The sequence below is a fragment of the Streptopelia decaocto genome (genome assembly GCF_964273445.1).
Source record: "Streptopelia decaocto genome assembly, chromosome: 8".
In the NCBI taxonomy this organism is placed as follows: domain Eukaryota; kingdom Metazoa; phylum Chordata; class Aves; order Columbiformes; family Columbidae; genus Streptopelia; species Streptopelia decaocto.
Genome location: NC_138662.1, coordinates 15,219,340 through 15,363,518, shown reverse-complemented (window position 1 = coordinate 15,363,518; position 144,179 = coordinate 15,219,340). Strand labels below are relative to the sequence as shown.

Sequence of the window (144,179 nt, the reverse complement as noted above, 5' to 3'; positions counted from 1 at the left end):
CTTTGGTAAACATTAACTTTAGTTTGCGTGGTTTCCAACCCACCCTTTTGAAAGGAGCATTTATTTATTTTTATTTCCTCCTTCAGCTGACCTGTTCATTCACTAGGGAAGAAATCTCAAGTCCAGTGTTTGCAAGGCATCTTTGGTAGTGCTGTGCTTGTGTGACCAAAGGGATGACGTAGTTAAAATGATGGTCAGATGAGTCTGTTGTTTCGTGAAACTGTGTAGAGGAGAAATCCGATAAGCTAAGAGTTGGTCCAGGCTAAGGATGGTGAGGAAAGAGTGCCTGATAAAGTATGTGTATTGGAGCTGAGTGATACTGGCAGTGGGCTTGGTTAGGACCAGAGCCATAGTATTAAATGCTCATCATCCTAATCTTTGTTTTGGTTCCTACCTATAAAGTTGTGGCTCAGAGTCAACATTTATCACACTGTTGTGGTGGGATCATCAGCTGATACTCCTTCTCTGGGGTAGAGAGATGGGCTGAATGTGAGAATCCCTAGAAAGCTTTCACATTACTAAAGTAAAGAAAACACAGTACAGCCCTGAAAAGTTTGTTTGGCAGCCACTGTTGACATGAAAGCATACATTTCCTGATAACCCTCTGCTACAACAGACAATTTCAGAACAATATTGTGAAGCCAATTAAGAAAGAGTTATTTGAAATCACTAAGGTCCTAACACAGTTTCTATTATTGCTGAAATGTTTCTTTATCTTGCATGACTTGAATTCATGACTTAAGAGCCTTTTATCAGATCAATTTGCTCTGTCATCTCATTGTATGCAAACCCTTTTTATTCTAATGCAGTGTGTTGTAAGCCAGCATCCTGAGTCCCTGGCTTCAATCAAAAGCCCCTTGTGCTAAGCACAGTGAAAATCCAAAGAAGCAATTCCTGAACAACTCAATAGCAAAGACATTTAAATGATAGGGAAGGAACCAGAAGCACAGAAGAAACAAGTGCCTTTCCCAGCACATGTGGCAGAGTTGGAACTGGATGCACAGAAGATCATGGCTTTCCAAGAGGCACTGTGATGGTTTTTGCAAGAGTTTTTGAACAAAATGAATGGGATGTGAAAGGCTTGATCTGCATCAGTCCTTGAAAGTCCCATCTGATGCTCAAAAGCCGAAGATGCACTTGGAAGAGCCCCAACATCTTATAATTAGGAGTAGGGAGAAGTTTGCAGCTCGGCTGTGGAAGACGCTCTTTTATTAGCACAGACTCTTTGTGGCTGCCCTGAGCACTCTCAGCTAACGGCTTTGAAGCTGATCTGGCATAGACAGTATGTCTGGCTGCATCCTTGGGGAGCGAGCTAAAAGCTTGCTTAAAAGGCTACTGTTGTGCTTTATTTTGTTCCTAGCTTGCTCCTATTGGAAGTGCTGGGAGTTCATCATCGATTTCTCATAGCAAAGCCCACACAAGTGCCAAAGAGTTGAGCAGGAAGCTAAATTGGTGATATCCGCAGGCTCCTCTGCCTCAGAAAGTGTGAACATCATATCAATATCTGATACACCCTAGAACATTAAGAGCAGGTAGTCAAAACCTGACCTCTGTGGGTTTGGGGCTGGGTTAGAGTTTGTGCAACTGCACTGTCCAGGTGTGAATAGCCACCCTGGGAGGCTCTGCAGACTTTGGATCTAAGTTTAAGGTTCTGTTCTGAAAGTCTGAGTCATCTCTGCAGTTACGTGAGCTTTCAAATGACTGCCAGAGGAGAAATGAGGGTCAGGAAGAGCTTCAGCCTCAGGTCTTCAGCTTCCATTTTGAAATATCAGCTCAGGAAGGCAGGTTCATTCTCATGCTTTAACTACAACACCTACAGCTTCTCATTGTGACTTCTTACTTCCTATCTGGCCTTAACTCCAAAGCCTGCTGAACCTGGAAGGTTTTGGAAATCCAGCATTAGTCTAATCTCTAAGGTGCTTCCCCCAGCTCACAGGGGAGCCCTCACATCCAGCCTGCTGACTTCCAGGGGTGAGTCAAGGCAGAGTTTTACATGTTGAGCTTTCTGCTGGGAGCCTAAGGCCACAAGTGCTGTGTGTGCAATTTTGCAGAAACCTTTCAGGAAAGAGAAATATGCTCCCCACTGGTCTCACCGTTATTGCACCTTCAGTAAGACCTCCTGTCCGGGACACTGAGGAAACCTTGTGGTCTGAGAGACATTTTGTCTCTCTAGTCCTCCCTCAAACTAAGTGTTGTGATAGTTTTTCACATAAAATAAAACTTGCCTTGGTAACACATATTTTGCAAGTGTGTGATGGAAACTCCCCCCAAGTATTTCTGTGTATCATGGTCCATGAAAGCCTCTCAGCAGCTGTTTGCTGTGTCCACTCAAGTAGTTATTGCAGCAGGTCACTTCGCAGAGAGAGGCAGAGGTTTGTATCATACCACCAAAGTAGCAGTTAAATTGTGGCTACATGGTAGGAAAACCTTCTTCAGGAATGTTGGAATGATTCATAAAGATGCTACATGGTGCATCCCCTTAGGAGCTCACTACAGAGCAGATGAAAAGCTTTGTCCCAGAATTATGCTCTCTCCAAATTGTGATAGTTTGTGAGCCACAAAGGAGCACTCTTGAAACATCTCCTGGAAGAAAAAAGATCTTTGTTTCAAGCTCAGTCAGGGAAGCTAGATAAAGAAGAGATGGTAGGTTTTTATGGCTTTCTGAACTGACAGCTTTTAATTCCTGCTTTGACTTTTACTGCAGTCAGCGGTTTACAAGGTTTCCAGTGAAGATATGTCTTCTCTCCTCACTTTGTTCATCGGCTGTTCCTTTATCCCGCAAATGTTTATAGCCCTAGTTCTGAGTCCTCCTCCAGCGAAGGTAAACAGCAAATGATGTTCAACAGTCAGATATATCAGGCTGCCTCTCTAATCCCAAACTGCAAAAAACAGCCATTAGACATAGATTCAGAGCTACAGGACTTATCTTTTATTCATTGTTATTGTAGGAGTGAGTTTATGCTGTGCATCGCCATAATGATAGTCAGTCCCAGCACGTACACAGGAGGTGAAACTGTGATCCCCAAAACTGAACATAAAGAAACCCATGGGATCAACCCAAGTCCAGCATCAGTTGTCTGTAGCAGAGGCTGGTTGTCCATGTCTAGTGTAGTGCCTTGGTCATCATTCTTCCCATTCAAAAGTCCCAAACAGGCCAACTAGGAAAGGATCTGCTGCGCAAAGAATCACAGGTGTTGCTCAGTTCTTCTGGGCCCAAATGCAGATTGGGTTTTGGAGTGAATGAGTGTGTAATGGCTTGCCAAAAAGCCATTGAGTCTCAAACAGGATCCCCACTGCCCAAGCTCAACCCCAGGTGATGGGTCCTCATGCAATGGCAGCACAAGCTGCAGCCCCTTACAGGGACACCTTCACATATCTGACACCCACAGTGCAACGCCTGGAGCCAAGGAACAAATTTCCATTTGTGATTTCCTCTTTGTTTTATTACCCTTGCCAGGATCCAGCTTTATTAATTGCTATCTGCTGGACCGATGTCTAGAGAAAGACAAAGCTCAACACATTCCTGTGAGGCTGTTGCTGAAATAAATGAGAGGCCAGGACCTCTTGGGTGGAGGGAAGCAGCTCCTCAAGAGGGCAGCCCAAACGGATGTACGAGTTCATCAGTGGGCAAATCAAGCCCCTGCTTGTCCTGAGATGATCAATAAATGATGTACAGGATATCAGGAGCTCTTCCACCCTTGCAACCTCCTGCACACAGCAGCATGTGGGCCTCCAGGCATGCTAGCATCACTGGAGCACAGGAGAACAAGCATCATGGTAAATGATTTTTGGTGAAAGTCTTGCCTTGCTACACGTGGTTCCTGTGCGGCTTGTTAAGTATTAGTCAATGTTACAAAACATAATATGAGCTCTTTGGGAAGACAGCTAAAGCTAGGACAAATCTTTGACTGGGTAAATCGATAGGTCTCTGCTTGAGTTTGAAAAACAAAGCTCGATAGTACTGGAAAGAGTCCAAGTATTCTTATAGTAGGGACAAGTAGAAAGATCTACAACCCAACCCTGAGACCTTTCCTTCTCTTCCAGTGGTGGCCCAGAGAGTCCTCCCCCCACTTCTCTGGTTGTTTTTCCCAGGACTATGAGACTGGTTTACTTTGACACCTGGGCCTGTGGGAGGAAGCCTGTGTACAGATGTTGACCTGTTTCCCACATTTCCTGGTTAATTTTTCTTGATATGGTTCTTCTGCCTCCACCCTCACATGATGCTCTTTTGGGGTTTGTTTGGAAACAACATGCACAAGTAGAGACATCCAGGTTAGGCACTGTATGACAGTTTGCTTTTCTAAAGCTGTCAGGAGCAAAAACCACATGGGGACAGAACATCAACAGGTAAACATCTTTTTCCTTGGACACTGTAGCTGCTGTCACAGCTCCCCTGAGTTTATATCCCACTATGTGCATTTTGTAGGGTTTTGTCTCATTAATTAACGGAAACAAATTGCAAAATTACCTTCTTATTAAATTGAACTCACTATGAAAATAAGGCTGATTACCTCCCTGACAAATCTAATTAGGCAGCTACAACAATAATAAAGAGCACAAATTAAAACCAGATCACACTAGATGTGACTTTGTCAAATGCTGTGTTAACTGTGGCCAACATATACGACGATTAAATGATATGGAAAAACTCTGTTTTTTCTCCTCTTCTAAAAATCTGTTATTTTCCTAGAGGAAGAGAAGTTGATATAAAAACATCACATTAATAACCAACACAGTGGTTTCTTTCCAACAGCAGCTATTAACTTGCATGTTCTGCAAGACTCAGCCATTACAAGGCTCTTTATCTCGTCTCTAAATTTATGTTTGTAGTACACATAACCCAAGGTTATTGCAAAGCCTCTGAGGAAGAAAAAAGCTCTATTACCTGCACATATACTCCTCAATTTGTCTTTCCTCTTCTGACTTTTTTGTGCTTGGAATCAGCTCAGCTGAAATCAGAACACAATTTGAGAGCAATTTGCATAAGAATTGTAAGGAGAGGCCCACATAAATTAGGCATTAATTAATGAGCACCTAAAGCCTTCTGGTGAATGCATCCTGAGATGAAGCAGTGCTGGGAGTGCTTGAGTATACATGAGGAAAAGAGTGGGTAAGCATATTAAATAAAAGAGCAATGCTTAGTTCTTCTTCAATATTTATTACAGCCCTTGAGACAGCAGGAGAACTGTGGTCTCTTTATCGCTCTTAGAGGATGAGGAAAGCTGCCACTGTAGGTTAAAAGGAAGGCTCTTCTATATGAATTCATCTAGCAAACCTCAGACCATATTGAGCTTGGGATGCCAGACTCTGTTTGAGGAGCAATGGTGCTGCAGCCTTGCTGGCCCTGAGGAGGGAGAGGCTGTCCCAGCCTGGGCAGCACATTGGCACAAAGTGGTGCTGGGTTGGGTGTTTGAGGACTGGGGTGGGGATGAGCTGCTGATGCCCTAGGACAGGTGGGCAGTGGCTTGGAGATGTGGTGGAAGAGAAATGTCTCTTCTGCCTGATGCAGGGTCGGGAGGATTTACCTCCTTTGTGAGAGTAAAGAGATAACTCATGCAACAGGAGAGTGAGCTTTGGACCTAAAGGAAGCTCAAGGTTGAGTCTGGAGACTTTTGAAAACTGAAGTGACTGTTTTCTTATGTTGCTGAATGCATATGTTTAACACAGTGGAAAATGTCTCCTAAGGAAACCAACTTTTAGGTTTACTGAGTAGCAGACATGCTCTGGACATGGCTGCTGCCCCCCAGAGATGTTATAGCTAGAGGAGCCTTCAAAAGAGAACATTTTGGCTCTAATTCTCTCCTTTCTTCTACCTCAGACAAACATTTAGCAGTTCTTCCTTGGGCATCCAGCTAGGAGCTCTCAGCTGCTGAGTGATTCAGATCAGCTCTGAAATTCTGATAAAGGGAAAACATTCTTTTTCTGGAGAGCTCTTTGGAGGGAGGTCAGGGTGCTGGACTTCCCAGGCTGAGCAGACAGAAGAGCTGTTTCATTCTGCCTGACACGTATGTAAAATGTCTCCTTGCACCAGACATTTATTAATATAGAAGGAAGTGAATGCTATTAATTGGGGAAGCGGGGGTGGGGGGCTGTCTTTGACGTAACTCAGTTGTGAAACTGTCTTGAGTGCAAACCTTGCATCCTGGTTTAGGAAGGTCCAGTCTGGCCTTGCTTCTTTTAGTAAGTGTCAAGAGCTTAGGAAAGGCAGGACTGTCCCCCTGAGCTAGAAGTCGTGTGAGCTGTCTGCATGCTCTCATGCCACCTTGGAGTGTGTTGCTATTGATAGTTATTTCATTACAAGATTCCTAGGTAGGTGTATTCATCCTAATGAGTACTATGAGCTAACAGGGGCCAATAGGCACTTTAAGATCAATTGAAGTGCCCAATCAGTTTGTTAAAATAACAGACTAGAGCCTGAATTATTAGCTAACAAACAAATGAACTGAAACTGTTATGTTTTTGACCCCTGTGCTACCAATTCCTGCAACATCTCTGGTGTCTATAACGACTCTTAAAAACACACGCTGCCCTCGTGGGCTCTTCTGGAAACTGTTGCGTAGGTCTGGGCAGAGAGCGGCTGTCCTGGTGTCTGTCTGCCAGACTTGCTGCGTGGCTGTGATGGAAACTGGATGATGTTGCCCAAGCGGAGAACAGGAGGGTTTGGCTTCTGGGATTGTGGTGGAGCTTGGGCTCAGGGTTTAGCACTTAGTTTGTTCTGAGGGAATGCATTTAACTTGCTGCTAAGGCGTTTCTGCTGTCATTGCTCCATGACCTCTGCATGTTGCTGTGTTGCATTCGGTATCACTAACTGCCTCCCTCCACCTCTGCCGTGTCAGTAGCTGGTGCCAAGTACCCGGGGAATGGCTGCAGCAAAGGGGATGGTCATTAGCTTATATATATTTGTGTGTGTGTGTGTAAAATATACATGTTTAAAATAACATATAATTTGGCTTATAAATACACAAGTTATATTATACATGTAATATGTATAATATATAACTACTAATATGTAAGCTATATATAAAATATCTCTACGTGTGCATATCTCTAGTATTCACTATCCTGGCTTATCTCACCTACAAACTTTCTCTTGCTTCCAAATGACTTTTTATGCCACTTGTGACTGCAGTGACCAGTACAGATCCCTGGGTACATCCCTCCTCTATGGAAAAACTGGGGTTTATTCCTACCCTCATGGGTTTTGGTACTTTATCCCTCCAGTTGATAATGCATTAAAGGATTTTCCCTCTCATCCTGAAACATCCTAGCAGCTTTAAGTGCCTTGGAGAGGGGGTTTTGTCAAAAGCCTTTTGGCATTAAAGTGCTGCTAAATGGAGCAGGCAATCAGGCTGCTGGTTGCAACTCCTCTTGCCTGATGGTGTGATGGCATCTTCCCTTACCAGGACCCATCCTGGTCCCTCCCTGATGCTCTTCATGACAAAGCTTTTCCCCAGTTTTCCAGATACTGAAGCTAACAGGTCTCCATACTCCCCCAACCTTATCCCAGGGATTTATCTTGAAACTTGGTATCATGTTTGTTATTTCTCATAACTTTGGTATTGATGTTAACAAGGGAGGGGTTGTCACTCTACCACATGCGGTTGTGGCTAGCATCGCTAACAGAAAAATCTTTGAAAAATAGCTTTTTTTCTTTTTAATCTGTGAGCTGAGTAGTAGTTTACTGGCAGTAAGAGTGTAGAGGTTACAAAGCCAGCCTTTTTCATAGTTTACTATTTCTCTTTTCTCCTTCCTGCTAGTGAGAATCCAAAAAGTGCCGTATAAATCATAAAGGTTTGAGTTTTTCCTGACATAGACCAATTTTTTTTTTTAAATCTAATTTTTCAGCAACTCTTCCACTTCAATATAGCCCATTAGTTTATTAGGAGATGAGAGAAGCAGGGCCATGATGATAGCAATACTTGCTGGTTTGTCATTTAATCTGTAGTACACTGGTGCATCTCACTGAAGGTAATTACCACAGAAAAGTCATCGGCTCCTTCTCAAGAGACCCCTTTCACAGGTGCATGCGGTGGAAACCAAATGTCATGTCCCACGCGATGTGTGTTCAAGTGAGCTCTGAGACGCTGCTCCAAAATCAGGTGTCTCAATTATTCTTTAGTTAATGGTTCCCCCGGGGTGTAAGGAAGGCTGGGACTTGGGAGCCTGTCAAGAACTACAAGGCAAAAAATATTACAAGTGGTTTATGTGATTTACAACACCAGACGTCCTGGAGATGCTCTGTGTGGACACGGTTTCGCGGATGGGCACAACCCCAAATCCTCCCCTGTGGTGAGTGGACTGACTCAAGGAGCAGCCAACAAAACCCCAACCAGCTGAACACCCAAAACCCATGCTGTAGGGTGAGGAAAGGTGAGCAGTGACCTTCCTGGGGCTGCCATGCTGCTGGTGGAACTCTAGGAGACATACTGGTGATGAATGGAACCTGCACTGGGGTAACTGGAGTTACACACTGAGATGTAGAGTACAATACGACATGCTCTCCTTAAATGTGTGCTAGCCCAGCCAAATCCCAGTGCTCTGCTCATAGGCCTGTGACAATGGTGCAAGCTGCAAAACTCTCCCAACACCTGCCATTTGGAATGAATATCCTTACATTAAGTACATTACCACATCTCCTGCAGCCACTGCACTGAGCCCTCTCCTTCCATATGCTTCAGGACATACAAGCCCAGCTCCTGGCTGTTTGAGATCACTGGGCTAAGAGACCCTCCTGAGTTTCCCCACGCACACACCCCGCTCCTCCCAGACCGGAGTTTGGCCCAGGGACTGTCTTCTGCCTGCTGTGCCCCAGGGTGTGCACACTGTTGGCCAGAGTATTGAAAACAAAACTGCATGGCATATTTAACAAGCTTTTTTCCAACAAGTTTCCTCTGCTTTACTGCAGGCATTCTTAATTTGATAAATTAATGTAAGGCATGCTAATGTACCAGCAAAGACAGCAGGCAAAGATCTGTGTGCTGATCTCTGCTACAACAGATTTCAACTGCACTGCTGAGCCTGGTGCGTGCTGATGCCACTAAAAATTGCAATAAAGATAACAGCAGTATCTGTGCTTGCCTCTGAAGAAGATGCTTGTGGTTTTTCATTTCTCTTCTGCCTCTGGGATATGACTGTGAGCAACTGTCTTTGTGAGACAGGAGCAGGCTGGGGGGAATCTGCTCCCAAGGGCACAGGGCAGAGGTGCATCCTCCCAGCAGGTACAGCCTGAGACCCCGCTGTGGGTCCCCAGCTCACTGCAGGGGTCTTTCATTTCTGAAGAGATCAGGGGAATGTCTTTCTGTGTCTCTAGCTCAGTGCAATACAGGCTTTGCAGTGCATTTTATTGAAACTGTAGCTAAAAGAGGCTCAGACCACCTCTGGCAATACCACAGAGGTGTTGTTAGACCAGAGGTGACAGGCACAGAGCTTTTTTGCTCCAAATATATACTTTTTTTTCTTTTTCCTAGTCTGTTTGGTTTTTACCAATGTGTTATCAGTTCCTGAGTGGTGACGCTATTCCTTTTCAAGCGTGTTTCTTTTAAAGATGTGGAATGGTTTTAAACTAAAACAGGGGACATTCAGGTGAGACATGATGAAGTTTTTTTTTTTTTTTTTTTACAATGAGGGTGGTAAAACACTGGTGCAGGTTGCTCATACAGGTGGTAGATGCCCCATCCCTGGGAACAGTGAAGACCTGTCTCTGAGCAACCTGATCTGGGTGAAGATGTCTCTGCTCATGGCGGGGAGGGGGGGAACACTAGATGATCTTTAAAGGTCTCTTCCAACTCAAACTCTTCTATGATTCTGTAGCCTGCTGTTGGCTCCTACATCTGCAATTCATCTGCAGATAAGGCTCTAGATTTGAAGACAAGTCAGTAAGCTACATCCTCCTGTTACTGGGCTTGGAAGAGGCCAGGCTAAAGTGCTAAGGGTGGTGATGCCTCCGTCCTGATATATTTGAATAGATAGTTCATTGGCTCAGGCCTTCCATGCATGATCTATATAAATAGAGGTATGTTGCTGGGGTAAAGGAAACTCCTATTGTTTCTAGAAGTAGCTCTCCTGCGGTCACTGTATACAATGATGTGTTGGTACTTCCACAGCATGTAATAACAATTGTGGTTTGCTTATTGGGAAGCAACTTTACAATTTTGCTGTCTGCTTGAACTTGCCCACAGCAAGCTCTCAAATGATGCATATTGAAATGGAGCCACCTCAAGATGCCTGTGCCTAGAGAGAGACCTCCAACCAGAGAGGACAAGATTGCTCTGTTGCTATTTTGAAAGGTAAATGACCTGACTGTGAGTGGCTGTCTGTTCACAAAAGGAGCGTTTAGTCATTTGGCATAAAACAGAATGTCTAAACCATTAAGGTGTGCGGGCTTTGCTGTGCATAAATAAGTTACAAATTAGGGATTCTGAATGGCTGCTCACCCCTTGTGTGCAGTGCTCCAAGTGATTACTGTTCTCCTCTATGTCTAATCAAAGATCCTCAGCTCAGAGCAAGTTTCTAATTTAAACACTTGAGTACAACATATCTCACTAAATTAAATAACCTTTACCCAGACAAATCACTGCAGGAATCTGTGTCTCATACGCAATAGATTCTACCCCCACTTTATATGTGACTTCCCCCGCCACCCCCTGTCTGTAATACAGCTTCTTCTGAAGAGTAAATTATTCCTTATATAAACATGAATAACCTAGGCTTTGCAGTATTGTATCTTCAAACATCTCCTTTCAAGAGGTCTATGAGAAAAGGCAGAAAGTACCCCGTAACTTTAGACATAATGCATTGATTTACAGGGTCTCAGCCAGCACCTCCTACACCACCCCTACCCCAATCCCCCCCAGGCTAAAATCTGAGTTACTTTGGAACAGGATTTGCAGTAGGTCATCTTTGCATGGGGGCATCCAATAGCTGTCACCACTGGTATGTCTTGCAGCCTCTGTCTGTATTGCAATACTGGAGTAACTGTTTAAATAAAGCATGTGTGTGCAAATATTAATATCATAGCACTTCACCCTTCCTGTATAAACACACATTTATGCAAATAATTGGTAAACAAAGTCAATAGGTGGCGATCAACAGAGAGAGTACCTCCAGAGACTTAACAACATGTACAGCATCTTTCCTACACTGCAGCTTGGTACCAGCTCTTGGCAGTGCTGTCTGTGGGGCTGAACACCGACCTGAAGCCTGTCCAATGAAGAAACCATGCTACAGCTGTCTCTATTCCAAATTACTTTGTTTCTGTATATAGTAAAAGAAATATATTTCAGGTATGCGAGGCCAATTAATGCCTGTAAATCAGGGGTGTCAAGCTCATTTTCACCGGGGACCACATCAGCCTCACGGTTGCCTTCAAAGGGCCGAATGTAATTTTAGGACTGTATAAATGTAACTACTCCTACATTTATATACAGTTCTAAAATTACATTCGGCCCTTTGAAGGCAACTGTGAGGCTGATATGGCCCCCAGTGAAGATGGGTTTGACATCCCTGTTGTAAATACTAGCTCCTGTGCCTGACCTAGTGAAAGCGAGTGTGCCATGCTTGTTAAATGGTGTCACCCAGCAAAAGGTACATCCTGGGGGTGAGGGATGCAAAGGGAGCATCCCCATGAGTAGAGAGAGACACGTAATATGGCTACATGTGTGCAGGGGGAGAGTATTGCCCTTGCAACTCTTGAAAAGGTTGGCTTTGTAGGGCTTCTTTTTCCTTCTGCAGAGGCAGAGACATCTCAATCAGCTGTAAAGCAGCTGCTGAGTTGCTGCAGCGTGCAGATGAGCACATCAGAACACAGCTGACACGAGCTGGCTGGATTGGCTGAGCTGGGAGCTGCAGCCACTCAGTAGATGCCTGAGAGGTTCTGTAGCCATCATGGAAGTGGGTAGGGGGAGCAGGCCACAAGTGCTGCATTTGCTCCCAAATAAGCTGTGTCCATGGGTAAATCAGAGTTAGGGGTGTGTATGTTCAAGCATTTAGAGTTACAAACACAAGTTTTTGGCTCAAGCTTGAAGTTATACAAACATACCTTTGTGCTGCCTTGAATCTGTTCATGTCTTTATGCTTGCTGCAGTCAGAAGATAGTTTTTTATAGGTGGAGGTGATCAGTTAACTGGCTTATCCTAAAAGGGTAGCAAAGCAGACATTTATATGCATTAAAATATTCAAATATATGGTTTTAAAGATTTGTGAAATTGTGGTTTAAAAGGGATTCTTGGCATGGGACCTTCAGATGGGACCTTCTGGGACCCTGTATGGATCAGCCTTGTGCTTTGCTTGTGAACGGTCTCTCGTTGCCTTTTCCGGCTTTTTTGGAGCTCAGCTGCTTATTGTCTTGGGAAGAGCTACATCTTCCCTTCTGATGTTTTTTTGGCCAGGTTTCCTTATGGAAAGTGATGCAGTCTTGCCAGTTCTGCCAGGCACAGGGATAGTGGTTGGACAAAACCTCTCTGTGCCTGCCCAGCTTTGCTGTGGGTAAAACCCAGCAGGGAGCCAGGGGCTCGTGTACAGAGCTGGGTTCTTCCTCGGTTATGACGGAAGAGTTTGAAGGCATCTGTGTTAAGAACCACCCGTATCTCATGTACAGTTCATCACAGAGCAGAGCCAGTCTCATTTTATCTCTGCTTTGATAATCTTTCTGCTTGTTATCATACCCCTACCTGCACAAAGCTGGGGGAGCACATCCAGCACGTGTGCTGCCTTGGTCACAGTGAAGAGAGGGATCATTACAGCAGCACTGTGGTCTGAAGGAGAAGTGTGATCCATCAGTAAGGTGGTAGCAGAACCAATGTGGAGCTGACAGAGTCAGGTGATGAGCTGCAAATTATATCTTAATAAGCAGTTCATTTACAAAGCGTTTTCAAGGTTTTTTTGTCTAAGCGATCAACAACTCATCACTTCTGGATGTGTATCCTTCAGACTAGAATTGTTCCTGCCTTCTGGTTTTGATCTAAACCACGCGCTGATGAGTGAGAGAAACATTTTTAAGGACAAGAGGATGGTGGATGCCATATTTCTGCTGTAAACTTTGAATAAGGAGGCATGTGTTAAACTCATGGAAATTTTGTGAGCATCTCTCGGAAACGCCAATCTTTCATTGGCATGTGAATGATCTTTAATAATGAATAAAGCTGTTGATGTCCCAAGACAAATGTGAGGCTATAGTTTGCCAAAGCAGCAGATGCTGCGTTGCATCCCATTGTATGTTTAAAACTCCCAGAAATGGCTTCTTGGCAAAAATTTTGCTTTTCCACTAGGTGATACTTCCTAGAGTTGTTTCATTCTGTGAACATCTAGCTCCTCAGTAAAAAGCAGAGAGCACTAGAAGTAGGATGATACTTTCTGGCTGTGAAATGAAAATGTTCTGACTTCTTTCTCTCTTTTTTTTTTTCTTTTTCTTTTTTTAACAGAAGAAAGCATTTTTTTTCCCCTCTGGCTTCCTTTAATCATTAAATACATTTCAATTGAAACATAGTTTTTTTTCTTTTGACTTTTCCTTCACTTTTTCCATTTCACCGAGGCCACTAACCCCCCACCAAGATTATTATAGGCAATACCTGCATTTTAGTGCAAAATTGCCCTGGGAGAGACTCCACCTGGTTATTCTTGTTCTTGTTCCCTGGGATCAGAAGGTGAAAACCCTCCAGTTCTGTTGTGTAGTAACAGATTGACCTTTGTAGCCTGCTGGCCATGCCAAACCGTCCCCTGTGAGCTCGTCGTGGTTTAACCTTCAAACCTGCTGCCTTCCCTGGGCAAGACTGTCACCATCACTGCTGTTGTGAACTTCTCGAACAGAGGTGTAACCTGCTTTGCTTGTGATCGCAGTGGGAGCAAGAGGCTGCTGCTCTAGCATGGCAACATTTTATTTTCACTTTACAATGGCATAAATGAAATAAAAACCCCTCATGACAGTTGATCACCTGGGCAAAGTAGCATCAAAGAGAGATAACTACTTGGTTTTGCTCTGGATGATGTTTTTTTTTTTTTCTGCTGCTTTGTGAGCTTGTGTTGGTCAATCTGCATCCCAGTGTCTCCACATCACATGCAAACACTACAGCCTGTGAACAGAGGTTGCAGTGACCCAGAACAGCATTTAATGTAACAGGCTGTTTGAGATGCCTGGATTAGCAGTCCACACACAGTGTTGGTGGCTTGGCTCTGACACCCTTGAAATCCCACCAGGATGTTTGAGGTCTGAGTCTGCAGCTCTTCATGGTGTGTTGTGTGTCTCAGAAGGATGTGGTTTCATTTCTTGTGTAAGCATGTTGTGAAGGATGTGGGTATCACCTGGCTGGGGTGTCCTTATCAGCAACCCCACTGCTGCTCTTTGCTGTCACCTGGGTCACACTTGCTGTTTCTCAGACACCGAATTGCACCCATGGGCTTGGCAATAGCTGTGTGGTTTTTAACCATGATAATAGAAATGAAACAAGCACTGTTAGTAGGCTCTTTATCTAGCCCTTCTACTACATTTTGCTTTCTAAATGGAAAGTAGGACTCTGCTGTGTTACACAAACATGGTACTAGTTCATCCAAAAGAAATGAGCGACAACTCGCCTCTAATTGCAGCAAGCTCAGGAGAGCACGAAGCACATTACCAGATACTATCTGAAACTGCAGAGCTATTCAAGTCCCTATCAGAACAGTTTAGCTGAAAACTGTTGAGGTTTGTCCCACCAGTACCACTGTCAGATACAGTTGCCTTTTACAGAGAGGACTTGCAAAGTTGCTGCTCGTTGCTATTCTCTTCAATGCCAGTTGTAACCTGTCAGGCACTGATATAAAACAAGCTGTTGGCACTGTAATATATAGATTTATGCTACCTTTTGTGTGTAGCACATATTCTGTAGACCACATGAATCTACATAATCAATTTACTCACTGCAAAAAGCTGTAACTCACAGGCCTGACATGACTAAAGTATTAAAACTCCCTAGACAGGCACTCCCTACCATCTAGACAGCCAGATATCTACAAATTTCACCTGCTATTTGTCAAGATGATGGATTTCCTTTGACGATGTGGGTACAGCCCAGGGCTGTCACATTCAAACAGTTTACATCTCTTCTTGCCATATGAAATCCAATGTGTTAGATTATTTTTCTCAGGAATTAAACTGGGAGAAAAATGGTATAAGCACTTTGACCAAAGGTGCTCTGGGGGCCTTTAACCCCCATATTGGCTACTGATTGACAGTCAGGAGTCTGTTCTCCATCATTTTAAACACAGCAATCCCCTGTGGAGGCAATTAGAGATGTCTGCAGGGCTCCAGCCGGCAGTGGTGCTTTATGGTGGGAAGCAGTGGACAAATGTCCCAGTTAGGACTGGTACAGGGGGAGACTGGAGTTACAGTTCCAGGCTTGGTGTGCTGCTGGTGGAGGAAGAGATGGAGGAGTTGGAGATGGAGGAAGCTTGTTGGCAATGACAATATCTCAAGACACCTCCCATCAGGTGTATTGGCCACCACCTCTCTGGTGATGTCCCAGCGAAGCAGATGTGAGAGTCTCTGCTGATTGCTGGAACTTCTGAAGTTTAGATTTGCTTTATCGACCTGTTTGACAGTCTGCAGACCTTTGCTGTCTCATTATGTTAAATGCAATTGTATTCCCCCAACTTTGGAACCCCGTGTCTATTGAGTTCTGGAGCTCTGGGATGCTTTCTCTCCTGTCTCTACTCTCTCTGGTGCACTCAGGCTGTCCTGAGCAGCTCTGTAAGCGGAGAGAGAGATGCTGCAGCTGAAAGAGCAAGGTGACAAAACTTCATGGTTTTGTGTGTATTTGGGGGAGCTTTTCAATTGTGTTGATCTGTTAGCAGCTTTTCAAAGGACTTGTGTATCCCAGTGTCAACTAAGGTAATAAAATATTGCTTGTAGTCCATTGTAATACCAAATCCTTCCAAAAAGGTATCATTTGTTCAGGAAAATGGGATAGTAAATGAAAATGACGATATGCTTGAAAGCAAGTGATTAGAAGAGTGTAACTGAGCTGTGTCAGAAAAGCTGTACGAGGATCCTGGAGGCAAACAAATAGCTGGTTGTTCATAGGAACTTCTGTATCTAAGATTAATGACAGGAGGTTAGTGCCATCTTGCCTCAGACCCTTTTTTGGCTCTGGGACTCTTGCCAAAGTTTAGACTCCCATTCTGAGTGTTGACAGGCGGAGAGAGTGCTTCAAAATGTGTTATGGACATAATTAGTTACTGTTATCACAGTTTTCTTAATTAGAATATCATAAAAAGGGGAAGTGTGATGATTTACACGGGGAAGATCGGAAGAGCAGCGATTCTAAAGGCCAGAGACTGAATGCCAGGGAGAGATATAAAGGTTATCTGCCTTTTGGATGAGGGATGGTGCTCACCTGGAATATTCAGGGGGATGCCTGGAGGTGCTCTCACTGATGACTGAACTTTTTTTAGCCAAATGACACAAGCCTTTGTTCAGCCATTGCCCATCCGTCTCCTGCGGGATGGCTCACCCGCTGCCAGGATCCTTGCAATGCTGATAACTTGCAAATGTTAAAAGGAAGCTTATTTTTTAAAAGACAGCAGCTTCTTTCATAAGCTACATTTTTCCCCGCTGTTTCTAGAAAAGAGAATCCAAGGCATCAGAGTTATTTATTTTCATAATTGTAGGGAGAAACCAGAAACCTATTTTAAAAAGAAAGCAAAAAGCTAAAGAAAACCCAGTTATTTTACTGACGCCTTCTCTGGCAGTTCCTCAGCAGGGCTGTGCCTCACTTCTCAGACGTGCCAACCTCCAAAAGGCAAGGTGCCACCTTGCCAGGAACACGGCTTCAGCCCTGGCTGCTCCCAGCCTCCACACCTGGTTGAATGCTGATTCTTTAAGCTGTTTTCCAAATCTCTCAGACTGGTGAGGAGTCCAGACCAAGGTATTTACAGGTCTGGCCGCCCCTGCCATGCAGGTCTGCTTTGCTGCTGAAGGGAGGAGTGTTTGACTGGCTTTGAGGCCAGTGCTCTGGAGGATGAGATGCCCTCAGTTACTTTGGGGGGGCTGTGGATCAATAAAAACGCAACAAAAATTGTCACTGATTATCAAAACTGGCACAAACCCAAGAGGTCTTCTTGAATGGGTTGGAAACTGTGTATTTTGGAGGTTGTTTGCGTGCTTTGATGTTCACATCTGGGCTGTGCTGTGTCCCCTGACACATCTGTGCCCTGGCATAGAGAAGCACATGCAGAGGGGATGTAACTCACAATCCATAAACCTGTTTCTTCAGGTGCATTAGTCCTTTGCCTGCAAGTAGTGATTAAATTGTTCTCGGGGAACCTGAGGCGCAGCAGCCCACATGTGTGCTGTAATCCCAGCTGAGCCCAGCGTGCTTGCAGCCATGCGCTGCACCTTGCTGGCTTGGGTGGGTGGGCATGGATGCTCTGACCCCTGAGGAGGATCCCTCTGCCCCAAGCAGAGGCAGGAACCCCTGGCAGTGATGGGGCTGTGTTTTATGCTCAAGGGAGCATCACGCAGTCAATAAATATGCCTTGCACAGAGCCATCCTACCAGGATTCATTTGGATGAATCAACCCCCTCCCTTCCCCTCTTTCCTCAACAAATAGTTTCTGGTGAGACTCAACTTAAAATACATAAATGAAATTCAGTGTGACTTTTTTTTTTTCCTCAAAGTAGTGACTGAATCATAGTTTTCCTGAAGGCAAAACTATAATTTTTCCTAATGGCATTCCTTGTGCATATGGCTGCATGAACTCGCTCCTCTATGTCTTCCTCTCCTCCACCCCCTCGGCAGCGTGAACACCTAATGCTCACACACACACTTGTTGCTTGGAGAAATTATAGTTTTGGGAGCCACAAAGTGTCTGTATCTGTCAGGGGTAACTGAAACTACTGCTACAAGTGCTGTCTGTGTTTAATCCCTGGGGAGCACTGAGCTGAGAACAGGGAAAAAGCACTGGTTTTGGGGAAGTGAAGATTGCAAAATGCAGATGGTGAAAGCATCTTGTTTGCAGAGGCTTTCTCAAACCCTGGCTTACGGCATGGGAGGCTGAAATTCAGCCCCGTGTCACAAAATAATTACAGCAAGATATTTAGCCCTAGATACTTAGAACTGTGCTCCTGGGGCTCCTCTGGATGTTCAGGAGTGGCTCTGGGGGGACATGCCACCACCCTGAATGACTCATGGACGCAGTGCATACTGGTGGGATGGGATGTTGCACCAAGTGCATAGGTCACCAGAAAGATTTCAGGTTTTTTCCAAATTCTGTGCCCACATTTGACCCCAACAGTGGAAGTGGGGCTGTTCTTGCCTGGTCACTGTAGATGGACGGTGGGAGCATGCTGGTTCCCAATGGCACACCTCACCTCAGTAGAAAAGTCACTGGGTGGGGATGGGAAGGGAGACAGGTCCGATTCTTGTTTGCTTACCCCTTTTTCATGCTATTCTAACAATAAGGTAAGCCCAGAAATACAACGGTGATTTTTGAGGCACCTTGGCAGAAATCTGTGAAGAATTAGCATTTTTGTTCAACGCTTGTCCCAGAGATATGTCCCCAGTTGCCCTCCACGCTGAGTGTTCAAGTGTAGGCTGCTAATGCCCACCACCCCGCATAGCTAGCACCCAAATTACTGCAGCTGGCATCGTCTTGCAGCTCTCGCCAAGGAATAATATGTAAGTAGGTGCAATTGGTGTTGGCGCTGCAGGCACCGTGCCCGGTGTGCCCACGGCAGCACATCCGCCTGTTGTACCTCAGCTCTGCTTGGAAAGAAAGGGAAAGCCAGATGGGTTAAAACTGCAACAAACTTTGCACGTTTATGTGAAGGGACTGTAATTTTTGCATTTAACACTCTGTTAGATCCAATGGAAAGCTGATATTTTTCTGTAGGTGTGAAATTAACCTTTCAATAAAACTAAAAGCTATCTTGAGCGTTTTCAAGCTGAAGTTTAAAATAGAGCAATTATGAAACTTGCTGAAAGGCTGCCAAGTTTTCTTGTTGAAAACTGCTGCAAATGAATTATGTTTCCCTTGTGATTTACAGCACAGTGTAAGGGAACTTTAGTTTGTATTTAAATCTGTTTCCATTAAAGACTATTTGCAGCTTAAAGAAATTTAATTCTTTTTTGAGGCAAAGTTGTCAAACTCCATCAGAGAAAATTCCTTTCAATATTTATTGCTACAAATAGCTAAACATAGCATTGTTTTTATGAATGCTGTGTGTAGTAATTGTATGCCTTGATGAAAGAAAATTTTCTTTCTGAGCAAGGATGGCTGATGCTAACCAAAGGAACTTGTCTTCTTGTGGACACTGTTGGAGGCAGGCAGGAGGATGAGGGGAATTCTGTTCTTCCTTAAATCCCAGCAGAGCTGGCATGTTCCATGCCGTGCTCCATTATCATCATTTGGGTTAAAAAAGAGAAGATGAAACACGTATAGTTTTTGCACTCAGGTGTGAATGTGCCTTCATGGTGTCTGTGTGGAGGATGATGGATACCGATGGGATTGCTACAGGACACTGGAAAAACTAATTGAGCCAGCATCCATTCTGGAAACCCAGCCAGCTTTGCATCCTACTCCTAGAAACGAGGGATTAAATATCAATTCACAGCTCACTGCTCTCTTTTACACACTGGCATTCACTGCAAACCGCACGGAAGAAATTCCTGAGAAAATGGAGTCCAGGGAAGATGGTCTGTCATGGTATCACAGCTGTAGCATCTGGAGAGAGAGGAGGAAGCTGCTTCACTGGCCAATTTTCTAGGAAGTGGATTAAACTTTCTGTGAAATATGGCTTATGGATATGAAATGGATATGAAATATGGCTTATGGATAGGAAAATAAGATGGGTCTGTAGAAAGGATTTTTAAATTAGTAGTTAATGTTAAAAAAAAATTCTTGTATGGAAAGGTCTTGTGTCACTATATACAGATACCATCATTTTGTGTACATTGACACCTGCAGCTTCAGTTGGTTACTCATAAACTAACTCCTCAGTGACCTTGAAAGCTTGGCAAATCAAGCCATTCCACTAGTGCCAGGTTGTTATTAAAAATGTACATGATTGGAATTACATATTCCATGTAATGACAAGGTAATTCTTGGAGGTATTCATACCTGAGATCAAAACCAAAAGAGTGTTTACCTATTCATTTTTCTAATTGCATTCTGAAAATAGGTGAGAGGCAATAATCTCCTGTTCAAAGCCACCTCCACCCCAGGTGTGCTGAAGCAGGAGACCCACCTGCCTTGCCAGCATGGTGGTCTGGCAAGTGCTGGTTCCTGCAGAGATGAGGGTGCCCACAGGTACTGTCCCCAGCCAGGGACCTGGGACCCCGGCCCCTCGGAGGTGAGGCCATGCCCACATGCCCACAGCCTCCCTGCTGGCAGAAGGAGGCTCCAGCCCTGCCAAATGCTGACAGCTGTCCCCCAGCTTCACAAAATCAAAGCATTTTGCTGTTTATGCTGGCTTAAATAATTAAAGGCATGCCTGCTGCTCCCAAAGCCATGGCGCACCATGCACAACTGTACATGCCACTGTGTGGGGTTAATCAGCTCATCATGACCTGCCAGGGGCCCACTCCCTGCCCCCCCCATCCCAAAAATCTCTCTTCTTTTCCCCACTGTGACCCCTGCACACCCAAACCCTGCAGCACCAGCTGCTCTGTGCCATGTCCACTTTGCTTCCAGCTAGGGGTGGGCTTCGGTCAGGCTAGACACCACCAAAAATGGGGCAGTTTGTGGCAAACAGGGCACTTAGGATCAGTTTTACTTCACAGATGATGTTCCCAGCCTTGGTCTTGCTTGAAGAGCATCCCTATACTTGATGGACTGCTCTTTGGTGCGCGATAAAGTACCTCTGGGGACCTGTCCTGGTAAAGACATGTTAGCTCAGCAGCAACTGAATTATTTGCAATCACCTCTCTGCTGTATCTAATTAAAAAGAAACCATTAACATGTCAAAGTAACTGATATTCATGCAGTCGCCATAATTATCCTCTATAAATGTCTGTCAGCTATATGAGGTTCATGTATTGCCATCCATCCTAATAGGTGATGGGCTACTTGCACAGCTCATGCAGATGGACTTGGTGTTACCGGCTTCAGCAAGGTGATGATGATTTACACCACTGGAAACCTGTTTTGATAAATGCAATAGCTAGTAGGTAATTGATTTCTTGGTGAAATTCAGCTGAAAGAGTATCATGATTTTCGAAAAATACAGCAAAGTCACTTCTGAAAGTGATTTATCGCATTTCTGATCTCATTTACATCAGCCTTGCATTGATGTAGCAGTGAGATTTGTTGGGGGTCGGCTCAGCTGTACCAATGCTGAAGTCAGCATTGATTTGAAGGATGCTGAATCCAACTCTGCTGTCTCAAAGCCATCTGTGCAGCCCCACGAGGGGCTGCCTCCTGAAAACATGGAGGACCTGGTCCACCAGCAAGAGTGTTACACTGTCTCTGGAGTGACCAACCATCCAGCACCAGTGCTGAGGATGGGAAGCAAGTTGGTCCCTAAAAGAGCGGGGAAAAGGACTTTTATCATAGTTGTGTTTTGTGTTGAGTCAGTGTAAAAAAAAAAAAAATGTAGAGGTCATTCACAGTGCAGAATTAATTGCTGAAGTGCAATGATGACCATTGGGGCTCCAGCACACAGCAGTGGGGACTCCAGATTTCAGTCAGAATAGTGCTGTGTGGGAATAGTACTTGAGAGTTAGCATGCAGAAAATCACTAGAGATTGTAAAGTATAGAAGAATAGAAGTTTTTTTTTCTTAGAGGAAAAAAAAGAAGTTGCATTTTCCCCTCATGCACATGCTCTGCAGGAACTTGAACAGTGGGAACTCTCTCTTCTCCATGGGTGTTCAGATGGGAAAGGTGCTGCCCTCTGGATAACTCTGGGAAATTACTTGCTCTTCTGTCTGAAATCGCTTGACTGCAGTTCCAGCTGTAATCATGAGTTGCCAAAAAGCTGTAACAGATACTGATTTTTTTTTTTGCCAGTTATTCTCATAAAATGAGCTATACCTGGGCTCATGCTATGAACAGCACCAAGAGCTCATCAGAAACTCCTCATTATAATGAATATTGAAAACATTGCCACACCAACAAAGAGCTTAGCAGCAGCCAGGGGTTTGAGCTGCTCTTTGTTTCTGGTGCGTTGTCAGTGCCAGGGGGAGGTTTTGGCCACCACTTAGTATCTGAGAGCTCTTCAGTAATTCTTCTGTCTCTGATTCTCTTCCCGCAGCCTCACCAGAATGAACAAATTAGTTGCTAAGTTTTTGTGTATCCCCTTTGGCTCAATAGTTTGCTGTTGCGAGATGGAAATATTTATGCTGGATTTCTGAAAGGATTAGATTCTTGTAAAGCTATTAATCTTGGAATCTGATAAAAAGGACAGAAAAATCTCATTTCCTATTTCAGGGTAAAACACTGTTCCTTATGTACTGAACAGCACAAGAGCCCTCATTTTCATAGAAGCCTGCAAACTTTCAAGTTTTCTACTGCCAAGAGAGCAACATTTTCTCCAATACGCCTCCTCTCCCCAAGGTCCTTCAAAATTTCTGTTTACACGAAAAATCTTATTCAGTAAAACACAGTTGAGAGATTTCAACCAGCTCCAATTTAGTCAAATAAATTAACAGGACTCTCTTTACCCTGTAGAATAAAGATTTATTTGGTAGCAAGTTATTGACTGCTGCCAATTCTTTCTGCTTTTGAGTTACTTGAGAGTACTGGTGGTGTTTGGTTGGGTTGTGTTGTGTGGTGGGAAGCTGAACTGTAGAGAATATAAGGGATTGCTGCAAGGTCCTTCACACCTACCACCTGCACCATTTCTGATTATTATTTCTTTTTCTCCCCACTGGATCCGGTTTATAAGCACATGTGTAACACAGCTAAAAGTTATGCTGTTTCAATTATGTCCACAAAGTGGAGAAGAGGGTGTGTAATGCAAAAGTTTTTAAATTTGCCACCAAAACAGGATTACAAGTGCAATATCCACAGAGCGAACTGGCCTACCCCCGTTCCCCAGCAGCAACAGGAGGCTGTTGAGGGAATTTCACAAACTTTTCAGAGGTGGGATAAGTCATTATCAATTATTTCATGGCTATCCTTAGTGGGGGGAAAGCTTGTTAAAAACATATTAAAAGAGAATAGGTTTCTATATTTAACAAAGCCAGACAATATTAATATGCAAGTGCGGGGAAATGGCTAATGAATAGGATTTGTTCTTACTAACGCAATCTATAACCTCTTTGAGTGCCACAAGTTGTGGGGAAGTCAGTGCTGAAGTGACTAGAATTAATGAGATGTCTCCGGAATTTTATCAAGTTCTCTATAAAAGTCTTTCACTTGCTCCTGAGGAGATAGATATATTCAAAGAGCGGTGGAGAAAAATTTTCTTTGTATCTGCTTAAAGGTTGAATGATCATGAAGGCTATAAAAACCCGTGAGCTTAGGAAGCTCACCATGCTGAATTTTTATGGGAGCTTTGAACAGCATCAGTCCCATTAGTAAAGAAATACATTTAACCTCTTCAATCTGCTGTTTTACCTCCTATGGCTCCAATCCATCAGGATTCTTCGGTGTATGAGCATGTTCAAAATGAGCACGGTAGCATGAATAGGCATGGGCTTTGATGTAGGTTTTTAATAAAGACACTAGTCTGCAGCTTGCACAAAACTGTTATTACTTAACATTTTCCCAGGGCCAGATTGATTGAACCATCTTCTACTAAACTGATTATTTATGTACCAATCATAGGAGTTTTAGAGGAAAACAAAAGCTCGAGGGTCTTAATGTATTTTGTGTGTGCGTAGGTCTCAGATGAAGCTGCCTCATCTCTTTGGCAGCCGTATTTATATAGGGTGGAGTAGAAATGAAACCCTACTTTTCTCTCCCATAGAGAGAAGCTGGTGCTCACAATCACTATATCATATGAAGTAGGTACCCCTCCCTATACGTTACCTTGCATTTACTGTATAATTACTAGAGTAGCTATGCTATGACTTTCTTGAAGACAACCTGTTCACATGCCCACATCACAAAATGACATGTTCTCTTAGATCAGAGCTCATGAGGAGGGCTCAGGTGCATATTCACCTCCTTCTTTGCTGCTGAGCTCTTGGTTTAAGCAGGAGCTACTAGTAGGGCACCACCCTTCTTTAAAAGTATTTCCTTCAAGAAATTGAAAGGTCTCAGAGGCTCAGGATGTGTTTTTGAGTGTGTGTAATATGCATGTATTCATAATTTCCTGTGGCAACCATCATCCTCTTTTTATTAAAAATCTCTCACACATATCTACAGATATATATAAATTGCATGTAGGAGTTGCTCTCTCCTGTGCCCTAAGAAGAGTGCGGAATAAGAAAGAGAAGCTACAGGACAGAAATGTGCTTCCCTGACATTAACATTTTGTGCCTGTGTGTAACAGTACTACCTATAATTAGTGCAAGCAAAGAACAGCAATCCTTCTCCTGTTTGTCACTCTTCTTTTACACTCAGGACTATGGGTCGCTTCCCAGCAAGTACAGGAACCTGCTGGAATGAGTTACCTGATGATGTCCTCATCTTGGCTGGGGGTGATGCTGGAGCAGCTCTGCTCCGAACACTGGGCTGGGATGTGAGTGGAGAGAAGGTGGCCAAGGGACAGGTCTGCAAAGCATCCCCATGCAAACCACAGAGACAGAGGTGGAGAGGAAAATAAGTATTTTCACATGGTTTGTTCTTGCTTATTTTTATTTTAAAAATACAAAATAGAAGGCTTGAACAAAGAGCTATAAAGTAAGTAGATACGAACTGTGTGACACCTGAAGAACCGTATGCACAGAACAAATGAATGAATTTAGGGTTTGCTATCAATTTTCTAAAGACTCAGCTCCAGGGTTCACGAGGTTTTTTTCTAATTAGGAAAAAAAAAAAAAAGAAGGAAGAAGTTTTCAGCAATGCCCATGGTTTCAGAAGGGAAAGGCAACATATCCGAGTAGGATTCTCTGAGAAGTGGTAACCAATTTTGTGGAAATATCTTTATAAAGAGAGAGCTAGCTGAACACTTTAGCTAGGGATAAAAGAAATACATTCTAGACTGAAATAAGATGTCATAGAATGGTTCCAGTCTCATCAACAATAAATTCTTTGCTCCTGCATAAAAGCTCTAGGCAGTCCTGTCTCATCCATGGAAAGAAAATATGCTGGTAATCACATGGAAGTAACCTGAAAATTTCTTGGTGTCCTATACTGTGAAGAAGCTAAGACCAAGCACAGGGCACTTAACAGTAATAATATTAACATTCCTGCCTTCACCCTTTGGAGTGTATTCTACACTAGATTGAATTTCACTGCAGTAAAACTTGAAGCAAGATCTGCACTGGAAAACTTCATTATAAGGTTTTAATGATACAAAAACTAAATTCTATGGCAAATGTTGGGGCTGACTGGTGTTCTCAGCTGCCTTTATGCAAAATCTGCTGCCAGTTCAAATTAACATCTCACATAACTACTCCTGGAATGAGAAGTGATGGTCTGAGTGATGAACAAGCCCCAGTTTCTGTCCTTGCCCATGCCCTGCCCTGAGGCTAATCCTCCCTCCTTCAGCACAGATCCTCAAAAGCTTAAGGAAAAGGTGTCAAATCATGGTTCATAAGATTTAAGCAGGAACCAAAAGTGTTTTGTCACTGGCACCTTCTAGAAGCTTGTGTTTGTAGTACATTTGATGCCTGCATCCTTTTGGGAGAGGGAAATGGACTCTCATCCCTCCTGGAGGAGTCCAGCTCCCAGCCCTGGGGTTTGCTTTGTCCATGGGCAGCAGGAAAATTCAGCTGTACATGCCATCCCGTGCAGGGAACAAAGCTGACAGCAGTTACTCAGTTGCATCTGGATTAAACTGGGGTGTTTGTGTGGTGATGAGTGCTATGACATACCCCTGCGTGTTTAGGTACCTGAGCTCTCCAGCATAGAAAGTTGTGCTTAATAATCTGAGGTTTAGAAAAATATGTATGCAAAATGTAAGTAGTGGAAACAAATAAATAGATTTGTGGCATTTAAAATCACACAAGGCCAGGCAGCAATATCTGCTTTTGCAGAGGGTCATCCCCCTCTTTCTGAGGTGTGCTCATTCCAAACTGCTGCAGGTGCTGTTGGTGTAAGGATGTTGCCTCCATCCCATGACAGCCTATGGACCAACATTTTTAAAAGGTCTTTTAATGCCTGAGTGCAGGGGCAAGTCCCTGAGTGGGATCATCAGCATGGTCAAGGAGGGAAGGAGGCCTCACAGTTTTCTCAAGACGTTGCTAAGAGTTTCAGTATGTGCTGCTTTCTCTGCACACAAGCATCTAAAAGCTTTGAATATCTGCCCTGTGAGCCCTGAGAGCCTGCTGCAAATGGCACAAGTTTTTTTTTTTTCTGGTGTTTTATGAGTGAGCTATTGGAGGGGAAGGGGACCTGGGGAGGACGGGTGCTCCCAGCCAGGGGGCCAGCGGTGGATGCAGGAAGCTGAGACACGGGGGCTGAAGGAGTGGGAATGAGCTGGCCAAGTGAACATGCTGCCCCAGTGGCTCTCGTAGCTGGGGTCAACAACTTGTCCTCATCTGATACATCACGGCTCTTCTCTTCCTGTTCCTTCTCTTCCTGTTCAGCCCGATGTTGTGGTTGCTGGGGTGTGTGATGCTCCTGGGACAGTGAGTGAGAGCGGGGGCTCTGGGGCTCGTCTGCCCAAGGGACCCCTGTACAGGCAGTGTGGCGGGAAGGTAGCTCAACAGGCTTCTTATCTTCCAGTGCAAGTGTCAGCAATGTTGGGGAATAGCAACTCTGTGTAATTAAGATGTGGCACGTCGCATTCAGCAGTTTTTATTCCCAAGTGTTGCTTGCTTCTGCTGAGCTCTGTGGGGACCTTTCCCTTGAGCCAGCCCCGAAGGATAGAAATATGTTCTCAGAAATGCATGCCAGCATGGGTGATTTTCCAGGTGGTAAATGTCTCTGTGCAAAGTCCGAGCATCCCTGCGTGTCTCCAGGGACAGGACAGGGAAAAGCTTGTACATCAGTTCTCAGTGGAGACCCGTGCTGGAAAAGTCAGGGAGGTGATAGGGGGTAGGAGGGCGTGGGCTGTGCCCTGGCTGGGGTTTTGTTCCTGTTGCAGCGATGGCAAGGTGAGCTGTGTAAGCCAGGCAGCACAGCTTATAGCTCCCAGGTCTCAGAAGATCAGAGGTAGCTGAAAATTCCTACCTTGTAGCCAGGTAACACCTGCTGCCCTCAGCATCTTGTGCTGCTGCCCATCTGTCCCAGGACCAGCTAGCAAAATCCAAGTCAGCAAAGGCATTTCCATCACAGCCCTGAGACGTGTGGTGCCTGCTGAAGGGTAGGAAAGTTTTCAGCAGAGAACTCCCTAAGTACGTGATGCTGGTGTGCCTGGTACCTGTAAGCTCAGGCTCTGTTGCTGGTTGCCTCTTGGCTGTGTGCTGGTGGCTGCTTTGCTCCCCTCGACCTGCTCCGCTGCAGGGTCGAGCTCTTGCAGGGACAGGCAGTCCCAAGGGACTCCGTGTCTGCGAAGTTTGAACTCTTTGTCAGAAATCCTGAATGAGGAAAAAAATCAAGAGAACCAGAGTTTGGTTCTGCAGTGACTCAGAAGCTGGGGAAGGGACAAACTCTATCTTGTTTTTAATATTTTGGATATTGCAGACTGGTGAGTTCTTAGCAGCCTCTTTATGCTTAATGAAATTGTATTGTTTAAAATGTATTTTTTAATTTTAGGTACTGTTAGGGAATAGACTGCCTTAGCTTATTGAAGCTTCATTAACAGGTAATAACTAAATAAATCCCCACTGGGCACTTTCTAAAAAGACTTTAGCAAAGCTCGTCAGTGGTACTGAGCAATTACACTGGCCCAGAGCTTTGAAGGTGGAAAATGTTAAAGCAGCACTGTATCGGCTTCAGTGTGATGGGGACAAAGCCCATCAAGATACTTGCTGGCCTCACAGTGTCCCCACCCCATGCCATGACAGAAGAATCATTGAAAGTTAGAGGGAAGCCCGCTACTGATTAACATAAGGACTTGGATGAAATTTTCTCAAAGTTTAAATAGGCAAGAAACACATCTTAATGAGCAAGAAGTAAAATAAATAAATAAATTCCCTAAAACTTTAATTGCTGGTGTATAAGTCTGGAACCTGCAATCTCACTTTTAACGGGTCTGCTGTACAGCTGGATTGTCAGCCACTGAAGATATTAAGTTATAATTAAAATGCTGGCAGTTCCTTAATGAGAGGCACTGCTACAATATCATTCGGCACTGTAATTGTTTGGCTTTCTGATGGGGATCATGACTAATTATTCTTCTTCAGTATCCAGTATCTTCAAATAAAATATTATTGGAAAGGATACGGTCATCATGTCAGTGTGCTGGAGGAGGAGCGTACCGTGCTGGGGCGATGCAGGGCGTGAGTACTCAGTAGGTGATTCTCCAGGCAAAACTGCTTCCAGAAAGAAAAGTTTCAGGGTGAGGTTTTCAGCCACCCAGGCTGATGGCAGAGTAGAATCTGACTTGATAAATGCTGGGGTTGTTCCCTCCTCTTGGCTGCTGGAAAGCCAAGGTGGCTGCACTGATGGTGGAGAAGTAATAATGCTGTCCAAGAGATCGGTTCCCATCTTAGGTGAAACCCTAACTCTTCAACTGCTGTTTTACTTAAAACAAACAAAAAAATGGATCACCATAAACAGAGGAGCTTTTTTAACCTCCCCAATGCTTTGTCTAAATGAGCAGAATTGCCTGCTAACTTCAGTGGCCAGATCCTGGCACACAAAGCCCCAGAGAGAACACCTGGGATGGGAAGGGGCTGCCGAGGGGAGGTCACATCCCAGAGATGTTGCTCAGGTATGTGACAGAATCCAGTTGGTCCTGTGGCCAACAAGGACATGGGCAGTGACACAACGGCCAGTGAGGGAAAGTCAATCAGACAGCAAGGAATAAAAATTTCCCAATGGGAATAGTTAAGCATTGGAACTGGGACCCAGAGAGCCTATGGGAGCTCCATCCCTGGAGACGCTTGGTTACTCACATCCTGGCTCTCAGCAATCTGAAGCTGTCCCTACTCTGAGCAGGAGGTCATGCTAGAGACCTCCAAAGATCCTTTGCAGCCTAAATAATTAAACAGGTCACCTCGTGTACAGGAGGGATGTACAGCATCCATACATTGTGCCCAGGCACACCAGGCCCCCTGTGTGCACACCAGACGCTGTTCTATGATGGTGCCCTGGGAACAGACACCTCAGAGTGAAGTAGAGTCTTTCTGGTTTGAGTGCATCGTCCAAGGAGCTTTACTGCATTTTAGCAAACAGAAACAACCTGCTCCTGTTGTACTCGCTGGGAATTGTTCTTGAAATTAATGGTCAGGAGGAGGGCTGGGTGCTGAACCGTCCCTCTACAGCTGACGTGGCTAATCGCAGGCATAGCAACAGGCAGGTAGCAATTTGGAGATAATACAACTGGGAATCTTTCTTGTCTCATTCGCACTGACATATCCGTGTAATCAGTTCATTTTAGTCAGTTACTATTATTTCTCATTAAAATTGCTGCTCTTTGCTCTGCATGCTGTGTCTCTTCCCCCGCCACTCCCCTGAGAGATGAGCAATTGTAAAGCAAACAAGCGGAGGAAGTTTGACAATGGGTGATAACAGGACAATGCGAGATAGCAAACAGAAGTTCCAGTGCTTCCCAAGTGTCAAGGCAAATAACAACGTGTATTTCTCTGTGTTTGTATCACTGGCAGAGGTGTGGGAGTGGATCAAGAAGCTATGATAGCAATGGGTTTGAGGCTTGAGACACGGTTGGAAAAACTGGGAGCCACTGAGGTGTGTGTGTGTGTTGGTTTAATTAGTCCGAGGTTCCAAAGGTGCTTTTGTACAGCATACCCAGCAGTTTGCAAGGCTTCCAGTTGTGCAGATGCGTGTGTGTATGTGCACATAGAGAGGCTAAAGGTCTAGTCCTGGAGAACAGGAATAAAGCAGGGACAATCAGCTCAGTTAATTTTCTTTTTTTTTTTTTCCTGCTTTTTTCTTATTTCAGCTCTTCTAAGAAAATAAATCCACTGGCTCGCATCTCTTACACGGTCACTCCCTGCATGCAATGCAGTGCTTTAATGCTATGGCCTGCCTTTGAGCGCTCTGTCCTGAGGATTTGTTATGGTTTAGCTATGGAGATGTGTTCTGTGTTGTTTTCACCCACAGCCAGGCTCAGTCTGCAGCTGGCTGCATACAGGCTACGAGGTTTTTTAAGTCCTCTACTTGCTACTTGCATTAGCAGGAGAAAGTAAATATTCCCACTGCTCTTTAGCAATTCTCATCTTCAGGCACTGTTAATGGCATAAACCATCAATCAGTTGGCAGCAGGCTACAGCAGGAATTGGCACACTTGAAAAACCCATGACATCGGATTAAAAAGCATCCACAGGACAAGTAAACACTGGTGAAGCTCAAGCCTGTGGGAGCAGGGAGCAGGCAGCCCCGGGCAGACCCGCTGCCGAACTGGGCGAGCAGCATCCCCGCGGTCCCTACACAACCCAGCCGTTCTGCTGCTCCCACAGTCAAAACCCTGTGGAAATTCTGTGCTGCCAAACAACGCTTTTGCTTTCCTTAGGATTTTGCTTTCAAATCATGCTATCATGTTTTTGTTCTTTCTTAGTTGACTCTTCTGTTTTATCTGAATAGTTTTGCAGACTCCCTGCATTGTTTTCAGCACAGCCCCTTACCCAGACCACAGGTGCATTGTTTCCTTCTTAAGACTTGTCACCAGCCTGTCCCCAAAGGGAAGTGCTTGTTGGGTACTAGCTACAGCCATTATATGATGTCTAGCAAACCAACATCATGTGCGAGGCCTGAAATACAGCTGAAACATTTAGTTTTATTGTATATTACATTATTTGGTGTTGGATGGTACTGGCATATCAGCGTCAGCTGATGCACTTGTAGGATTGCGGTCTGGCTTTAGTCCTATCAAGCATAGGAAATATCTCTGCATCTTGAGAGATGCTGCAGTGGAACACAAATCCCCTTTTTACATCTCTGTACATTTAATACATGCGATGGCTATTTACTGTAATGGAGCAAGGAGATTACATGATGGTTTTTCCCTTGAGATCCTTTGTCATTGCTTGGTGTACTTCAGAAGCAGCTGGCAGGTTTGACAGGTTAGAGAGTAAGGAGGAGAAAGGGCAAGAACTTAAGCACAAGTTAAATATAAATATAATCTGTCTATTCAAAGAGGGATTTGCGTCTGTTACAGCACCCTCCTGAATGAGTAGTACTGAGAAGTCAAACCCAGACACACCCCAAATACACAACTCATTCCCCCAGCTCTTCTGCATGGCCTTTTCACGAAGGCAGGTCCTGGAGGTGCTGCTCCTGCAGACAGCCTGGCTCCCTGTCCCCCCACTGCCACCCGCTGTCCCACGGGCACAAGTGAAGGGACCAGGGCCCACGCAACGTGCGGGAAGAAATCTTCCCTTGGCTTTGGTGCATTTTACATGGCCTGGAAAGGCTGGTCCTGGGGATTTGTTCTCTCCATCAATGTGCCAGGGAGTGCTGGGAAGAACCTGCTTTTATATGAGAGAAACTGAGTGAATACGTGTCCCTGACAGGATGGGTTCTGAGATGCAGAATTTGTCTCATTCTTTCAGTGAATCCCGCTGTTGTTATACTCCAGAAAATAGTTTTGATCCTTACATTTTATTTGACCAAGGCACAGGTCTCCCAGGGAAGGTTTCTGTCATCAGGTCCATCAGTTTGCCTTCAATCACTTCTCAGGTCAGCTCAAGAAAATGTCACGCTGGTATGTCAGAAGGACAGAGACCTCACACAGCTCCACAAGCTTTGAAAAATAACCTGCATGTACCAGCTACTCCAGGGAGAAGCTTCAGCATAAACAGTCTCCCAACTCTGGAGCGTTTGTGGATGTGTAGGCAGGTAGTGGATGCTCCTGCTGTGGTTTTGTAGCTCGCTGGGTACTGGGGACACTAATGACATGCATGGCAGGGGTGGTGGCCCCAGTGCTTCATGGCCCTTCCCATCTCCAGCAGTCACAATAACAGAGCAAAGCAGAAATGATCAGAAAGCATTCTGCAAGTTCATACAGAAAGGGTCAAAAGACATGGATGATAACAGGCACTAAGAAAAAGAAAGAAACCAAGATACTATTTTTTTTTTCTTCAATTTTGCTGTCAAATAAGTCAAAAAACCTCCATCTCTGAATTTTTACCATGTTGAAAAAGTTTCCTGGATGTAACTGGGAGAAGCTGCTTTGGACAGTGATGGTTGTTTCCTTTGTCGTGTCTATACTTGTTTCTTGTGTTTGGTAAACAACCAGAGGCTTTTGGTTTCAGCTTTGAAGCCTAGTGTCGTATGGAAGTTTTTTCAACAACAGTACAACTCTTCAGGGAAAATATTTTGTTTGGAATAGGAGCTAATGCATGGGGATTTTGGTGCAGCAAGTTCAGTGTAAAGATGGATTTCACTCAGGTTCATATAAGGAGATTAAAGTGTAGTAATGCTCTACATAAGAGTCACTGGAAAGGTGGCAGCAGAAAACTTGCCTTGCCAACTCTTAAATTACATGTTGGGGTTTTTTGTTCAAAAAGGGCTGCTAGTGGGGCCTATTTGTTACATGCAGTACACGCTGTTATTTCCAGTGTGTACTTACGATGAAATAGTTTTTTGTTGAGAAGAGCACGATCCTTTTCTCCTTGGAAATAAACCCTCACTTTAAATTCTCTCGGTGGTGACTTTTTCACTGCAAGCAAACTGGCAAAGCATAAAAAAGGTTGTTTAGCTGGTTTGGGTTTTATTTTTCCTTAACAAGAGAGCAATTTAAAAACACGTGTCAGGGCTGTTGCCTATTTTACGAATTCTCACGCAGCAGAATGCTTTCAGCAAACTTTTGCCAAGTTTCTCACCGTGATGCTGCAAATTCTGAGCATCGCAGTATCAAGTGATCCTGAAACGGTTCTCACCTTGGCCTCGGGCTGCGGTGCTGGGTGTGCTGGAGGGTGCTTGAGCCCTGCTGGGAGCAGTCAGGCTCTGCCCCTACTGCCCTCACATGGGGCAGCTCAGAGGGTTTAGTATCTGTTTGTTCTTTACATTCAGTAAGAAAACTAAGAATAGGTTACTGTCTGTCTTTGTCACTTTATGGGGTGTTGCAAAGAGCAAAGGTTTAGCATTGCACTTTTTGTTCCATTGCCGCGTCTTGTGTATTTGGGCATTTTAGGAGAGGCTTTGACGGTCAGGGTAATTCAGGTGGGACACTGAAACCCAAGGACGCGGGGGGGTGAGCAGAGAGAACCTCTGCGGTTTTTAACTGCTCTAGGCACGGGTGGGGCTGTACGCGCTGGGAAAATTAAAATCTAAAGGGACGGCAGTGTTTTGAAAAGGATGTGCGGGGCCGGGGAGTGATGAAAACACGAATATTGACCGTGACGCGCTCGGAGGTGAAACGCTCGCCCGGCGGCTGCTGCCCCCTGGCAGCCGCTGTGTCCCTGCCGGCCCCTGCCGGCCTCTGCCGCCCCCTGCCGGCCGCCCTGCGGCAGCGGCCCCGGCCGGGCTGCGTTGCCAGGAGGGGAGATCCGCGTCTGGGCTGCTGGGGACAGTGTGTTAAACCAAGGGGAACGCGGAGTGCATGCAGCTGTTTTTGTGCCGGTGGAAATGAGGAAATTTGGAATTAGTTTTGTGCCAGTGGGGTGGGGGAACCAAATGCTCACTAAATCATACTCCAGGAGATGCTCGTCTGCACAGCGGCGAATCGCTTCAGGTCTGCGTTTCGGAGCTGTCAGCGAGCCCACGGGGCCTGACCCTTGGGTGGGGTAAGTCAGCATCACCTCGCTGGCAGCTCCCGCTTGCCTGGCACCCGGGAGCTGCCGTGGTTGTGGAATCCAAATGTGTGATCCCCCACAAAAGCTACATGAAACACCAAATCTAGAAAAAACAAGTTTGTTTCAGTTCCTCTTTGTGGGTTCCTCAGTTAACACCAGCTCCTGCCATTCTGCCATTAACAGCAGACACAAGCCCCCTCCTGTGACACAAGCCCCCCAGGATTTCACCCTACATAGAGGTGCAAGGCCCCTCACCCTTCTCCTTAGCACCCTGCCAACCTAGACAAACACCACAGCACACTGCACCCCTGGCTTTAAGATTACTCTTGAATACCTGGGAAACTCCTCAACATGAGGATGCTGAGTCCTGTCGGTGGGGATGTGCTGGGTCCCCAGCCCCTGGTGTCCCATTCCCCAAGTGCCTTTGGTGTGCACCTGAGCAGCCCCAGGCAGAAACGCTGTGCCAGCTCCTGCCGCCTTTTTGCCTGCTGGCAGCAGGCAGGAGAATCGGGCCAGGCCAGCGGGAACAGCAGGGGTTTTCAGGCAGGCTGCGGTGCTGCTGCGCTCAGGACACTCTGCTCTGAGCCTGGTTTTGCCTCCTGGTTGTTGTGGCACAGAGGGGCGAGAACTTTTTGTTCTGCCTTTGCACAGCCCCTAGCAACACGCAGGCCTTGGGCTACGAGTGGCCCTTCTGGGGACTTCTGCAACACAGGTAATAATGTTTACTAAAATAGACTGGTGAAATGAAGGCTGAGGTAACCCAAGAACACATTTGACAATCAGGATGAAGTATGAAAGGTAGAACGCTTCTCTGTTGCTAACTTGCTTTCCCTGGGGTCTGCGGTGTATAGACATATATATATTTTAAGTGGTTCACATACTAGTATAGTATTTGCCTAGTGCGTGAATTCTATAAAATAAAAATCACACAGGTTCCTAGAACAAAACTAAGAGTACTTGCCTGTACTTCTTTTTTTTTTTTTAATTTTCTTTTTTTTTAAAACTCACAATGATATAACCTTCCAAGATGTGAGAAGAAAGAATGAGGGAAAGGATGGTGCAAGTCAGTTGTGACAGCTGGAAAAGTTACATGACCAGTATCTAAAATAATAATTTCTATCTCATCTTTGTGATATATTTTTTGCAATTTTCTTTGCTGGCAGCAGCTGTCTTCAAATTACTACAGTTTCAGAGATATCCCATCACTTGGCAGTGTCACTGTGACCTTCTTTATCCTCCTCCTTCCATCCCTCCATGAAGCTCACTAAATCTCTTTCAAAAAAGTCTCTTCAAGTTACCCATTCTGTTCAATGTTCCACTCTTGAACTCTACTTCTCTCTCATTTGGAGAGGATGAAAAAACAAATCCTGGTATAGAAAATGCCAGCTTATCACTTAATCATCTCTTTTTCTGCTTGTATTTTTGCATCCACATGGCAATGGCATTAAGATGGAGCATTTGGGTATGTAATAATGTTTCGGTTCAGATAGGGGTGAGACAGATCATAAAAATGGGAAAGGCTTCTTACTTAAATAGCATGGTTGTTGAGATCCTGAGTCTGTAAATGTATAGATTTTTGTATGTGTACATTTAAAGTCAATGCAGGTAGGCAGAATCATAGCAGGACAGCTTTCCGGGCAGGGATGAAATGGTGACTATCATCTGTGCCTTGGAAATCCAACGCAAAGAAAGCTTCAATAGAAGAATAGAGGTTGCAGGTATCTATTTTCAACATACACATAGCAGAATTTGTGGCTTGATAACAGAGCAGGTTAAATGTTGCCTGGTATTATGAGTTTCATTCAGTTTTGTTTCTCTTTCATTACAAATCCAATGTTTAAGAAGTTAGAGGTATAAATACCAAAAAAAGTAGTAGCAAGGATTTCGGATGTCACGCTGAGGTTGTATTTGCAATGAATTGATGTAATTTTTGTTGGTTTGGTTGCTGTCCAAGGCCGTATGGTGACATCACATCACCCTCTTGCTGCCACGTTGTGCTGGGGCGACCTGATTTTCTAGGGCAATAATTTATTTTCAAGAACGCATGAGTATAATTAAAACTAGACTCTGCTCCTTACTTTGCCACGCATCTGTATTGCTTCTCTTTGTACAAGTTTTGTTTCTGTGTATGTAATCCTTATGAGAGGGATAGACTCACACATTGGTCAGGTTTCTGGTCAGGTTCTGTACAGAGCAGAGCCAGTTCTGAGCTAAGATACTTGTGATCCAAGTGATTTCCAAAGAACTGCGTAAAACAATGAACAGAAAAAACTGAGGTTTTCATGACAATGCTGTTACAGAGACCATTTGTAGCTGGTAAATGTCATCCACATCTGCATCAAAATACAATGAAGGTAGCTCAGGGAGGGCCTTTCAACCACAAAAAATGTTAATGTGCTTGAAAAGTATCTTGAGACTTTGTCATCTTCATAATTCACACATTCATGAAAGTGACTCCTCCCTGATTTGGCAATAACAGTATTGCCACTTTAGAAAATATTTTACTATTCACTTTTGATAGGAGGGGAAAAAACACAGCACACTAAATACTTTTTGACAGTGTATTTTTCATATTAATTCCCTTTTGTTTGCTTACCTACCCCCACCATCTGCAAAATTTGTAGTGCATAAGGAGCACGGCATGTCTACACAGGCTCTAGCAGGCAAACCTGAGCTTCCCCTGTGTTCTGAGCTGACCAGCTGTGAACCAGACAACTTTTGACAGCTTATTAGTCTGGGGCTGCCCCATGCTACTGAAGTTGTGTGACTTCTTGTTCAGCTGGCTTGCCTTTAGCAAACTTGGAATGCAAGCAAAACAAGCTCGGATACGTCTGTTCAGCCCAACGCACACAGATCCACAGGCACTGAGAGTGGGAACTATATGGCATTAGACTATAAAAGTCCAAAGTCAACAATCCTGGAAAACTCCCTCAGCTGTCACCTAGTTTGAAGAGGCCCTATTCTGTAAAACATCATTATTTTACTTAAACCACGTATGCTTATGGGTCAGTCTGAGCGAGATTCAAAATGTGGTCCTTTACCCAAACCACCGTAAGGTTTTGATTTAACAGGTGGTTTAGATCATGGCTAACAGGTAGTGACATGACCTGCTACTGCCCCTTGCTTCTTCCTCCCTGCCTTACAAAATCTGTATTTTCTACCTCCCAACCAACTGCTTGGACTGCAGGATAATCCAGATTCCACCCTCCCTATGAATAATAACAGTATTTGAAATTGTTTAACATTATGATTGCCGCTCTACCACTTCGGTTTGTCATTATGAGAAAGGAAGGGTTCCACCATCTGTTTCAGGAACTATGATATATTTCATAATAGTCAATTGACAGATAAACTCCAGAAGCAGATTACAAATAGTATCAGGATTAGATTCCTGGTTCTACAAGAACAAAGCTTTAAAATTGCATCTTTAAACGTGTCATTTCAAAATTTGACTTTTGATGTGGTTGCACAGATCACAGCACAGCGAGGCTCAGATCACTGCAGTCCTTTCCATCATGTTAAGGCAAAAAATAAAGCTAGTACAGTATGATTTTTGCTGTTTTACACCTCTTGACAAGTATTAATTCTACAGAAGTAATTTTATATGAAACTAGCAAATTCTAGTCTAGTCACAGGTAAGTTCTAAAATGGCAGCTACTTTAAAAAAATTAAGATCAGACTTAGTTCAGTTTTAGGTCTCATCTGGACAAGGGTGTGGAAGGTGGGACTCAGGCACAGATGCGTTGCCCTCAGCCCAGCATCAAGTGAGAAAGGAAGCCCATACTATTAGGCTCAATGCCTACTAAAAATAGGAAACTCTTTGTAAACACCTTTTATGGACAATGTTTTGCAAACACCTCAGTTAACAAGTACTGTGCAGAAGCTTCATCCTTTGTAAAACAAACTATATTTCTTGTCACAAATTACAAAGTTTGTGGATTAATGCAAATGCCTGTCTGCACAGATCTGTAACTGTTTTCCTCTGAAGCATAAGCAAAACAAGTATTTTTGTATAAAAATTCATGGAAGCAGTAGAAAACTTTTTCGGTTCCATCTCTCTTACTCTTGGCTTTAATACAAAGTGAAGACACTTGGATATTCTTCAATAGTATAGTCAGTAGTCTTCATATTACATCTACTGTTTGGTTTCTGTTTCCATCTGAGTTTCTTGAGATTCTTCAGCTTCTGAAAGTTTTTCATCATCTAGAATCCAATAGTACTATTAGTCAAACATGCTTGGTTATATATTTACAGACTATATTGCAGAGCTGTGTCCCACTTAAATATTTTATGGTAATTGCCTTAAATCTGTAGTTGAGTATGTCATTATACAAAATGCTATTGTTCAAACAAAACAAAATCTTCAAAGTTTTTAAGGCTGTGTTACCTGTAACAGCTATTACAGGAAACATGGGATAAGCCCTATAGTACCAAATCAAGCAAACAGTACTGGGTTGCTTTAAGTTACATGCCTTCTCTTTGCCTATTAAATATTTATCTCAAACTGAAGTTGTGCCTTCCACTCGAATGTTATTTCCTTCCCAAATTCTAGTAGATGAAAGGTAATCCATACATTCATGTGAAAATGTATTTTAGAGACTAATACTTAAGCAAGCGTTAGTAACACATAATAACAATAACCTTCTGCTAAAGTGCACCTAGGATTAACCGTTCATTCTGCTTAAGAAGATCTAGACGGCCTTAGGGAATGAAAGTCTGCTCTTATAGCCATCTCTGTATGTTAAGCGGGTCATGCTCAGTGGCTATACTAATTATTCCGTCTTGGAAAGACACAGCAAAAATCCAGCAAATAATATTTAAAACAATGTTATCCATCTTAGAGAATGAAAAGCATTGATTTGAAAACATTAAGTACTTGTATGACAAAAGATGAGTATAACTGAATTCCCGAATTTAGCTCTTGTGTATGGCAGTTATAGTCCCTGCTCTATTCCGGACTCGCTGTCCGAATAGGTAAGTCATTTAGCTTTCCTGTATTCCAGTTTCTTTTTAGTAAAGTGTCAAACAATACCATGATGGCAGTGACATGTTCAAAACTACTGAAACGGGAATGACACAGATAAGTGTGGAAACTATGCACACAACTACTTTTCTGTAACGAAATACCTTCTATGTTTAAAAAAAGAAAAAATAAAAAAAAACCTAACCACTCAAATTGTTATTCTCTGTCCCCACATTTTCAAGAAGTCCATTGCCTACAGATTAATGTGAAGCTAGGCAGGAAATGACACAGTGGCTGGCTTGTAGAAGAAAGAACTTCTGAGCAGGCTCTCGACTACTACTTAGTACTGGGAAAAGAAATGCTGCCCAAGAGGGCACCAACCTCAATTGCACAAAGCCAGCCCACTGCTGGAAGCTGTGATTCCTTTTGATCCGCTGAAACCCAACCCAGTTTCATATATATTACCTAAGAACACCACTTACTTTCCAGGGTTTGCTGAAGTTCATGGATGGTGCTCAGGAGAACATGAAACTGTTTTCTTCTCAGCTCCAACTGGAATGATAAAATATATATTTTAGGAAGAGAGAGTACCACCACCAAACAACCCATAGCAGATGCTCCATTAATTATATTCCTAATAAATAATTATATAACAATCTCTGTGAAAACCCTACCTTATCTTCAACATTTTCTTTAATGTGGGAAAGGTGTTGAAGTTCTTTTCCCAAAGCTTCCAGCTGCCTGAAAATAAATTGTCACAGTATTTTTTGAAAGTTCTGTAAATTCTTCAAAAATAGATTTGAACTAAGTGGAGGAAAAGGAACCATTAAATAAACAGCACATGTAAACAAAGCATAAAAAATGAAATTAAACAGAGGCATAAATGTTACACTATTATGCCATGAACATGTAATTTCAGGACTTTTACAGAAAACAAGGCCTCCAAGCATGACTGCAGTTGTACACGGGGCAGAGTACTGGGCAACACGTAGACTTTACAGTAGGCATATGTAGAATAATCTACATTTTGATGAGACTACATAATACAGCTTATGCCTCAGCATACAGAATTCAGCACTGTGTTCCGTATAAATGCTCATTTCCTTCTCAAATGCCAGTTTTTATTTTAATTGATTGTCTCTCACATTAAGAGATAAAGGAAACATACAACACCTACAATCTTCATTATTAGTCATATCCTTTTGAAATACATCATCTTTCAACACCTGTTCGGGATCTTTCTGCAAGCATTTGACTGTTTTCTGTTCTCACTTGGCCCCACCACAGACCACCATGATCCTTTTTGAGGTAGGACAAAGAATAACAGGTACTATCATGTGCTTTCAAATGAGGATGGAGCATCAACTCCTACACTCAAACCTCCAGTTTGGCCTTTCTGCTTTTCCTCTAATGCCCATCATAATTTATGCTCCATGTAATGAGAACAATCTGTTTATTTAAAGATGACCTGGACTGGGACTGACCATCCCTGATTAATTAGGAGGCAGAGCCGTACAGGGGTCAGCAAGGGATTTTATTACTGCTGCAACTAGTCTGGGCAGGGAACCACTAAAAGGCCTCCAGTCCTAAGTAACGGATGGGAAAAAAGGTCTGGTTTAGTGCTACCTGAGGGTATTGTCTTTTTTTGAGCCAGTATGCTTGGTACCTTGAGCAAATGCCTGAAAGGGGGTTGGATGTGATATTATCCTTTCCTATAATGGAAATGGGCTAACGCCTTACAGGCTCATACAGTGGTTTTCCCAGTACTTGGTTTCTGTTTTCCAAAAGACTTCTGTTTGGTCAAATCTGGGTGTTTATAGTGTGCTGTCAGGTATAAGCAGACTGTGAATTTTTTCTCTAGTAACATCTGAGCCACATCTGGCATTTGACTTCTTTTACTTTCCGCTTCAGGGAATCTTTGCCTAGCCTTCTCATTTTTGTATCTCCTTTTCTATGACTTAGTGTCATTTCTTGGTCCTCTTAAGAGCTCGTCTGATAGGGCATCTAATGACACTGTGGGCACTGCCATTTAGTAGATCAGCTCCTGTCACTTCCTGAATTGGCTCCTGTGTATTACTTGTGACTAAGCCTATAACAGCTTCTCTTCTTTTGTGCTGTATGACTAGTTGTTCCGAGAAACAGCCCCTTAAAAGCATAAAGAAAGTATGTTTTCTGAACTTTGTCCTATTGTGCCATATGAGCTGCAAAAGCTATAAATGTATCTCTTGCAATCAATCAGGACATTTCTCCTCACAAGTTTTCTCAAGTGTTTTGAGTGATTAAGAGTTCCATGAAAAGCGTGACATTGTTAGTAAGACTTCCTCTGTTCTGACTGAAGGGTTGCCCTTTTTGGTTCATCGCAGGATTTTCTGCATACTTTCCTCAAACTGGAGAGAAAGAAAGCCTTGTAATGAAAACACTGGATGAAAACTTTATCTAGTTCCTATATTTAAAATCTACGCACATAAAGAGGTCGGTTAAAGCTAAAATACCTACGAACCAAGCTCCCTTTAAAAACGTTCCATTCTATTACTATGTCCTATTTCCCCCATCTGTAAAATGGGGGATCATACTCTGCTACAGTTCAAGTCTGTGTCTTCGACTACAGATACGAAGGACTAAGGACAGAAGGGCACATTCTGTAGTCATTCTTCCAGTGGATGAAGACATTGGTATTTCTAAATGTAGTATAGTCTCCTAAAGAGATGACAAAATCAAGTTTAAGACAAAAATGCTACATTTACTAGCTGTAACTTATGACCATTTCTAGCTTTGTTAAAGAAACTTATGCTTGGATGTGTTAAGCAAAATTAGAACAACCTCCCAAAACCTAAACGACATAGCATCCTCTATGAAAAAAAGAGTATTATCATTTAGTTGTTTCCATTCTTTATCAATTTACTTATCTCAAAAACTTCACTTTTGATAATTCTTTATGATGAAGCCTCACTTCATAAACAGCACATGCTGATTAATGAAATAAGAAGTAGTTAAGCCTCATGAGAATTGCCTGTAATAATCAAAGTTGTGGTAATGAAATCAAGGCACAGAAAAACCACACAAGAAAAACGTGTGAAATATTCTCTGTGGCTTATAGCTACAAAAATGCTATTATTAGGGTAATAATATAACCAAAAATCTTGCTTTTGGTACGAAAGACCATAGAATGGGAAAATAAATCCTCTGTCTGCAATTTCACTGAAAGTGGGCGGCGGGTTAGGCACAAGCTGCACTTAACTGAGAACAGTAACCCCATGCTACATCTTTAACCAGGTTAAGAACAAACTCATAGATGCAACGAGTCCTGGAACGTTTCTGTGGCTTGATAAAGTTAAAAATATTATCTCCCTACAACTGCCAAAAATGATCCAAAAGCACAGATAGTGATCCAAATCCAACAATGACACAAACAATGCTATAAGTTACATTAGACCTACATTACAGGTAGGTCTAACCTGCATGCCAGGACACGTTATATTTTGGGACGCGACATAGTAATTCATAACCAGGCATGCAGGAACAACCACTACAAGGAAAACATAAAAACAAAATAATAAAATCCAAGAGCTTTCTCCTGTTTTCTCTCATTCCATTTTACTTATCGCGTGTTATTTATTTTGCATGGCTACTGAACCCCTTGCTGATGTACTTTACAGCACTTCCACACTATCTCTCTTTTCTGAGGAACTGGTTCCCAGCAAACTGACATTAGATGTGCATTTACTTCTGAGTTCGCTTATTCACCTTAACAATGGAAAACTTTCAAATATAAAATTATTAGCAATGCTTCTGAACCCATACAGATGGGCACAATTCGAAAACGAAACCCAAGCTTTCCTTGTGTCAAAAGAAACTATACAGAAGTGAGGAAAGGTCAAACTAAAAAGAAATATCAAATCTGATGACTTCTAACTTACTGGCTTATCATAATTTAATGCAGTCTCATACTTACTTCAACGTTTCATGTCTGTCTGGATGGTGTTGTATGACTTTGGCCAATGCATCATACTCTGAAAGAAATTTAAAGAGTTAGTCTAAATAATTCTGGAAGTATAGATTCAAGAACCAAAAATCAAGTACCATAGAACGGTACAGATTCTTTTTCCTTCTTGAAAAACTGGTTTTACATTTTTCAAATTTGTACACACCTTACATAGATAGAAATACCTACAAATATATATATTAAGGTATACAATTTATATTACGCTATAACATTTCAAAGCAGATGATTACATCAAAAGAGATTTTAAATAAACTACAGATATAATTACAGGCCATTATTTACTCACTCAAACTTAAGTTATCCAGTGCTAGTGATTCATAAAGGATAAGGCCAGAAAACACAACTTTTAGATTGCTCTGCATTGCTGCACACTTGGTTTTTTGCATGTGAGCATCAGTATTGATTTTAGATACAATATAGTGTATGTGTACAGAGCACAGTGTTAACAAGATGTCACACATAAACATTTAAGATTTTGAGAAAAAAGTATGAAATGCTGCGTATGAAAACAACAGGATTTTTTTTAAACTGTGTTCCACATTAACAATAACGTTATGATTCTACAGGCAGCTAACAAAGGCATTTCCTGATAGTACGATTGCACATACACCAATTACCTCATCACATGGTAAAATTTGTGCTGCAGGCTGGACCGAACATATCAAAAAGGAAACACTTCAGACCTATGTTGTGAAGATATAAGAACTCTACATTCCTACTAGTTAAGGTTCTTTTAATTTCCAGTAGAGTCTAAATTTCCAGTTGAGTCTAAAATTATTGAAAAATTGATCAAACAGTTGTATTTAAAACCTTTCCTCTGTTATACTTTTAATAATTTTCTTTTTGCATTTCATTTATTAAGAAGAAACAAATTCTTGCTTCTCCTCAATTGCTAATCTTTTGATAAGAGAGTACTACAGGGAAATGCTTTAAGTTTCAATTGAAATTATCAGCACGTAGTTTTAAGAGTAGGGAGAAAATACACCTGCCATAACAGGTATTCAGTAAAGACACATGCAGAGTTTTTGGGTGTGTAACTGGCACCACTGTCTGTGTGCCAAGACATCATCATCTTTTGAGAGCTGAAGGAACACACTTGCATGATCGTCAGTGCTGGCTGTAAGTCTTTTCTCACTGTTAATAATGTGCTTTAGTTCTTCACGAGTCACCTGAATTGTGGTAAGATGCTCTTGGGGTTTTTCTTTGGCTTGAAAACATCTCTCTGAACTATTGTTCTAGTTTATTCTGATTTTGCACATCATTGAGATCTATTGGTTCACTCTTGCCTGCCTCATCCACCAAAACTTTTCAGTTGTGGGTGTAGAACCCACCAGACTAAACATAGTATTCGTGATGCCAGTATATTCCCTTACACTTCAAAAATTTGTAAACTATTTTCTGATACAATATAATTCAGAAGATAACAAAATAAGGAAGCCAACCAGTGTAAATACAGATATTGCTCCTTACCCTGGCGATTTTTTCGAATTCTTTTTGCTTGCAGGATTTGTTTTTTGCATTCAGAAATCTTCTCATGTGCTGCAGCTATACTATTTTCTTAAGAAAAAAAAAATATACAGAGTCATATTGAAATCAAACAATACACACAAACAAGCCATTCTCCTAAATTATAAAAAGACAAAGAGCCGTTTGTGACATGGCGGCCTGCTAGCTCCATCAGCTTCACAAGTACATCCACTTCAATAGGTTAAAAATGTTTGTATATATTTTATATACTGATAAGATGCTTACAACTTATGTATGAGTGCTATCTATTAAGAAAATGAGGGGAAAAAAAAAAAATCAACCACCCATATCTATCACCATCTATACTCATATCTATCCTCATCTCCCTTATGAGGAAAGGCTGAGGGAGCTGGGTCTCTTTAGCTTGGAGAAGAGGAAACTGAGGGATGACCTCATTAATGTTTATAAATATGTAAGGGGTGAGCGTCAGGAGGATGGAGCCAGGCTCTTCTTGGTGACAACCAATTATAAGACAAGGGGCAATGGATACAAACTGGAACACAGGAGGTTCGACTTAAATATGAGAAGAAACTTCTCAGTGAGGGTAAGAGAGCCTGGCCCAGGCTGCCCAGGGAAGCTGTGGAGTCTCCTCCTCTGCAGACATTGCAACCCGCCTGGACACCTTCCTGTGTAACCTCATCTAGGTGCTTCTGCTCCAGCAGGGGGATTGGACTGGATGAGCTTTTGAGGTCCCTTCCACTCCCTGACATTCTGTGATTCTGTAATATATTATGTTCACCAGAACTGGCTCAAGCTTGTTAATAAAACAGAAACTGCCAAAGAGAAAACAGTAAAATTTTATCATTTTTACCTATATCCTTATAGATTTTTTCATAATTTTCCATTTCTCTCAGGTTCATATCATACACCAGAAGAGTTTTTCCCATTGAAAATTCACATTGTGATAAAGTACTCAGCATTCGTTGGTACTGGCTGTAACTGGAAACAGACAAGATATTTATTTCTAAGCAGCATAAAAATAGCCCCTACCTTTACAAAACAAAACAAAGCCTCATGTAGCATAAGGAACAATTAAATAACAATTGTTAAAGAAATATTTCCAAGACTCAATATATAATTTTTTGAAAGTGCAGTTAGAAACACTGTACCCGTTAATTCTGCTGTCGTGTCCTTAAAGGTGCAAAGTGAGTATTAAAGCAATGGGCAGATTCATCCAGGGCTTATAAACTTCACAGCTAAGGTTGGCTCTGTGACTGCTGAGATTAGTATTTTAGTACTGCAGTGCTTTGAACACACAATTGCTATATTGTGTCCTCCTGGAATTTATATCCACTGCTAGTATGGACCTCACAGCAACACACAAAAACTGTCGCTCATCCCTTACTATTTTAGCCTGTTGGGCATTTGTTTTGTTTTGTTAAAAAACAAGAGAACCGCAGCAGCAGAAATACCAGCGGTACTACCCTTCCTTAACAAAACAAATGCAGAACTGCCAACTAAAACACTCGAGTCCTGATCCTGTTACAATAGCGGGACTCTGGGACGGATCACACAGCAGCACCATGATCCTGAGGGCACCGGAGCGGCGCTGGCAGATACCGCCTGCAGCCTTCAGAAATTTCTGACCTGTCTCTCGCCTTCTTCTCCTGCCACAGCGCTCAGCTTTTGTCCTGGGAACACCACAGAGCCATACCCAAAAGCAGATGTACACATTTTAACATGGATGTTTCCAAAAAGGATCAAGCCCAGTTTTCCACTAAAATGCAAGCTAATCAGTTTCAAGACTAAAATAAACAAACAAAAACAAACAAAAGCCAACAGCAACAACACAAAACCAAACCAAACCAGAAAACAAATACCCTTCCTCTTGAGATCCGGAATTACACCACTTAATGAAACTCTTCACCAACAAATTGATCCGCCTGTCGTCACCAGCACCATCGCCATCGATCAGAAGTCGCTTGCGGATAACTTCATCTGAGGAAAAACTCCTGTTTAATGGCAGCCGCACGCCAGGGCCGAGCGCGGGTTTCAGTCCGCGCCTTCAGAGAACGACTCCCGGGGCTAAACCGCGAGGATCTGTTGAACAGGAGCCCGCCCCGGGCCGGAGCGCGGGGCTGAGGGACCCTGGGGGCGCCCACAGCCCGGGCGTTCCCCGGCATGAAGGGCCCGGGAGCGGGGCTGCGGGGTCGCGGCCGGGATGGAGGCCCATCTGCGGGGTGAGAGGCCGGGGATGTGGCTCGGGGCGCCGCGGGGAGAGGCCCGAGGCCGGGGCACGGGGAGCTCTTCCCCGGAGATCGGCCGGGGCCGTGCGGCGGGCGGGAGGCGAGGCGGGCCCGGCGCGGAGGGGAGCCGAGCGGAGCGGGCAGGGGTCGGGGCGCGGGGAGGGAGGGAGGAAGGAGGGAGGGAGGTCTCACCGTCGGTCACGGCCCCCATGGCGGCGAGTGCCGGAGCCGGCGGGGCGGCGGCAGCAGCGAGTGAGGTCAGCTTCCCACAATGCAGCCGGCGAGAGCGGCGGCCATGGAGGGGGAGGCGACGGCGGCGGCTGGGGCCTGAGCCGGCTGGCGGCGGACGCGCGGCCCGGCGGCGGCTGCGGGGAGGGCCGGCGGGCGAGGCCTGCGCCCCGCGTGGAACCGGCCCCCTGGCGAGGGGCGGCCCCGCCAGGTGAGGGGCCGACGGGGGAGGGAAGCGGCGGTCCCCGCAGCCAGGCTCCACCTCCCCGCCCCCGCGCCCCCGGCCCCGCCGCCCCCCGCCCGAGCCGCCCCGCCATGCCCCCGGCACATGCCGCCTTGCCCTCGACGTGCCGGCCCGGGGGGCGCCCGGGCTGCCCCTGCGCTGCCCTCCTGCCGCGCTCCCGCCTCAGAGCGTCCTCCCGGGGCCACCCACCATCGCCCTTGGCGGCCCCATCCTCCCCTCGCCGGGCTCCCGCATGGCCTCGGCCCCGCGAGGGTGGTGGCGGCAGCAGCGCAGGGGAACAGGTGGCTGGTCCTGCCATGGTGCTCAGCACCGAGGTCATGGCGTTGTGAGGGTGCTGGCTGGTCCCCGTGGCTGGAGGGAGCGGGAGCACCAGCCCTGCGGTCCTGCTCCCTGGTGAGGGTGCAGAGGACGTGGTGCAGGTGTGAGGGAGCTGGGCTGGATGCCCTGGGCCACCCTTGGGATCATCCCCACTCGATGCTGGGAAGACGAGCAGCAGGGCCTGGGGTGTGCCAAAAATCATCATTCTGATATGTTTCCTGGGGAGTTTGGCTGTCACAAGTGGATGGGAACAAAAGTTGTTTCTTCCTACCCTGAAAAACTAAGCTGGCACTGGAAATAAAGGCTAGAGGTGTCTAGAGAAAAGATATGTTAAGGTATTACCAACACCAAGTGTTGAGTTTTAGGGTTTTGGTCCACAGACTTTAACACTTGGGCAGTGCTAAAGCTGGCAATGTTACTGTGGTACGTCATAGTGCATGAGACATATGCCCAGAGCCTGACACCCTCATGTCCCCTCTTCGTTTTGGTTTGGACACTTAAGTAGCTTGTTCTGCAAAGCACCTTGCATTTGTAATTTTAGGGTCCTGGATGAGATCAGGGTAAGAAGAGAACAAAGTAAGTATGTTCTGTAACCTGTGCTTTCCTGGTTTTAGAGCTGTGAGTGATTACAAGGTGCTTGTTTTGTTCTGGATAGCGGCATTTAAACACTATGGATTTGTAGATTGTTTCAAGCCAGTGCTCTGTCTTCAGTAGGCAACTGGACAGATTCTTTGGAAGATGCTATTGGGAAAGCATTACAGGGAGAGGTCATTAAACCTCACCTGAACTTTTGAGAATAAAGAGTTTCCAACATAGAAAACCTGGATAAGCGATTCGTGTTCTTGAAATTTTTATGTATTATTATGTGATTAGTGGGTGATACAATTTTATGTGAAAACATAACTCTCTATTCAGTTACACAAAGTTTGGACCAAAGAACAGGCCATGAATTCATAAGCTATGTGCGCACTATTAAAACCCCTCACTCTTATGAACTCTGAATTTGTTGCCATTTAATATAGTTGGTTTGACAAAAGCCTTTGTTTTTCCTAAGGCTTTGGTCACTATGCTCTAGGCGTTTTGTTTTGGCACGGAGTGAGAAGAAGACTTAGTTGAACTTCTCTACACAAATTTTACACAGTACTGTTTGCTGTTGCCTTTCCCACTTTACCCACTGATAACCTCTTGGAAGTCTTAAGCATCTGCTCTTATCGAGACTTAACATTTTTTTGCCCTTCTCTCAGCTCTTTCAATTTTCTGAGTCCTTTCTGTTTCTACCGTGGAGAAAAGTTGATCTGAACTGAAGACTAGTGTAGGTGAAAATCCACTATTATATGTTTAGTCATGTTAGAATACTTTAGTGTTATTTTCTGCCATTCAATCCAATATAATCTTTTCTTGCTTTTTGTTCATCATTCCAGTGTTGGTCAGATAGTCTTATTAAACTCTCCACAATGACAAATAGATAGTCCTTGAGTAATTAATTTAGAATACAGTAGCCCATATGATTAGTTAATAATATTTAATGACTTTTGCGCTGTTCTTATCTTCATATGTGTTACTAATTACAAGATTCTTGCAAATTCTTTGTTCTGGGTCTTAGGCTTATAAGAACAATTTAGGGAACAAAACCATTCTTTTTCTTTTTAAGACAGGGCTTTCAGGCATCGTCAATGTTCATAAAATTTTTTTGAATGTGAAGTAGAACTTGGTAAATACATCATCAAGGCTAAGGCTATGTATTGATGTAATAAATGTTCTCTTTCCTGTTCTCTGTTGCCATTTTAAACATCCACAAGATGTTTTTGCCCAGGAAGCCAGTTCCACCTTGCTGGATTTCTATAAGCATTTGAGTATTCACTATGTCTTTGGAGTCTTCTTTCAATCTGGAGTCTTCTATCCATTTCCAAGTAGGGTTCTTTATTTTGTAAGTAAGAAACAACCCTTGTTTCACCTGTATGGAGTGTGTGTTGCAACAGGAAAAAAGTGCCTTGCACAGAGTATGGCACCTTTCTCCATGCCAGCTCTTTTGGAATAAGTACCTGTGTGCGCAAGCTTTCAACCAAGCTAAATGTGGTGTAGTTTTCCCTCTTCCCTTGAATTCCTTTATGTGTACCATATGGTAAGACCCTGAAGCAGCTTATACATAATAATTTGTTGCACAGCTATCCTTGTCAAAAGTGTTAAATGATCCTCTGTAATGTTTCCAGGTGACTCTGGATACAGGAAGTATAAGCTTAGGTGAGGTTAGTACTGCAAGATGTTAGACGTGTGTAGAGCTGGCTCAGATTTTTCATCAGTATCTTTTCTTTGCGGAAAATGGCTTTTAAGTACACCAGATTTTTTTTTTTTTTTTTTTAATTGAGGAAATCTGTTAATGTTGAAGTTTTATTTCCTTTTAAAAAAATCTATGAAAGGCAAAGTTTAAAGTGACTTTATACCTCCTCCCCTTTTATTTAACTATGTATTTATATAATTTTGTTTCCAACTACAGAAAAAGTTAAAGGGGAAGAAGCTTTTTATAGTATTCCAGGCTATAATGAGCTATGATTTTTACAGCTAAGAAAACAACTTTAACTATTGATGAGGTGGATTGAAAATATTTTTCCTAAGCCTCCCTAATAATTTATAAGGTGGTTTTGAATTCCAGGTTTTCTTCGTGTTGAATAACTTCTAAATCAGACTGTTGTGTGGCACTAAATCTTACAGAGATCTAAGAATAGTAGGTCAGAAACTACAAGGTATTTTTAACCAGTCCAACCTATATTCTTGTCAGGAAGCCATACCAAATTTATTTAGCGAGACCTATTTTCTGTAAGCCTATGTTTAGCGTTACTTTTTACCACTATCCTTTATTTTTCTGTTGATTGTGTACCATGATTTTGTGCAAAACTGATACCAAGCTAGACTATTGGTGTCACCCTGTTCTCTCATTTTAAATTATGCTAGAGTGTTGTATTTTCTTTGCAGCCTTTTTTAGCCTCAGCGTTTACTGAAAACTAGCATCAGTATTTCGAGAGCTTGTCATCTCGTTCTGTAAAAATTCTTAGACACTGGCTGTCTAGTTCTGCAGATATTTAGATAATAAAACGGAAATTTTTCAATCCAGTGACTGGGGTAAAATAGAAATAGGGTTTATATTTTTTTTTCTTTCTTTTTCAGATCCAGAGCAATGTGGTTCTTTCTTAGCCTTGTAAAAAGCTTTCCTAACATGGACCCTTGTGTTTCTGCAGAGCCAGCACATTTTCATAGAATTACAATGTAACGAGAGAAGGGAGAGTGAAAATACTTGTTGCGACTGTAGTAACAATAACAATAATTTAAAAATGCAATATTTTATTATCCAAACAGTAATCGATTTTGCTGTTTGCTGCCTGTGTTACCAAGATTGATTAAACGTACTGTTAATACTGTACTTTAAAAACCAGGCTCCTATCAGATAATAATGTGACCGCAAGTTGTAGGCTTTTATGTAGGATTTCTTTTTTAAATTATTTTTCACTTTGTAACTCAAAGAAGCGTGTATAATTCCAGAAATTTTGACCAAAGTATTTTGCAAAGTACAAGTCCTGGAAATATTTTGCTTGTTAGAAAGATACTTCTTTACTCCTGATTTTCTTGTGAAGGGAGACAAAAGCTTATCTTAGTAATTTAAAAAAAATAGTGCTGCATGGTCCTTTTAATAATTTTTGCCTAAGTAAAAGGCCCTGTCTCTTGGTTAATCTAGATTATACAGGTGGCATCCTGATATTGCACTTTTACAGATAATTTCACAGGAATTATGTAACAGCGTTCCACATTTCATATCTGGATCCTACTGAACATATATGAAGCTTGAAGATCAACTATTGTACATTGAAGGTGATTTGTCATTAATTTTTTAAAGCTTGTCAAATTCAAGTTGAAATGACATGATACTGGGAATTTAGGTATTCAGTGTAGAAAACTGACCTTAGAGATGCAGGGATGCTCCCAGTGAATGAAAACACGCATGTCAAATGTGCTTTAATTGAGGAGGGGGAATTATCAGACATTAGAAGTGCTACACGGGATCGTGGTGCCTGGTTCCAGTGACTTAGTAGATTCCCACTTGGCAAGAAAGTCAAAGTGTTTTAACAGGTATCTCATGAAACTCAGTATCATGAAACTGCTGCAAGACAGATTGGATGGTTAGATTTTTCTTTTAATCTAAAAATCACTGACACCGTAGACTTCAGCTGTCTGTGCGATGCCTCGGAGATCCCACACTCTGTGATTTAAAATGACTGTCAGGTAGTTTTAGGGTAGCTTTTCATGTATTTTGTAAGGAAGCAGCCTCCCATTCTTTTAGAATTGTTTTTGGCAGGATTAGTCAGCTATCTAGTACCCTCTTAGTTTGTTGGCAGGATGTTTTCAGTGTGGCTTTCTTAATTTTTTAATTTTTTTTTAATGAGTAAGGGTGTATTGTTATTTTTGCTTCCCCAGTCCTTCATGGGTTTGGTAGCATGTGCATTGTGCCCTGATGATCACCAGTGGCGTGCCAGAGGTGTCAGGGGAAGAGGCGGATAATGAATGAGGCTTTAACACTGACCAAGGAGAAGAATTTGTTGGCATCGGGCCAAGTAGTAACTGTATTTAACTGTGGGTTGAAACACTGGATTAACAATAAGTGAGTTGTGAATATCATATTTACTTGAATCATGCTTAAATATATAACTGTTAGTGCTACTGAGGAAATTTTGCATAGGGATTACAAAGGAAAAGGGGCATTTCCTCCTGTGGAAAGCAGCTCTTGCCCAACTTCAGAGCGGTGTTTTCTGAATCACGTGGCCAGATGCTTTGACTTGGCTAAGAAAGCTGAATCAGAGCTATTGCGCAGCTTCTGAGTCAGCTTTTCAAATTTTAATAAAAGTTGGTTGGTTGGGCTTGTTTTGTTTTTTTTTTTTTTTTTTTTTAAGCAGTCCAAATCTGTAAAAGAAGACCCAGAAATTTTACAGGCTTTGAGCTTGGCTGCATCATGGAGAGATGTTGGAAGAAACACTTCTATCCCAGAAGATGAAGAAAAAGAGTATCAGGTCTATATCGATAAACATACATTTCTCCTTCTACATTGGGTTTATGTTTTGTTTTGGATTATTTTATAGTTTATTTTCTTTTAATAGAGTAACTCTGTCTGTGGGTAGTGTTTAAGCACAGCTACAGTTTACAGTTCCCATAAAACATGATACACTGAAGCCTGTTCTCACCCCCTGATTTCTGAGTGAAATACAAGCCTGAGCAGTGAAACAGAAATAATCAGAGGCATGGTCGCATGCTTTGGCGATGCCTGCTCAGTTTTAGGTTTTAGTAAGTCATATGTTGATTGAAAACACTGAACTTTGTTTCAGACAATCGCTGTCCTATCAATAGAGACTGGAAGTGGGATAAAACCCCAAAGAGAAGCTGTGGCCTTAGGAAGAAGGCACACTCTCCTCAGTTTCTTTTTGTCTCTTGAGTCGGCCAGATGTACATTTACAATGTAAACTATTGCTTCACTTGCCGTCAGAGCAGGTGGTTTAAAGAAATACTGTAAGAGATGTATGTAGAGAAGATAACTGGTCCTTCCCAGCAGAGACGCTCAGGTCCAGAGGGTCAGATCCAGTTGGTGACATTTCCTCACCTTTCTCAGGCTGGTTGTACCAAAGGGAAGGTTGGGCTGGCTGAGGCCAGTTGGGTGGTGTTCCCACGAAGATGGGGAGAGCCAAATGCTTTAATATTTGCTGGTGTTTCATTAAAATCATACCAGTCGGCACAGCTTGAAAGGGGATGATGAATCTGCACATTTTCTACTCAGTCGCCGAAGTAGGAATGTGCTTAAATCCTGCCTATATCCACGGCTAAGCACCTTTCTCTAGGGAGCATTTTGGATTCACGCTCTCTTGAAATTAGGATCATAAGCCCTTTCTTTCAAAAAAGGGAGCAAAGGTCAATCTTTGCTTTCAAAACCCAGGAGGTGGGAATGGTTCTGGTTCCCTTTCCGTCATTAGCAGAGCTGTTAGCCGCCAGGCTGCTCGCCACATGTGTGGGAGACTTCAGCCCAGCTCTCCTCCTTCCTGAGGGGATTAATGCCCCTAATTCTTTCCATCAGAGTGAACTTTGCAATCACCAGGCTCTTGACTAGTATGAGGTGATGTTGCTGTCAGAAAGAGGGAGTGAACATGAACACAGAAAATATTAAACTAAGGGATTCAAGGAAATAATCCATAAAAGCAAACTAGTAGGTTTGGAAGTGCAAGAGAAGAACATGCGAGATAATTTTTGCGTTGCAGACCAGATTCTGTTCAAAGATGTGTGAGTGCCTTCCTGGTGATTTCCAAATTTTATTTGCAAGCAGGGATAGAATTTGGAGTTGAAAAGTATAGGCAAACAGGAAAAAAATGTGCAATAAAATAACCTTATTTGTAAACTGATTGGTGAGTTGCAAAAGGTAAATAGAAAAATTAATGTCAAACATTGGGAAAGTGATAAACTGGACACAAAATACATTATCTATAAAGTGTGTGTATATATGCATGTATTTATATATGCATGTGTATATTCAGTTGAGATATGAAAGTGGTTATATGTGTGTCCAAAACATTAAGCCCAAAATGTTATTTCTCTTGATAGCATTTATAAAACTTGCAAGGTACCTTTTCTTATAATAATGTTTTAGCAGAGACTCGGTATAAACAAGCATTCAGGTTTGCTTGTTGTTTTTTCTTTTGCAAAATGTTAGCGTAGAATGTCTGAAAACCACAAGGACTTCTTTTTGGTCCTCTGCCTTTTGCCTTTATTTTAATAAAAGTTTAAATGTCGATTATACATGGAGAGAATTGAACTAATAAAGTGGCAAGGCAGATAAATTAGATTTTATAACTTAAATGAATAAAGATTGGCTTGTAAGAGCAGAGAGTAAAACAAAGCTATGCTAATAACAACTACAAGTATGCACCTGTGATTTAGCCGTTCATTGTAAATATTTTCCCTTCAGTTTCATTTCAGTGTCACTTTAGCAGTTGCAGGTTGGTTTTTTTCCGTTTTTGAGATCTGCTTGTGGTTTTTGCTCTGTGTGTGTGCGCAGATATATATTTATACATATATATGTAAAGTTATGGTGGTGTCAAACAATAAAACATCCTGAAATAAAATTGTGCACATGTGTATTAAAATAAAACATATATTATTTTTAAAAATTTAGTGAATTTGAAATTTAATTTTAAAAATAACTAAATTGCACTTGAGCTGCAAACACTTTGCTAGGATTAGAATAGGAGGATATTTACAGTCAGGTTTTCTGGTAAAGCTTTTGTTTCCCAGCTTATGTGAAATATTTGCACAAACAGGAGCAACTGGCTGTAACTGTACTTTATATCATCAGACAAATGGAAGGAAATAGCTCAAGAGCTGCTGTTTTCAAATGTATATGTTAAATAATTCTGTCCTGATCTTGCAAGCTCTTGGACAAGCTTTGAACTTTATTAGTCCTCTCAAACATTGGTGTAGACTTGTAATATGGTGATAATACAGGTAACGAGTTTCCTAATGACTGGATTATTCTTATCAAATCTTCTTTATTTATAATTGCCTCTGTATAGAGTCTGTTCCCCATTGTGTCTTTCTAGGACTGGCCTACTAAATTTGTCACAGAGATTTTGCAAATCTAAGACAGCCATTTTGCAACCTACATTTTCTTCTCTTTCTGCTTGTATCAGTGAGTAGAATTGTGGTTCTCTGCCTGTTCTGCTAGTAGATCTCCTTGTTGCTCTTCTGTGGAGATGGATGCTATGAGAATATATTGCTCCTTTGAAGAGGCCTCTTCAGCTTATTTGGCAAGTACAGTCATCTTTAAATAAGCAGTTGTTCTCTCTTGGCTTCTGTGCAGGTGGTGTCTTTTAAGCAGCTGCAATACTGACACTGCTTGGGGAAAAATAATTAACAGGTACCCCTGGCACAAGACAGCTTCTAGTAGGTTTGGGAAGGGTACAGGGCTGTTTGTTGTGGCTAAGAAATGCATTACAGTAATTCACATCACTTCCTAAACTTTTTTTAGACCAAAAAATTATCTACATTGTTAAGGATCCTGAGTTTGTGAAAATCAGACTGCTTGGTCTGCTTTAGTTTTGAAATAAAGTATTAATTAACTGCACGTGTGCAGGAAAACAAAGTCTATATTGAAGGAAATTAGGAAAGAGGAAGAGTGGAAATGCCAGTGCAATTGCTTAAAGATCCAAAAACGTGATGCATAAAGAAGTGCCAGAAGGATGTAATTCCGTAGCTTAAGAGAGGACTGAGTGAGAAGACAGGTCTATTCAAGAGCATTGCAAAGCGGGGGGCTCGTGGCAGGTGGGGAAAGAAAGAGGTCAAATTGCAGCAGTGAGGATTCAGGATGGACAAACACAGGTTTCTGGTGGAAGTATTGAAATGGAATAATCACCTGTGGGGACAACAGTGCTCCCATTGCCTGAGGTCCGTCACAACAGGTCCGATCACCTGTGTTGTTCCCACCAGACAGTTTATTTGTCATGCCCTGGGGCTGAGCGATGGGCTGTCTGACCTTTGGAGGTTCCTTCCATCCCTGCTTTGGTTAACGGACCTCTAACTACACATTGCAGGGATTTTAATGAGATCAGAGTACAAGACCGATACATGCTGAAACCTATTTTCCACCTTTGTGACCTGTTTAGCAGTTCTATTTCATCTAGAATTTGTTATAAGAATGGTAATGGTAGTTGCAATGTAAAGGTTATATTTTTTAATCAGTTTGGTTTTAGGGGGTGTTTCTTGTTTGTCATCCTCCAAGGCAATGCTATAGCCCATCCTCCTCCTGTTTAAATACTGTAATGTTGCTTTCAGGCCAGTTATGGAACCGTTATTCTACTTGAAAATACTAAGAGGGTTTGTGGAGTGGTTTGTGGGGAAGGAGTGTGGCTGGAGTGCGGATCAGAACAAGCCATTGTTCCAGCTGGCTGCATGCATGCACGAGGCAGAAACTCTTGAATTCAATAGACTACAACTTGACATTTGGTTCCTACATAGGTAGTCATGTTCAACATTGAGCTTTGTAATCCCATTTAATTTAATTTTGTCTGTGAATACGTATCCCCTTAGGAAAAACTAATTTCTAAGTGGAACTAGAGGAGGTATGCTGTGTGATGTGGAGGTTGTGTGTCTACTGCAACGGTAAATGTGAGAAGAAATCTTGTGTTTTTATAATGCTTCATTAGCAGTTTTCTTGACTGTGAGCAGAAGAGTGAGGAAACTGGAGAACTGATTCTTCACAAGACATTATTAGCCATAGCTAATAATTTAATAGCTAAAGAGTATGCTAGCACACACTTACACAGCTGTGGCTTCATATCTGTGTGTGCTTTGCAAAGAAGGTAACTGCTACTGGGAATATGTAAAAATGCAAATGATTATATTCTCCAGGTAAATAATAACCGAAAGATCCTTCCTTTTGTTCAGTTAAAGAGTATCTAGTGGTTGTTAGATTAAGGCTTGGCTATTGAGTGTCCTATTAATAGCTACATAAGTAGCAGTAGTTAGAAAAATATATTATTTTTATATAGTATAATAAACAGCTGTGAATTAATATAGCATATAAATGTGTTGAATTCACAGTGTGTCAGAAGTGGCTTGGGTGGGCTTTAGTAGACGTTTGAACCATTGCTATATTTGGGTGAGTATGAACGTATTTCTTAAAATGAGAATGTTAAGGTTTTTAAGTTTCATGCCACAAGAAAGATATTTCTGATCTCACTAGTATCACTAATGTCATTAGTGTTAACATCAGTGTTTTTACATAGGTAGTCTTTGAAAGGTGACTGTTGCATCTTCAGCCAGAGATGAAACTTTGTATTCCGTTTCTTAGCACAGCCTAGCGTGTTTCCTAGCAAACAACCAGGATTTACTTGAAAAGCATTATAGTGCTATTTGAAAAATGTTTTCCCTACATGTACAACCTAAGTGTTTATAACAAAATGCTATTTCATTCTCCAAAAACGAAGAAAAGCAGGGAGCCATGGGCCAGATGCTTGTGAGTCAGAAGGCATAAGAAGAAAAACCCAAATAATTTAATTTTTTAAGCTAGTTGTAACTTTCTAGAGTGTGAGTTCTTGGGTTTTTTTTTGACTGGGATTATCATTTCTCTCATTGCTCTAGAATTTTTCTCTATCTCCTTACCAGTCCGGTGTCTCCTGCGAGGCCATGTGCTCTGTCACCAGGTGACAGTCACTGGTGGGCAAAGGGAAGGAGCACTCAGGGTTGGACCCTGCAAGTCTCTGAACTGGTTGGCTTCTCTGGTTGGAATTTTTATGGTGCTGGACAGCAATAAAAGTGTCACTGCAGCTTCTCTCCCTTCTGACCTGCAACAGAGATACTATGAAGAAAGGAAGAAATAAAAAGAGAGAAACTGAGAAAATGTTGCAGTGCAACATTCACAAAAGCAAGCTTCAGTAATGCTGACAATAATGACCATATTTCTTTTACATCAGTAAGACTCTTGTCCTAGATTAACAGAAATATTTTTTGATAATGGAAGAAATGCCAGTTTCCCACTAAATTCAGTTTCAAAGAGTAAAGTAGGTTGGCCAAGGTGCCAACCGGGGATAATAGAAGTGGAGGAATGTGTAACTGTAATCTCATTTGATCAAATGAGGATTTCCTCACAGTCTCATGGGCACGTGTTGTTGGAGAAATAGTTCTCTTTTTGCTTAAGACATTGTGTCTTCCACCACCCCCTATCTGCCCATCCTCCTGTTGCAGTCTCCATCCCCTCTTCTTACTTTCTAAACTCCTTCCCATCATTTTACAGATGATTATTTTCCTTCATACCTGTTAGAAAGCTGTCTCCTGACTCTCCACTCTGCTTCTTCTCTTTCAAGTAGGATAGGCTGTAGGTTTTTTCTCTCCCTTTCTCCGTATCGGTGCTGTTTGCCTTCTTAACCCGTCACTCCTAACCAGTTTGATGTAACATTGCAGGTAGAAAAGGCAGCAGCACTCAAGCAAAGAAACAACAGTTTCTCAGCACTTGCTGTGTGGGGGTGATTGCACTTCATGAGATTAATACTGCCCGATAAGAAAGCTATTGTAATAATAAATACAGTTCAAACCCAAGAATTAATCTATACATTTGATTGATCTCTGGTTTCAGAAACACTATCAAGTTACATTCTTGTTTATGTATGTTCAAATCCCAAGCAACTCTTTGGAAAGTGCTGAAGTCATTCTGGATTTATGGAAGTACACTTGAGACCAAGTTTTGGCCTTCAGTTTCAATAATTATTTACAGTTATATTGTTTGTATTAATTACTGGCATTGGTCAAGGGCTTTGCAAACAGTCTGTGGATCTTTATCACTAAAAAAGAGTAACTAAAAATCAGAAGATCATGATTTTTGTTTAATGCAAAAAGCCACAAGCTTTTGATTTTTTAATGTACTAGTTTAACTCTGGAAAACTATGGATTTTTGAAAGGAAAGGTGCTGTAGTTACAGAAGAATAAGAAATCAACCAAAGCTTTCATTAGGTCTTTATTTTCACGTGTTTGTAGTGAAAAAACACCACTGTCATTTTATGCAAAGTTTTACCATTCACAGTCAAGCGCGTTTCCAGAGCCAGTCTGAGAAACTCGGTGTATCGTCTGTGAGGGGAAGCTTTCTGAGGGTTAGCAGCAATCTAGTACAGTTTGCTGCGTGAAGTTCATGTGCAAGAAAGACAAGATAGGGATAATTTTGGTATTATGTTGAGATTATGTATTAGGATGACAGGTATCACAGTCCCTAATAGGTTGCAGAGTGTGGGGATAATGAAGAGTGATGCTTTTTGTTCCTAACCCTGCCTTAGGCCTGGTAGGTAACTGTGGGCAAATCATTCCTGCTTCCTCAATTTCTCTGTCTGTAAAAATGATTATAATGGTGTGGATTATTTTGTGTTTCGTTTTGAGATCTAAAAGGAATACATAGAAATGAAGTGGTAGGAACATGATGAGGAACATAAGGTGGTAAAATAAGCATCTGTGTTACAGCCAGCTTTGTACTGGCAACTGATTATAAAATTATTGATTCTACTGTTCTTTCCTGTTGAGGGTATTACTATGTACTTGTTCACAGGACTGTAGCAAAAAAATCTTGCTATTATTTCTTGTGCTGGCCTATCTTTCAGCTTCTCATTCAGAATTTACCGTTAGGTCATTCTGCTTTTATTCTTACACATTACCATCCCCATGAGCGACAGTTAAAGCTGTAGTTAATGGAGGATAAGGACAGCAAAGGTCTGTCTGTCTTTCTTTTCTCTATCTCCTCCCTTTCTATCTCTCTGTCTCTCTTTGGCCATTGAAAATGTAGGTCATATTGCATCACCATAAAATGGAACAGTCAGAAAGGTGTTTGAAAAATGCTGACATCCTTAGCCTGGGGTGCATGCCAGTGTCCTTTGTTTACATTGAGAATAGTGTTGTACCTGGGTAAGAACCAGCGGCTCTGTTAAGGTTAGTGGTATGGTACCTAAATTATGAGTCAGATTTTAAGATGACTTTCATCTGCCTGCAGTAATTTAAAATTAGACAGATAAAATGCAGCCACTCAGGATAATGATATACATGAGGAGCTAATTTCAAATCTTTAATCTGCAATAACTGTGACAGTGTAGTTTGAATAATATTACCTTTAACAGAGCAGCTCAGTAATAAATTTTGCAAATCATGTTAATCATGTACTCTGCATTGTCTTGATTAGCTGTGCCTTTCTGTCTTGCAAAGTATGTTTATATTATGCCTTTGTATATTGTTTTTCACATAGACTGTTTTACTTCATGCACCCTTTTAAATGAGCCAATCAGGATTTTATTTATTTAAAAAAAAAGGAAAATCCTGGTGTCCAGTGTCTTATTGCTTGCTACTAGTCTTTTGTTGTTTGTGTTTCTGATGTAATACAAGTTGTAATTGGTATGAAATATTCCTATGTTGTAAAATGTGCAACATATATTTTTCTTCTCTACAGTCGTATATAAATACCATTTTTAAAGAAAGATATAAATATAATTTCAACTATCCTTATTTATCTTAGTTTGCTACAGTAAGCTAATGTGTTTTATGGATTGAACTTTCAAATGGTAGTGTAAATCATACTGCAGGATGCAGCTGTTTTGAAATATAAGACAAGATACTTGCTTATAGGGTTTTTTTCATGATTTCTGAAACCAAGTATTTTTTTAACCTGTCTGTTCCATGCTTTGTGTGGTTGTACTTAAACAGCTCAAGTGCAATATGCAAAGGCTTCTTCTGACATTGTTAATCTTGCTGCTAAGAAAGACTTCCAAGTTAAAAGACAAATTCTTGGAAGATAAAGCTAAAATTAGTGACAACATGTTTTTCTGAGCAAAATAATGGATGCAAATCTTTTTCTGTTGCCATTAGACAAAGGAAAATGACAGCAGGCAAAGTTAAGACCCGTCAAGTGCACTTTGGTGTACATAATTATGTTGCAGCTTTTAATCAATTTATTTAGAATTATCTGAAAGGTGTTGTTGCTTCTCCATTGAAGACATTATTTAAATTTGACCCTTCTCATTATCTCCTCATCTGTACCCTATCTCATTATCTATACTTGTGCGTGTTTTAAATAGTTTCAGAATAACTTGTACCATTATTATATTTTGCACTGAATATCCTGTTGCATTTGTGTTTGCACAAATAATAGCAAATATTTAGGTAATTCTGAGAAATATATTGGTATACATGGGAACTATGTGAAATCTTGAGATGCTGCAATTTTTTAATTGGTATTTACAGAAGTTCAGTATCTAATCGCTATTTGAAGCATGTAACTGGTACTTACTTTTTCATATCTGTGAAGACGTAAAGAATTGTGTCTCCCGAAGGGAACGGGAGGGCCAGTTATTAGACCCTGCAGCTCTTGTACTGTCTTTGACCCCCTGAGATTCTGCAGTCAGTGGGTCCTGAGTCAGTCTCCAGCGCAAATTAGATCAGCCTGAGCATTGCTTTGATTTAGGAGCAGCCCCAAGTCTTCTGGCCACCTCCCGTTCCTTCAACACACGCCTCCCACACCCACTTTTCCAGGGGCAGACTCAGACCTCACTAGTTTATCCCCATGAACAAAATGTTTAAATGAAGCCCAGTAGTGGGGTGATGATGCCTAGCATGTGCAAATCTTTGTTTATATAAATGTGTACATTGTATTTGTTGTAAATTTGGGTATTTAGTAGCTAACAAAAGAGAAAGAATGTTCCAAAATTCAGGCACATTTCTTTGGTGCCTTTTTCTGACAGCTGAAAAGAAAAAGAGTTAAAGGAGTTTGGATAGCTGAGGCTTTAGTTGTGATACTTTCAAAAGTTAGGGAAGCTTTATCACATATATTTATTTTCCTTTCTTTTAATGAGTTGCTTTGCAATTACAATTTTCATGTAAATATATTTCCCTTAAAGAATCATACGCTTTAGTCATCATAACTATGCCTTTATTACATGCATCTCTGTAGACAGAGTTTTGACTGGGATGGAGCTGTTGCTCTGCCAGGCTGTGGTTTCCTGTCTTGTGTATCAGTAACTCCTCAAAGGAGCAATTGTGACCAAGTTTCTTTGATAGTCAGGCATTGAGAGTGACATAATGCCAAGTCTGCTTCATTGGTTTGAAAATGCAGGCCTTTTTCCATTTTCTTGGATTGCTGCTTTGACTGTTTTTGTCATCTTTCAACGAGCTTTCCCTTTTCCAGGGTACCCAAGTGCTTACCTTCTGGAGAGAGAGATCCTCCTGCCGCCTTCGCAATCATCCCATCGCTTCCTCGCATTACTCTTTGCTGACAGTTGTGGTGGTAATTGACCTGCTGTAAATTCTCAACAAGAATCATTCCTGTTCTTTGCCACCCATTATCCAGAGAAAGACTTCTCTTTAGAGGGTCGTTAAGCTGTCACTTTGCTCTTTTGAAACTTATTCTCTTAACTTCCTTCAAACTCAACTCCAGATGTAATCCCTACAGCAATATTCACAGGTGGTGACATAATATGCTCTGATCTCTCATATACGGGAGTAAAATTCTTGCTCTTCCTTCCTTCACCTTCATCTGGTCTTTTACCACTTACTTATTGCCCTTTTCCTAGATTTTTAAGTCTTTGGAGAAGTCATCTGTTGTATAGGTAGTTTTGTTTTCATTTTTTAATGAAGCAATGGAACTTGTTTTTTGCATAACTAATAATATTTACATCAGGACAAAAGGCATTTTGCATGCAGAGCTTCTGTATCCCCTGGAGAAACTGGGGTAGAGATGGAGCGAGTTACTCCCACAGCAGGGGGGACGTATGCTCAAAGGGATTGGGACTTTAAGGCTAAACACTGAATGATCTTCTGCGAAAGGGGTGGTCCATGTGAATTCAGAGCCTCCTGTCCTAAACATACCAAGGAAAAAGGTATTTTTTACAAACACTGCATTGCCTTTCCCAGTGAGCAGCAGCAAGAGTTGAAGAGAAAGCTTTCTACAGCAGTATTCAATGAGATTTGGATGTGTAACAAGGAAATACATTTTTTGAGATTTCTACTAGCGCAGAACTTTGTTAACAATCATTATTATTAACCATAATGCAGAACAATGACTGGAGAGGAAAAGAGAGAAAATAATACTGGACTTGCTTTGAAGTGTTGTCCACTGGAGACAAGAAAATTCTGGATTTTATAGGGTGTAGCTAGAATATAATTAAACTGGGATGTGCTTCTTAAGATCAATTATGTCACTGAGCAGAGTAAAGCTTAGAAACATATCTGCAGGTGATCTCAGTCAAGACAGCATCAGCTGCTAAACTGCAGTTTAAAAGAAAAAAGGGGGGTTACCCTCGGTGCCTAAGAACTTAGAGACATGAGCTCGGTTTGCAGACAACTTCCGGAGGAGCAGCAGAAGGCAGGGAAAGGTTCATTCTGCACCTTCCAGTGGGCAGAGCCTGCAGCCCGTGGCACGGCCGGGGTGCCCTCTTGGACCGTGTTCCTCTGGTCTGGACTTTAATCCTTGGAGGGGAAAAAAAATAGGTTTCTCTGAAGTGTCATCCAGCCCCAGCGCTAGATTGGCTTATTTATATCTATCTTCATGACTTTTTAGTAGATGCAAAAAAGGTCACCAGTTTAATTTCAAAGCACTTATGAAAATCAATTGTTTGATCTTTAATATAATCTGTGCACAATGATGGTTGAAGTTTTTTTTTTAACAGGGCTTTGGTTTAGCTTTAACCAGTTAGGCATTGGTTTATGCTAAACCAAAGCAAACCAGGCTTCAATTTGGTTTATATAAACAGTAAGTTTATATGTATTGAATGAAAGGATTTTAAAAAACTGAGCTTGAGATGATGAAAGTTCATTTGTGGGAACTCAATCTGTACATCTCCCTAGTTTTTGTTAAACTCTTCATCAGCAATACAGTAATAGTCACTAATGACTATTACGTGAGGGATCATTTTTAGCTATCCGCGTTCTCTGACGTGGTGGTAAAAATGTCAATGTCCACGTACCGAGAGCCCCTGTTGTTAGAGTCATGCTATATTCTAGAAAAATCCTGTGTAAAAAATCCAGCGCTGTCATGTTACCCGCTTGTGATACAGACATAACCGTCTGCTTGGGAATCTGGTCAGTAAGAGTCGATGTAAGTGCAGTAACTGGGCCGAAGACTGAGATTTCATCCAATGCATACCTTTCTGGTAATGTCAGGCTGCCATTTAAAGAGCTGCTCTGTACGTACGAGTGCATAACAGCTCCCTGCTTACCTTTCAATTTTAAGTTCATTGCAGAAACTATTCGTAAAATTGATAAAATGCTTCGTATTAGTTTTTAAATAGATGTATTTACAGTTACAAGGTTTCAAATGTCTTACTGCTATACTCTTATTTTTTGGTTTTCTTTCAGAATTAATCAGGTACAAGTTAGAAAAAGCTTCCAACATCTGAACAGATGAAGATCAATTGATGAATCAACCCAGCGATTCACCATACTTTCAAGGTACTGTGACTTGCTTACCCAAATATTTTCCTTAAGCATAATATTCACATACTTTAGGTGTGAGAAGCGTGGAGAACAGGATATTAACAGGGTTGCAAAGCAAGTCTGAAGTGTTACCAGATGCAGTGGGGAGACTTTTTTTATTTCAAACTGCAGGTGTTTAATATATGTTTCAATGGGAAATAAAGTGACCTTACAATCAACCTAAAGGGAATTCAATGCATGGAACAGTCAAACTTAAAAAGTGAGTTGGATTATATATTGCAATCACATAGATTAAGTGATTTGGACAAGTAAGATGTGGCAGAGAGGCAATATTTTTAATTTATTTATTGTATTTTAGAAGAAGTAAGCTTCTTTTTCTAAGTAATTATTTGTATCTATCCATGTTTCCGTGATACTTTAAAGCATTTGAAGGCTGTTAGGTTCTGGTATAAACCATAGCCTCCCAGCTGCATCAATTTTGTTATCTCATGAGTTGAGAAAATAGATTTGTAAACTGAGGCAGATACTGTACAGTTGCCTAACACAGCGAGGTTATTCTCCATGACTTCACATTCCTGGCAGAATGTTTGGAAAAGGAGAAAATTCTGATAATAAATTGAAATTTTGGCTAAAGAGCTGCTAGTGCCAATTCTTTTATCAGGTTCTGATAATTCATTGAAACAATATCTCTTTGTTTCTCTGTTTTCTTTACATTTATCTCTGATCTTTATCATCTCATGCATTTTACCATTTTGTATGTTTTTGCTTGACACCAAACAAGAAAAGACTTCACTCTAAGTTAGCATTTTTCAAATGCACAGACTTGAAGAATCCAGTCTGTTATAGCCTGGCTAGTATTTGCTGTGCAAATCGTCTTTTAATGTATTTTAAAATAGATTGCAGCAGAAGGGGCCATTACAGTTAGCATGGAGCTGGTCTGCAGAATTTATTGAAGTGGCAGAGTTAATCTGGGCTCAAGAAGAGCGAAGACTGTTTGTCACGGTGTGGCTCTTGCAATATGTAGGGTTGGAAACTGTAATATATGAGGTTTCTATAACAAAATATTTTTCCCTGTATTTTCCAGCAGCCTGAGAAATGTCAGTGTTTGTGAACCCAGGGTGCCTGGGGTTGCAAACTAAAACTGGCATTGTTCTTATCTGCTTCCTTACTCCTCATCACTAAATAGGGCCACAACATTTATCAGATTTTCATGTAATTATAGGAAGGTCTGGATTGGAAGAATCCTGTGGACATCATCTGGTCCAGCCTTCTGTTAAAAGCAGGTTATCTGAGGCCTGGTCAAGCCAAGTGTTAAATATTTCCAGCAAGGGAAACTCCACCATTATTCTGGGCAACCTCTTCCAATATATATTTATTCTCACATTGAATATTTTTTCTTGTACCCATATAGAACTTCTGAAGCAACTCGTGCCTGTTGTCTCTTGCTCCATCACCATGTTTTGTGTGAAGAGAGTACCACCATCTTCTTTATAACCATGTTTTACTTATTGGAGGACTGTGATTGCATCCCACCTGAGCCTTCTCTTGGTTAGGCTGAGCAAACCCAATTCCTTCTCTTTTCTCCAATACGTTTTCCAGCCTTCTCATCACCTCGGCGTTCCTCTGCTGGACCCTGTCCAGATTTTTAGTGTGTCTCTTGAACTGGCTCAGTCTTCCAGCCTGTCACAGTCTCTCTACATAGTGACACTTCCTTTGGGTGTATCTACCTGTCTTCCAAGTTTCGTGTCATCTGCAGGCTTGGTGAGGATGCACTTAGTCATCCATCATCCAGATCATTTTAAGAGATATTGAACAGGAGTCAGCCCAGCGTTGACCCCAAGGAACTCCATTTGTGACTGATGGCCGGTTTGATATTAAGCCATTACCACCCTTTTAGCACAGCAGTTCAGCCAGTTTACCACCAATCTCATGATCCACGTCCGTGACCTTTCAAGCTCACTCTTTTAGCACCCTTGGATGCATTGTGTCAAGTCCCATAGACTTATCTGTGTCCAGGTTCTATGATACTTTGTTGCTAGCCTGCTAAGCATGTGGTCCGTGCAGGTAGCATCAGCAAGCAGCAATCAAATGTGAGAAGAATGGCATCAATTTAAATTTTCATGCGCTGGTGTTTTCAGGACCCTTTCTTTGATATTAATCAGCACATGGGTATTCATGATTTCTGAAGGTATGGGGTCGCAGGCAGCCACACATCACAGGTAGGTGTCCTTGTGGTCTGGAGGAACTTCTGAGTCCTCTGGGCTGTGCTTGGACCTAGAGGCTTCTGCCTCAATGAATTGCCAAGGAGCCGCATAGACAAGCTGGCAAGAAACCAGGCAGGGTTATGAAACTTTGCATGGTAGTCAGGTTCCATCAGAAGATTGTTGATATCAAACTGTTCCTATTAAGTGCTTTGATTTCAAAAACTGGAAATTCAGCTCTAATGTTTTGTTACAATTGATCTGAATAGCTGCGTGTTTTACTGGTTCTAAATGGTAATATTGTATTCTCTGTGTATAAAAGAGAAATTGAAAGGTCATACCAGTTTCTGATTCCTCTGATTAAAATGATTCATCTGCATAGTCACATTGCTGAAATTGTTTTAACATTTCCGAATTCAAAAGGTGATTTCGATACCTTATGTAAAATTAATAAACATTAGTTTGATTTCCAAATCATTAACTGGGTGTATTTAGTGTAGTTTTAGCTATTTGAAAACACTTGAAAACTCTGTGACAGTGTTTTCAAGAATTGACAGTATTTTGGTGACATCTCATCAGGGCAAAGATCTGTGTTCCTGCATTCCACATAATCCTTATTGTGCTGTAGATCGATATGGCATCAATTCTTTCAGAAATTTGACTTGCATTTAAGACATTTGATAGTAGAATAAAGAGGGAAGTGTTTGCAATGCTTTGCTAGATACTGTATATTTTATTAACACATAGCAATGACACTGGCTTATTGTTCGGGTGTAAAAATGTCGTACTATCTTCAGTACAGTCATTGTCATGTTTGGATAAACGTACAGGGGCACCTACTGCATTCTCATCCTGATGCAGAATTCTTCTCAGATTTATTTACATTTATTAGCCTCCATTCCCTCATTCTGTCTTCTTAGAAAAGGATACTTCAAGTTAGTCTTGTAATCTTAACAATGTTGTTCTTTCCCCTGGTACAGGTGGTTTCCAACATCATTTCATATTCCAGTATTTAAAGTAGCTGTAGTCCAGCAGTTGTGAGCATCTTTATCTCCCCCTTTGAAGTATTACTCATTAATAAAATCATACTCATTAACCTGTTTCCAGGATCTGTGGGAAAAGGATAATAGACTGGCGTGGTTTCTTGTATAATTATTTATTGTGTGCTACTCATGATTATTATTCTTTGGGATCATGGTCCTGTGTATAGTTATAAAGGGAGAAGTTGCTTGATTTCACTGGAGATGAGAGTGAACTACAGATTACTGTAATGTAGGATTTTTTTATATGTTAATGTTTTTCTACAGTGAGGCTTAGATGAGATGGTCTGTTTTGTTATGGCTGGATAGTTCTCTCATCATCTGGACATGCTGCTTTCTGCAGACCTTTTATCTCATTCTTCCCTACTTGCCCAGTTATATTCCTACACTTCTCATACTGGAGACATATTTTGAAATGCACAAAATACACTCCCAGTTCTGCCGCTGTCAGCAGGAACTGAGGGGAGGGCTGGGATTTCACTTCAGTATATCAGCTCCTTGAGTTGTCCTTTCATCTTGAATCTCATCTATCAACAAGTCTTTACTAATAATATTCGTTCTTAGTTTTTAAGCCCTTCTTAATTTCATACCTTTTAGCTAGAATTAACTTACTTGATTTCCTTTAGGGCCGTAATGCCCCTCAGATCTTTTCCTTGACAAACTTTTTCATGAATTCACTATTTTTCTTTCTTCTGAGTACTGATAAAGTGACACCCTCATAGGTTCTCCCTGTCTATCCCTTTGCACTTCAACTCACGCATCCTTTCACTTCTGTTGTGGAAAATCATCAGTGAATTGTGTCATCGCACTTCTGTTCTCCAAAGAGTTTGCAGATCCATCCTTCCTTTTCCATTCTAGTTAAGACTTATCCACCTCAGGTCCTGTACAGAGGCTGTCTTACAGATTGGAACTGAGCAGCTGAGGAAGGTGTTCCCTGTTTGAACAGCTTTCCCAGACCACCTGGCAAAAGTACGAAACCTGCCAGGACAGGTGAAAAAATGCCTGCAGTGTCATGCCACACAATAACCATCCTCTGCAGTTTTAAGCAGTTGCATGCTATTTGTAGGCATACATTTAATCATAGTATGGCCAGCTGTGGTTAGTATGTTGGTTTTTAGTGAGCTTTAAAACTATGTTTTTTCCTTTTTTGTGTGTTTTGTTTCCTCTTCTTGGCTCTGTTCTTTCAGTCCTTTTGCAGACTGTGTTATATTTGTTTGTTCATTTACACTTTCTTCACCCCATTATTTGTCTATTTTTTCTACATCATCCGCTGTTTTCTGCTCTTTGCCTGCCTCATGTTTTTCCTTTTCCACTTTCTATCTGAGCTTAACTTACTCCTCTCTGTTTTTTCTCCCTGCTCTCTGAATACCTGTTCTCATTCGCACATACAACCAGTCTGTGGTTATTCACACATCATCTCAGTTCCCAACGCTTCTTCTTGGGCTGTTTTGCTTCCTCATTTAAGCCCTTTGAATTGTAGCATTTCTGGACCGTTCCTTATTCTCTTAAGGGGGCACTGGCTGCCAGGCAGCGCTTTCCATACTGGACTGTTCTGCCCTCTCCTGACCAAATTCATCCCACTTAATTCTAGCTGCCTAATTTATGTGTATGCCCATCCTTGACTACTTCTGTGGTTAGTGGGAGGAGAAGGGCTTCTTCAGAAAGTGCTTTGGACCAGAAAGGACCAAATATCCTAAAAGTATCCCTTGCTCTCAACTGATGGCCAAGGAGGCTTTGGATGACCATACTCCTGACCTGGGTGTCTCAGATGCATAGTAGTCACCTCTGTCCAAAGTCTACAGCTTGTGCACATTTTCAGTTCTCATGTCCTTCTAACATGACGGATTTTCAGGGTTTTCCCTGCTTTTCCCTAAAATTGTCAATGCATCTCTTTATATGGAAACAATTCAAGGGAATTGAACTCGTGTAAATCATCAATGCATCCATGTGTAGCACTGTGGAAACAATTCGAGAGAATTGAACTTGTGTGCTTAAAAAACCCAAACATATATTCAGCATAGTGAGTTTGTGGGAAAAGAAAATTCTCTCCACCTCCGGTCCTTGTAAAATTAGTTTTTCATCTGCACCTATTGCTGCTCTGTGACTAATCAGTCTTGTGCACTGAAGTGATGAACTGATCTTTCTGCTGCCACTTTCCTCCCTCTGCTGGAATACTGATGTATTCACGACATAGTGGGAAAATATTTTACTAGTGGAAGAAGGTTTACTAAAGGACAGCCTGAGGCCCAGACTGCAGAATTAGATCTTGAGTGGGAATATATAGGAAAAAAAGAAAAGCTGGGAAAGAGGGAGCGGGAAAAAGTGCAACAACCAGTTTGAAAGAGCAAAAAAGAGCAAGAAAGGGGAAAATCGAAGTTATATGAAATGACAGGGGTGTGTGCTTTACCTGTTCAGCTGGCACTTTTAAAGCAAGAGACACTTTTGAGTAACTTGATGAGTGTCAGCCTTAGAAACCGAAAAGTTGATAGTGTATGGGCGTGTTAAAGTAGTTAGCTAATCAGTGCAGTTTTTCCAAATTAAACCATTTTACTTTTTCATAATTTGAAATACATACATCAGTAATGTCTAAGGAAAAGAATCATGTGGTGTGTGAACATTAAATTGATATGCCATGGCAAAATCTGTCACTATTATAGGGTGGCATTTGTGTTCTATGGCTCTGTTTGGTCACCCATCACTATATTTGCTTTATGACCTATGTAAAATAAATAACAGCAAAAGCCTTGATGAATTTGATGGTCACTCAGATGTATCAGGGATTCTTTTTTCAAATGGCAGCTGGGGCAGCTTTCTGACAGCTTCCTCCAGAACAAAGGAGAGGTCCATGAATGAAGTTTGTAATATAAAGCAGAACATTTGACACAGATAATATAGTTCTGTCTGTAACTTGCCTTGTCCTGTGGCTGGAGCCTGAATTCAGCTACAGATGTTGTATTAGACTTCATTTGTGGAGCATTCGAAGAGCTAGGCTTGAAAGAAATGGATCATAGATATTTTTTTTCCTATCTGGCCTCTCTTCAGAAATCATTTAGCACTCACTTGACTGGCATTTTTCTTCCAGTGATGCTCTTAGCTTTAATTATAAGTAGTTTTCTATATTATAAACTATTTGATAATTAATCAAACAATATTATCCTCCATTCATCATTTATCTTTAGACTCCACTCTCATAAACACCTTTGCCCATGCTCAGCCCTGAGCTGAAGGGCTGTTCCACTGCTTTGGGGGAAGCTCCAGTACAGTTAAGAACAGGTGTAACTGAAAGATCAGGGCCCAGCTCAAGAAGTTGATAGCCCTTGTTAATTGATTCTGCTACAAACGTCTGTGGTAGAAGTAATCATTGCTATCATTATCTAAATCTCATGGTGTTTGTGTTTTTCTTAACCAGTTAAATTAGGCTTAGAGTGATTAAGAGGAGAGAAAAATCTCACTAGCCATTTTGTATTAGATCTACAATTTTACAAGATACATTCTGAGTGTGACATGTATTATCGGTTGGGTGGAACACTGAAACTATTCTTATAATTGCAACCTATCCCATCCCATATGACAATTCTCTGATAAGTTTTTATTTATACATATTTATATGCTTTAATTTGGAAAGGAACATCTACATCTTTGTGGATTTTCACAGTTTAAGTGCAAATAGCAAAGCAATAGCTCAGCCTGCACATATGTAGACATTTGCAGGACTGGGACCTTGTGGTCTAGCAAATTTATTTACAGTTTTGATTTGTGCAGCCTAGTTTTGCAAATGTGTACATGTGATCCACTCATCGTGCTCTCAAGCTTATCCATAGTTTGAGCACCTACAGAGCAGGCAGCAGATGAGATTTATACATCTTTAACTGTTCGTTGAGCATGTTACCGACAGGGACATTGTAGCCAGAAATCTTCACAGATCATGAGCAGAGAGTTTAATTTGACATTGAAATTTGAACATTTTAGTCGATTGGAGAGAAAAACCCATAATAAACTGATTCTAAACCTAGATTTTTTTTTTTTTTAATCAAATAACTCGATTTTTGCAAAGCCTAAACTTTGTTACTAGGACTTTTCAGGCAAGCAAAGCATCCCTTTAACCCTGGCTTTTAGCACCCGCTCAGCGTCATCGCAAAGTTGAGGCACCAAAAAAAAAAAAAAAAGCTGTTGTTTTAAAAGAAATGCGGAATAACAATGACAAGACCCCTCCTGAGAGACAGGTTACGAATATAACGAAGACATCGTCGAGCAGGAAACTCGCTCCGGGCGGGCGGCGTCCCCCCCCTCGCCCGGGGCCGCCCCCGGCGAGGTGGGGGGACGCCGCCCGCCCGGAGCGAGTTTCCTGCGAGCAGCTGCTTTTAAGGAGGCGCCGGGTTTAAGGTGGTCCGGCGAAGAGGGGCGGGGCGCGCAAGCCCGGCTCCGCCCAGCCGCGTCGCGTCGTTGATCCGCCCCCCCCTTCCCGGGGCAGCGGGTGCCAGGCGGGGTTGTGATGCGGCCGTTGTTTTTGTAGGGTCGCGGGCCGTAGAGCTAGGAAGCGCCTGGCGGGCGGTGTAGCTCTACTTTTCCCCTACCTCCGCGCCCCGTTCCCTTCCGCTGCTTTGTTAGCGCAAACACACAAACGCGCCTCACCTATACCTTCACCAAGAGGAAGGGAGCGCTCCCCGTACAATAATGGGCACCCGGCTCCTGGCCCCCGGGCCGCCGCAGAGGTGAGTCGACACCGCCCCAAGGGCCGCAGGTTTCCCGCGGAGGGGGGGACGGGGGAAGGAGAGCAAGTGGGCTGACAGCGCCGCAGCGCTTCCTTAAAAGCGTGGCGCCACCTTAAGCGCCCGATGACTTTTTCTCGTTACATTATAGCAGCGGAAAGAATGTCGGCGCGGGCCGCGGGTGACGTCAGAAGGGAGCAGCGCAGCGCGGCGGCGGCCAGGCAGCGGCAGCGGCGGCCCCGCCACGGCGAAGGAGGAGGCGGAGGAGGCGGGAGCGGCGCCGGCCCCGCCGCCACCGCAGCGGCAATGGCGGCCGTCGGGGAGCGCAGGTCCCTGCCCAGCCCCGAGGCGATGCTGGGGCAGCCCTGGAGCCACTGGGTCGATGCTGCTAAACTTCACGGGAACGACGGTGAGCGGCCGCCCCCCCCCGCGCCCAACCTCCTCTACCGGCCGGGTCCCCGCTCCCCGCGGGGCTGAGGGTGCCCCGGGCGCGGCCCCGCCGTGGGAGGGACCGTGGGGCGCCGATACGACACGGCAGGGTGCCCGGCTGGAGGGCGCCGCGGGTCCCGGGCCCGGGGAGGAGGTTGGGTCCGTTTCTCCGCCCCCGCCCCCCCCCCGCCCGCTCCCAACGTCGCGGCCGAGTTCGTTGTCCGGTGCGCGGTTCCCGGGGCGGCTGCGCCCCCCGGCCGGGGGCTCGGGAGCAGCGCGGAGCGGACAGCGCTTGCCCCAGTTCCTGTAATCCGGGACACGGGGCGAGAAGATCTGAGCCCGTTCCCGGAGGCCGGTATCTCCTGCTCTCGGTTCAGCCTGGGCTGGGGGAGCTCCCATTCCAGGTGAGGCATCCCCCGCCGCTGACAGCGGCCCGGGCAGCCCCGGCCCAGGGGACGGGATGGGACATCTCCCTCTCTGTGAAGCCGTGTTACTGCGGGTATCCCCGATGTGCTGGTGTGTCCTGAAAAGGGGGAATGGGTTACAGCCGGGGGTCAGCCCTACTCTGTGATGTGTGCATGGATTGAGATGTTGTGGCTTTTCGGTTTTAGGAACAGCATTAGAAGAAAGTTTCAAGGAATATGGAAGAAATCGAGAAGCAATGCGACTTTGCAGAGAAGGTGAGTGTGATTTGTTCTTCAAGAAAAGTGCACAGAGAAGTTTTGCTGCTTGTAACTAATTACTGAGAGGATGTTCATGGGAAAGAGAAAGGAACTTTACCTTCAATCCTGTCACTTTGGATATGGGATTTGCAGCCTGTCAGTGAGTGGTGTTATTAGCCTTATTATTAAATTAATATGTAATCTCAAAACTGCAAGGCAGGGCATAGGTTACTTGTTGTGTTTACGGTGTTTCTAGGTGTATTTTTTTTTTTTTTTAAGAACATAGATAGTCCTAAGGAAGCTGTATGACCAGCACTGATAATATCTTCTCTTGAGCTAAAATATTTTGATTCGTAATATAATCCATGTCAGTGTTTGAGTGCTGATCCCTTTCTCTGTCATGTCAGTGTGTTTTGTTTATTTCTTAGTGCATTGCTAAATGAGAGTGACCTTTCACCTGTGATTAGCAAAAGCCCATTAAGGCCTAGTTTGTTTCAAGAGTAACAATGTTACTTGAAGTTGTAAACAAATGATGAATGAAAGCTATAGATTATTGGTAACTTTGTAACAGGGAGTGGGAAAAAAACAGTGATGGGTCTGATTTATGATATTCAGGGTTTTTTTGTTTTTTCCAGTTAAAAAAATCCTATATAGCAGAGAAATGTTCTAAAACTTTCTCAATATTGTTGACACTAGCTCGGTTGCATCGGACTTTGTTTCTGAGAAGTATGCCATAGAACAGATCTCGTTTTTTTTAAACACTAGATCAGTTAGACCTGAGTCGCTTATTTGACGCTGTTAGAGATGGAAGACTGAGTTTGTAAACTTGGTTTACGATCACAGAAGGCAGGACTTGCCAGGACATTAGGAGATGATCTGATTCAGCACTTCTCTACTTGTGAGCTACAAACAGCAAATGAAAACTAAAGTGAGGTGGCACAAGCTAGTAAGGCTGGGAGGCAGTGATCTATACTGAGACTGAATAAAACATCTATTTATTATAGAATTCCTTGTGTTGCTAAAATTTGGAAAAAATCAATTTCTAAGGTGAGAGTCAGTGGTCACTGACCTGTTGGAGAGATGCAATAGACAGCTATGCTGCGGCATTCAGAAACACTTGTGTCATTTTGCTATCTCCTGAGTGTATGTGTAAGTTCTTAGGCATTTGAAAAATGACTTTATTACTTCATTGCTGAGTTCCAATCGAATAGTTGTGTTGGGTATTTATTTTTCTGAATAGGCAAATCATTCAAGTGTTAAAACAGCATTTACAACAAAAAGCATATACATTATCCTAGTAAAGATTTTACTAATAAGGATTTCAAACATTCTTTCTTATTTCTACCTTATTTCTAAGGTTTCCAGATTTTAAAGATTAGCTGGCAGGGTGAAGAATAATCTTTTTTTACCTCTAGAGAGATCATGAAACTGTTTTTGCATAGGCTGACCACTGAGACACAGCTTCTCCGCACTGACTCCAACCATGTAAATGATTTGTAGGGTTACGAGTTAAAGGAAACTCATAAAACACTTTGAAAATTAAAAGTGAAACTTAGTAGCCCTGTCAGGCTTCCAGAAGTCTATTTATTTTGGTTGATTTACGACATATTAATGAGACACTGACTTGGTGTTTACCTGTAGCTAGTCTGTGGGGAGCTGAGCCTGCTGCAAAATAAAGCAAAAGTAGTGTTAATTAAGTTTGCACTTAAAGAATTAGGGGAGCAGCAAAACATGCCAGCATTTGCATGTGTTGTGTTATCAAGTAAAATTTTGGGAATACTGTAACAGATTCCTTTTCCCAGGAAGAAACTTGCATTCATTTATTAAATAATTGGACTGTCTAAACCATGGATCTTACCACAGAAAGGTGAATCAAAGGTATACATTTTGACAAATCAACTATAACCTAAAGATTTTTGTCACAGTTACACATAGTATGTTAAAAATGGCTAACAACAGAACTCGTTGTGTAAGAAAGTTCTTTCTCTACCGATTAGGAGTTGACTCAGAGGCCCAACTTCACAAAAGGATTTCAAGGTTATTTAGGCTAATTTAACCTTGCATTGCAACTCTTCCAGTTTGCATAAAAGAATTAAATATTCATGGCCTGGAGAGGGAGCGAAGGAGGGAACATGACTTTACAGCCCACTTATTAGAATCGGGTTCAAAACCAAGAACTATTTTCTTTATTTAACAATTGCCAGCTTTCAGGTCAGGCTCCCACTGGCCTGTGTACCCACTGGGTTATGGGTTGTCGTGGTTTCCTTTCCCTCGTTCTGTTTCTCTGCATCTTCTAGTAGGAACAACTCCATCCCCAGCCTGCCTGGTGGCCAGAGGTGGATTTCAGGCTTGCAGGCAGCAGAGTCTGGGTCTCCTGAATGGAAATCGAGTGTTCCCATTGTTGTAACACTGCATTAAAAAGAGGCTTAGTATTACCAGCTTCTCCTTTTGTTATTATTTAAAGGAAAAGAATGAAGCCTGTTATTCTTTTAGAGGAATAAAGGACATAAATGTGTAACTCCAGGACAATCTTTGCAAGCTGTGGAGAGAGGCAGGATTTCAGACACACCTTTGTCACTGGCATTTCCTATTTGCTGATCAGGCAGCTCCTCTCTCAGTGCGCTGGTGGTTGTGAAGCCTGATGAGTCCTTAATACCTGTCAGTGATGCCAGTTCCATGTAGGGATCAGGAAACTAAAATTAGTCCGTAGTCTCAAACACTTTTTTCTGTATCTAACCCTCCTTGACGTAACCCAGCTTGCATCAAAGAAAGAATTAGAAGTTGAATTTGAGCTTCCTAAACTCCCAATGTTTGTCATCTCTTTTTCACTGTTCTTATGTGCTTTTTATTCTGCTAATCCATAATACATAATCATTCTTGCTGGGTTCCTTGCAGACCTTCACCAAACTGAGAAACTTGCTTTTCTACGTGTTGCTTTTTGAGGCAGTAACAGTCTCTGCTGAGCTTTTAATGTCAAAATTAGAGCTGCAGGAATAAGGTAAAGGCCCAATGGATGTGACTCTCTTTTGGTACGGAAAATCCCCAACAGATGGAAATGACAAGGGGTATCCTTCATCACGGGAAAATTTTATTTTTAAAGTTCCCTTTAGATTTTACTTTGTATGTTCAAGTCTTCTTGTGATGAGCAACACTATCAGTGTAAGAGCACATTAGAAGTAATTGTACTTCAGTTATTTCCATATGTAGTTCACATGACAGAATCGTTTAGCTCATACAGTCACTTAATTACTTACTGCTGGTGATCCAGCTAAAGGTGTGACTGCCCTGCCACACAGCTTTTGCTGTGATGAATCAAGTATAGAATGTTGCAGTGTGATCTGTAAATGCATTCTAAAACAGTGAGGTGGAAAATCTAGTCCTCTTCATGCATTTTTCTTATGTTTTAAAATGAAACTTTGCTGAAGTGCATCTTTCAAACTTGTTTGTGGGATGCTGGGAGCATGTGCCATGAGGTACAGCCAATGTGATCACAGACACTCGTTTTGTCTTGGAAATGCAGTAGGTCTCAAAAGGAGATTAATGTGGCTTTAGTGTCTGATGGTTTTTCACTTGAAGAAGAAGATTCTTAGTGTCAAACTTTGTAATTAGTGCTTGAAACATTTTGGCAAATAAGTTCATTTTTCGGGAGGTTCTTGCCAACCTGTGTTGAGTTTGGTTTTCTTTTAAAAATTTTCTAGCCCATTATTGTTGTGAAGGTGATCTCTAAAGAGAACTGTGTTAGCAGGCATAGGGTTCATTTGTGGTAACTCTGACAGGCTTCAATAGAGTGAACTTTTGCTTCTTGCAAAATTTGACAACAGGTTGGCTCATTTCACTCTGTGGAAGAGTAGAGAAGCTCTGAGTAGAAAGGACAAGGCATAAAGGTGTTCATTGGGACTCACCCACCAAAAAAACTGACTCTCTCCACAGTAAATTTCCAGTTGCTACCAGTTATCTTGTATTTTGTTTTAAATAAAACAAATCCAAAAACATCAAGCCACCACAACCCTCAAGCCTGTGTTGGGGAGACAAATAGAAAGAACCTGTCTGCTCTCAACAAAGATCATTGTTACTTGCAGTAATACTTGTTAATGTGTCCAACCTTTTGGAAGCGGTTGGGGCGACAGTCTGTTAGATTCTCATATTGACTCACGAAATAATATTAAAATACATATAATAATACAAATGCAAAGGAACCTGCAGCATCTCAGAATGGAAAATAAAAGTGTGGAGAACACAAGAGAGATTTGGTTTGACAACTTGTTTTGATTGTTTATTCAGTTCATGCTGAAACACGGGGTGTCTTTGCAAGACCTTAAGCATCTCATTCTTTCAGTTACATGTGCGGCCTCTTTTTTTTCACTTGGTACTGCCTATTGCAAGCACTTCACTGGTTCCATCACTATAATTTATAGCTAACTGGAAACAAAGTATAGGAGGAGAAGAACATTTGTAACTTGGGTGTTGAGCTCAATTTCATCAATTGTCATTGATCAAGATTGTTGAATCTTGGCTAAAAGGAGGTTTTTGCCACCTTTACGGCCTCCATACAGTCTGCCAGTGATTTATTCTGTTTATGCTTGGTGCTTCTGAGAATCCCAAGGAAGTTTCTGATTGCTCTCTGTACATAACTGAGCTATTTTGGATGAGATGGTCCCCTCTATGGTCATGGAGGGAGATGCAGAGGAGACAATTTACTTTTATCATAGGTTGAGGTCAGTTGAACAATGGTCACTGGTGTGTGAGATGTGCTCAAATATATCGCAGGTCAGAACCGGTGCTCTCTGTATGGTGATGTAGTGTGGTGCTGTTCTTTTGGTTTTCAGACTATACTGGTCGTGCTGAATTTTCTGTGGGAGTGCAGCTCGTCAGTTTTTATTAGGCACGTTCAGAAGACACTCCAGAAGACTTTATGACTGTAAGAATCTATCAGAAGAGCAAGAGGGAGCAAATTTTGTTCAGCATCCTGTCGCCCAGTAGCAGTTTCACTTCTGGTCTTGGGCAGTTAGTATGCCCTGGGCGGGGGGGAAGAGACCCTGTGGACGTCTAGGGCATTCAGCAGAATCTTTGAGATTTGATTATATTAATTGTTCTTAATGGAAGGTACCAGAGCTGTGAGCATAATGAGAACTATGCCATGAACCCCTGTTCTTTTTGAGCCTGTGCTGGGCAGGGTTGAACCGTGAAATCCAGGATGAGTCCAGGAGGGCTCACTGGAAGCATCTTTACGACATAGACCCAAGGTCTAGAATTTTCCCAGCAGCAGGTTCAATAAATAATTAAAGCATTGCTGAAACTTTTGTTCCAATATTAAGTTGTAAATACAAGTAAGAGACAGCATCTTATTTCAAATTTAAATTTGTTTTTATTCAGCCTTGGGAGGTGCTCAATTGAGTTGATTTTTCTTGTGTTAAATCATGTCAAAGATGCTTACAGAGCTCTATAGTCCTTGACTGCCTGCAAACACACTATGAGAATTTTTAATAGATTGAAATAAATATTTTAAGGTAGCAGCACAAAGTGCCATGCTTCTGTTTTTGACATTCTGCATAGCTGTTCTCAGTATGCAATCAGATAAATCTTCTCTTCATTTTGTTGCATTTTAATTGACTATTAGCAGAGAGCGTTTTAAGGATTTGTGGACTGGTTATTGTAAAACAATTAAAAGGAGAGTTTAAAAGTGCACTGAACTGTGTAAGAAAACTGAAGAGATTTTATGAGATAGCTTGAAAAACATACAGTTTGAAAGGATGCTGCTCGTGAGATTATGTACAGTGACTGACCCTTGTTTTCTTCGCGTGTTTTGGGGTTTTTTTCCTTTCTTTTTTTTTTTTTTTTTTCCTTAAATCCAAGTTCTGTTTACAATATTTAATTATTTCTGGCTAGATGAGTCACATGTTATAAATAGAATATTGTGATGTTAGACTTCAAGTTAGAACTGTGTCATCTTTTATGCTTTAAAGATACTTTGCAGGTTTTAGATGTTAACGTAGTATTAGTGTGATATTACAAGGCCTTGGGGGACTTCCACTGAAGCTACAGCCACAAAAATGCCTCAGTCCATCCATAATACGGGAGGAAGCAGGATTATTTTTTTCTTTATAAGAACCATTTAAATAATTGTCTATACGCATACATAACAGTCAGGAATTCACTGTTTAGCGCTTCCAACGTGTTATGTGTGATTAGCTAGGTTATACCTGTGCAGAGGAGGTGATCTCTCGATAACACTTGATTAAATGTTGCTGTTTGCATAGTTTCTGTTCTATATTTAACAACAAATGCTCGGTAAGAGTAGAAAAATGCAATAAATATTATGTAAAAATACAACATATATGTGAGTTGATAGCACTATCATCTAAGAACAGGAAAACCAAAAAGGCTTAATGAAGAATGCTTATAAATAAATTGGGTTAAGAGGATGCAGATTACTCTCTCTGAGGTAACTATTTAAAAACTATTTCTTCCACTGCAGTGGATCTATAAAAGAAAATGCACAGAGTTCTTACACTTTATTACTGTGCCTGACCCATGGCTGTAACTGCCAAAGGCTGACTGGGGATATGTGTGACCTCTTATTGCTTACAAGGCAGAAAATATTTCATCTTTCACAAGCCATGATACGATTTGATTTGTAATTCAGTACTCTAAATAGTTTATAAGGTGCTTAAAATTGTTTCTCTTCCTGTTTAATGAAGAAAATCACGGCTGCTGCGGAAGTTGCACATATGTGTGATAGTCAACATTATTTCCTAGACATTCTTACAGTGTAGGTGACAGCACGGAGATGAAAATAGGTTTGTACTCTTCTTGTGGTAAGTCAGATACTCATGGGAACCCCAAATACTATGGGATTACTATGGGGTATGACTTCATCAAAGTAAACTGCATGCACAGCTCCTCCCACGTCATTTGGAGTCACGATTGCTGGCTTGGGAAATGGTCACCGTGATGGTAAATATTGGAGGTGATTGGCTCAAGTAGATTAGAAATACTCAAATGCTCAGTTATTTGTGTGTAAACGCTGCTTGCCAGCCCTTGTGGAATAAGCTGTTTTGTGGTAACCTGTTTGCTCATGAGAATGATATTTAATTATTTACAAGCTCACCCTCACCCTGATTTCAATTTTCGATAGCTTTGGTGTAGCCCATAGAGAAACTTTATTGATAATAAAAAGTGAAAGGGATAATTGGTTGTGCCTCTCTCCTCTTCTGGTGGGATTATAACAGCCAGAAAATGTACTCAGTGTTCTCAATCTGTTTTTCTGTGGCTAAGCAGGTCTCACATCTTTCATCAACTGTTTGTAGTCTAGCAGAAAGTGCAGTGTTCTCACCTGGCACTGAAAAAATGTATACAAAGCAGCTGAAAGGCTAAAATTCACTAGGGAGCAGCTTTGACGTTAGTCCATGATGTGCACTTTTGTTCTCAAATCTAGAGCTCTCACAATTTTATTTGCAAGAAAGTTTGTTGGACAATTTCATGCTGATATGTTTGCCTGAAAATCCATTAAATGAAGTATAGAAGCTTTAATGAGTTAAATTTGGAAAGTGATTAATATGCTGAATACACAGTAAATTGGATGTTTGTTCCTTTAACATCAAATTCTGTTGCATTTTGCTCTTCATAAATTCAGTTTTCTGTCTACAGTTCATTTCATTGACTGCATAAATGACATCGTACACATTGTCAGTGGGAAAACTGGAGTTCTGCCAGTTCATTAAGTGGTATCTGGGGATGTGAGGTCTTGTCGTGAACCACTGAAGTCAACAAGGGTTTTGGTTGTGACTGGAGGGAGGACGCAGGTCCAGGCCATGGGGCTGCGGGTGAGAGTTGGTGTGTGTGAGGTGACCACGTCCCCCACGTCCCTGCGCTCAGCACCCGCCAGAGAAATACTTGGCTACACAAGCACTTTAATTGCCAGTGCCTAGATATTGTAGCCATTGCTCTGTTAAGGTGTCTCTAGCCTGAGTGACACCCTCTGGCTGTTGTTTCAGGCTAAAATACAGAAGAAAATCTGTATCAGTTTACACCTAGGGTGTGGTTCTACAATCTTTTTCTCTTTTTCCTCTCAGTAATGCTTATTTCAGCTGCTTCTCCATCTCTACTGAGTGAAACATTTGAAATAATGGCTGCATTCTAATTTTAAAGTAGTTTCCAAAACAAGGTGATGGTTGCTTAAAGAAGATATTGATTTTTTCAGCATATATTTGGTCTAGTAATCCTAGAATGCATTGGACCATACTTGAATATGTATCTTTTCAGAGTGAATCTGATCTGATTTTTACATGGCTACCTACGTAATTGTACAGCATAGTAGATCTTGTATCTTGGTTATCTGTAAGTGCTAGAGATGTTCTACCAGTAAATAACTGCAGTGTAAATCCGAATCAGTTGTAAGTAGTATATTGTGAAAACTAAACAGCAAGAGCTAGTTTATATTGTTTAACATACTGGCTAGTTGTTTGCAGAGTTTTTTGTGTGTTTTGTTTGTTCGTTTCTTCATTTTCAGTAATTAGCTATGTCAGAAAGCCAGGTAATAGAAATCAACAGTTTCTTTGACTGAAATTCCCAAAGCAGTTCCCAGTAACTTTGTGAACTGGAAAAAAATACCATTTGGATCTGGGTTACTCTGCTGAGGAGGAGTTATGGCGTCATTTATTTTTATCTCGCATTGGAGAGCTATTGCCAATGATGCCAAAAGGAGAAAGAGGCATCATCTAGCCAGTATCTGTAAACGTGAACCATACCAAATATTCTTCTTATCCCTTCAGAATGAATCTGTAGTAGTGTGGAATATGCAGGGGTCTCACACTCTGCAAAGATTTGGGTTAACTGGCTGTATTTTTGGTGGATTTGTCAAAGGAAAGAAAAGTGTTCCCAATAGTCAGACAGTGTGGGTGTTGGATTATTGAGACAACCATGTAAAATAGTTTGGAAAGCAGCTTTTAAAACAATAAAAGGAAATTTTTCCAGTTTTCCCAGGGAATATTAACATTGTCCGTTTCATTCCTGTTCGATTAGAATGACTCTAGAAATGTATCAAAGGAGGTAACTTGCTTCAGACAACTAGAAGGCTTTGCTGGGCTTGGGTTTGTAAGGAATATAATTGTGGTTTTTAGAATGTTTTCTTCCAATAATTTGGTTTTTAAAACATGGAATCTGTGTTTGAATTGTGTGTGTTGTGCTCTGCTAAGAGACATGACAGTCATCCTGCTCTCGCTGGTAGCAAATGGAAACGGTTGAGAAGAAAGGCTTAAATGAATTTTCTGATAGGCAGCATTTAGTTAATAAAAATACTTACAGGTCAATTTTGGAAAGCAATTTTGTTTTTCATTTCTGCGTAAGTTGTACTACACAAAGCAACTGTCTAAAAATCACACTCATTAAGGAGCTTCTGTTCCATGTTGTAGTTCATAATTTACAGATGAGAAGTTTAGAGACAAATTCAATATATCTGTGTTGCCTTCCAAAGCTAGTGTAATACGTGCTTATATAGTAGATTGCGAATTTTTGTCCTAAGTACTCTTTTTGTAGCTAAGCGATAGAAGGAAGATGCTAGCAGATCTGTTATGAGACTCTGGAGGAAATATCGATGTCTGAACTATACCTGACACAGTTTGATTATGTTTTGTATCCAGGCTGGGCAGAGCCCTCTCCTTATCTATTGCTCCTGCAGAACCCGCGTTAAGAGCCGGCTGACTGGGTTTGCTTTGCCCGGCTGTTTCAACACCGCTATTTCCATGGCGTGTTTGGAGAAGTCCAAAACACATCCGCTCTTGTTTGGGAAATTTCCTTTCAGTTCTTCCTGACTACCAGCTCTGCCCTGAAATGTTGGGGCATAGGCTACTTTGTCAGTTTTCTGGAATAACACTTGCAAGTCTCTTCTCTTGTTTTTGTGGCCTGAATTTAATGATCTGAAATGTTAGCTTGATAGCCTTGGAGATAAGAATGCTATTTTTATCCATGGAGTAGGTAGAGCACGGGAGTAAAATCTTCAGTGTGCTGTCAGTGTGTCTCGTCTGAGGCTTGTTTACAGCTGCTGGGGATGGAAAAGGGGCTCTCTGTGCAACGCTGCAATTCTCAGTCCGCCTGCTGACACCATGGAGAGTCATCATAGATAAACACCAGGACGTGAAGGAAGGTCCCTGTCCTGGGAGAGGACCAAAATCATAGTCCGGTCATATGGTGCTCCTCATTGTACGATGGGAAGACACGATGGTAAGGTGCAACATCAGCAGTTGTATTTATAATTTAATCACACTAAGAGTTTTCCTGCGCTCCTGTGAGCAGCGTTGTGAGACTGAGGCTTCATGGGAAACGCCGTGTTGTTTCATCATTGCAGCAATTCAGGGGAATGTCACCAACTGATGGGAACGTTTGGGGTGTCTGTACTGTTCTGGTGGCCCTGCGATACCCTTTCTTGGACTCCTTTGGCATCTTTCCCCAAGTACTCAGCACTGTTGCTGGAAGCAAAAGCTTTTGAGCAATTTCCAAACACAAAGCGGTGCATTGTGGGCCGGCACTGGGAAGACTGGCTCAACAAGTTTGGCAGCAGTGGCTTTGGCTCCCTGCCTACCCTGGATAGGCACCAGTAGAGATTGCCGGAATCTTGGAGCGGGTTGGAGCTGAAGACCTCAGCATAGGTCCTGAAATCCATGCGCGTGCATCTGCTGTGTCTGGCAAAGGGTGCGCTGCTGCTGTAATCCACGGTTTTGTTATCCTAGATATGTTTGCAGTAGTTATGTTTTGTCTGTTTTGGGAAGGTGGATGTGTTATTTGTTGTCAGTGTACTGGAGGGAGGTAATATCTACAAATTCCTTATAATATCAAAGGATTCTGTTTACCTTTCAATTTTCTGTTATCTATTTGATCGTACTGCTGTCATCCTGTGTCATCTAGCGGCAGTTAACTAGTGCTTTGACATGTTCCTTTCTGTGTCTTTTTTTTTTTTTTTTTTTTAATACCAATTCCGTATGTTCTTTGCTGTGCTTCTTGCTTAATACTGACTCCATATGTCTTCTACGACATCTCCTCTGCAGACCTTTGTGAACAGACCCAGTTTCATAACAGAGTGCATCAGGACCACCACTTGAGGTCTGTGGGCTTCTGGGGAGTGCAGGACACCACTTGCCTGCATCTCATTGCAGTCATACACAACACGTGTTTAATCTTGTATCTGCATAAGGATGACTTTGTCTTGCTGCTTGTATAATCAGGTTTATTGGTTTTATGTCCTTTTTGACACGAGATGTCTAAAAAGTAAAATTTGTGCCCACTTTGAAACTTAAAGAGGGTGGATTTAGATTAGATATAAGGAAGAAATTCTTCTCCATGAGGGTGGTGAGGCACTGGAACAGGCGGCCCAGAGAAGCTGTGGATGTCTTGTCCCTGGAATTGTTCAAATCTGGGCTGGACGGGGCTTTGAGCAACCTGGTCTAGTGGAAGGTGTCCCTGCCCATGGCAGGAGAATTGGAACTAGATGATCTCTAAGGTCCCTTCCCACCCAAACCATTCTATGATTCCATGGACTCAATACTTTTTTTCAAGAGTAGAACAATTTACTTCCTAGCTGGCCTACAAAAGGGAAAAAGTTGTTTTTTTTCACCTCCGCCTGTGTATTTAGGTCCATTCATACATATCCATGTACCTTCTTCCCATGTTTGATGGGAGCGCTGTTAACTGCAGAGGGACCAGAGGAGAGAAGTAATCTTAGAAGTATCTGTCAAAACTGTGAGCTAGACCAAACCACCCAAATCAGTACATTAAGTAGTCTGAGCAAATTCTTCTCTCCTTTCCTTTTGTTTTGTTTTGCTGGAGATATTACCTTCTGTGCACATCACAAGTGTGCTGGTGTTCCCGTTGTATTATAAGAGGCCCAGACCATGAAAAAGCAGAAAAATTACTTATAAGCATGTCAGCCCTTTCAGATTCTCTGCATGTATGATATCGTCTAAGAGATCTTCATTTTTTAATACATCTAAATTTAAAAATATTAAAAGTTGCAGTCCTTCCCAACCTTTTTCTAGTTAAGAGTGAAACAGATAATTTGAGTAGCAGAGAACTAGTGCCAGGTATGGAAAAATAATACTTGGTACAGATTTGTTCACCCAGTGTTTTCAAAGTATTTTTTCATTCTGTAAAAAGTATCATGTATTTTGTATGTAATGTTTGGAGATGGAATTCTGGAAAATTTTGTGAAGGTGGGCTCCTAAAAGAAGGAGAGTCACTCTTAACGGCGAAGAAATAGATCTTGAAATAAGTGTAGTGATTGGGCTTATTCTAAAAGGGAGATGATGTGCAAAGGTGAAACCTGATTTTTTTTTCCTTAGAAGAATTTGAAACTCCATAACAATTTAAGGGAAAAAATCACTTCCATAAAGTTTATAAGCCGAATTTGGTTTGTGTTATATCACAAACAACCAGCTGTGGATTTATTGACCTTTCACTGTGAACAGGTAGCCTGATTTTCTTCAGTGCTTTTACCAATGTAGTTAATATGACTGTGTCTCAGAGGACAATTAGCGCTGGTTTACAGCCTGACGCTTCTGAACAGATAAATCCCCTCTTGGAAGGGAACTCTGACTGTAGCTCTATATGCGCTGGAATGTATCTTTTGTGAGAAGTAAAGACTTACGGTTTACTGGTTCCTCAGCTACATAATTTAAATAGCAATATTTATTTGCAATGGCCAAGTTTAATATACTTTGTGTCACTACATGTGTGTTCAAATACAGAGTGGGTTAGCTCTTTTACTGCACTATAACAGCAAAAACGTTGTTTTATTTTCCACGTTATCTTTTAAACTTATTAAATATCACAGTAGCATTAGGGTTGTTGGGGGGGGTGTTGTTGTTTTGGGGGTTTTTTGCTATAGTACTTTGAGACACCTGTTGCTGTACAATATTTTATTTATTATATCAAATCAACTGTTAGTAGATTTGTAAAGCCAAGGAAGTAAATTTCAATGGCAAAACTAATAGCGGCTGCCAAACTGAGAGGGGTGCCGAAATGTAAGTTGGTATGTGAAAGTTGACAGGCATCAGTTTCCTTATAGCTTTATTAGACATGATTGAAACAGTCTTATTTTTGAAATGGATGTTCCAGTGCATGGAGAATGGGAGTGGCAGGGGTGGGGTGATTTTTAGGTAGTTGGGTTGCCTAATAAAAGAAAATACTGAAATAGAATTGAGTTGACAGGTCATCTGTATTCTTTTTTTCTTTGCATATGCTGATTTGCTCCCTTGGGTATCAGGTGCATGAGGGAAAATGTATGCGGAGCATGTTTTGTGCAAAGATGCATTGTCTTTGCACAACTAAAGAACCCTGTGCTGGTGTCGCACAGGAGCTGGGGAGAGGGTACAAGAGGTTGAGAGGTGAACATGTCCTGTGTAGTAGGGAAAATAATGTGTTAACTGGTGATGGCTTTAGTATGAAGATTGCAGTAATGCCATCACGCAAGAGATGTGTAGCTGCCTCTAGTTCTTATTTTTATTGGTTCTGAAAAAGTGTTTCAGACGTCACTTTAGTATTACTCAATTCTGTTGATTTCCTCCTGTCAAAGACACAGTCATGGGTACATTGTATTCTTCCAGTTCTCAGTTAGTAGGAAAAGTGTGTAAATAGAATGGTTGTTACTGTTCTACTTCCTCAGTTCCCGAGAACCCAGGTCCAGCCAGCACCCCGTTGTGTTGCTGTAACGTCACCAGTTACATAGGGAAAAATGGCAAAAACCACACATGCCAAACTTTTTGCCTCAAAAGCCTAGAGAAGAGATGGGACAGGGGGAGGAGCTTGGAACAAATTCACCATTTACGGTCACGATGTATCAAAATATTTCTGCTGCAATGAGCAGCTTAATGTAAACGGTGAGTTTAGATTTAAATAAAACAAACTTCCTTTTTCCTACTACAAAAGTACAGCTGCTGTAAAGTACACAGAGTGCCGTGTGTCACAGAGAGAAAAGTACTAAACCTGTTGATGTTAAAACAGTTCATAACAGTAGCATGCTCTCGGGTACATGATTTAAGATACAATTTAGACTATTGTCTGGATGATATAGATAATTTTAATTGAGGGTATGGTTGTGACTAGTTGCTTGTTCAGAACCATTTTTCCTCCTCACAATAGACCCTGTTCTTCTGCATAATATCTGAAGAGTTTCTGTGGACACTTTTGTATCAAATTAGCCCAGATTTTAATTTTACAGTGTAAACACCCTTTTTTTTTTTTTTTTTATTTCCTGAATTCTGTTTAATTTTTATGTCATATCAAAATTAAACTCAACGTTGAGAGTTCCTTAAGCTATTTTAGGATTGGATATGTAAAAAAAATAGATGGCTTTTTTTGACACAAAAACATATATGATGAATTGTTCGCATCCCTAAAATACAGTAGTGACATGATGAGGTTGTGTCACTTAAAAGTAATGCATGGCATTGAGTGAAGATTTCTTATATGACAAAATGAATGTTCAGGATTTGCATGATATTATACAAATTGGCTGAAGAAATTTAAAATATCATCAACTCTGAAAATTAATTAGTGAGTAAATGAGGATAGTTTTTGCAGGTAACTGATTTCCTTCAAACTGCTGATGAAAACCTGATGTAACAGAACACAATGTGTGGGGGGAGACTTTTATCTGCCTAAAAGCTTTAAATATGCAACTTGTGTTTCATGGAGAAATTTATTCAGGCTTTTGTAGAGACAATCTTCTGTAAACTTGCTCACTGAATTTTTGTAAGAAACTTAGAAGAACATGTTTAGTTTTGACTGAACAATTTCACATATGTTTTGTTAGATTTTTTCTAAAAGATTGTATCCGGCTGAATTTGTGTACGAAGAATTTAACAAAACACTTAGATGTCTGCTTTAACATGTGATTTATATATAATGACAGGAACATTCTAATGTTGGGAGCCTAAAATTAGAACTCCCAGCTGCACGCTGGGCTGCAGGTGCACGTGTGCATCACAGACTTCAGTATCTGCTGCTTAGTTTTTATCAGTGGGCATGATACAGGAATTTCCCAAGGCTGTTAAATTTTAGACAACAGGAGGTGTAGCGACTGTCAGTGTTGCATTTTGCATCTGCGCAGAGAGAGAGGAGAAAGGCAACAGGAGAATTGGAGTGATCGTGAGCTTGTAGCCATGCAAAGGACGGGTATTTGGACTTGCTGCTTAGGTGTGCACAGAGCAGTGTTATTGCCTGCAGCATGTGGCAAACCTTTTTTGCTGGAGGGGGTTGGATTTTGGAAATGCAGTGCGGCTGAACCCATGGAAAACGTGAGCTGGGAGAGGTAGGTCCTTCTTCACCCTCTCAGGTTTAACTGGGCAAGATTCTGCCTTGAATTTGGGAAGGCAAAATAAAAACTTCAGAACCATATCTTTGATAAAATAGATTGTCTTGAGTTTGGAAAGGAGACTGGATAGAGAGGACTCTGCTTTCAGAGACAGGACGTTCTAGCACTGGTAAAGATTTATGACCGATCAAAGCTTGTAATGCAGCTCCTGTGCCTAGTTAAACTAGATTGTGGAGTTTTTTTGGTCTTGAAGTGAAAATCATTTCTCTGAGCCAAAACTTTGAGGTATTCTTAGGACTTTAATAAAATGCTGTGTAATTGCTGTATTTGCCAAAGTGGAAAATGCAGTAAAAACATTTAATCAAGTCTTCAGCTGTTCCTTCCTTCATCCGATCAATCAGCAGCTGCCCGGTGGCACAGTTCGTGCGCTTGTGCTCAGAAGCCAAGGGGAGCTGTGCCGTCCCAGCGACTCCTCAAATAGCTGGGTCTGCAAAATATGTAAGTTACTTAATGTACAGAGCAGAGTTGGCAAGGAATGTAAAAAAATATTAGGTAACCTCGCAGAAAATCCTTCAGCAGCGCTTTCCTCTGAGCCTAAATACAACAGCTCGGGTATGGGAATGTCTATGTGTTTGGCTTTATTTTGTATTAAAAGGTTCTTTGGTATCTGAGACGATATGAGCACAAACCCTGTGGGACAGATTTGTGGAAGAAGTGTTTCTGTATGTAAATTTGAACAATTTATGTTTGGTTTGTTTGATTATGCATATGTTCTTCGCAGGCACAAATTTGTTACGCCTGCACATATGTTTCATAAAATACTCGTGTTCTATTAACACGAGTGTTCATTACTTGAATTTTTTCAGAAAACCCTCAAGTATGTATGGGTTACTAGAATCTCTTATTTTGGTTTAAAACTTTTGTAAATCAGAGCACTCTGAATACCTGTGATTTTAGTTATTTTGTTCACAATATCTGTTTAGGAATATTCTTTTTATTATCATCTTGCATAGTACAAAGTAATAAAATTGCCAGTAATTTAATTTCATTTCAACATTGCTAAGTATACAATACCAGATATGTGTTCATGAATGACAAGCGCTTGAGTGCTTCTGGAAAACAGTCTGGAAATATATTGTGTACAAAATCATATTTTAGTTGCAGAAAGTGAAGGATTTGTGTGTGAAAGGGGAGTTTTGAGGTGCTTAGATCAATTTTAGACATTCATATCAATTACAACGGGTCTGTATGACTTAGAATTGATGTGAGCTTTACTTAAGATAACTAAATTAGTTAGGATACCTTGTAGTGCTGTTTGTGCAGAAATCTCCCTGCCTTAGACTTACATCTAAGATCCTCCTTGCGCCTAAAATTATTTGTTACTGACAACTGATGTCAGCGATAGATCCAGCCGGACCCCTGGTGTGCAGATTCCGTGGCAGAATTTGAGCTTTCTGGCCTGACCAGAAGCTGTTAGTCTGGTTGTAACCAAGCTCAACTCTGTCTAAAACGTGCCCAGGTTTGGTGCCGGCTCTTTCACATGGTCCTAAACACTGGTCAGTCACCTGCCTCCTCCTGCTGCTTGCCCCCCAATCACAGGCTCTCCAAAACAGTCACTTGGAGGTTTTGTCTGCTTTCAGATATTAAAATGGCATTTGTGTGCTCCACAACCACAAAGGATAAATCAATAGAAATATTTTATTTCTTTAAGAGGATCTGACAGTAGCTGGGACACCTATTATAAGCAAATTACAGGAGGGTGCACAAAAGTTTTCCTTCAAGTTGTCAACCAGCTTTAAGTTACTGCAGCTCATTGTTTTTTTCCTCCCCGTTGTATTTTTTCCAGATGCTAGTGAAAAATTGCCTTATCTTAAAAGCTCTAGTAAAAGCTGCCTTTAGAGGAAGAGATCTACCAGTTAAGCCAAGTTAAAACATGGTGTACTCGCATTTCTTTTACCTTAGTATGATCAGGACTAATTGTCTTCTAATGAAAAGAGAAAACACAGCTAGTACAGAGCAAATGTATTCGAGATAGCTTTTGTGGACACTATTTGAACTTACTGCATCCATGAAGTAAATAGTTCAAACAATCTAGATTTGGCAACATTTCAAAATAATGGGATATATTTACAATTTCCTTATATAGTACCTGCAAAACAGTCTTGGTGGAAAGCCGCCCGAATCGATAAAAGTTGGTACATTTACTTAGGGTGGATTTGAATCAGGCTTCAGTAAAAGAAAAATAAATTCCATGTTTGGGGAGTTGTAAAGATAATAGGGAGTTGTATCAGTTGTGAGTGTAAAGTTAATAGTCTAGGGCATTGTGTTTTAATGTTTTAATATTAACGATAGTGATTAAAAATATTGTGGAAGTATAATCAGGTTGGTGTTGTGCTGAAGGCACGTTTTGTTATGCTGTGGAGATCATCGTAGGCAAAACATTTTACCGTTCACATCAGGCATCAGCATGAAATGTCCATTGTCAATTTACACTAAATGGCAAGCAGTACACACCTATTTGTGATAAATCAAATTCAGACTTTCAAAAATAATCTTAATAAGCAGATGCTTATGCTGAGAATGGATAAGGAGGAAGGGAGCAATAGAAGTGTTCTGACTTAATATTTCTGCAGTACTTTGATACATTCTTGTCGCTTTTTTCACCACAATTTTTATTCTTTTGCCCTGACTCTGACAGAGTTGGTTCTTTGCCTTTCACTTCTCCCCGTGCTAGTTTTGCTTTCCCTTCCCCTGTTTCAGTTTTCACTCTCCTTGTTTTTTCAGTCGCGGTGAACAGACTTCTGCGAAATAGGAAACTTGTGTTCTGGTCTCTGCGAATGGCCACAGTTAGGGCTGTTTTTACCCCGTTCCTCTGGACTTTGCTGTCCTGGAGAATATCTTGACCTCGCTTTTTTTGGTGCGATTTCATTTAATTTCTAGAAGGGTTGTTGTCTTATTAAGTGGTAGGTGAGATGGACTGTGCAAGGGTTTCAGTCTGAAAAGAGACAACAACATTTGTAGGAAGTCTTGTAAATTTGGGGGATTAACAAAAAAAAAATCCAATAAAGATCTGCGGTGGAGCTGTGGCAGTCAGTGATCTCGTGGCTCAATAAATGCAAATTGCCGACCTGCTCTCTAGCTGCACGACTTTTAGCCTGTTCTATTTGCTCTGTTTTCTGCGATGTTAAGTAATAGAATCGAGAGTACACAGACACAGTTACTTTTAGTGAGCACAAGCATGAGTTTCTGTAGTGTAACTAACCTGAAATACTAAGAAATTACGAGGTGACTTACATGTTTCTACATCCCTCTGGAGGAGAAGAGATGGCAGCTCTTTAAGAAAGTATTTCAAAGTAGACGTGCTGAAATCTGTGTTTCTTGATGTACAGTGTGCCAGATTGTTATTGTTTTTCTTTTTCCTTTTTTTTTTTTTTTAATTAGAGAAGATGCTATATTGGCCTTTTCCGACTAAGAAGCATTTTCCTTGTTACATACTCCACAAATAATGCAGTTGAGATATCTCAGAAGTGCCTGTGGCATGGGCTTGTTCTAGCTGTGGTGAGGAGTACAGTGATATATCGCTTAAAGTTACCTTTTTAAAAAGCCTGTAAGTAAGCTACGTTTGAAAGGAGAAGTGAATTCTGGAGGTCATGATGTTCAGAGGTTTCATATTATGGAGGTAAATGAAGTGGTTTTTCTTTATGGTGTTAATAGAATTAATGTAACTGGCAGTTCCTACAATAGTATTTCTATGTTGATAGCAGATAAATACTGCATTTATGGAAAAATAAACTGAAAATTTGAGGTCTTGGTTTAAATTTTCAGTTTGACCTTGAAAAACATTCCCAGATGGAGAGAGTTAAATGAGCCCAGCTTTGAAAGAGGAACATATGAATCATGGTTGCCAGGCTCTGCCTTGAGAGGTTCGGGCTTTACATTTGCAGTGAAGTATTTCAAAAAGTAATCTTCGAACTCGGAGGAACAGTGCATTCAAAATGACACTGCTGAAATACTATAAACTTCATTAGACTTTTAAATAGGGAATTTGCATGTCATTAAATGAAATAGGTATAAAGTATTAGACATTAGAATATCAGCTGCAAGACTTGTGGACTTTCATAAGTGGTTGAGGAGGGAAGAGGAAAATTAGGCATCCATCTCCTACGCTTTTGGTACATGCTTCTTATGTAGGTTTTGATAAATTGTTCTGTATATTCTCTAATATCTGCATGATCTAATATGGCTTATTTTCATAACAATACCACACAGGTGTTTGCCCCATTGGAACACAGAGACAGAAATAAGATTTTCCTGAAACATGCTCTTGGCTAGAACGACAGGGTAGGATGTTAAAGGTGTGGGAGCTTACCTGGCTGAGTGTGGGTGTAGGTCTCTTCCAGGTGTCTTAACTGCTTTTGGTTAGGCCACACTCTTTAGAGTTCCAAACACATTGTTAAAACTAACGTTCAGGTTTCTGTTAAGTATTTTTAATGCTTTTTGCCTAAGAGTATCTGGTCTCGTGTGTTCATGCAGTGCGTAGCATAGCCAGTTTCCGTTCTTATTTGGGGTCCTATGGGCTTCTCTAACAAAAGGACTTGATTAAATCTTTTTTTAAAGAAGTGCTTTGATAATAAAAAGCTCTAGTTTATTTTACCTTACGTGAGAAAATAAAAGGAATTGTGTGTAGGACTCTAACCTCCTCCCGCGCTGGTTAGATTGAGGTGCTGCTCTATGATCTGTACTGTAGCAGAGCACTGTGGGGGTAGAAGAGTTTTTTCACACTGATTTGTGTGACCTGGCTGGAGCCTCGTGTGTGACTTCCCTTGAAATCGCAGCTGTGATTTTTGAGTGTACAGCGAATCCTTTTTTCCTGTGTCAAGCGGTTTTACTCTTGGAATGGTTCTTCATGAGTTTGTGTATTTCCTAGTGTTTTGGCCTTGCTTTCTGTCACTTGGAGCTTTGATTTGAAAACTCTGAAGATGTACTTCACCGTGTAAAGGACACTCATAAATTATTCAGATTTCTTGGGGTTCCCAGAACTGAAATAAGAAAACATTGTTGTTTACATCAGTCTCTGCCAATTAGTTTCACTTGTGGTTTAAAATTGCAGCTCTGTATTGCCAGCAAATATTCATAAAAGGTACTTAAATAGTGTGAACGTGATATCTCAGACTAGTGTCAAGAAGTGCTTGATGTTGCAAGAGACACAGGAGTGGGCAATCCTTCCCTCGTGGTAATGATTTGCTGTACAAGCTGGTGTAAAGTCTGCGAATCCTATGTTGTCTGCAAAGATCTGGTTACGAGAACAGGTTACCGGGTGTGGATTTACAGTTCGTTAGACATTTTACAGTAGTAGCCTGTCCGTGTGCTATTACCAGTGTAAATAGCAGGCAGTGCGCGCTGTTATTGTCCCATTCATCACGGTGTATCAGGAGTCACGTGGAAGTTATCCTGGAGGATTTGCTTGCTGTGTGGAAACTTTTTTTACGCAACCATACCCAAAGAGCTCCTGCATGAAGTATTAGCAATGACATTTAAGTTTATACCTTCTATTTTTCTTACCTAGCTTAATATTAAATCACAGGAAGTAGATACTGAAAAATAGTTTATTATTCCTATGTTTTTTTCCCCAGCATATATTTACTAGTTTGCAGTAAGCCGTACCCAAAGCCTTGATACTTCTTTAATAAATATAATATAAATAAATAAGCAAGAGTTGCTACTTAATGAAGTGCAAATCACATTATTTAATGCAACCTCCATTGCAAAAAGGTGCCTGTAACTTCGATAAGTGTAGCTCTGATCTGTCACAGTCACATCAGATGTCCATGGTCATTGCATTTGCATCCAACTGCAAAATCCAGTTGCAGCTGTTATTGCAGGTATCGCGCTTAATTTTAATGTAGCAGTAATAAGCTTTTTGAAAACGTGGGATAGACCTTATTTTTTACAGAAAAATAAATAAATGTTTTATGATGAAGAAACTGCAATGGGAGCCCTTCATTCTGGAAGCCGTTGGGTGTGGGTACATTCTTTTGTCTGCCGGGGACAAAGTGGAACCCTTGGGGCTCCACAGAGCTCATTGTGCCAGCAGTCACCTTGTGTTGCGGCATGTTCACTCTTAAAAATGCAGCCCACTCCGTTTATTTCATAATTGGTGTTCCATTAATGAACAAAAATATGGACGTTGTTAAAAATACCCACAGGCAAATCAGTAGCTTTAAAATGAAACTCGGGGGTCAGTTCTAGCACAGAGGTAAATAAGTTGAACTTAATTTCTGAGTTACTGTTAAGATAAATCTATTATTTGAGTATTTTTAAAAATAAAATAAGTTTTCTTATCATCAGTTTTAAAGCTTTAAATAGCGTTATAGATCTTTTAGCCACATATTTGGCAATAATGAATTTATACTATTATGTTTGCAGTTTTTCTTTTTTTGTCTTCTAATGATTGAATAACGTTTTTAGTTATATAAATGTAATATACCTTTAAGTTGTGTAATAAATGTTGTATTTAATGCTCCAGTAGACTCTGAATGCAGTTTTAACTGTTAAACTATATTTTGAAGAAACTGTGTTCTTAAAAACAAAATTGTAGAAACTCATTTTATTAGGAAAACTCTGCAAGTATGTGTGTTATCTCGGAAATCCACACATGCTCTGACATACTGTTATCTCTATTTCTCTCTCTTATAGCTGTTACACAGATCTCTGGCAGCAGATGGCTGGACTATAATGCACTGTTAAACAAATAAAACCATTAGGCATGTAATACTGCCTGGTAAACAACCGTGTGTTTAAAATGGTTTTAAAAAATAAATAGAAAATAAAGTTCATTGTTGAGTTCATTTAATGAAATTGGAATCAAATCCAAGCCCCTTTCAGAATACGTAAAACATCCCCTCGTGTTGTGTTTGTCATTTGAAGTCAGTCTCTTTTTTTCATTACATTCTTGCATCTGGTATAAGATAATCAGTCCTAAATCAGTTTTCTAATAGATGTTTTCTACAAGTAATCACTCATTTTACATTTATCTTTGTAGGAAGATTTTTGCTTTTGTAATACTCCAGCACAAAATTATCTATTGCATTATATGCTCTTTTTTCCTCATTTTCAAATTTAATACAAATGTATTACAATTATGATTCAACAGTAGTGTCATGGCTCTGTAATTAAACTGTTTTTCAATAATTGTCAGCAGCTGAGAGATGCCATTTTGTCTTTTTGTTTTTAGATATGCCAATATTTGGTCTTTGCCCGTCTCATGATGATTTCTATTTGGTGATGTGTAACCACTGTAATCAGGTCGTAAAACCACAGGCATTTCAATCACATTATGGTAAGTGCTTAACTATTTTTAATAATTAAGGGTGAGGTTAAATCAGGATTAAGCCTGCCATTTTTTTAAAATTGATGGTACATAGATCATTAAATTATAAATAATGTCAAAAAACATAACCTGTGTTTAATAATTTTATATACATTGTAATGCAGTTACATAAAAATCTTGTTCCTTTTAATTTTTGTAATGCCTTCTGAAATGCTGCATACATACAGTTCAATTTTGAAATGACATACATATAGTGTATTTCACAGACAGTGTGTGTAGTGTGTTTGTGTCTCTCTATGTCATTTCTTCTTGTATATTTATACAGATTATTTTTATATGGGTTCTATTACAGTGTGAACTTGAGCTAAAAGCTAAACATGCAAATTTCATTGTAAAAACATAGTATGCCTCTAATGGCCAGTAAGCTTATTTGTTTATTTTCGGAAGTGTCAATTTGTGTTTGTTTTACTGGTCTAATGGTTTTGTATATAAACTATGCTAGGAAGCTCTCGTTGTGTTGGTTGGTGTTAGCCAGTGTTTACAGAGGACTGAGGAAATGTGAAGTGCTGCGCAAGTTCAAGTGCTCAGTTACTTCCCTACAAGCCGAACTGGGGGAGGTTGGCAAGATTCTAAATTAATCTCATTATCGCGATTTCATGCCAATGTTTGGATCGGAAGTTTTTGGCAGTCAGCTTTTTGTTTCTTGGGAAATTCAGGAGATGTTTTCTGAGCAATTCATGAGATGTTTTCTGAGCAAGTGCTTATAAAAAAGATGGACAGAGCATCTTCCATACTATTCCTTCCTCCCTCTGTGTGTGTGTATTTGTATGCATTCCCTTTTTTCTAGGCCAGTGCACCTACTGGTTGCCTTGGTGTTTAAAGGGACAGAAGATGCTGGATAGGGGTCAGGAGTCTCTTCTGATGTTGAAAACAAGTAATAACTTTTCTTGCATCTTAAATAATCCAGCCCTTTGGCAAGAAAAGATACACTGACTTCTGCTGCTTCCTAGAGACTGGGAAAGGGTCTGTCTTCCTGCGCTGTGCAGAGGGTGAACTTCTTATCCTTTCCACCTCTCACTTGTTTGATTTTGTGTTATAATGCCTTATGGATTATACCCCTGCCCTTGCTGCTGGATTCTGCTGTCGTGTTGCACAGACTGACTTGGAAAAGAATCTGAGTAGTTTTTGTGACATAATTCTTACTAGTTTGTTTGTTATTTTGTGGATGGCAGTACTCATTTTAATTTTTTTTAATAAACCCCACAATTTTGTGTACATAAACCTCCAGAGCTGTAGGGGGCTGGAAGAAGAAAAAAAGCATTGGCTTGTCTTCCTCTGGTTGCCTTTGTATCAGCCAAGAGCAAGTCCACCCCTTGCCATTGTGATTCCTCGCCTGTCACTGAATATCAGTTTGGGATGTCCAATAAGTCTTTCTAAAATATCATATTAAATTGATTGTGACAGTTACAAATAAATTTAAGGGGCAGAACTGGACGGTACCCAGTTCGGAGTGTTGGCACATTGACTCTTCCATCTTGAGGTCAGTAATATGGGGCTGGCTCAGGTGGGCGGTGATGAAGAGCTGGGGATGTCTGCAGACACTTTGGGTTGTCTTTCCGAAATGAGCAGGTGATCTGCAAATACTGTCTGATAAAGGGGTAGTTTTATTGTAGGAACCAGTATCGTAGCTGTTGGTGTGACAGGCTTGAGGGCAGGTTGAAGAAGCAGTTCAAGAACTGACTAGGTACAGCATTGCTTCTTGAGTGTCGACATGAAAACATGGGGTGTTGTGATGCTGCTTGCACCAGCGTTAAACTTGTTACATGAAATTAATTCAAACTCTTCTGCAAGCACTACATGTAATTTAAAAGGGACAGAGTAAAGAGAGAACTGCAAAATGAAGGTATAGAAAATATTTTTTAAAAATAAAAGAGTAAATATGAATGCAATGTTCCCATTCTTTATCACACTGTAGGGCCGTGAGCTCTGAGGATAAAACTTTAGTAATGTAAACCTTACATCAATGGCGGATTCATACTTGGAGAGAAAGGTGGAAGGAGGGGTTGGAAATGACGAGGTTATTCTTAGTATTTCTTAAGCCCATTGTGAACAATGAAGACGCTGCTCGGCGAGGGCTGCGGTGAGCAGAGGAAACAGGCGGGGTCATTCTGATGAGAAAAACAGGCTTGGGTGGGGTGAACGTCATTAAAGGACCTTAGTTTGCCATACTAATAGCCTCTGAAAGGTAGGAAGGCGGACTTGGTGACTTTGTGTAGAGCTAGCTCTCATTGTTTTTTATCAGTTCTCACATTCTTGAAATCCCTATGCAGTTGTCCCTTGTTTTAGCAAATTGAATGTGAAAGCTGATAAATATGGCAGGTGATTGATTACCAAGCAATGGTGTGTGTATATATATTTATTTTTTTTAACACAGTGTACTTCAGGAGGAGGAAATTGCTGAAGTCCTCAAAACATGCAGTTCTTTCAAAACAAAATCTACATTGTAGTGATTATGAAAAAATAAAGCCCTTTGGATTCATCCCAGTCAGTTTTCTGTGAATTAGGTTTTTATTTGTGCCATTATTTCAGGATTTGACAAAGGAGAGATTACTTCAAGTTCTGAAAAATGAGAGTGCATCAATGAAGCTGTACCTTTGTGATGTTCTTAGGATCTTTTAAAGTTATTTTTGTTACCAGAGAAATAGTAATCTCTTAAAATATTCTGCAAGTGCTGGTGGTACGTGTTGCTTGTACTTGGTGTTCTTTGAAACTTGTCACATGGGATTTTGTTTTCTGAAGTAGAATATTCTCTTTTAAAATGTCACTTTTGTCAAAGGAAAGCTAAACAAACTATTAGCAAAACCTAATGAGCTAATTAATTTCTTCCAAGGCATTTTTGTGATAAACTACTTAACTAGGTAGGCTGAAAGTGCATTTCAGGGCATATGCTGTCTTTTTTTTCCCTGGACCACAAGTAGTCAGATATAATTTGAATGTGAACTTGTTCATCAGGATATTCGACCTTTTTAGTAAAATACTTTATTGACACAAATCACAGATTTTTATATGTAAATGATGCTTTTCTATTTCATAGGTTTGACTAGAAGATATATCAATTCAAAACTAAATTTACTTTTTGAGGCAATCTAAGCATGCATTTGGAGTATGAATAGATATTTAATAATTTATTCTATACTGTTGGTATGTTTGCTATCACTGATTCATAGAATTCAGTGACATATTTGGTATGTGTAACACGCCATGTAGGTTATAAAAGCAATATAATGAGATATCAGAAGTCTGCTTATGGTGTTTCTTCCAGGCTGTGCACAGCAGCTGACTGTCCATACACCCAAAGAGTTTTACCCTCCCTGTGTAGGGTGGCAGCGATGCTGGGGGTCTGCAGGGCAGAAGGAGACCAGCCAGCTGAGAAGGGTCATTTCAAGACAAATCTTCTGTTCTGTCAGATCTCAACCACTTCATTGGTGGGGCTGAGCAAGAGATTTAAGTCCTTTATTGCCAGTAGTCTTGCTGTTGCTTTTTGAATGGTTACGCTTTCATGGTATCAGCATCTTCCCTGAATGGCTCAAGATCAATTCAGAGGTGAAAGATGAAAAAAGATATAATGTTCAGGCATTCACTCTCATGGGTAAAGCACCTAAAATCACTTATAACGATGACCTATTCTGAAAAAAACAGTGTTTTTCTCCAGCTGGAATGTTGCTCTACACTCTGGATGATCGTGTGCCAGCCTCTCCACCTTCTGTGCCACGTAGACTCTCCCTCTGTATTTAAACAGTGTTTAAGTTCCTGCACAGTCTCCTTTCGTAATATATTAATTCTTACAGTAAAAATGACTTTGCCAAATTGCTAACCATCACACTCCTTGGCAGACAGCGGGATGTGCCTGTGTCCCTTTTATTTCCTCTCTCTCCTTCCCACAACAACATACTAGAGATGGTTTTGTGCTGCACTGAAAGGCTGTTCTTGGAGGAAGCCATCACGACAGTTACTTCAGGTTGTTCATGGAAACCCTGAAGCGCTGTGGTTTTCAGGCTGTGTGACCTTCCGATGGTATTTCAGCCGTTCTACAGGTTTATCGCATCTCTCTGTGGTTATCAGCCTCCTGTCTGAGCAGAGACGCTCCCCTGCACCATCTGGGCTGCTCTGTGCCTTGGAGAGAGGAGGCCGCTCAGCAGAGTGGAAGCCATGTCAGTGTGGAGATGTGAGGTTTCCTCCTTCTCATTTTTCCTAGGATTTTTTTGGCGGAGTTGTTTGTTTCTTCTGTGCCTTGGTTGGCGTAAATACGAAGTGGGGTTAAACTCTGAGCAGTAATAATGGCAGCCACCCGTAAAACTTAAACTGAGAGTGCATGTGAGTCATGTAATGATTGTGAAAACCATTAATACAGTACATATTGGAAAGAGATGATAGTAGTGTGTTTGGCTGTTGAGTCATTAAAATTGTTTAGTGTTTTGATTAACTTCCATAGGTTTCACATGCAGTGGCTAAAGTGAGCACTAGTGTGAGCTTTGCTTGTTGATGCTCTGTGAGCTTACACATTTCCATTTCTGATCAGTGCAGCTTTAAACATGAAGTATAGGAATCAGAAATGGGATAATTATACAGATTTGCACACCTTTTATGGTTTCTAGGAGGTTGTAATAGAAAAGGTCATCCCACAACCTTATACTCAGGCTGGAGAGACTCAGAGGGCAGATTCTGGCAGTAGAGAAATGGTCACTTGTGTTACTTATTTGGGTTCATCCTGGAAGTCAGTGTGAGGTCTGAATCTATTGTCTAATCATACTCATTCCTCCCTCGACCAGTTCTCACACCCACCTTTAGTTAGCAGATTTACTACTTTCGCTAGTGATAAGGGGGGGTTTTGGTGTTAAGTGCTTGGGTTCAGAGAGAATATCTGTTATGATTTAAATTGGGATAAATGATCCGTTAACTGTCCCTGCTAATATCCTGTTGTAGTTTAGCTGTTTTATCATATGTAATTTAAGTATTACAGCCCCTGCAGTGTTACATATCTGTTTTTTTCTGACATACTGTGAACTGATTATAAATTTGTTTTACTCTCTTTCTGTTATCTCAAGTTTGGCATCAGCTAATCCTTCTGAAAAATCCGAGATTGGTATTTAACTCTTAAGTTTTATTTTTTCAAAGTTCTGCACATGTTGCTTGTTTAGAATAGAATAGTGTGTTTAGTATGGATTACCAAGTCAAAGATAAAGTGTCTGCACAAGGCAGCATTTGAAGCAGATAGGGAAAGAAAGGAATGTACTGAATCTTGTTCCAAAGCCATTGGACCTGAGGACTGGGGGGTTGTTTGGTGGGTTTTTTTGATTTTGTTTTGTTTTTCCTCATAGGACATTGCTTGAGCTCATCTGCATTTTGGAGCGATAAGGCTTATTATGGCCTGCATACTTTTATCAGCAAGCAATTTGTTTCAGTAATTAAGTGTCCACTGTTAGTTAATGTCTTTTTAAAGCAATATGAAAACGCTTTGTATAAATCATGGGAATTTTCTTGGCTATTGGTAATCTTCTGTAGCAGTCTAATAACCAAAATGAAACTTGAACATTATGCGGTGTATCACAGATGTGCTGTAGTCATTTGCCAAGCATATTGCCAATTGTGCACAGGTGGCATTTGGCATATTGTGGCTTGAGTTAATGTATATGATTTAACAAATTATCTTTGGCAGCTTCAGCAGCTTCTATTCAGATACACAGTCCTCTCACAGCAGTTGACACAGTCCAGATTCCAGTAGTTGGATCTTAGTCTCCATGGCCAGCAACAACTAGTTTAATTTCTTCTTGGCAGAGATTTGTGAAATTCTATAGCTTTTGCAAGAATCATCTTGGCATATTCCCAGAAGGGAATGGGCTTAGAGGTCAGCACAGGATTCATTTCAGAAAAAATAAAAGGAAAAAAAAAAGCTTCAGCTGGTCATTTAGTTATTTTTAAATAATGCATCATTAAATAAGAAAGTATTTACCACCTGGAAAGAAATTCTGCAAATGTATTTTGGGCTTTGAAATGTGTACCCCAAAGCTGTTAGCTGAATACCAAATGGTAAGATTTAAAGTTGGGATTTCAAGTCACAAACAAGTTCTGCCATGCAGATTTTGAGGAGCGATGAAGTGGGGTGCTGTGGGTAATTGTAACATCGCAAATGGTTCATGTGCAGAAGGATATTTCTGTAAACATAATGGCTGTGGTCTTTGTTTATTACGTGAAAGCCCAGGGAGTCTGTTTGAGAAGCTGACAGCAGTTCTCTAGTAGAACATCCTCCTTTTTTGTGAGTACATGGATTTATCAGGCTCTGGTTGAAGACATAAAGCAATCTGAAGTATCAGCTAAAAAAAAAAGGTGATGTTCAGCTTCTGATTTTAAAAAAGAAATCGATTGTTCAGTTTACCGCTTACTGTGTAGCTCATGTTATTCTCCCTATTGCACCATGTGTGCTACAATATTGCAAACTTAAAGTGCTTTTGTATGGTTTTTACTTTTCTTACCTTCAGTTAGCGTGAATCAAATTTCATGCTGTTCTGCCATAGCAGAAGACCTACATGTAGATATCCTTGTGTTTTATTACTGGCTGGATAGAGAATATCTATATCTATATCTATAATTCTATGAATTATATAATATATATATTTATAATTCTATGCTTACTAAAATGTTAAAGTATTTAGAATAAGCCTAACATACAAAATTATACAAGGGTTCCATGAGCATCCTGCTCCTTTATAGTGATCTCCTTGCTAGGTATTTGGAGACTGGGATCGACTGCTCCCTTTTCAAGGTAAACATCAATGGGGAAGAACAAGTGGAAAGAAAGAAAAACAAAGATATTTATCTTTGTGGGAAAAGAGGAAGCAGCACTGTGTTCACTGTTGCTCACAGAAATAGTTGTTAAACAGGAGGGGGAAAGTTAGTGTGGTGTCCGATAGTTGGGAGTAAGATTTAGAGGGAACAAGTAGTTATAATAAAAAGTAGCTGCTGAGTATATTTGATTACAGCTTCGCTTAGGAAGAAGCCAGCTGGGATAGACATATCAGGTCTACAGTTAAAAATGTTTGACAATGGGTGAGTTAACCGATCTAAAAGTCCATGTTGAGTTTCATCATTCAGAACTCATTTTGAACGCTGAGACGGCACGTGGAGCAGAACACGCTCTCACATCCATCGTTGCAGGTTTTCTGCAGGTTCGGGGAAGGCCGTTCTGCATCAGCTTACGTGCTCCACAGTGCTGGAAGGTTTCCTTCCCAGCTAAAGGGGCTCTTTCTGCCACTGAAGCTGCTCCTCGGGGCTGGAGCTGGGCCAGAGGAGGCGGCACAACACCGGGCAGGCTGCGGGCACACAGCCCGGAGCTGAGCACACAGGAATGGAGCTGCAACCTGTTGAAGAGCTGGGGAGGTGGAAGAACCCTGAATCAGAATAAAAAGGGGCAGGACTTCTACTATTGTGGAGGAGCGTTGGGAATGTGTCAGAGCCATTGAGATGTGAACTTGGTGTTGGAGAGTGGGGTTAGACGTAGTTTAATTTCAAAAGCTAACCACACGCAGATCAATTATTTATAAGGATGTCTTAATTTATTTTTTGGGGAGAAGTATGTGTTTTCGTGAACTGTGTAGATTATTCCGAGAACTGCAAAACTCAAATGAACACCACAGCGCTTTGTGATTCCAGGGAGAAGTATTCTGAGAAGCTTGTAAAACAATGTTGAGTATTGAGCTGTCGCGAAGAAAATAGTTTGGGTTGGTTTTTGCTTTTTTTTTTTTTTTCGTGGAAGCACATAGTTTCAAGTTGCACAGACTGTACCCTCTCATCCCACCAGCCGACTCTCGAACAACTGCTGCATTTGGAAGAGAGAGGATTTGCACATGGTCTCTTTTTCTCTGCAAGCACAGCTACAAAGGTCAGATAGTAAATCTCATCAGTAACCATCAGTCACATTAATGTTTTTGCCAAGATCCCACTGCTCCCAGCACAGAGCTGTGCAGCACCAGGCTGGGCACCAGCGGGCAGGAGGACGGCAGCTTTGGCGGGGCTGGTTCAGCACAACTAGAACTTAGTGGTTTGCAGTGGGTGTGTGTCCAAGGGAGGAGAGGACGTGGGGGAATAGCTAAAAAGGGAAATGTAAAACAAAGAACTTAAGTAAAATACATATAAAAAAGAAGTAGGTGAAGACAATAAAGAGGAAGCTAAATACGGTAGGAGAAAATGACCTTGCAGGAGGGAGAATGAAGTGGGCACAGTGCTGGGTTTATTACTCTGTAATGAGGGGGAGAAGTGGAAGGAAGGAAGAGAGGTTTAACAGGGCAAAACAAACAAAAGCTTTTTTACTAGTTTTTCCTCTCTTAATGTTTTGGCAGCAATGCTGTTAGTGTGTAACTTCATGGCATTCTTGGGTTTTGCACATTTTGGTGAGAGGTGGGGGCAACAGCAGTGCATCCCACTTGAGACACCTCTCCCGGAGTGATCAGGCGCTGGCCATCAAAGAAAGAGATGGATACGTGCATGCATGTGCTCTTATTATAGGTCATCTTATGTTGGTTTTCTTATACATCCCTTTCACTGTTTCTTGCTGGACTTCTTTAGTTTATTTAAATTCTCATATTCTGTACTCTAAGTAATATTTGTTTAGAGAGCAGGAGGTGCCTGGGGTGTTTGTAGCTTTCACCCGGCTTTTGTAGTGACTGGAGCGCTCAACAGTTCTCTACAAGTGGAGAGGAAAGGGGGCAGTGTGCTGGGTGGGAGGCGGTTACCGGTGCCGGAGCCACATCAAGCCGTGTTCTGTAGGAACTTCTTCATTTGCTACCTCAGCAAAAGTAGGCGGCATTCTGAAAGCTGCATTCTCACCTACAGCAATAGTGTGCCAAGTGGTCACCAGGCGTGGACAGGAGTGTCACACCTCAGGAAACACTGGAGACAATGTTGTTCTTATCAAATTGAAAGGAATCAATAACATTGTGGGTTAAGGCACAGCTGCAAAGTATGTAGGCTGCCTACTTAGGTATTATGGCAAGTAATTTTCACCTTTTATTTATTTACTCATTTTTGATCACCGCTTTGATGACTTTTTAAAAGAACAGTATCATGTCAACATCTGAAAGTCTGTTTATTTTGGTTTTGCAGGCAATATGATACACTTAAATTCTAGTGTGTGATACACAGAAGTCTAGAAACTGTGTTTTTAAGATATTACCAGAAGAGGGAGTGTATAACACTTTGTATACAATTAAACCTGTAAGTTTATTGATGAATAGCAATCAATAGCCACGTGATTAAAATAAGTTTTTAAAAAAAATTTGCAGGCTGAAATTCACTTTCAAAAGAGCATAATTAATGCTATTTTTTAAGCTTCTCATTAGACTTAATTTGGTTATACACTGAATTATATATGCAATGTAAATGGCCTTGAAGTACATTCAGTTTCCCATTTGTTGTGATGTGTCCACCTCTAACAGATCCAAACAGCTTTGCAATAGCAGTCTTGGGCTAGCTCTTGTATTACCCAGATGTGTCAGAGCTCTACAACTGTGTGAAGCTTGAAAACAATTATAAATATATTTTCAAAATGTAGAAAACAGCAAACAGAAATAAATAAGTATCATATAAAACTTGAAGTCTGTGATGCTGTTATCGATTAAATAAGGCCATCATTAGCTGTCTCAGGCAGCAACAGCCAAAATACTTCCAAACTCTGTTATATGCTATTGATAAAACAAAAAGCATAGTGCTTGTGTAGGAATATTTTTACTTTAGAATTTATGTAGATGTTTCTCTAGGTGTCGTGCACCAGGGCAACAGGTTAATGCTTTGAACAACAGCAAAATGATGTTGGAGAAGAAAGCTATCAGTGTGTCTAATATGTAAACTCCTAATAAACTTTGCCTGTTCTGCTGCCTCATACACCTTCTGCAATATCTGACAGCACTGCTGGCTGCAAAGATTGCAGTTATATTTAACTTGTTTCTCCAGGTTGTGTTAGAGAAAGAAGAGCTATCACCAGGAGATTCTTGTCCTCTTTTCTGTTCTCTCTTCCCCAAATAATGAGTTGCCCATGTTGGTATGAAACTCACTCTTTGCTCTGGTTTTTAAAGGATGCAATTAGACCAGGCTCCTGGAGAGCTGAGGCAGTTCCTACATAACTGAGTTTTTCCTCATTGCTTGGCAAGATTGTCAGAAAATCTTTAGCTCGCAATTCTGTATAGAGTAGCTTTTCAAAAGGAAGCCATCCCTTTTAGGCAGATCACCTTCTTATGTTTTTACCTCATAAGATATTGTTCCTCTACCAATCAGAAGTTGTACTCTGCTCTGTCCTCTATGTGTGACGCCACGGGCTGCAAAGAACCTGTTTGTTGTGTCTGGTGGTTAGAAAAGACCCAGTTTCTGCTACGTGGTGCAGCTAATTCTGTGGGTTAGGGAGCAGATGTACCCCTTTCAGTGCCCCCTTCCAACTTTGAGCCTGAAACTTTCAGATGTTTGTAGATTATTTGTAGAGCTGGGTTTGAGCTGATCAGAAGCTTTGTGTGATATACTTTGATAGTTTTGAGAGATATTCACATGGAATTCATGGTAAGAGGTAAACTGGCTGTGTCATCTTTGTTACTACGTGACTGAAGTCTTCATTTGAGTTTGTAGGCTAAGTATTTTGATGCTGTATTAAGCTGGGTTTAGTGAACTAATTGTTTTCATTGCTTTCACTTTTCTAGATCATAATGAGAAGCCTTGCAGTACTCTGTAAGGCTCCGGCACTTCTCATCTTTGGCATGGGACTAGCTAGCACTCATTTTCTTCAGTTTCATTTTGGCTTACCGCCTTGGACAAGCCACACGTAACCATGTATATGCCTGGAACCATGCCATGTTGGCTCTCTCCTGGCCTCTAAGGTCAAAGGAAAGGTTTTAAACTGCCACAGTTCAGTCCCATCCCCATCATCATGCCATGTACTCCTTGACCAGAGGTCACCATGTGGGTCACAAAGCTCTCCAGCTTCTACAAACCCCAGTGACTGCTTTGATAGCCATAGAAATGATATAAACTTATACATGGACATAGCATTGCGAGGCTGGATGCTCACATCTTGTTTGTCATGGATTGAGAATGACAGCTAGTGTCACTGAATTTTGATAGTGGCCAGTTCTTTCCTCAGTCCAGCATGGTCTCCATAGGATCCATTGGTGTTCAGAATGAGGATCGGTACTGACCTTCAGGACCATAGCCCTCGCCTTTTTCTGTGATTGCAAGAATGTACCTGTGGAGGCTGGAGATTTGGCAACTTCTTAGGATGTGCTGAAAACCCTGGTGGGCTCCTGGGCAGCTTCATATGTCCTGTCCCAGTTGTCCAGGTGGCAGTGGTCCACTGTAGTAGCTGTGGCTGGACGCTTGAAATCTGATGTACTAAGTGTCTTTTTCTGTCTTTAGTACCTGAAAATGGCATAAGTCTATACAGAAGCCTTCGCTCTCTGTGTGTACACACGTGCTATAGGGGTAGAAGTTGTATTTTGTATTTCTGGTATAAACAAGCATGTTGTGTATGTGGGGTTGATACTAAGGCACAAAATGCTGTCACTTGATTGTGCATCAACAAGCCTGTCAAGTTGTTCCTCTGTACTCAGTCATCCATTTTATTTTGGACTTGCTCCACTTCTCTGAAACCTGAGGAACTTCTAAGCATGCTCACTTGGAAAAGAAAAGAGGACACTAGAACCAGAAATCTTGCCTGATATATTTGTGTTTTCTCTAGCATGTAAGGCACTCTCCAAAGTAGCAGTTGTTAGAGAGAAAAATCCACTGATTTCAAAATCCATTGCCTGGTGTTTCTGGAGGTTCTGAGAATTCCATTCATGATGGTACTTCAAAGCGCTCATTTCCAGCTTTGGGGAAAAAAAAGCTACACAAGGCCTTAAAGACAAGTCAGTAGCACTACTCTGTATATGATTATGCTGCTCCCATTGCTAAGGCTGGTTTTATGGTGTCAAATAGCAGACAGCAGGGTTCTTTCTGTGCACCCCCCATAGCAGCAAAGTCAGTTTTCCAAGTAACCACATTGGAGTTCTCAATTGATCAACTTTAAGAAGTTGGGTGTTGGCTCACAGCCCATCATTCTCTTCCTTCCAGGAAGAATAATAATAGTAGCCAGTAACCAAACAATCTCTCTAAAGCAAAATATTTACAAGAAAATAATTTTAAACAGTACTAAATGTAAACATAAGCAGGGTGCAGTATAAGCAAGACCAGCTTATGCAGTGTTGATATCAATTGGATGAAATCACTCGGAAATTCAATTTTTTTTTTTATATACCCTTCAAAAGTTCTAGGAACTGGCAAACTAATCATTACTGCAGCTCACAACCCAGTTCTTTGTCATCCCCACTTTTTCGGGCCTCCAGCCCGTTCCCTGGGATCAAGTCACACTTCAATTCTTGCTCATCCTCGCTCAGTTAATTGCAAGCTCTGGCACAAGAAGGTTTGTGGTTTGTGAGACTGTCAGGCCTTTGAGCGGATGGTTTTGCTCTTTGTTACGGGGAGAGCAGATGGTGCGAAGGCTCGAACGGAGCACTCGGGATTGGGGGAGAGGGCAGGAACGCGTGTTGCTGCGGCACTATTAGCTCGCACCGGCCAGCTTAAAGTGATTGTGAAATTGCTGCCTGAGATTGCTGAATTTTGAGAAAGGATAAATGAGTTGTTTCATGCGCAGTGGAGATAATGAAGCCTGGCTGTCTGTGGCTTTGTCCTGTGTGTTTTGCAGTTGCTCTCCCTCCCGTTGCAACACCTCCTGCTCTGTGCACATACAGAGCTTCAGGTTTCATGTCATGGTTTGCCTGTTGTTTTTTTTGCCTGCTGGTTTACCAGGGCATTCACATGCCACAGCTCGGCTGGAGTGTGCACGTGATGACTGGTCAGTGAAGATCCTCCTGCCTTCCTTCTGTGAGAGCTCCGAGAGGTCCTGCCTTTGCTGTCTGAATGCTGATTTTAATGCTCATGATGAACCCCAGTATCTTTAAGACCTCTGTCGGCAGAGGGGGCAGGAGGGCATACCACCTCAAATCCAACCCTCCAGTCTTCTTAAAATTAACCTATCGTTTCAAAATACAGAACACTAAAATGCAGACAAGTGGAAGGGAGACATGGTAGAGCTGCATTTATCTTACTTCACAAAACCAGACAAGAAAATATAATGTAAGTAAAAGATTGAAAGTTCTCTACCCAATCTTAAAAACAATTTTCTTGGCGATACAAAATGTGCAGAATACTTCAGGTTGTGGAATGGTTTTGGATGATCTTGCAACACCAAAGACCTGGAAATTAGGTTCTCTGCAGTGACAGATATTGAGCTGCTGATCTCTCTTCTGCCTTGAGCTATGTTAGAACAGGAGTCTCATCACTTCAGCCTCGTTCCCTGGGAGCAAGCAGTGTACACAGGTTTATGTGCCTGCACAAAGTATTATCAAAGCTTGCATGGTTAATTTTAAGCCTCTGAACTTAAGTATTAACTGATGATCTAAGTGTTTATGTTCAATTTAATGTTGTTGGTGTTTGGGAGATTTTTAAATGACTTTTAGTGTTGGTAGAAAATAAAACTTACAACCTCCTGTGATATTTAGTACCAGGAAAAGACCTTCATAATTTCATGGGCTTATGTAACAGGTTGTTTTTCCTGCATCAAGTACAATTACTTTTGAGTTTGTCAGAGTATACTTCCAGCACGTGATTCAACTGTGGCACATGCTTCAATCCATTTCAAGGTGAAACCCTGTGAACATTTACTATATAAAGTTACCTCGAAACTTTTAGTTTTTGGGAAGAAGTAAATAAAAACAAATGCACAGACTGACACAGTTGACATAGATGCTGCTTGTATACCATAAGCAAACCATAAAATCCCATTGTGTTCTCTCTGGGCCATTGTGTGAATGCACCGTCATGCCTCTCCCTTCCATTCTGGCTCCTGCCTTGACACCCAGCTGCTGGGAGGGTTTCTTAGCAGTTGGGCTCTTTGTCCTCACTCTTTCTCAAAAGGAGGACAGATTTCTGTATTGTTCTATGTGGGAATTAAATTGCCTGATCTTGGCTTGCCCTCTTGGTCTTAAAGTGAGAATAGACCAAATCAAAGACTAAAGAAGGATAAATTCTGGTTGGTAAGAAGACTAATACATCAGTGTTGGTTCCCCGCGTGGTAGTTTAAAGTCAAGAATTTCGTGAACCACTAAAATATGTTGGAGACTTACCCAGTTTTAATTATGGGTGTCAAGTAGAAGAGTATAAAATAGAAACAAATCCTCTAAAAACCATACATGCCTCTGGTACTAATTTTAGCGATGGAAGGAGATGTGTTTTTAAAACAGCATAATCCAAGGAAATGTCTTTGTATTCCTGAGTTATCCTTAACAATTAATGGGCAGGTGACATGAGCTGTCAACTTCTCTTGAAATTCAGAGCACAAGAGGAGCTGGTTTCTGTCTCATATTCTGAGTGCACATAAAAGTTAGTGTTTAGTATTTGTGGTTTAGGATTTACTATTCATTTCTAAGCTTGTTAATGGCAGCATTACTCTCCAGGTTTCTGTATGTTCCTTTAAAAAAAGGATAAACACAACCCAAACCCAGTCTGCTGGCAGGGTGCTCCCTGCTTCTGTTTAACCCTTCTTAATGAAAACACACTGATAGTAATACACAAAATTGTTTGTACAAGCCAACTGCCTTTCCTCTTGGCAAACTCTTTATTATAGCAAAGAAGTTATTTGCTTGGTGTTAAAAATGAATTTGGCTGTAATTTGATAAGTGTGGAAAGACTAGAAATTTCAGCTTTGATTACAGTGATTTAAAACAAGAGCAAAAGCCACAAGCTATTTCTTCCTATTCTTTTTTGTCAGCAGATACACTGTAATTTTTATGAATGATTACTTAGGAAGTGGTTTGAGAAATTAGTAATTTGGTAAAAATTAGATTTTAATATCCATGCGCTGACTTTGGGTGGAAACCAGACTTTGACGTTCAGACCTCAGAGCCTGAAATTTAGGATGTCGAGACCTATCTGGAAGATCAGGACAGTAAATACCGAAGCGTCCTGCGGTGCTGCGGCCTGGACGTGGCCTTGCCCACGGGTGTCATGGGGCCACGTAGCTGTTCGCCAAACAACGTGGATAATCTCACAGCGAGGGATTACGTGCTGCGAATGTCCCATGTGAACCCTTCTGAAATGTCACCGGCGTGGTCTGGCCCTGCTCCAAAAGCAGAAACTTTCAATCCCCAAAAAGTGCTCTGAAGCTCCAGCGCTGGTGGGTGAAGCGGAAAGGGAGAAATTAGCAATAAAAATGTAGACAGCCGATTGCAGGCCTTGAGATCAATTGGCAGCTGTTAATCAAAGTGTTAATTAAAAGAAACTATTAAGAGCGTGTTCATTTTAGCTTGTTTCCCTTAGTGCGCTCATCCGCGTAATTTATAAATCAGAGGGCAAATACATTCCTTGTTACGGCTCTGCAGACGGCTCGCTGTGGGCAGGATGGTCCATGCCGTTATATCTTAGTTTTAGAGGAAAAGGAAAACACAGACACAGTCTGGATGTGTCAAGTGCAGTTGTTTTTATTTAAAAGGTTAAACTTGCACAAACATTTTAGTTAGCACATCCTAATTACAGCATTACCCAGTTCTTTCAAAGTGAAATGTGAAAAGGCTGGTTTATTTGATTTGAAAGACATTATTGTGCAAGCACAGTAGGTTTGTGCCCTCGTTTGACTGTATTAGTGATTTCTGTGAGACTTCGCTCTGCTAATGGTGCTGTAAAATTTTAATTAGTGTATAGTTAACATGGTGGTTCTAAACATGAAAACAGTTGTTTCATGCCAATTGTGATTGACCAGTGTTAATGAAATAAGCTGTAATGATCCTTTTTTATAATTGAAAAATGACTAATGCCTAAAAATGTTAAATCAGTGTAAAACAACATAAGGATCTGACTTAAAATAAGAAATCAAAATATTTATTCTCTGCTTTCTATTGATGTTGCAGATTGTTTATGTTCCGAGGGATTTCAAATTTTGGAGAGTTATTTGAATCTTGAAACATCTTTTAAAAAATATTGCAATTTGCCCTACCACAGATTTGCTTCCTGTCTCCATCTTTTTATCCTGAAAAAGTTCAACATTTCTTGTGTGTTACCAGAAATCGGGGTGTTAGTGGCGCAGGCAGCAGCCCAGCCCGGATCCCTCCGAGCTTTTCCTGCCAGCGGGCGCTGCCCGTAGGTACAGAGGCTCAGTGATGCTTTAGTCCCGTTTGCCGCAGGGAAGCACATGGGTTGTCGCATCCTTACGGTGTGTCTGGTCGGTACCATGTGTGCGGGGACAGATGTGACAGACAGTGACGACAGTGACGGGCGCTGCCTTCTTGCTCTGTGGTGAGCAGTGACACCTCGGGGGAGAGGAGGGGCTGTTGTGCTTGCTTCTGAGTAGCCACGGATGTGTTTATCTTTTTTTTTAATCTTACAAAGCTGTTGTATCATGTGGCAGTGGATGTCACTTGTTCGTCATGCAGTACGTGAGAAAAATATTTGTGCTCAATGTCTTTATCCTGTCACTTCTTAATGACATCAAAGGAAGTGATTTACTTAGCTGACAATACTATTTTTGTGTATCTTGTGATATTTCCTCTTATTTTCCTGCACAAAACAAAGTCAATTCACTCTTCTTGATCTCTTTCCTATGGAGAGCTTTCCATTTCAAAGCTTTTTTTTTTTTTTTTTACACCAATCTCCAAACTTCACCAGTTATCCCTTAAATCCCTTTGTATTTTGGTTCAGTAACATCTTTTGAGCAAGTTTTCAATGTCAGCGGAGCTGAGTCTGACAGTCAACATACAACGATTAACGTTTGCTACATGTAAAGAAATAGCTACAGGGGAAAACATTGAAATTCGTGATTGTGGTGTGAATAGAAGCATTAGCAAGATGAAAGCTAGATGGGCATTTGGATATGTGAACTCATCTAAATACATTACACAATGTTGTAATACTATGTGGTGAGGTCTTGTGAGGAGTATTGTTGATGCTGAAGGGGAAGAACATGGTGTCAATGGTGTAAACCTGATTTCTGGGTAGAAAGTGGTCAGAGGGAGAGAAAATAAGTGGTGGTTCTTCCCTTAATTCTTTATTCCCATGCTTTCAACACACAGGTCTTTATTAAACTTCTGTTAGTTCAACTTTTTATTTCAAGTTTGGAATAATTTCTTTTAAATTTAATTTGCTTTATGCTTGTTTTGAAAAACTGAAGCTGTTCTTTAGTGTTATTCAGGATAAGCATGTATGAGAACAGTTTTCCAGCTGTATTTTTGAGGATGCTGACCCATACTGCATCTTGGTCCAACACTGCTTTGTACTGGTTACCTTTTTCTGATATTTTTGTTTATTATCACTGTGGCTTCTCCAAAGTTTGTGTTTTTTTCCAAATAACACATTTTTTTACTAGAAAAGAAAGATTTATTCAATACCTGTTTTTTAATCAGACAGTGTAGGCAATGTCGTCACGTCAACAGGCTACGCAGAGATTAGTGCTCTTAATGTGGACATTATAATCTCTCCGTGGCCTGATTATCATCTAAGACACTCTACTGTCCTTCTGTAATAACTTTGGAATATTTATATTCCAATGCTTGACAGATTTACCAGACAGCTACCAATTGAAAGGTCCAGGGCCGGTTCCCTGGAGAGAAATCTGTCCTTTCCTCTACCTCTTAGCAGGTTGCTTGAGAAAGTGAACCAGAAGTTTGATCTTGGATATCATGCCAGAGACTTTTTGAGATGTTAAAGCCCTTGTGTTTGAGTTTACCTGAGCAAAGAGGGGGATGGAGGATGATGGGCAAAACATCTTCCTCTGGGTGACAAAAGGGACTGCACAACAGTCAGTCTCCCTGACTCCACTTTGCTTCTGGTTCTCTCTGTGAATGATTTAATGTCCTGCTTCTCTCATTTTTCCCACATTGCTCTTGAGTTTTAGTGTTCTCCTTGAGGCTCTGAATACCTAAAACAAACCTGATGGGACTGTCCCTAATTCCAGTTTATTGCTGTACAACACAGCAAACCCCTTGTCTGTCTGCAGGCTTGAGGTGATGGTATGTGCTGGTTGATGCCTGAGAGGCTGTTTTACATCTCTCAGGGGCAAACCCCATGTATTTTAAAGAGGAATCTTAAATCCTGTGGAAATCGATTGCAGAACTACTCCTGTACGCCGAATACAAGGGGTTTTGAAAAGATTAGTAACAAACATGGAAAAATTGAAAAGCTAGCTTTAGTAATGTATAGAGTTGTGGAGAGGCAGAAGTGCAGAGAGGGATGCCCTTGAAGGTTATTTATTTAAATATATTTTAGCATTGCTATTTTTTGCTATGTTCTTAATAACCCTGCAGCCTGCTCCTCACTCTCCTTTCAGTGGTGGTGATCTCAGGGGGGTGTGCTGGCTTTGGGGCTGTTTTGCAGCAGTCACCGTAGTGGAGTTGGACATTCCTGCCCAGTTCATGTTGTGCTAATAGAGAATTACATCACCATCCAGCCTACTTGTACCATTTTAAAAGATCATTTCTATATCCTAAATTATCATTATGAGATTATCTCCTTTTTGAAATACAATTTTAAAACATTGAAGTTGGTGTTTGGAGTCTTACTGGTGAAAATCATATTTTTCCCCTCCTCCTCCTGTTTTCTTCAATGGCAGCAACAAAACTGTGACCCTGCTTATGCAGAATTTCATGCTCCTTGATCTGATGTATTTTGCACAGTGATCACTTGTAAGTGGATTTCGGTTCTCAAAAGTAAATCTCTCGGAAAATTATAAACACATGTATTTAGAAATCAGAAATCGAGTAATTGGTTTTACAGTTTTAAAAGTTCCCAGTGCTTCTCTCTAACTACTGTAATGAAACAAACAAAATAATGATAATAATAGCAAATATTTGCATTCTGTTTCTGTTCAAAGGGATGTGGTTAAATAACTGTCCTAACACCTCTTGGGAGTTGAGTAAATAATTTGCAAATATTCAAATTTAAACATTGGGAAACTGCAGAGGTTGGAGGTGGAGCAGTGAGGCTGGGGAAGACGAAAGCCAGGAGACCTCTCGGAGGATGTTTTCCAGTTCCCAGCTTTGCTCACGTTTCCTGTTAAGTGCTCTGGTAAACCTGCTTTTAAAAACAAACAGAAGTGAAAGTTGAGTTAAAATCTGTCAGCCAAGGACTTCTGGATGGATAGGAAGTAGGTTATGTGAAACTTAGTTCAAATGCGAATACATCACTCAAAACGATCAGTGGATTTTGGTTGTGTTGAAGTTCAGATTTCATGAGAAGGATCAGTTAAGTGTGCTGGACCATTATAAACAGCCAGATATGTTTTATTTACCTGTCTTAAATCAGTTTGAATTACTGTGACTGGATTTTGGAACTGGAACAATGCACTGAAACCCAAATATTTGAATATATGAGAGCTTTGGGTTCTGAATTAAGCATTTATAACCAAAGCACATATTATGAAAAAACCTCTTCTTTGTAATAATGAGTTTTCATAATAGATCAGTGCACCCTAGTGAAAGCAGAGGCAGATTTCTTAATGCTTTTTAGGGAGATTTGTAATGTGTGTTTTGGAGGTGGTTGACCAGGGAACGGTGCAGGAATTTGTACGTGGAACAGTGGGACCTTCACCCTGACAAGAAGCGCTGGGCAGCGAGGTGGGAAGGAAACCCACCAAGATGCAGAAAACAGGTGTCATGTAAAGCTTGGTGGTGCTGCAACCCTCACTTGAGAAGTAAAATGTCCTAGGAACTGACAAATTATTTTGGAACATACCCACTTAGCTATTTAAAACGTCTTGATGTATTTGCATTGTTTGTCTGTTGGCTTCAACAAAGGATTTTCTGAATTCTAATCATGGGAGAGCATAAATATTTCTTGGCACTTACCAAGCTGAAGATTCCACAAGCTGCTTTATTGCAATAGAGTGTTTTAAAGGGAATTTTAAAAATCGTTGATTGCTGTAGTCATGTTTTGCTCTTTGATGGGTGACTTCAACTCAAATTCTATCTTTTGCCCCTAAGAAAGTGATTTTATCTTCTTCGGCATTAGCCATCTCAATTTAAGTATAAATGGTCATTGAACAATGCTGTAGCACATGCGTGGCGAGATGTAATATAAAAACATATAAACCAGCATGGTTTAGATCTCCGCTAGACAAAGCAAACCTGTTAACATATCCGCTTCTGGAGGTGAGCTCTGGGTTTTAAAATACACTCTTCAAAATTGGCCAGGTATTGCATTTTAATGGATTTTTGAGAAGAGACACATTTTAAGTCAAGTTTTATCACTGTAGCTGAACTGCTTCTTCACATGGTGGTATCCACACCGATAGAAACATTCTGTACTGCAAACGTGCTGAATATATTTTAAAGTGAGGAAGTACAAGACGCAAGGTTCCATCAGGATTGCTAAGTTGGCCATAGTACCTATAAAAGATACTATATGAACCTACTTCTTAGAAAAATAGTTTATACCTATTACTACTTATTTATAATGTTGAAGAACTCTAGTAACATAAGGAAGACTGTTGTGGTAAGTGATGTAAATACATAAAGCAACTTATGCTTACATATGTGCTATCCTGACTTGCATTTGCTGTGCTGCAATGTAAATTATATATTTCTTTTTATTTTTCTTTCTCTTCTGCCAAAGTGTTATTTTTCTGTGAATGGAGTGCCATAAACATACATGACTATCAGTCAGATAATCTGAGTGGTTTTGCTAACACGGACCGATAAATAATAATATCATCTGCCAGTTGCAGAGCAATGTTTTTGTATGAAATAGAAAAAGTGTCTGTAGAGACATGACAGATTGTACTGGTGCCAGTCAAGCCTTGGCAGTCTGTCATACCGATTGCTTGGACTCCATAGATATTCTTTTCTGTAACTTTCTTGCTGTTGTGAAAAATATAACTTTGTTTAGGTGCTGTCCGTTCAGCTAAGAGTGTAAGTTTAAACACCGCACAATGGAAGATGGAGTGACCTCCTCCTGACTTAGAGTGCAAACAGAAGTGATGGGATGATTAAAAGGACATCAGTGGAAGATTAAGGCAGAATCCTTGGTATCCAAGCCCTGTGATTAGAGCGGGATAATGAAACAGCAATAAGTGAATGAGCAGCAGATCCAGATCCCGCACAGGCGATTGCTCCTGAGCAGCAACTGCCAGGGTGGCAACAAAGGAAAAGACATTGGCTTCCTATGCCCGTGATCGCTTTAGCTCCCGACTTTCCCATGCAAAATCCCCATGGATCTAACTTTTCTTTTTCTTTTTTCCTTGTCATGGTGAGGTCAAAGTGGTGGTGGATCAGAGCCCAACACAGGCATTTGGGTTAGAGCCACAAAAGGGATTTTAGTTTCTTGCTGCAGTAAGATCTGTGGCTCTGGTGAGGTGTCCTTCCAGAGGAGTGTCGTGGTCTGTCCTCTCCTGTTAGGTCATGGATCTGATCCTTCTGGACAAATTAGAAGATCCAGTAAATTTAGCTCTCCACAATTAGTCTAGAAATGTAATAGTCATACTGGGAGTAAATAAATTTTATCCTCTGGTACAAGGGGTTTGTTCTACTGTGGCTGTACAAAATCATTTATCCAATGAGAGGTCAAACAGTAGCTCAGTATGATGGGAAAAGAAGATAAGTTTGTTTTAAGTAGCATTTTTATAATGCTTAAACTTTTGGGGAGACAGATACATGACAATTAATTAAACAAAGTTATCTTTATGCTTTCTTTCAATGTGCACATTTAGATCTATAGTCTGGATGATACTCTTACACCTAAGGTAACCTGTGTTAAAACTGTTTTTCTGAATGTTAACTGAAGTTGCAACATATTTCCCTGAACTAAACTTGTGTGTGTTCGAATGGGTGTGCTTTGTTTTTAATGACGACTCTGCTAGCACTGACACAGGTCAGTTTGACTTTTTGCCCAGTACTTACGTAAGAAGTCAGTATAAAAAAAAATGGCTTTATGAAATTTGATCTGTACATCTTGTATTTGCTGCCCAAAGCTGTTAATTGATGCCCAGAGGGAATGAATAGCACAAAACAAATTGTCAATTTTGGGAACTAAGTGTAGACCTGGGAGGAACATTTTGAAAAAAAAAATTAAGAGTATTGTTACTTTGCTTGTTTGTTTTGTTAAGCATACAGCCAAGAAAGTAGCATTTCATGAAAAACAGAATATTTTTCTATAGCAAAGGATCTATAATTTTAACATAGATATAAGATCATAAATCAAAGTCCAAGTGTTTACATATTGATAGAAGGATTTGAAGTAGTAGCTAAACATGGTAAGATTTCCTTTTGTTTTCATTCCCCCTTTTTTTACTTCTTCTTCCCCTTCCAGGTCACTTTCTTTACATTTTGTCAGAAATCAGTGTGTGGTTAGTAGGAAATACACATATATATATATATATATGTGTGTGTGTGTGTGTGTGTGTGTGTGTGTGTGTGTGTGTATGTTGATATTTAACAGATAGCCAGTGACCGAGCAGAGCCATCCCTTGCTGGGATGACGCCTCTTTTCCCTTCCCTTCCCTTGTTCTTTCCAGCCCTTCTCCTTCACGCCACAAAGATGTTCTAGAAATGCAAAGACAGAGTTTATCTGTTAAAGTTTAGTGTTGAACCCAACTTTCATTTTAGGTCAGATTCTACTGAATGCTACGGGGATCAAGAAGCCAAAACTTATGTCTTTCTGGTATTTAAAAAATGAGACAAAAACCAAACAACGCTGCCCCACAAACCAAACAAAAAAATCCTCCCCCCAAATTTTAGGCTTCAAACCGTGTTACACAGACACAGTATTTGAAGTATCACTTTGTGTTGTAGAAGTAATCATGACATTAAAAAAAAAGGGACAAAAACAGTTTGAAAACCAAACACCTGGAGATAATTATGTTTTAAAATGTTTTCAGGCTGAGTCAGAGTTAATGACAAATGGGAACCGTATTAGATTGGCAGATGATTAGTAGAATTTATCATTATAATATGCTTAGCATAATAAGCATGGTGGTCTTGATTATTCAGTGAGAGTTTGTGTAGTAATTTTTCCATTAAAAGACTGTCAGTCTGTCAGTAAGTACATTCATTAGGTCAAGTGTGCCATTCTTTAAACATGCCTTGTTTCAAAAATAATATTAGCTTTCTCCAGTAAGACGAGACATCAATAGTCTTCAGATGGTTTACAAAGCAAACTTCACTTAAAAATAGGAATTTTATACAAAGACTGAAACATTAAATATAAGCAAATCCTAGTAACAGCCCTACCTGTGCTCCTATGTAAGTCAAAACAGGTCCAGGCGAGTTATGATGAATTAACTGCAAAGTCTTGTCATTTTGTTGATAAACTATGCAAGTTGTGGTTATTTACAGAATAAGCGAAGATTTCACAGACCTAGTGTTATAATATTTCTTCCAGAAATTTTCCCAAAATTCTAGAAAAAGCTCATTTGACTTTTGTGTGTGTGTTCCAAATCATATGTCTGTCTGTAGAACGGAAATCCTCTGTGACAGGTAGGCTGTAATATTGGGGTGTCATCAGCCTTAATTCTCTATTTTTCTTCTCTATTAGCAGCAGTCTCAAACACTTTCTTTTCATATTAACTCACTTGTTTGAGACTAGTGCTGCGAAACCTTCCTGCAAATAGTAATCCATAACATCTCAGGTTAGTGCCAGAGCAGCGCCTGTTAAAGTTGCCAGAAAATAAGTGTTTGGATTAATAGCTGAGATTAATATTTTGTCTACTTTATTCCTAGTGATGGGATGCGAGTAGGTATTCAGTCGTATTCTAATCCCTTTCTCTTCTCACCTGCCAGGTTTTCTCCAAGGAAGTAACACCCTGTCTTCCTTAAAAAAAAAAGCACCTCCGGAAGATTGTGTTAGTCATCCACTGTTTTATTAGAGATTATTTTAACTGTGATAAGAACTTGGACTTTGAATTTTCTAAATATACAGAAGGTGGAAGGGTATTGAGCAATTTGTCTCATTATCTCGCAGAGTCATCGCACAGGGTGTAGCATCGCGGCACTAATGGCCCTCAAATAGCAGCTTATCAGAGCTGCTCGGGGATTCTTGCCATTGCTGTAAAAAGACATTTGGCAATAAGCAGAATGCCCTAATAGAGGCACAGCCATTTACTAGCACATAAATACGCTAACATACTTCACTTCCAAACTCTTCAGCAGCATCTGGTTGTAGAAAACTAAATAGATGATTTTCTACATTGCAGATAACTAGTCGTCCTAAATACTGTAATTTTAAAGCAGTCGTTTCTTGCGATGGTTGATTAATTGCTGCGTTTGTTACGTGTTTCTGTTGCGTATTTCACCTGACCTCTCAAAGCTTTTTCGTAAATACTAATTAAGAAGTGATGACTCTTTTGCTGAAGGTTTGTTAGGTAGTTTGCATCCATTTTCCAGTTAAACAGAGGAACATCGTTTGGTTCAGTCGCAGAGATCATTTCTTAACTGGAGTTTCCTGGTCTAAGCTCTATGTTTGGGGCTTTTTGTGTGTTTTTTGTTTGTTTGTTCTGTGTTTTTTTTTTCTTTTTCCCCTCAGCTAATTAATGTATTTAAAATGCTGCTTCCCCACCTCTGCCAGGTGTCAGACTCCTGTGTCTCTCTCTTGCACTGCCAGAGCAGTTTGACTTTTCTCCCCAAATTATTGCTCTTCCCATCCTACTTGCAGGAGCTGGCAATGAGCCTGACCACAGTGGTGCGGGGCTGTTTGGTGGCTTCCAGCTACCAATGTTGTCCAGGCTGGTCACCATCTGAGTGGCAAATGGTTGCTGTAGCTTGAACTGGGGGAAAATAGGTTGTATGAGCAGAAGGCGGATGTATTAATTTACATTTGCCAGGGCATTACATCCATACAAGTTGCACTGGGCTTGACTTCCACTCTTGGCAGTAGTTGTTGTAACTTTGAGTAACCTGCTTCTTTCACAGTTTAAGTAAACTTACTTCAAAATCTGTAAGCTGATCCTGGGATCGACTGGTGCCAGATTTGGGCACATTTAACAATACTTGGCTGAGAAAGAGGTGTTACTGCTGGCGAGAAGATGCCTTTCCACTCCTCTGATGGACCTGTTAATTCTTGGTTCTCTCTTAGATCTGTGGTTTACATATACTTGATTACTAGACATGTCTCTTAAATGGATGCTGGATTACACAGATCATCCAGGAATCACAGGTGTTCAAGTATCAGTGGAGCAAATGGTCAACTAATGTGTCCACGTGTAGGCAGAGCTGGGTACTCCCTGAAGCGGTCAGGTTGTTTGTGACTAGAATTCATTGTTCCAAAGAACTACCTTTATATTCTACACTATTTTAACTAATTGATGCTAGCAATATATTAATGTTAATGGTTTCATGTTAATTAATTTTTTTCCAACACATTCATTGATGGAACCTGACACTCTCAATTCAAATGTTCAGTTGTTGAGTTTTTGTGTTGTTTTTTTTTTTCTTTTTTAGAATAATACTTGTTGCTGCTCTTGATGTTGTTCCTAAATAGAATTAGTAAGAGGAAAACAAAACAAAAAAACACACAACAGGCCAGAAAACAATGCAGGTCAATACGTGAGCTGCTGTTCTCGAGGGTGGTCCACACTGAAGCTCTAGTAGATCATACCAGAAGGTTGTCATGAAGTGGAAGTTGAAGTGTTGGCTCCAATATAATTTTGCCTGTTAGGAGACATACTTACAGATAATTGTTATCCTTTCAGGAAATACGATATTTAAGCTTGCTTGGCCTGAGGATAGGGGTCTCTTTGCTCTGTGTGTCTGAGGTCTAGGTTTGATTCTCACTTTCTTGTTCTTTAAGTTGGATAGAGAGTGAGGTGTGTTATTAGAAGTGAAGCTTTAGCAGCTGAGGAATTTAGCTCCCCAGGTTAAAAGAGACTCTGGTAACTGGCTGGGCACCTGCAATGGAAGGAGCTTGATGGATTCCAGTGAGGCTTGAATCCTCTGTGCTCTCCCAAGCCAATAAAGGAAAAATGCTAATGGAGTAAATGGCAAGATGAAGTATTTATAAATTGTTTCTGTATGGGTGCTTAAAACCCCTTTTCCTCCTTTTCAGAAAGAAGACACAGCTCCTCTAGCAAGCCGCCTTTGACTCCTCCATCTTCTTCAGTATTTTCCCTCATTTCATCTCTCCCTTCAAAAAACAAAGGTAGCAGTGGAAGTGGGAGCAATCGTTCATCCAGTGGAGGTACTAGTGCATCATCATCAAATTCCAAGTTGTTGAAATCACCCAAAGACAAGCTGCAGATCAGCGGAAACAACAAGTTAATGCATCCGGTACAGCATAGCAAAGTTCCCCATGATAAAATGTGAGTACACATTTTGACAAAGAATTAAATGTTATTACTTTCATAGACACTGCTGCATCAGCAGAATTTCTTTTTGTTTCAGAGGCGTTTTGGTTTAAGAAATAATCACATTTAACTCCTCCAGATCATTTTCAGCAGTCTAGTCTAAGATTGTAGGTAATACTCATGGTTATGTTGAACATGAACTCTTGCAAAGCTGCATCTTAAATCACTAAAAATAAAGGTCATTATACTAGGGGCTCTTAATTATTTGATCTAATCTGCATACTTTGATCATAAGGGAGTTTTAGCTCTGATTCAGGTCATTTTTGACCTGCAAATGTGAGATTGACAGTAAATTATATTATCAGTTCTGCACAGAATGGGTCATTTCTCACTGGATATAGTTGCTTTGGTGATGCGCTGTATTTGTGAATCCAAATAACAGTTTCTGAAGTCCCTGATGACTCACTGAAATATTTAAAAGGAAATGGGGAAAAGAGGACAGAAGATATTATGGACATAACAAAAAATATGGGGAAAAAACAACAGCAATGAAACAAAACAAAAAAAACCCCAAACCAACAAATACAAAAGCACCTGGGAATAAAGGAGGAAGGTCTATGTTTGCATGGTGAATAGATCAGAGTACTGTTGAGTAATAACGTTTGAAATATTCTTTAAAAATTTATTACAATAATTTTCCATTTCACTCCCTTTATTTTTCATAAATAATAGTATGACTCCATCTGTCAAAGTGGAAAAGATTCATCCAAAGATAGATGGTGCCCAACTGAAAGCTGCTGTTGGTCCAACTTGTTCTACTACTGTGAGTTCCTCAATAAAGACTGGCCTTAATTGTCCCTCAATACCAAAGCCACCCTTGCCTTCCCCTGGACAGATACTGAATGGTAAAGGTCTTCTCTCTGTGCCTCCATTTTTGGAAAAGAAACCTGAAGAAAATACAAATAATAGGAAATTTTTACATAAAAGATTGTCAGGTAATTGGTTTTAATTGTTATTTGCTATATTCCTCTTTTTAGTGTATATATAAAAATGCATATATAGAATATATAGAAATAAGCTTTAGAACTAAATTGAACACTTTTATAACACCGTAACTTGTATTTAGGTACGTTTTACATATTAGAATTTCAGTCTATAACTTGACGTACTCTTAAAGCACACGAGCAAATTTAAGTATAGCTATTGCTTTCAGAAACCTCAAAGGTCTGACAGTTGTAACATTAAGCTCTTCTATTATCTTTAAAGCTTTTCTTTTCACTCTTTCTATATGGAAGGTCCAAATGTACATAGAACTGGAACAACTAGCACCTCATAAACTCAAAAATATAAACCCAGTCTGCCCTTTACACTTTTTAAACACAATAACTTTGAGTGTTAATAGAATGGTAGAAAAGTTCTTAACATCTAAACTAACAACAAAAAAAACACCATTTGTTTGTCACAGTTTATATTGATGGTGACCTCTAATCCTAACGTGCAGGATCTGCTCCTCCTTTGGGGTCCCTACAGCTGCGAATTTCTCCATTCTGTTTGTAGACTTGAAATCTGTATTCCAGCACACCATAAACTTGCTGAGAGTATAGAAAATTGTGTTTGTACAATTTTATTGTGCATTTTTTACTTGTATGTTTGCCTATGTTACATTTGAAAGCAGTTTCTGCTATGGTTAGTTTTTATAACAAAAATTAATTTTAGTGTATCAAAATGTCTTTTGATAACTTCTCAATTCTGTGTACCTTTGACAGAGAGAGAATTTGATCCTGATATATACTGTGGTGTCATTGATGTGGAAACCAGGAAACCTTGTACTAGGTCTTTGACATGCAAGGTGGGATATCTTCATCAGAATAAGATTGTGTGAAGTTTTTGTTCAATATCTTAGAGAAATATGACAGAAAACTACCATTTTTTCTTGCTGTCAGTAATTACCTGTAAATGGTACCTGTTCAAACGTGTTTCCCAGAACCAAGGAGGAATTTTTTCAAAGTTTGTTTCATTATTTGCTCAAAAACGTATTTAGTAAAGTAACCCGGAGATTTGTAGTTTTGTATAAACCCTTTAAACACAGATGTTGACATGGGACAAATAATGTTACTCCACCTATAGGTAGCAGGGGGCCAGCATGTTCTTTTTAGGGATAACCTTTGGGTCATAGATCATGAACTTAAAAATTCCTCATAAGCATAAAAAGTATTATTTGTTTATGCAGAAGTTGAATAAATCAGGCTACTCCTCTCATCTGTGAAAACCTTCAGTCAGATAAAATATGTTCGCTGGCTTAAATCTTGGTGGACAGAGGGATGTTGCTTAGTCCCAAGGAACCAGAAATCAGATCCCCTGCAATTGTGTAATATTTAGCTATTTTCCTGCAAAGTGGCTAAACTGTCAGTAGGGGAAGCATCCGGCAAATAAACCACCTACAGAACAAAGGTAAATGAAGCTGGTACTAATGACCCAGAGGAACTGAACTTGAACATGTTGCCCTTTTGGAATTACAGGGGGGAGGCAATTGGTTTGCTAATAGAGGAGGGAGAAACTTCAAGATTTTACAAGAGAGCTAGATGAGAGTGTAAAAGAGAAAAAGTAAAAACATTTCTCAGCTATTCCTTATGCCTACTTATAAAATATTTTCGAAATCACTGTTTGTGTCTGGATTATGTGATGTAATTTTTACCTATTAAAATGAACCTAATCAAACCTTTTATGCCATATGAAAAAAGGGTATTGCTGTGACTTTAACAATTCAGAAAAATAACCTACATCTATTTCACTTTGTCTAGAGTTTGTGCCCTATATACACACATACATTTTACTATGTGTAGCATTCAGAACCCTCAAAGAGCTTTGAGTTCTGTCTGACTGTGGATTCTGCTGATTTTTTTGCATTCCTTAATATCTATTCGATTACATTAGTTTTCAAGGAATGTATTAGTACATAGAAGAAAGCAAAGTATTTTTATAAGTATTTTTCATCTTTAAAACCAGACTTTTAATGGGAGACGTGTTAAATATTTTTGTAAATGAAAGTAAATATTTAGTACTCCTGGTTATCCACTGGGATGAGAGAAATGTTTTTTGATACCATGTTGGCAATTAAAATCTTGATGTAAAAAGAGTTTTCAATTCTAGTCTTAACCTTATATAAGAGCTTTAGCAGTTTATTTTTTAAAAGTATTTTGAAAGAAGCCTTTTACTCAGTTACTGTTTTTTGTTATTTTTGTGTCAGACAGGGATATAGGAACCTACAGAGCAATTTTAAAGTTTGTTTTCTAAGTCATTCTTCCTCCTCTTTACTAAACCACAGGTGTGATAATTTTCTCTGCTCTAGAGCTCTAGATACATGTTTTGCTTGTTTAATTTCCACAAATCTAATAGCGTAGGATTAATGATTTATTCATGGTTTTGCAGACACATTCCTTAACCCAGCGGAGGGCTGTACAGGGTCGAAGAAAACGATTTGATGTGTTATTAGCTGAGCACAAAAGCAAAACCAGGGAAAAGGAACTTCTTCGACATTCGGATCATCATCAGCAGATGCCCCCTCTCAGGGAACCACATCCATCACCTACGAAAACTTCCCAGGAGCTGCACCAAAATTCTCATGGAGTTACTCTTACAGAGTCAAAGCCTTTATTACCTAATAAACCCAAACCTCACCCCCCCAGTCTTCCAAGGTAAGGAAAATCTGCCAGTCTAATGGTCTGGAATTAATACTGGTAGCTTCCTCAGGTGGATTTTGAAAGAGTGATATGGATCTGTTGGACGGGGCAATATTTTTGCTCTAGGCTTGCTGACTGTCTGCAATTAGCAATTAGATGCTGAGCTGTAACTCATACAAGAAGGGTTTGGTGTTTGAAACAGTAAAAGCTGAGTTGCATCAATGAAAGTGATTCAGCAACGAAGGCAAAGCTGCTTTGCCAGAGGTATCGTACCTTCTGTGCTTCCTCTCAGTAGGTGTGATGCGAGACTGTGGAAAATATCAGAAATCTGTTTGTGAGGATTTCCTGCTGTCAGTAACAAAAAGCACGTCAGCTTGGAATTTTTACCTAGACATAGTTCACTAACATCTTTCCTGCTCGCCCTGCCCAGGCCTCCAGGCTGTCCAGCCCAGCACGGTGGAAATGTCCCCAGCGAGTCTCCTTCTGTCCATGAGTCCCCGCACCCTCCCTTGCCTGCAGCTGAGCCAGCACCTCGGTTATCCAGCGATGAGGGAGAATGTGATGAAAAAGAAGAGCCTGTTGAAAAACTGGATTGTCATTATTCAGGTCATCATCCTCAACCAGCTGCTGTACGTTTTGAGTTAAAGTTGACTTTGCTCTCTGACTGGCTCTGAACTTGTAAACACATTACTTGGCGGTTTTAAGAGTGGGTTGCTATTGGGCATATGATTTTTGTTTGTTTCTTTTCTTCATTTTAAGAAAATTATTTTGTTGGCTAGTAGGCAGTGGAGACTTAACTGTAGTTGTGAAGTAAATGTGCTAAAGAAACATGTTGGGACCTCACTAATGCAAAAATCAAAATGCCAAAATACTGAAGATGAAATTGGTAACTGCTCTAAAGGGCTGTGGTTTTGCAATAAGGACATGTCAGCAGGGTCTTTTGGGTGAGATTTTGTTGTTGGACTTTCCCTCTCACACACACATTTTTTTACTTGAAGTGCCAGTCACCGCAGTAGAGGTAGCAGTAATGTGTTGTTTTAATATTTAAATATTGACAGAAGCTAGTTAGTCTAACTAAAAGCACAAGCTTTATTGCCTAACCTATATATCAAATTATCTCCTTTTTGTTTTTTTAAGCAGACTACAAGCAGACAGCTGATAGGTCCTCTGAAGCGGATGTTACATATACGTATTATGTTTTTATACACATACAGAAACACATTGTCTTTCCCTGTTTAATCAGGGGCATTCAAATTTGACCCTCGCTTTTGGTCATAAGGGAGTCTTGGATGGGAAAAAAATCATACCAATATACCACTGCCAAAAATTTAAAATAGTTGTTATACCACAGAAATAAAAATGATAGTTTATGTTTTTCTATCCTTGATTTAAACATGTAAAAGCATATTCATTTAGCGATTATTTATTTGTAAACAACTGCATTGTTATTCAGAGAGTTGTTACTGAAAGTAGAAAGCACCAATGAAAATCTGTCTTTTCAGTTTTGCACATTTGGTAGTCGGCAAATTGGAAGAGGTTATTACGTGTTCGACAAGCGATGGAACCATATGCGATGTGCACTTGACTTCATGTTCGAGAAGCATCTGAATTCACAGATGTGGAAGTGAGTAGAAGTGAAAGAGTTCTTGGTATTTGTAGAAACATGTGAAGCCTGTGATTATAGTTAAAGAACGGTAATCTTGGTTCGGATTAATTGAAACAAAGGTTAATAGTCTATGCTTTGTTTTTGCAACAAGTAACTATTAATTTAAGAAAATACTTATTGGCGTTAATCAATCTCAAGGTACAATAACTTTAATGGAGCTTTATTAGACTGGGTATCATTCCAAAGAGCGGTAGATACTGTCGAGGGTTAAGATTGCGGGGTGACAATAAAACCCTGGCAGATGTATTGTTAACCCCCTCTTCCCCCCCACTTCCCCCTTTTTGCCCCTCCCTCTCCCCCCTTCCCACTCAGGACAGGCGATCGGGAGGGAAAGAAGGACAGAGAGAAGAGAGTTGGAAAAATTAACAGTGTTTTACTAATGCTACTAATAAGAATAGAGAAAATAATACAAAATATACAAAACCAATCTTGAAAGTCTCAGCAACTGCAGAGCCGGCACCCAAAGTCCTGGGTTAGACTCTGCAGCCAACCGGAGCTGGATTCAGTCTCTGACTAGGCCTCAGTTCGCAGGGATGACTAGCAAGGTCCTCTTCTAATGTCAGCCATAAGCAGAAGGGAAAAGCAAAGACAAAAGGGCAAAAGGGACGAGATCCTCGTGATCTCCCACTTTATATGAAGTATTCACGTGAATGGAATGTTATACACAGTTGGTCAGTTTCTTGGTCACTTGTTTCTCATCGCCCCTCTCGCGAGATGTCCATCCATGCTTATCAATATGTTCGTATTCCATTGCTAGGTTTACCAAAACATGTGTCTGGTTCTCCAGGAAAATGCAGTTAATATGAAGGCTTTAGCTGACAGGCAAAATTCACTGAAAGAGAAACTTGTTTTTAACAAAACCAGGACAAGATATGTAGGTTTTTGTTTGTTTTCCTGTTCACCTGCAGGAAAATTCCTCCAGCGTCTACTAACGCAGCATCAGTTCGTGCACCACATCGGACAAACTCAATGCCTGCTTCACAGTACGGTGTCAGTGCAGCAGGTTTCCTCTTACCCACCACGGTTATGTCATCGCCAGCATTGGTGTCTCCTTCCTGTGTGTCTCTGAATAATAAATCGGTACCATCCCATGGAACGACACTAAATGCCAATCCTGCGACTTTGGGTGCGGTGGATCCTGTCTGCAGTATGCAATCGAGACAAGTGTCTTCATCCCCTTCAACACCTACAGTGCTTTCCTCTGTACCTTCACCTATGCCCAGCAAACCTCAGAAAATTAAATCCAGCAAATCTTTTAAACCTAAGGAATCTTCTGCTGGCAGTGGCACCTGTAACAGTACCGGCAGCGTCAGTAGCAGCAGCGGCTCAGGAAAGAAGCGTAAAAACAGTTCCGCACTGCTAGCACCTTCTCATTCCACAGAGTCCTTTAGAAAAAACTGTGTGGTTAACTCTGGAAGCTCTGGGACCTCCTATCACCCGTCGGTGACAGCCTCGTCCCACAGCGTTGGCCTCAACTGTATGACGAGCAAAGCGAACTCTGTGAGCCTCAAACACGAGCAATCAGGGAGGGGTCCTCCGACCGGGAGCCCTGCGGAGTCGATAAAGAGGATGAGTGTGATGATGAACAGCAGCGACTCCACGCTCTCCTTAGGGCCGTTTGTTCATCAGTCCAGTGAGCTGACTGTAAATTCACACAGCAGTTTTTCACATTCGCATACTTCCCTTGACAAATTAATAGGAAAGAAAAGAAAGTGCTCACCTGGTTCAAGCAGCATAAACAGCAGCAGCAGCAGCAAATCAAACAAAGTTGCCAAATTGACATCGATGAACAATGTTCATGCAAAACACACTGGTGCAATCCCAGGGACACAAGGACTGATGAACAACTCTCTTTTTCATCAGGTATGAAATTTTGTCTCAAACTAAGCCAATATGAACATGCCTCTTCACGTGCTTACGTTAGATGTGTTCTCTTAAATATTAGTTAGCCAATTTCAGATCCTATTCAAGTGATAGTTCTCTTTTTTGTCCACTGTCCATTTTAAATGGTTTCATAGTACATTTACATAAGATTATTATAAACACTTTAAAAAATGTACACTTTATGAAACCTTAAATATGACTTTCCAAGTTCCTTAGATGTTGCCTATGAGTTGCTTTCAGATGAAATTCAGTCTTCACATTTTAAAAAATAAAAAATATAAAGGTAAATGTTGCCAGCCAACTGTGGAACTGAGATGTATGTCTCAGCCTGACTTCTTGTTTCTGTGTCAGTAGTAAACATTCTACAAAGTGGAACATAATGATGCTGATAACAGAACTGTGATACTGTGATAAAATAAGCCTATTATCCCAAGGTGTCATTGGCTAACTTCTTAGTAATAACAAGATTAAATGTTATAAATAAGATAGAAACATTTATAATCAGTAAAGCAAACAGATTGGCTATAAAGGAAGCAGATCTCATGGATTCATAAAATCCCATTTTAAAATTTAGTTTGGGGTTTTGTGTTTAGTTGTTTTTTTGGATATTTTTAAATAAATCACATTGGAACAGTTGTGTATCAGGAGGGAAGGTTATTGAAGTTAAGATGACAGAGGATTTAGGAACGAGTAGCTCAGACTTTGTAATAAAACTATTCAAATGGACTTGGAGGATCAATTGGAGGGGCAAAAATAATTGGATACAGCTCGAAGAGAGTACAGAAGATGGAATTTCAGAGCATAGCTTTAGAACTAGAGACCTTTAGAACTAGAAACCTTTTGTTTCCTCTGGTGCTAATAACCTGAAATCTGTGTACCTGGAGAGCTGAGAGGTCAGTAAGAGCTTTTTCAGAATGATTTTTGAATTTTCAGTTTCAGCCATAGAGGAAGATTTTCATCATTGTGTTGTGTTTACTGTAACAAATTTAGCCATGTGAGGTTTTTTTTTCTCCTTTTATTTTTGGACTTATTTACATTGCATAGTTGAAATAGTAACTATTAGATAAAGGAGAAATATAATGTTGAGTGAATGAAGGAAGGAAATAATGTCTAAAACCATTATCAGTTTTAAGGAAGGAAATAATGGCTGAAACCATTAAAACTTTAAACAGCTCTAGCTTGAGAATTGCCAGGTCTTAGAGAAGCCATCCACATACTAGTGGTGTCGCATTGTGCCTGGTGATTCTCCCCAAAATATCCTCTTGTCATCCAGAAAATGTCTTTTAAGGGCACGTGCTATAACAGCCTGGCTCACTCATCCTTCTCTCCCTTTTGCTTGCTCAAAAGCCAAAGGCACGTCCCTGATAGCTGAGAGCACCCCGGTGAGAAACGGACTGGATCATTTTCACTACAAGCAAAACCTCTATCTGGATTTCTGGACTCCAAGATGCCTTGACTTTTCCCAACTTCCCATGGTCCTCAGGTGTGGAAATCTACTGGACTGTCACTTAAAACAAGGAATTTCCCTGAAGCCATGTCTGTAGCAGCGAATATACTAGAAATGGACACTGGATGAAGTTCAGCCACAAAATTGCTCTTATCAGTGTTAATGGTGGTCTGGACTTTTGCTACACAGCTGTTAGATTTTACTTACAGGAGTACATCATCTTGCCACTATTTGACATAGATTGGTTGGGCAAAGGAATGTTTTCTGGGGGGAAATAAACGTTACTGTTGACTTATTTTTATACTGATGGTGTCTTTTGTAGGTGATAGCTAACCAGACAGACACCCTCAATGGAGAGGACCCCGTGACAAGGGGAAAAACGTGTGAGGCACAATGGAAAGAAGCCCTCAAGAAGGGAATATGGCTTTAGTGTTTTTATAGCAATGTTCCTGTAACGGAATATCAAAATAGCACAATTCAAAAAATAGTCTGTGTTTTGCCCAGCCTTTTGCAAGTAATTTGGGATAAGAAACTATCAGGAGTTTAAAAAAAAAAAAATCAACAAAACCCAGAAAAACTTGTTTGAGGCCATCGCTCAAAAACAAGTGTAAAAATGTCATACTTGCATGATACAAAACCTATTTCCTATTCCTTTGAGTAAGATTTGATTGCAGAAGAAAAGTTTAATTTTGTTTTTTAAAAAATCCAAACCCATCAAACAAAGGCAAATAACCTCTCAAACTATATGCCCAAAGAACGTTATTTATTGACCTGTATACCTTTGCTATTTAAAAAGAAATAACAGCTGTATTGGTTAAATAAGGCTGGATAGCCCTTTTAAAACTAAGTATTTAAAGTATTTAAATATTTTCTAAAAAACCTGAAGTCAGTTACTTTATGCCTTGTTTGTAGAAGGAAATTGTTAACATGTTATGCTTTCAGCCACTCAGTAAGGTTTTTCTTTTCCGAAATTCTGGAATAAACACCAGTTTGACAGCCGAGTTCACCGTAAAGTGCAGATGTCGTCCCAGTCTCATCGCAGTCGTCCCCCACCTGCCCAAGCTTTACGAATAAAAGGGGCTTTACACAGTTTTATATAGTCCAGTCAATTTTTATGAAATATTTTCTCTTGCTTCAAAACACCTCAAAAGTGAATTCTGCTAAAGGGCTTATTGTATTATGATTTGGTTCGTCTGGATGTTTTTGTTACTTTTTAACCATCAGGTAAAGTCTCAAAACTGACTAAACTTTTAATAAGGAGGCAAACGAAAGGAAAACCAATTCCTAACCCAAAAGGTATTTTATTTTCTGCCTTAAAGGGGCACCAGCTATTGCTGAGAAGAGACAATCTGAGCCTGCCCAGCTGTTGGCGTAGCCCAGCCTGCCCGGTTCTGGTGGCAAGTGGTACATCAGGGAATCCAAAGCCACTCTGAGTAGCAGTTGCTTTGTTGTTTACCTAACGATGCTTTCAGTTTAAACTGAACTTGCTTCAAAATCGTTCTAATACAGCAAAACAACAAGAAGCCTCTATGCAGACGTTTAGCTTTGAATTTGAAAAGATCCCATTGAGAAAGCAACGTACTAGAGACACTTATTATGCAAACTAAAACAACAACAAAAAAATAGACAGCTTTTCAGGAACAGAAGGATTTGTATTTATTAAGATGCCCTGTTAAAAGGATTATTAGAACTGTGATTGGTTTAATGTAAAAGGAACCAAAGCTCTATGCCACAAAGAGAAATCAAAGCGTATTAAGCGCTGCACGTTTGGAGTGAAATCCACGCTCTGATGAAGTCCCAGGGGCAGAGCTTCCACTTCAGGAGAGCGTCAGTCACAAGTGCAATTGGACTCTTGATATAGACACAAAGGTAAAGGAAACATAAACTTGTCACGATTGAGCGCTAGCGATTTTGTGATCCAACTCTCCTCTGTGTTTCTTTTGAAGGTTCTGTTGATCTGAAAGCATAAATGGCAAATTCGTGCTCCTTCAGTAGCCTGCAGACATGTTGCAAAGCGAATTCCTGATCTGTGCTCGTACAGAGCCGGTGTTTGCAGCCACCTGCGGCGTGTGCTTTTAAGCCATTGGGTGTAAAGTGTTAGAACGTCGTAAATTCTGTCTGCCCTTGAGCATAGACCTGCTTAAATATTATGTTTTAGATCTTGGTTATAAGCAGAACATTGTTCCTGAAGCTTTTATTGTCACATAGTTCTTAACTGTAAATAACTAAGGACGCTTACAATGAATTTTCCTTGCAAAATTGAATTTGCAGTGGCTGGGTTGTTTCTAGACAGATTTTGGTATTAATTTAAGAGATACAGTTTTTATAGTCTTTCCAACTTCTCGTTATGACTCCTGCAGTTTTCTTAACCTAAAAAATTGCTGCAATGATGAACAAAGAATTATACAAGAAAAAAAAAAAAAAACAAACACATACTTTTGTATCTTTATTTTGGAATTTCTTGTTCTATTATAAATATTGAAGTATCCCTATTTCAGAAGACATATTTTGTTAATTGATTGTACATATTTAAATATGTATTTTTGCACAGGTCTTTTTTTCTTATATCCAGTTTTGGTACAACTGAGATCATCTAGTATTTATTTATTAATTAATTAAAAAAATAAAATAAAAAAAAAAAAAGAGGGGGGTGGGGAAAAAGCAAATACCTTTTTATAATTTGAAGTGGTTCACTGCCAAGCCAATAGCTGACCATGCCTACTTTAGCGAACTGAAGGGATGCCTCCGTTTTTGTGAAAGCCGTGTCCCTTTTCACGTCTTGGGAGTGAACCCACGGCCAGCGCCGCCCGGGTCCTGCGCCCGGGCTCTGCCCCGCACCCCGAGCGCAGGATCGGGGCCCCAACGCTCGCTCCGGCCTCGCTTCTCAGTTGCCTGATTCCCGGAAGATGACATTTAGTGAAGTGACACACTGCTTCTCAGTTTTTTTGTAATTTTATTTTATTTTATTTTAGTGTTTGTGTGTGTGCGTGCGCATCCGTGTGGGTCTCATGTGGTTTAAAACTAACGGAAAAACTGAAAGTGCCTGATATAACTAGTTTTAAGCTTGGACTGTTTAGACAGCTTCTCCTTAAAAGACTTGAATGTTCAGTTGAAATTTTGGAGCTTGCTTTTTCCACCTATATATAATATATGTGTGCGTGTATATGTGTATACACACACATATATGTATATTTCCTGAAATTAATGGATTGACAAAAGAAAGCGAACGATGCTGGTAACTTTTGTAAAATCTTTTAATTAGAATACCTTGTGTTGGAACAACCCCATTGATAACTCCTATTTAATACAACGCCAAGGGTTTGAAATATGGTTTCAACCAGCAGTTTATTTAACTGTCTCATTTTGGGAAGAGACGGGGGGGGTATTCGTAAATGAAATCACTTAGAAAATGTCCAAAATAGCTGGTATTCCAGGAAAACAAACAAACAAAACCAAGTAAGTACCTCTTGAAACCATTAAAAAACAAAGTTGTGATTTCCACATGGCATTTTTAAGGCAGTTGTCTTCCTGTAAGAGTTCTCTTGCCAAGGAATCTCTTTCTCGTCTTTCACTCATTCTGTCCTGGAGGAGGGAATTGGGCTTAGAAAGATTCTTAAATGTTTCACTGTCCAGCAGAAAAGAATTATTTTTACCTTTTGTGCAAGATATTTTACGTTTTAAAGGTAATTTTACAATGAGCACTACATAATGTCAATGTGAATGTAGGCCTTGAAAGCATCTTGCTCGGTGTTGAGCCTGGTTCTAAAAGCAATCTCCTGTGTAAAATGTGTGAATAGTTGGATAATTTGTATACATAATCAAGAGCATCTGATCAGCTGAACTCTGTGTTGGCTGCTGTATAGTACATGAACAAATGTCATGGGATAGAAAAATTACTTTGGATATTTAAAAGAAAAATAAATATATAGTCTATTTGTTTTGTAACAAGTTTCTGTAAATAAAATAATTTATACTATTTATAAGAAAAAGTTGTGCTTTGCTTCATGAAAAAGATTAGTTTGTTGAACAAACATGTTACTAAACAAGGCAATAAAATTAGGACTTTTCAATAAATGAGGTTGGTTGCATGGAATACATTATATGTTTCTGCTTCATTATAAAGTCATTCACCATTAAAGGAAAACATTATCTGTATCAGTGCCTATGTGAACTAATTTCAGAGAACTGGATGTGCTCAAGTTCTGTCACTGCACCTCAGCACCGCGGGGGCGGCTCAGAGCTGGCCCGCCAGGATCGGATCTGGGGCTCTGCTCCCTGGTTTGAGAGATGCCCGTATCGGCTCCGCACTATTTTTCCTGCGCAAAGGATGTTTTGGGTTTTTTTTTTTACTTAAGGTTCACACTTTGTATTGTTTTCTAAACAGAAGAAGGAGAAGCAGCTATTACAGCCCCAAATGCACTATGTCAAATGATCGTGGGGTTTTCCTTCTAAAAAAGCATCTTCCGTATTTTCACTGTTTAAACCCCGGTGTGTGAATTGAGCAGGTTAAATCCTCTTCCAGGCTTTTCTCTGCATGTGACTCAGGCCTCGCGTGTGACGGTGACCTCTGAGGAGCAGGTGGTGAAACCGGTAAAACTCCTGTTAGTGGGATAGAACGTCATGGTTATATCCATGGCAATGTTTCCTTTATTTTCTCCCTCTCCTTTTTCTTTTTTTGCTTTTTATTTTCCTTTTACAGCAGTAAGAACAAAGTTTTCCCAATTATCTGGAATAAAAGGTACAAGATTTAAGAGAGGGGCCGGGCAGCAAGCAGTTTCTGCTTTGCCTTTTTACAGTGAGTACTTTATTATTTCTACATTTAAATTTTTGCATTGACTGAAGATTTTTATCTATCTTTTTGCCTCACCATCCTGAAAATATCTTTTCTAGTAGCAATTTCTGATTTGGGCTCCACTCGATCAGCTGTGGCAGCGGTGGCTGTGCTGGGCTGTACCGGTGATGGGAGCTGCGCTCACTGCTTCTCGTCGCCTTCAGGCAAGTCCGTGACCCTGACCTGCACCTGCATCAGAACTGAAGGATTAACTCCATGTTTAACTGCATTTAAAATAGGGATCCGCATCCCTGAAAACGTGGTAAGGTGAGGAAAGGTGGGGTTATGCCGTGTAACGGTGAGGTGTCTCGGAGCTCGCAGTGCAGAGCTGCTCGCTGGGTTATCGCTTCTCCCAGTGACTCAGTTCAGTGCAGGGGTTTGTTGTGACAAATACTGGCTGGCCAGGTGGTGGAGTAGAGCCCCCTAAATGCAGACATCACTCATAGAATCATTTTGGTTGGAAAAGACCTTTAAGTCCAACCATTAACCCAACGCTGCCAAGTCCACCTCTAAACCACATCCCTAAGAACCTCATCTATGCATCTTCTAAACCCTTCCAGGGATGGTGACTCAACCAGTTCCCTGGGCAGGCTGTTCCAATGCCCCACAACCCGTTCTGTCAAGATGTTTTTCATAATATCCAATCTAATCCTCCCCCATGCAACTTGAGGCCATTTCCTCTTGTCCCATCACTCATTACTTGGGAAAAGAGACCAACCCCCACCACGCTACAGCCTCCTTTCAGGTAGTTGTAGAGTGGATAGAAAATTTCTCTTATCACTCATTGTCTCATAGGAAAACACTCCAGTTTATGTCCAGGAAGAGTTACTTGGTGACATGGGAATTTGAGTCTGATAGTGTGCACGCGACACAAATCCACGTGTCAGGGGTTCTCTGTGCGTATGGCTTTGGGCACATGCACATGTTGTTGATGCCCTTTGCATTTAAAATGGAAGCTTGTGAGTGTCCTTCGGACCCAAAGGTGTCGGGCTTCTGGTGGGGATGTGTTGGGCTCAAAGGCCACAACCTGCCTTTGGTAGGAAAACTTTTAGATCCAGGTCCTGTACCTGTGGCAGGTGCTGCTCTGCAGGTGGGGGCGCGGAGCTGCCCCGTGCCCTCGCTGCCAACAGCCCGGCCTTTGTAGTACAGCAACTACCGAAACAACCTGCACAAGGGCTGCCAATTGGTGTCATTTGAATGCAAATTACCGTTGGTTCGTTATTATCACGTTCTGCTGCAACAAATAATCAAACACACGTGGCTTGTAGGATCCACCATGGGGCTCGTAATTTGACCGAATGCTTTTCTCAGTGCTTTGGCTCAGAACTGCGTTAGCTGCTGGATTTGTTCCTAGCAAGCAGCATGGGATCTTTGTCACGGAAAAGCAGCATATGCTTGTGTGTTTGTTTGGTTGGGTTTTTGGTGGTTGTTTTGGTGTGTGTTTGGTTTTTTAATCTAGTTGGTTTGTTTGTTTGTTTTTTTCTGGCCCACCAAAATTTAGAGGAGTCTCAGAAACCTTTTTTGAAGTTGTTCAAACTAACCTGGATTCAGACCCTCTGGCAAAGGATGAAAACTGGCCTGATAAATGCAGTAAAAAAGCTTTGTCTGAGCCAACAAGAAATGGCTGGAGTTGACATCTGCAGCCAAGTGGGTACAAAACCTTTGTTCAGCATCAGCAGGGACAGTGTGTTGCCGCTCGATTTAGGTGCTCTCTGCCAAAGAATGTTTGCACACAAATTAGATTTCAACCACTTTGTAGCAGCGCTTTAGTAACAAGCCCTGCAACACCCCATGTCCCATCCTTCCCTCCCCTGTTCCCGCAGCTTAGCAGTGGGTCTATTGCAGAGTGAGGGGGAAAGTGTCTCCGTGGTGTGGCTGCATCTTGAAATCTGTGTCTGGTTCTGGCCACCTTGCTGCCAGTGTGAAGTCTGCCTTCCAACGTGAAACTGGAGAATGGCATTAGTTCAAGGAACCGCACAAGCTGAAACGATGAGAGAAGAAGGTACAGCTTTGGCATGTGGACTATAAATCCAGGGAAAGGTGTCAAGACAGAGGAATGAACGGGTGTTAGCAGTACGGTGTTACTCCCAGGCAGTCAGCAATAGGACAAGGGGGCATGGGCTTCAACTCTGCCAGGGGAAATTTAGGCTGGAGATGAGAAAGCAATTCTTTGCAGAGAGAGTGGTCAGGCATTGGAATGGCTGCCCAGGGAGGTGCTGGACTCACCGTCCCTGGAGGTTTTTAAACTGAGATTGGACATGGCACTTAGTGCCATGATCTAGTCAATGGACTGGAGTTGGACCAAGGGTTGGACTTGATGATCTCTGAGGTCTTTTCCAACCCAGTCGATTCTGTGATTCTGTGTGTCTGGAGTGCCACTCACAGAGTTAAATACATGGAAATCGTGAGAAGAAATAAACCAAAGGTAAAACTAACATGCCCAGGGGACAGTGAAAGGTAACTTGAAGTTACTTCAGGGTTTAAAGGAAGCAGAAATCCCATTGCTTCTGATTTGACATGGAAATTGAAGTAGGTGGTCAAAAATGATAGAATAGAAAAAATTGTGGCCTTGACCTGGTCACCTTGGACCCCTCTTTGGAAAAAGACTATGTACCAGCTTGCTTTTTCTTTTTCTTCTTTCTTTTCTTTCAGGAGAGCAGTGTCAGCAGCTGCTCTGGCTGTACTTTGTGTAGCCAGCTGTGCATTTCAGGGGGTTTTGATTTTCCCTACAACTGTCCAGAATTTTATCCCACTACCTGGCACGACTGAGAGGCCAAACTGCTGCAGAAAGCCTGAAAATTGTTCAGGTAAAATTGATGTGACTTTCTTGCCAGGACTTACCCAAAAATATTTGTCAAGAAGTGCTGCAGGTTCCTCCCAGATCCTGCTTCACAGGGCATGTGTGAGATCAGAAAATGAGCAACGCAAGGTGGGACCTTTAAAAATTGTCTCTAGAATAATTATCATTTTTTTAGATGACACTGAGATTTTGACGAAGATTCTCACCAGAATTAATGTATTGGAGGCACACTGAAAATGACTTCTCATTTTGCTCCAGTAGAGCATGTGCGTTTCTCTTTTGCATGTCCTGATTTTTCACCTACCTGAGCAGATGACACCAGATCCCGAAATGCTTGGCTCCCACAGGTGAGAATAAAATAAGAAGTGAAAGGTCTACAAATATCTTACAGCACACTAAGAATCTTTAGTAAGACTTTTATTTTCCTCACAAAGTAGACATTTCTGGGTTTTTTCTGTTGCTTTTACCTACACTAACAAGCAGCAAGATTTCTCTTGAGTGACTGAAGCCTATGTTAGGACTAGTTTTCTTAAAAGTCTATTCCTTTCCACTTACAGCTAAGTTATATATGGTAATACACAAGCTGAATGGAAATACTGAGATTCATCTCAAAAAACTTTGTTATAGTTAATTAAGGCCAGTTCAAGTGTAAATATGTTGGAAAGGAAAATTAATCTGTGCAGCAGAAAAGCAATCCCTCACTTCAGTGACACCTACGGCCCATAGTGTCTGTAGTATGTATGGTCTTCTGAGATGCTTAACATTTGCATGTATGGAAGGTGGAAAAGATTTTACCAAACGACAGCCAGAACTAAAGTCTTCTTAGCTGTTCGTACTTTATCTGATATGGAACAGATCTACAAAAACTGAGAGATTATTGCAGCTCTGAAAAGTCTGAATATTGGCCTAAATTAAAATTAAAACATTATAAGAAGCGATATGTGTGTGAACACACAAAACACAGAATCACTAGCTGACCGCATGGTAAGCAAACCAGGGTCCTCTTTTATTACTCTCATTATTCTAAAGAAAGTGAAGATCAAAGTTTTTTTCTAATTAGTAGTTTGAAATTTAAATCCTTAAACTTCCGTTAAGTAGCTGCCACTTGGAAACAAACCAAAAAACCCATCACAGCTTCTAGTAAGCAGTGAAAGAAAACCAAAATCATTGGGTTGTATTTTAGGTTTCAGAACAGTTCAACAGAGAATATTAATGGACCCTCAATGCTGTGGCTGAGGAGTCTGACCTGAGGCGGGCAGCAGTGACCCGGAGACAGGAGGTGCCCTGTGATGTCCCCGCAAGAGGAGCAGGCAGGTGACATCCAGCTGTTCTGGCTGCTGGACGGTCGCCTCCAACTGTCAGGGTGACCCTGTGGGCACAGCTACCTGTTGGGGTTACTTCAAGCGTGAGAAGTCGCATTGAATATAGACAGTAAAGGGATCCTGTTGCTAAGTGCCGTGGCATCAAACGGCCAACAGAGCTAAGTCACAGACTTTAGGAGGAAAAAAGAGACTGCAAGCCAAAGCAGGGGGGTGAACAGCTGCGGCTGTAGGCTCTGCTGCGGCCAGAAACCGTGTGTCGTCAGCATGGCAGCAGCCGACTTGGAACATTTATTCCTCAGCAGCTGTGAAGACAGAAACCGTAACCCCCTACAGTATTTGATCAGTTGTGTCAAACTGCAACAGTATCTTCCACTGTTCCTACCATCGTTTTGACATCTGCAAATCTAACAGAAGTAATTTCAACTGTAACGCTTTGCTAATGTGCCAACTTTCCTTTCAACAGCTGGCAAAAAGGTAGTTACAAAGGAGAGGCTACTTAAGAGAAAAATGTTCCCAAAGTTGTAGTCCTTACAGTTTTCGTGGTTATGTTACTGCTTCATCCTTATTCCTTCTCCCTCAAGCTGTAATCTTCTTGTAACAAGAATTCGTGCTGTCTGGGCAGCACACAATCTCAGCAGAATTTTTTGGCTACTTTACTATTGTGCAACTGATTCCTTTCACCTTTGATTCAAATACAGAATCCGTAAAGAAGCCAGTTCTCTCTGTTCACAGCTCTTGACCCTGCTTTGCTATTAAATATTGAATGCTGTATACACAGTCAAGTAAAGGAACAAAGTATATTACAAGAGATCACCAACTGTATAATACATTTAATAAATGAACTGGGATCCATACACCAAAAGAGAACATCGTTTACATAATGAAGTGGAAAGTAAAAACTCTACCTCTCTCGCTAGTAATTTTTTTACCTACAGTATACCAAGTTATACAATATATTTATAGGTTACTTCCAAAATGTTTTAAACATCTAAATTTTGCATTCCCTTGCATTAAAAAAATTACATATTAATTACTCTGGAAAGTTTCTGAACTCTGTTTAGCAGCAAATCTCCTTTCTTGATGGTTTCTTGGTACTGCCAATTCTTGCTATCAGGCCTAGGAATTGTGGGGAAAGAAAAAAAAATGTTTAGAATTAAGAATACGTTTTACACCAGTGCACTTGTGTAATAAGCGTAATAAATATAAAAATGTATAGAATTCAACAGGGCTGTCACAAACAATTTAGAGGAAGTGATAGCATACCTGTTCGTTTCTACAATCTCATTTACTTTGTCTATTTTGCAATGTAATCGCCCAGCTGCAATAAATCTTGAAAGCTCCCTAAGAAAAGAAGAGAAAAAGGCAGTTAAATCATGTTTCACCGAGGACTTGTCGGCCTACCAGCACTGAACCTGCTGGTACGAAACAACAGCGTCGCCACTCCGTATTTCTGAAACAACAGCCTATATATTTTCATAAGGTATCTTATGCATCCTCATCTTATTAAAGCGTGGACATTACACAAAAGAATAATCATTCTAGTGATCTGCATACAAAACCTCTTAGAACCTTCTTCTCAGGGCAAAGTGTCATACTTGAGTTAGTGCAATTTATCACTCAGCTGAGCATCCACTGCTCTTCAAGCTTAGAGGCAGCAGGCATGTCTTGTGCCTATTTGGAATTTGGCCTGAGGTAAATATCTTCATGCCAGTCCGTTCATTAGATAAGTCTCTTAATAGCTCCCTACTCTCTAGTAGCTCTAAATATGCTGCTTTTTTTTATTATTATTATTTTGCTTAATCAGCTGGTGGTCCACAGCACATGACTGATGGTAGAAGAAAACATTACTCCGATCAACAGTAAGACAAGTTACAACTAGTAATAAATTACTGGAAGCATAAGAACTATTAATAGTATGACTTTAAAACAGTTACCTTTTAATTGAATGGTATTTAGTTTATCTTGAAACCCCTATTAATTAATTTCTGAATGTTTCAAGCAGTATTCATATTTCTGTAACACTTTTCTCTGTTGGAAAATCTGAAACCTCTCTACGAAAGAAGAATGACTCTTGTGAAGGCATTTGACACAAACTGTTTCATGTACATAGAGAAAAAGTCAATTTCTCACTCCGAGACAGTTCTCATAATGATCTGAAGTTGTTTGCTTTACCCTAGAAAAGAATTACAAATTGAGACCACAGTGTATGTTTGATTTAAGTGAAAAGCAGCAGATCCTGTCCACGTACTAGAAAGAAAACAAAACTAAAGGAGGAGACTTTTGGGGTACAGATCCCCAAAGTTGTAATAGTTAAGTTTTTGTATAGTTATGAATTAAGTCATCCTCCAAAATCCTAAGTTGCATAGCACATGGAGGTCAATAGATAAAGCACTATAAAAAAAGTTACTAATAAAAGACTACGTTCTCATATGGCATTTAGAGTGAAAGATACACTGGAAAAGCTGTCATAAGAAAATGCAATCAAATTATTTTCTTTACTGAAACATAAGGTTCACTTAAATTCAGCCAAGCTTTTCCATAGAAACATAACTTGGCATGTTTAAAATCAAAGTAGAATATATTCATAATGGGATCATCATAAATGATTAAAAGGTATAAAGTGAGATCTTTATGAACTTAAAAAGCCAAATAACTTACTGATCTATGAATTCTACACTGACTCCAAATGCTTCTGCCATGTATCCCAGTGTCAATGACCGGTAAGACTCTAGGAGCTGGCTATACGCGTGAATCCTCATTTCCCGTACATAGTATCGATAGTGAGGTGCAAACAGCCAATCCTTTTTCATCTCTTGCTCTACAATAGCTGGAAAAAAAAAAAAAAGTAATATCTAAGAAATGTAAAATATCAGTTAAGTAAATGAAACACAAAACACCAGTTAATACGTAATCAGTGTGAACGTAACAGTATCGTATTCTTACATACTTCAGAATCTGAAAGGTATTTTACACTGAAGAGAAATTCGTATAATCCGCATCAGTTCTAGAACCAGAAGCAGCAATAACATGCAAACAAGATTGTGGCAAAGCTAATGACCTTGTTTGTCAGCAGAGAATCCTCCTCTCAGGGTGCTGGTTCTCCCTCCTGCTCCTGGGCGACCACCTCCCAGAGGGCAAGTGCTGGGATCTGCTGTCCCACAGGAGCAGGGTGGTGCTGGGAACCAGCAGTACTGGGGATGTAACTACTTGAAGAAACATTGTTACCCAAAGCTGCCTAAGGAAATACCATTACCTTTCTGGTACTAGCTCTTAAGTTAGTTACAAGCAGTTCAAGGCACTGAAATAACTTTTTCTCCTGTTCTCAGCTAGCGAGAGGGTCAGGAATAGAGAAATGTTGCCCTTAGCTCTTAATCTCAGCAGGCCAAACCTTCCACAAACTGAAGGGATCTTATTTTCTTGTATTCTAAATCTCACAGAAGAACAGCAAGCAGTCTGAGAACTGGCATTTATCTTACAGGTTGAGATTTTGGGGCCTTTAGACTACAGGTCATATAATTTCTATCAAACATAAAACCCTACAGAGCTTTCCCATCTGACCTGTCTCTTCAGGTGAGACAATGTTCCAAAGCCATTTTCAAAATGCCCTCCCACCTAATCAGATGGGACCTTTTGAAAGCTCACTGGATGCAAAGGTTGGTTGGTTTGCTTGAAAAATCAAACAGCTGCAAATTTTAGGTCACTGTTAAAAAATAAGAATCTTGTTTCTTTTTCCCCTGCAAAAAGTAGCTTTAGACTGCAGCTACTCCCTGAAAGTTGTGGATGATTTGAAAGAAATAACTGAAGTACCTGCAATAGTATTGTAGAGAACACAGCCTTACCTAATGACTGGAAAAAAGCAGCGTAACGGCATTCGTACAGCGAAAAGAGATACTGCCGTACAGCTGGCAAACTGTGTAAGACTTCCAGAATCTCTGCTCCTTTAATAACCTGAAAGCAAACAAACGTATTTAAATGGCATCACTTTCAGCCCAGAGATAAAAATGTTAAAGAAAGGCTGTGTCTGTTTGAACCGGTCTTTCCATCTGCTTTCCTTACCTTTTCTCTCAGGTCAGGCCTGTCCAGTGCAATCATGCTGACATAGACTGTATATGTTACAAACGTTTTGTAATCCATAAGTTCATAGGATGTAAACGTTGAAACGGTATCAAGGAAGAGCTCTGCTGCTTGTTTGAAATCACGAATAGCTACACAGTAAAGGCCCTGGT

At 40.9% G+C, this 144,179-nt stretch overlaps 3 protein-coding genes across 6 annotated transcripts in view; 1 reads left to right on the top strand and 2 right to left on the bottom strand.

Annotated features, from left to right (window-relative positions):
• Positions 1–36,555: 36,555 nt before the first annotated feature.
• On the bottom strand, positions 36,556–46,867 carry THOC7 (THO complex subunit 7). The gene is made up of 8 exons (XM_082059700.1): positions 46,694–46,867; positions 46,136–46,253; positions 45,127–45,254; positions 44,259–44,345; positions 42,738–42,795; positions 39,460–39,526; positions 39,268–39,337; positions 36,556–38,025 (listed from the first exon to the last, which is right to left on the bottom strand). Exons 1-8 carry the CDS (start codon positions 46,710–46,712, stop codon positions 37,958–37,960), a joined length of 615 nt encoding a protein of 204 aa, XP_081915826.1. The 5' UTR covers positions 46,713–46,867; the 3' UTR covers positions 36,556–37,957.
• On the top strand, positions 46,262–135,144 carry ATXN7 (ataxin 7). Of its 4 annotated transcripts, none has more exons than XM_082059695.1 (13): positions 46,262–46,495; positions 64,188–64,280; positions 72,367–72,624; positions 73,256–73,324; positions 95,842–95,946; positions 122,086–122,338; positions 123,056–123,318; positions 124,090–124,172; positions 125,753–126,018; positions 126,434–126,632; positions 127,506–127,627; positions 128,578–129,532; positions 130,901–135,144. In XM_082059695.1, exons 2-13 carry the CDS (start codon positions 64,247–64,249, stop codon positions 130,916–130,918), a joined length of 2,625 nt encoding a protein of 874 aa, XP_081915821.1. In that variant the 5' UTR covers positions 46,262–46,495; positions 64,188–64,246; the 3' UTR covers positions 130,919–135,144. The 4 variants fall into 4 exon arrangements, with proteins under 4 accessions (XP_081915821.1, XP_081915820.1, XP_081915823.1 ...); XM_082059694.1 differs by lacking the exon at positions 46,262–46,495 and adding an exon at positions 46,821–46,940; XM_082059697.1 differs by lacking the exons at positions 46,262–46,495; positions 95,842–95,946 and adding an exon at positions 46,821–46,940.
• Positions 135,145–140,768: 5,624 nt separating this feature from the next.
• The window catches only part of PSMD6 (proteasome 26S subunit, non-ATPase 6), a 6,387-nt gene continuing 2,976 nt past the window's right edge, over positions 140,769–144,179 (bottom strand). The window contains exons 4-8 of the mRNA XM_082059924.1: positions 144,010–144,179; positions 143,793–143,901; positions 142,612–142,780; positions 141,217–141,294; positions 140,769–141,069 (exon numbers count right to left, since the gene is read on the bottom strand). The exon at positions 144,010–144,179 is cut by the window's right edge and continues 50 nt beyond it. Coding sequence (XP_081916050.1) covers positions 140,973–141,069; positions 141,217–141,294; positions 142,612–142,780; positions 143,793–143,901; positions 144,010–144,179 — 623 coding nt within the window. The 3' untranslated portion in view covers positions 140,769–140,972. The remainder of the gene's footprint in view (positions 141,070–141,216; positions 141,295–142,611; positions 142,781–143,792; positions 143,902–144,009) is intronic.

Bases quoted from the DNA above. Each gene is read 5' to 3' on its own strand.
- ATXN7 (XM_082059695.1), top strand. From the start codon at position 64,247: ATGAATCAACCCAGCGATTCACCATACTTTCAAG. The intron at 73,325-95,841 runs GTGAGTGTGATT...TTTTGTTTTTAG, and splicing joins AATGCGACTTTGCAGAGAAG to ATATGCCAATATTTGGTCTT. The intron at 127,628-128,577 runs GTGAGTAGAAGT...GTTCACCTGCAG, and splicing joins CTGAATTCACAGATGTGGAA to GAAAATTCCTCCAGCGTCTA.
- THOC7 (XM_082059700.1), bottom strand. The intron at 45,255-46,135 runs GTATTTGTTTTC...GTCTGTTTCCAG, and splicing joins TCCGGATCTCAAGAGGAAGG to TTACAGCCAGTACCAACGAA. The intron at 39,527-42,737 runs GTAAGTATGAGA...ATTTATTTTCAG, and splicing joins GACAGACATGAAACGTTGAA to GCAGCTGGAAGCTTTGGGAA.